General features: G+C 41.0%; 4 protein-coding genes across 14 annotated transcripts in view; 2 read left to right on the forward strand and 2 right to left on the reverse strand.

Moving 5' to 3' along the window:
* Tnmd (tenomodulin) overlaps positions 1-5,210 on the forward strand; it is a 14,570-nt gene extending 9,360 nt beyond the window's left edge. For all 3 annotated transcript variants that reach the window (NM_022322.2, XM_017318595.1, XM_017318596.1), the window contains 3 exons: positions 2,495-2,648; positions 4,357-4,523; positions 4,829-5,210. In NM_022322.2, the coding sequence (NP_071717.1) occupies positions 2,495-2,648; positions 4,357-4,523; positions 4,829-5,038 (531 nt within the window). In that variant the 3' untranslated portion in view covers positions 5,039-5,210. The remainder of the gene's footprint in view (positions 1-2,494; positions 2,649-4,356; positions 4,524-4,828) is intronic.
* A 25,490-nt stretch (positions 5,211-30,700) lies between these two features.
* On the reverse strand, positions 30,701-40,841 carry Tspan6 (tetraspanin 6). Of its 3 annotated transcripts, XM_030251428.1 has the most exons (10): positions 40,818-40,841; positions 38,164-38,498; positions 37,841-38,037; positions 36,757-36,945; positions 36,316-36,390; positions 35,068-35,166; positions 34,561-34,695; positions 34,132-34,215; positions 32,295-32,399; positions 30,701-31,556 (listed from the first exon to the last, which is right to left on the reverse strand). In XM_030251428.1, exons 3-9 carry the CDS (start codon positions 37,925-37,927, stop codon positions 32,331-32,333), a joined length of 738 nt encoding a protein of 245 aa, XP_030107288.1. In that variant the 5' UTR covers positions 37,928-38,037; positions 38,164-38,498; positions 40,818-40,841; the 3' UTR covers positions 30,701-31,556; positions 32,295-32,330. The 3 variants fall into 3 exon arrangements, with proteins under 3 accessions (XP_030107288.1, XP_017174067.1, NP_062630.2); XM_017318578.2 differs by lacking the exons at positions 38,164-38,498; positions 40,818-40,841 and adding an exon at positions 37,452-37,468 and having other exon boundaries at positions 37,841-38,045; NM_019656.3 differs by lacking the exons at positions 38,164-38,498; positions 40,818-40,841 and having other exon boundaries at positions 30,703-31,556; positions 37,841-38,062.
* A 7,207-nt stretch (positions 40,842-48,048) lies between these two features.
* Positions 48,049-72,081, forward strand: Srpx2 (sushi-repeat-containing protein, X-linked 2). Of its 3 annotated transcripts, NM_026838.4 has the most exons (12): positions 48,058-48,411; positions 48,586-48,637; positions 50,150-50,364; positions 54,941-55,027; positions 63,269-63,460; positions 65,440-65,616; positions 65,870-65,996; positions 66,706-66,827; positions 68,204-68,383; positions 68,689-68,822; positions 69,810-69,931; positions 70,919-72,079. In NM_026838.4, the coding sequence occupies exons 3-12, from the start codon at positions 50,280-50,282 to the stop codon at positions 71,097-71,099; spliced, it is 1,407 nt and encodes a 468-aa protein (NP_081114.2). In that variant the 5' UTR covers positions 48,058-48,411; positions 48,586-48,637; positions 50,150-50,279; the 3' UTR covers positions 71,100-72,079. The 3 variants fall into 3 exon arrangements, with proteins under 3 accessions (XP_006528669.1, NP_081114.2, NP_001077364.2); XM_006528606.2 differs by lacking the exon at positions 63,269-63,460 and having other exon boundaries at positions 48,049-48,411; positions 70,919-72,081; NM_001083895.3 differs by lacking the exon at positions 48,586-48,637.
* Positions 72,082-76,017: 3,936 nt separating this feature from the next.
* Positions 76,018-121,454, reverse strand: Sytl4 (synaptotagmin-like 4). Of its 5 annotated transcripts, none has more exons than NM_013757.2 (17): positions 121,295-121,445; positions 101,758-101,930; positions 101,316-101,531; positions 100,642-100,751; positions 100,300-100,405; positions 91,900-92,001; positions 91,382-91,457; positions 90,960-91,050; positions 90,744-90,847; positions 89,905-90,000; positions 88,680-88,858; positions 88,324-88,426; positions 87,370-87,531; positions 83,193-83,301; positions 80,875-80,974; positions 79,956-80,164; positions 76,018-77,683 (listed from the first exon to the last, which is right to left on the reverse strand). In NM_013757.2, the coding sequence occupies exons 2-17, from the start codon at positions 101,865-101,867 to the stop codon at positions 77,535-77,537; spliced, it is 2,022 nt and encodes a 673-aa protein (NP_038785.1). In that variant the 5' UTR covers positions 101,868-101,930; positions 121,295-121,445; the 3' UTR covers positions 76,018-77,534. The 5 variants fall into 5 exon arrangements, with proteins under 5 accessions (NP_038785.1, NP_001277647.1, NP_001277646.1 ...); XM_006528551.3 differs by having other exon boundaries at positions 76,021-77,683; positions 101,758-101,903; positions 121,295-121,454; NM_001290718.1 differs by lacking the exons at positions 79,956-80,164; positions 80,875-80,974; positions 83,193-83,301 and having other exon boundaries at positions 101,758-101,903.
* Positions 121,455-128,445: the final 6,991 nt, after the last annotated feature.

Here is a 128,445-nt window from a genome sequence, read left to right on the forward strand (position 1 = left end):
CAACTTGGGGTTCTTTAACTGAGGACTTTTATACCCAAATACCTATTAAAATCAAAAATATAAAAAAACTATATACTAATTTTGTTCCTGAACCAATAATTTCTAGTAAAAGGAATTAATTAGAGGAACAAAATTAATCATGAGTATGAGAAAGATTTGAAGAAAATTAGTCCAGGGATGGAGAGATGACTCAGGGATCCTTAGTTCAATTTACAGTACTCACTCACATCAGTCAGCTCACAACTGTCTATAACTCCAGCTCCAGATCCAACACATCTGGCCTCCAGAGGCAATTTCATTCTTATACACACATATATCCCAATAACTTTGGGTATACACAAGCATACCTAAAGCTAAAATTATAATAAAAATAGGGGCTGGAGGTCTAGCTCAGAGATTAAGAGCACTAAACTAACTATTCCAGAGGACCCACGTTTTCAATTCTCAGCACCCATATGGTGGTTCACAACCATCTGTAACTCTAGTTACAGGAGATCCAATGCCTTCTTCTGGTAAAGCAGACATACATGCATGCATACACCTAAAATAATTTTAAAATTAAATAATAAAAATAAATTGTGTTTAAGACTGGAAATTGGTCCTAAGGCTACAAGAGGGTCATACTTATTTCTGTCGTGCTCCAACATTCACCCACTTTAAAGGTTTTTGTTTGATCCCCTTACCATTCTATGCTGAGCTGTTTGTTTAACAATCCATAGCTCTCCTCAGAAGAATCAAAAGAAAAGGCAAAAAAAAGTGTCAACCTAAGATGACACTCTGGATCTACTAATAAACTGGGATGACTAGGCCCCTGCTCCAATTAGGGATCCCAGGAAGCCATGGGAGATGGGTCATCACCTGCCTAAAATACATCAATCCTAACCATCCTTGAGGTTCTTTTGGGTTAATTTAGTTTGGTTTTGTCCTGAGAGGCTCTGCCAGAGCCTGAGCAATACAGATGCAGATCCTCGCAGCCAACCATCGGACTGAGCACAGGGACCCCAATGAAGGAGCTGGAGAAAGGAAGGACTGAGGAGCTGAAGGGGTTTGAAAAGGCATAGGAAGAACAATAACATCAACCAACCAGGCCCCCCCCCAGAGCTCCCAGGGACTAAACCCCCAACCAACGAGTACACATGGAGGGACTCATGGTTCCAGTAGCATATATAGCTACTGGATGTAGTGGATGGCCTTGTCAAACATCAATGGGAAGAGAGTTCCTTGGCCCTGTGAAGGCTCTGTACAGACAGGCAGCAATGAGAGGCTAAAGCAATATAATGGGATTTTTCTGGAGTGATATATAAACAAAGGCCATATCTTCTCTGGGCCAATTTTCCCTTCAGTTAATTTGGTGAGATCTTTTTAAATAATCCACATATTCACATCATGATATTAAAATCATCTCATCTCCAAGAAAACAGAATGTCGCACAACAGGTCTCTTTCAGTGCAACAAATTTGTGGCTGGAAAATTACAAAAGCCTCGACTTCCCTTGGAACAGTAGCCATGGCGTGCACCTGGAAAACATGCAGAGTCAGTAGCTAAATAGCCCCGAGTTTACTAACAAAGCTAGGGCGCATACCAACCTCATTTTCTGCAATCCCTTTCAATGTGTTCCAAGGTCTTTACAGACTCAAGGGCAAAAGAGCCAGGACTTGAAAGTTGTGAGTGGTTCAGAGGAAAAATAACACAAAGGCATATTTTGGCAAATAAATAAACACACTGAAAACCTCATAAAACCAGAAAGAAACAAAGGAGGGGAGAAAAGGCCTTATTCAGAGCAGGCGCATAAAGCAGCCGCATTAACAAGTCGGTAAGAACTGGGTATTCAAGGCAACTACTCCCAGCACTGGAAAGGGAAGAGATGGTATTTTTAACAAAACTCTGCAAAGCTCGGTAAAGCAGAGCCCTCTGTGAGATGAACATTAAGCATTTAGAATGAATGGGATTAATGAGTTCACTTTCCATAAGTGGAAGACTTTAAAACATGAAAAGACAATTTTCTTGTAAATCCAAAATGATAGGTTAATTGGCTAGTTTAGATGATAAGAGTGGTTTGGTTTGGTTTTGTTTCATTTTTCCCCATCTTGAGGTGAAATCCTGTGTTCAACCTTAGCTACACCAGTAAAACACAGCAGGTATTCACCCATTTAAAGAGGAGACACATAAATCACTCATAGTACAAGCTCAAATTAAAGCTTGTGTGGCCCAGGCAGTGCCCAGAACATCATGAAAAGCTTTTCAAGGGAGATGATGGCAGGTGAAGCCCTTTTTAAATGAGGAGCCTTGCAGCCAGACACAGAAGGAAAGGCCTGGTCATCAGCTCTTCTATGTGCGCCTACTATCAGCAGGGCATGGAGACAGCTCATGTGTAGCCAACCCTAGCCTTGCAACTCTCCGGCTCAAAACACACTGGTTTTCGGTACTCCATATCATCTAACCGGCCACACTAACTCTTCTCCAATCCCAACTCTGACCTACTTTCTTCTTTCAGAATGAAGAAATTACTACAACTTTCTTTGAACAGTCAGTGATTTGGGTTCCCGCAGAAAAGCCTATTGAAAACAGAGACTTCCTGAAAAATTCTAAAATTCTGGAGATTTGCGATAATGTGACCATGTACTGGATCAATCCCACTCTAATAGCAGGTATGGTCTCCTGTCCCCGATCTGTTCCTTCCAGTGATGGTAACATGCTAGTCATAGTGATACACATCTATATTCCCAGTACCCAGGAGTCTGAGGCAGGAAGATTTTGAGTTCGAGGCCAATCTAAGCTATCGAGCAATATACTATCAAAAAAAAAAAAAATTGTAACAGGTAAATGCTTCCAGCATTGTGAGAGACCACATTTCTATGAAAACAAATGATCAGTTTATACCTTCTTGGAAGAAACTGTATATGCTGACTGTGGTGAAGAGGGAAGTTTTCACAGCCAAGTTATAAATCAGATAAATTAATGCTGACAGGCTTTTAAAATATCTCAGGAAAGGTAACACCACCGTAATGTGACCGGTGATAGCAAAAAGCTAATCTATCTTTCTTTGTACATCTATATTCATTGCAACAGGGATACCAGACTATTCCTCAAAACCACAGTGGGCCCAACCCAAGAACTAGAGAGAGAAGAGACCAGTGTACCACCACTGCCTCAAGAATTTTCATGTCAAATGACATTCTACCCCAGAATATAGGACAATCGTGTGTGTGTGTGTGTGTGTGTGTGTGTGTGTGTGTGTGTGTGTCTGTGTGTGTTTTTAAGGAATCACAATAAATGGGATTGAAGGTTAGAGGTCCAGAGCAGAAAAGTACAACCTTTAATTCGAGAAGATGAAGGTCCCCAGACACGTTATTCTGTCTAGGTGTCACAGACTTTGGCCTCCCTCATTCTGTACAAAGACTACAAAGTAATATAGTAATATTACTCAAGACTTGACTGTCTCAACAATGCAGGCCTCTATTGATATTATTTGGAGTTGTTTGATTGTGGGGTGTTTGTGTTATTGTTGTTGTTGTTGTTGTTGTTGTTGTTGTTGCTGTTGTTTTTAAAAGTAACAAATGCAATCTGGTATCCCGGACTTGGATGATGCAAAACAAAGAACAAGAATGGAAATGAGACAATGACTCCTTATTAGTTTTGACAGTTGGACCACAGTTGTGTAAGATAACCAGAAAAAGGAGTGAGAAATATGTGGGAACATATACTTTCAGCAAGTCTTCCACAGAACTAAGTTGAAAATAAATGAGACACACACGGGGTGGGGGCAGTGCTGGGGAGATTTCTCAGTGGTTAAGCACACTTGTTGATCTTGCAGAGGTTCGGGTTTAATTCCCAGTATCCACATAGTGATTCGCAATGATTTTCAACTCCAGTTCTAGGTTATCTGATACCCTGTTCTGCCCTCTGTGGACATAATATGTGTGTGGTGCACAGACATACATGCTGGCAAAACATCCATATATGAAAAAAAAACATAAACCTAAAAAAATTTAGAAACAAAAGAAAATTGATGGGAGAGCAGCTAACACCAAATCAAATCAGACAATCAAGAAATATTTTTGATCACTTGCAGCTAAAAACCATTGAGGGAGACAAAAGTCCCTCATCTTGTCAATTGACTATATTACTAAGAAAAGGAGTAAGTGTTTGATGTCAAACAAGCAATGAGGTTGGTGAGAAGCTAAATAGTCTCTGAACTATCCACTTAAACAGCTAGGAAATACAGTCCATGTGTGCCTAAGTTATCCCAGTCAAAGGGCAGACAGAAAAAGCTCTTCTTGACTTTTGTCTTCTAACTCCTCCTCTCGGAAGCTCTTGCGAAGTGATGGCATCCCAATTTTGTGTTTGCTATCTTAGTTTCAGAATTACAGGACTTTGAGGAGGACGGTGAAGATCTTCACTTTCCTACCAGTGAAAAAAAGGGGATTGACCAGAATGAGCAATGGGTGGTCCCGCAAGTGAAGGTGGAGAAGACCCGCCACACCAGACAAGCAAGCGAGGAAGACCTTCCTATAAATGACTATGTGAGTGCTGTCCACTGTACTATGTTCGGGGCAGAGACAAAAGAACTCTCATAAAACTTACTACCTCTTAAAGCACTTGGAAAAATTATCATGGGTTTAACAAACACTTAAGAAACTCAGATTCTCCAGGGAGTGTGTTCAAAAACCAACCTTGATGGCATAGCTACATCTCTGTGATTTGGCTAAGACATTTAATTTCTCATCAGCCACCCCCCCCCCAACTCAGAGTCACAAAGTCCTCTCTTGCTTGGTAGGACCCCCTCCTAAAGATTTCTCCACCCAACACTGTTTTCTTCTTCTTTCAGACTGAAAATGGAATTGAATTTGACCCAATGCTGGATGAGAGAGGTTACTGTTGTATTTACTGTCGTCGAGGCAACCGTTACTGCCGCCGTGTCTGTGAACCTTTACTAGGCTACTACCCATACCCCTACTGCTACCAAGGAGGTCGAGTCATCTGTCGTGTCATCATGCCTTGCAACTGGTGGGTGGCCCGCATGCTTGGGAGAGTCTAATAGGAAGATTGAGTTCAAACGCTTAACCTTCTGTTAGCCAATATATAATTAATGCATGCTACTCCATGAATTTCTGCCTATGAGGCATTTGCCTCCAAGTAGCCTATCCTTCAGAATTACTTGTAGGATATTCCTCTCTTCATGTTCTAATAAACTTCTACATCATCATCAATGGCCTTGTTGCTGCTGAACACAATGGGGAAGTGTTTGCTGAGAATACTCCTGGCAATTGGAAAGGACTAGACCTGCCTAAGATGGATGGCAAAAATGCCAGTTTGAACTACATCGCCATACTTGGGTAGAGCCTAATAGTTCCCAAATCCCCTATTTTTACTGTGATGTTTTGACAAAGTAAAAATGAAGGGGTGATGGCAAAATGTCCCCAGAAGCAATGAAGAAAAGCATAAACTTGTGTGCATAGTCCCAGTGCTTAATTACCTGAAAGGCATGCTGTGGACTTAAGTGTCTATAAAGCTGCTGGTCAGGCAGTGAGTCACAGCAGGCCAACACTTAAATATTCTAACTGCTCCGACTCAGCAAAGGAGAAAGCTAACTTAGCAAAAGGGGTCTTGGGTCTCCCTCAACTCGAGACAAATTCAACATTTTAGAACCTTCACATCTGACTTTTCTTTACATCAGTATCTGGATACATAATGTTCCAAGGCAATTTTCTGAAACATGAAGACTAATAAATAAAATCCATAGAAACAGACATATGAAAGTACTGGGGTGAAAAATCAAATGGGCCTTTCCTCCCAGACTATAGGGGACTAGCCATTTGCTACTTAAAGGAATGGTAAGACCTAGTTCCTAATTACCCCATATTTTCCTTAGGAAGAGGAAAGAGTACAAAAGTGAAAGAAAAAAAAAAAAAAACTGGGTCGAAGGTAATGTTAACTTTGACGTCCCTGAAAGATCAAGTTTCAAGATTCATGTTCTGCCAGTCTGTCACACCTCTTGTAGGTTCATTTGAAGATAACATCCTGCATTGCTCAACTAAACATTATTGTGTCAGGACAATAACTGTCTGGAAATTTCCACCAAGTAAAACCCTCACCTGGTCTAATTTTGTGGAATAGGAAGTCATATTCTCCCACTTCACCACTGAGAAAAATCCATAGAAACAGCTATAACCAAGACCGACTTAGGATTAGCAAGTTACTAATTAATAGCACACATGCTGTACTTAGAGTATTAATAGTCACAAAATGAAAGTACAATGAAATATATCTAACAATGTTCCCTCTATTATTAATTACTTAAGAGGCCCCAGACTTTTTTTGGATTACTCCGATTATACTAGGAATTAATTTATGTTTCAAATAGAAAAATGTGAAAGATGAGATCAATTTGAGGCCGTATGAACTTAGTGGTATTAGCTATCATTTTTTAAAATAAATTACTCTTTTTGACACTGTTTCCAATGATTAGCCAGTAACTTTAAGTTATGGAGACACTAAAAATTGAATAGTCTCTAAAATACTATATGTACCTTGCTCTGTGGAGGATATAAATTTCCTAAGAACGACAACCAGCATACATGATTGCAAATACAGGAGCATATAGGAAAATAACTACAGTTGTATTTCCTAGGTATATATGCATGCATGTACACCTATACACACCCACTTATATTAGGAAGTATGCAGTGTTCTAGGTAAAAGTTTTGCAGTCCGGATTTCTGCTTACATTTTCCCCTCCTTTCTTTCCTTCTACTCCCCGCCCCTTCTCTGTCTCCAAGAGTCTTGAGCATGTGAGACACAGAACACATATCTTATTCCAATAACATACCTCAATCGCTAATAATTTCACAGTGGGAAAGTACGAGTCCTTTAGTGAGGCAGACTATCAATCCAAGCAGGGAAAGAAAAGAGCATGTTTAAGTAGCATTCAAGCCATCTCTTGGTTTACATGGAAACAAATCAGTACCAGAAAGAAGCAAATAAACCCATACATACATTAGTCTATTTCAGCTTAGATACAAGGCAGAAGGCAAAAGGAGACAGTGTTCCCACTTCTGCCAGAGCTTTTTGCCTTCGAGTCCTGGATAAAAAAAGCCTCACCACTCTATCCTTTCTGCCACACTCAGGTCAAATCAGTCGGAGGAGCAGCCTCACTTACTCCTGCCTTTCTTCCCTATGTCAACTTCCCAGTCCCAAGGAGCAACACCAAAGAAACCTCAGTGCCCATGTATATGCTTCACCTGTGTATGAATGTGTACTACATGGATGCCTAGTTCCCTCAGGGGCCTGAAGAGGGCACAAGATCCTCTTGAATATGGAACCTAAGGCTGCATGCACTGGGAACCCAACCCTAGTCCTCTGTAAGAATAGCAAGTGCTTTGAACTGCTAGGCAATGTCTTCTGGCTCCTGTCTTTGGTATTTTAAGTAATCTCTCTATTTGTCCTCTACACCAGGCTCTTACCACACGCTTCCAATTCTCCCTCCTAAATCAGCCCTCAATTGTATTTATAGTCCAGTTCACACTCTTAGCCCTAACAGTGACCGCCTGTGCTTGATGAAACTCTCACATTGTAGATTGAAGTTAACGTAAATGCTTTCACATGAAGTTTGCTTTTCACATCTAGATTTTGTTCATGTCATTTTTTACCTGACGGTCTATGATAGCTACTTACTACATTAAAGAGCAGGTGTAGCTTACAGAGAAGACACCCTTAGCCAAACTACTCAACAGCTACCTCTGATCCCCCTTCTCTCACTACCATTATCTCCCCCTTGGCAATCCTCAAACACCATAGCTTCATGACCTGCTTGCCCAGTCACCCCATCATCTCTTTTCCCTCCTGCCCACACAGGAAATCTAAACCTTCTGGATTTCAATCTGGGGTCTAAAGTACACAGGACACTCCAACTATTTTTTGAAGGCAATGATGTAGAAGAGGAGAAAGAAGGTAGGAGAGCAGAGGCTATGCTATAAAAGAGCACAACTACAAAGCTCTTAGAAATCCTACAAAAGGTTAGCCTTGAGCTCGGTTAAAAATGGGGATGAATTATCTTATCTTACTTAAATCCACTTCGTCATCGTCTGACAATGACAACAGTGACAAATGCCTCTAATCACAGAATGATTGAAGTCTTCCAGAAATGCCTACGGCCCAGGCATCTATTTCCATTATAAGACTGCAGCCGTTTGCATTTTGATCTCCAGTTTCAATGATTCTAAGTATAAGGTTGGGGGGGGGGGCGGGGTGCAAAAGGCCTAACTTCTGTGAAGTCACAAGAAATATCATATTACCTTCCAGATTCTTTGGGGATTTCAATTCCAATTAAGAAACTGCAGGTGAGGGGAAGCCATCCATTGCTCCCACTCGGCAGAAGGACACCATGCATTAGTGTGCTCAGCGCCTTCCTGCACACCTAAAATGGCTCTTTGGCAGGACTAGGGGCAAAGAAAATCTATTTTGAGTTTTTATATATAAGACTCACTGTCTGGCTGAGTCCAAAACTGTCACTTTGGCTCCTAAAGTCTAACGCTGAAAGCTTACTGAGATAAATATGGACCTTCTCATTTGGGCTGTCAGGAAATGCGTGGATCTATTTTATTTATACCCTTAAAAATGATTTCATTTTGGCTTTCCTTTTTTGAAGAAGTTTCATCTAGGGCTTAATTTTGCTGACAGCATGCTGTTCCCTAACAAGAAAGAAAAGTGACTCCATATTCAAAACCAGGTATGAGTGCATAACCAAAAATTATTGTCGCTGGCAGCACAGAAGTCCTGCTTCAACGTCTCCTAGAGTATTTCAAATCAATTTTTCTATGAAAGCTCCTTAGCCAATAACTGCATCTGTGATTTCTTTAGATGAATATTCTGTTTTGGTATTTACAGACTATGAAGTAATCAGTCGTCTACTTGCTGCTTTGGTATTTGATTCTGTTCGTCTGTATTTTCCTCTTCTTTCTTAACATCATACTCGTGCCTATTGTCCTTGGTAGAAGGGCTTTAAAAGACAGGCATATTGAACCAAAGGAAACAGATGAAGCCACAAGAAATTCTTCAACCAAAACAAATGGCAACAACAACCAAAGGATTCCAGATATTTCATAGGGCTGAGCTGATCCATATCTGACAGTGATATTAATATACTGTTTACATTTATCCTTCCCTAATTGATGCTATCGTCTGCCATTCTGAATTTTCCACTGACAGCAGTATTTCTGCTGCTCTTCCAGAGATATTGGCTACTAAAATACTTCTCATGCTTACACCCTCATCAATCTTCACTGAGCCAAGGGCAAGGGACTTTAAGGGACAGGACCTAGCTATAGTGAAGCAAGGAAGCAGCAGCAGGGTTAAGTGCCAAGAGATAGAAGATGAAGTTTGAGCTTGTTTATTTTACAAAGGAGCCCAGACCACTTGCCAATGAAAAACTCACTGTGTCAGCTGACATGCATTTCTTGGTGTGAAGGTTGCCTAGTATACAGCAACCCTGGATAAGCTGTGTATGTCTAGTAAGTCACTGTAACCTGCCCCCACTGCTTCTCCCAATAACAGCTTTAGTCATGCTAAATTATATTATGTTGAAATCGGAATGGTTTGTGGTTGACCTTTTCTATTTCCTGTTCCTCAAAATTACTTCTTCTTTTAAGAGTGTCTCCCTCTAGGGGCATCCGAATCTAGGACACCAGCCACACGAATACCACCATCACCATAGGACCATCGTGCTCGACAATGAGAATAAGGTGCCGTCCTTGTTTTATAGCATTTACAAAATATTTGGCATGATACAATCTATACACTTTAAACAACTAAGAAAGTAGAACATAGTTTTTGTTAAAGGATCCAAGAAAGCAAAAATTTCTTCCAACAGTCTCAGAAAACAAAACAAAACAAAACAAAACAAAACAAAAAATTCTTTCAAAGGACAACTATTGATTTGCTTTGAACTTTATTACCAAGTGTTCTGGGGGCTTTGTAAACCTTTATTTCTAGAAAATATTTCTACTTCTACTGTATCATTAGTATCAACTTTGGCTGTACATAGCAGTAAACCCCGTTACATACATAGCAGTAAACCTGTTAACATTTAAATAAGGCAATCCAGGTTATCCAATCAAATGACCTGTGAACCTGCTCCACCATCCTGATTCTGTAGGTTTTTTGTTGTTGTTGTTTTGTTTTGTTTTTCTGGTTTTTCGAGACAGGGTTTGTCTGTATAGCCCTGGCTGTCCTGGAACTCACTTTGTAGACCAGGCTGGCCTCAAACTCAGAAATCCGCCTGCCTCTGCCTCCCAAGTGCTAGGATTAAAGGCGTGCACCACCACACCCGGCAATTCTGTAGTTTTTACCTTCAAGTTTACCTCATGATCTGAGACGACTCTAATTGTGGTCAATTATACCTGCACTCTATATTATATTCAGACTAACATCAGATAGAAGGCAGACAGGATAAGATATCATCCTATCTTTTGTGAAGTCACACATTTAGATACTTTAAACTTAAATGTAATCATATAACCAAATAGAGTTCTGAAAGAGACTTGTTTAATAAATCTTACAATTACCTAGAATGAAATCAAAATTGTGTTAGTGATAAAGAAGGTGTAAAGACATGGTAGAACGGCTAACTGACAACTTGGCAGTTATCTGGTAACTTGTCATCAGATCTAAAGGCACCTCTTTGGTGCTCCTGTGCTATCTTTCAAAATCCCTATTTAACTCAATTCTATTTCTTATAATGGGGTAAAAGTCACTAACAAACTCTGATCTATTCTTAAATGTTCACAAACCAGTTAGATTAACTATAGCTCTGAAGAGCCAAAACAAAAGGGAAGCAACAGCACTTGAGAAGCGACGGCAGCTCTGTTCATAGACAGTGTGACGTCAAAGCACCACCCAAGGCAAGGCTGGGGGTAGGACAACAACCAAAAACAATTTTGCTGGTTCTTGCTTTGCTGCAGATTCATCCTACACATTTAAGTTAATGCGATGGTATGAAATTGCTACCACTGTACCGCTCACACCAAAAGAAAGAATACAAATTGAACAATTCCTGTATTATCTTTTGCAAGGCTTTTACTTTGGCAAAGGAGGGAAGATGAAAAGGCTTAGAATGGGATGGGGAAGCCCTTTCAACAGTCCTCACTGACGCCCTGGAATAAGAGTATGGCGTTAATTTGGAGAAAATTTGGAGGACGGGTTTTGCTTCTCAAAACTCATTAGATTTTGAATTACGACCTTCATAAGATGATAGTATTCATTAAGGAGGTTTTATTTTGATGTTAAATTCACTAGAGAAAGTGTGTTCTCCATGATGGAAAATCAAATCCTGTCTTAAAAGAAGAGAGTAAATCTCATGATATATTATACATAGAGCAGATGTGAAAGGTTGAGGCCAGGGGGTGGAGTTTTATTTTACTGTCATTCAGGGAAACCCCTCTTTTCTATCAAACAGCCAATAATCCACATGCATTCTTCAAATCGGCAAAATGTTTATACTGTCAGTGGATTCATCAGGCATCCCAATGAATGTGGATTTGAAGATATAAAAGACTGTAACCAATTTCTATACCAATCCCAAGAGTAAGAAACATTCATATTCAGAGAATAAAATAAAATTATTAGTTTGAAACCTGCTCAGTCTTGGGGCTGAACAATAGAAACTGATTCTCTGCCAGCACACTCATTGGGGATGCTCAATATTAACCAACCTCACGCGGTGTTGTGAACCAGTATTTCACTTAGGTATGTGAAGAATGAAGACCATCCAAGCACTGAGAAATGGATTCATAAAAATTCTATTTGCCCTATGTTCAATATATTTTTATCCTAAAAACGTGTTTCTCTGATTGACTGCGTCTTGTTAATGAGGTGTTCCTTCTCCGTGAGTTTCTGAGAAGTTACACAGAAAACACTGAGACCGGCTTTCACTTAAGGCTAGGAGTATTTTGGACTCAAATGTTTTCTTTTTTGTGGGAGTTGGGAAAGGGAGAGAGAAAGTTGAGAGTCATTTTAGCTTATTCCCAAAGCCTCAAAAACCCATTCTCATCCGGCATTCTTTATAGATCTAAATTAAGCCATTTTTAGTAGCTGGGAGGGAAAACCAAACAAACACACAACTCCAATCACAGAATACTTGCATCGGGATGCGCATGTTTTCCTCTTAAATGTCTAATTACAGATAACAAAGTGTATTGTTTTCAAGAGTTCAGTAATTCAGCATCTCCTGATTGTTATCACACATTCCTCAACTTTTCACACTCCATTTTAAAGTACTCACTTAGAGCCTGTATTATACATGAAAGGAGACATGCCTTTCATCTCATGAAGTGACATGTGTAGAAGAGCATTTTCTAGGTTTTTACATAGGTATGCCACCGATTTCACTCTATGCCATGTTTGAAAAACAAATACCACAATCTAGAAGGACACATTTCTGTCCTCATATAGACCTGGCTCTTGTCCCTTCCTATCCAAGCAGGAAGAAAAAGATAGCCATGCTCAAAGCAAGAAAATAAACATCTCAGAACTCTTTGTTTTTACAAAGCTTAAGAACAACAGACTTACTGTGCTCCCTACTGGTAAAATCAAGAGCTACAGCAGTATCAAACACTTTAGGAAAGCTTTATAGAGCTAGGCATTAGCAATTACTTTACAGTGATAATATCTTGCTGCTGAGTTCATAAATTACAAGACAACATTAGCAGGAAAGCAACTTTAGAGCTGTTCCAGCGTCAAGGTGAATATGCATTCAGATACCAGTATCATTTGAGATCATGGTCAGTATCACCAGCTGTTGCTGTATGCTAGACAAACCATATCTAAATATACCCCGACTCAATGGTTCTCACACTGTCCTCTGCATCACAAGTTCCTTGGGGGCCTGTTCAAAGTATGCAGTCTTAGCTCCATGGTCGAGGAATTCAGCAGCTTTGAGACAAGACTCTACCAATTTGTATTATATCAATTCTTCCCTCTACTGGTGAGTCTGACAATATACACGTTGGGAATTTTTCAAATTATTATTTTTATTTTATCTATCTACATGTTTTGCTTGCATGAATGCATGCACACTGTGTGCATACCTGGGGCCCATGGAGGCCAGAAGAGGACATCAGATGCCATGGAACTGAAGTTACAAATGGTTGTGAGCCTCCATGTGAGTGATGCAAACTAAACCTGGGTCCTCTCCAAGAGTAGCCAGTGAACTTAACTGAGCCATCTCCCCAGCCCCAACCATGAATACATTTGCATAACAATGATACATTTTTACAAAATATCCTGATAGGATCATTACCTAAATATAGTTAGCTATCTACTCAGAAAAAATGACATGTTTTTGAAACCACAGTCAAGCCCCAAAGGCAAACATAACTGAAGTCATCAGTTGAGAGACGGGTGTTTTCTTTACAGTCAGTATAATAAATCTCTCTCTGAACCTCACCTAGCATTTGGGCCATGCCACATCTTCAACTGCAAACCTTCCATTTCTTCTTGTATCCTTCTTTTAAACCACTGTTTTCTTCTTTGCGTTTGTTTGGTTTCCCACTGGGACAAGGGACTGAGGTGCATATGTTACATATCAAAGCAGAGCTGGCCTCCAGGTTCTCCCAGCATCCCTCAGTCCCTACCTAGCACACCCTGCCCCCAACCTTGAACTTTGAAGCAAGCTGGGAATGGGGTGGGCAGCCATACTCCAGAAGCTCTTTCTATATGCTCTCTCTTCTTCTTCTCTTCTCTCTCTCTCTGAATGCTCATACACCTTTCTCTTCACCCACCACCTCTCCCCATGGTGACTCCCCTGACCTCCCATTCTTGGGGCCAGTGAACTCACCAGAGATCAGCTTCCCAATAAACCCGTCTTAAATATAATCTAATCCGGTTTGAACTGGCTCATTTCACTGGCAGCAGAGAAATAACCTATCAGTGTTCTCTGCATAAACTACTTCTAAAGTGACCAAGACACAAAGATTTTCTTCTCTGAGCTTCTACCAAAAAAAATTGTGAGCTCAAGACATATGCAGTTCTTTCTAGGTGTGACTATGAATGCCAAAGTTCACCAATAAATAGCCAAAATGTTCCCAAGAAACTATATGTTCCATTCGGAGTTTATTAGAGTTTGAGAGCAATTTATAAAAGGGAACCAAGTTTAATTTTTTTGCATTTATTTATTTAGCATGGTAAGTGTGTACATGTGGAAGTCAGATGAGAACTTAAGGGAGTCAACTCTCTCCTCCAACCATGTGGGTTCCAAGGATTGAGCCTAGGCTGTCAGGTTTGGGAGCAACCATCTTTACCCAATGAACCATCCCACTGGCCTGGGAGCTGCACTTTAGCCACAGCTAAATAAATGATGTTTTATCCCCACTCTGGAACAGTAAATAAGTTAGACATGACTTTTCTCAGTTTTGTTTTTCTTTTATATGTGATTTCAGGACCAATTCTATAAGGTTAATGTTACCTATACCATAAGGCAGTGTGTTTCTGCTCAGTTAGTTTAGTAATAAGTTAATGATTTCTCAGATAATTCCTGCAATGGCTTAAAATAATTTCTACACCATTTGCCAGCAATGATGTCCCCTGCCATCTGGGGGCACACCTTCACTACTCCCACTTTTCGACTCTGCCCTAGCAGCCTTCAACTTTGGCTTGCTAAGACCTGAGGTTTACCAGAGGTGGGCTGAGGTAGCTGCTCCCTCCAGTTCTTCCTGGGAAGAACTGAGCACATGGAGGTAGCTTTTAAGATCTTTTGAAATAAATCAATGCTCTTTAAAGCCCATTCTTTTTTTTTTTTTCCATTTTTTATTAGGTATTTAACTCATTTACATTTCCAATGCTATACCAAAAGTCCCCCATATCCACCCACCCCCACTCCCCTGCCCACCCACTCCCCCTTTTTGGCCCTGGTATTCCCCTGTACTGGGGCATATAAAGTTTGCAAGTCCAATGGGCCTCTCTTTCCAGTGATGGCCGACTAGGCCATCTTTTGATATATATGCAGCTAGAGTCAAGAGCTCCGGGGTACTGGTTAGCTCATAATGTTGTTCCACCTATAGGGTTGCAGATCCCTTTAGCTCCTTGGCTACTTTCTCTAGCTCCTCCATTGGGAGCCCTATGATCCATCCATTAGCTGACTGTGAGCATCCACTTCTGTGTTTGCTGGGCCCCGGCATAGTCTCACAAGAGACAGCTACATCTGCGCCCTTTCAATAAAATCTTGCTAGTGTATGCAATGGTGTCAGCGTTTGGATGCTGATTATGGGGTGGATCCCTGGCTATGGCAGTCTCTACATGGTCCATCCTTTCATCTCAGCTCCAAACTCCGTCTCTGTAACTCCTTCCATGGGTGTTTTGTTCCCAAATCTAAGGAGGGGCATAGTGTCCACACTTCAGTCTTCATTCTCCTTGAGTTTCATGTGTTTAGCAAATTATATCTTATATCTTGGGTATCCTAGGTTTGGGGCTAATATCCACTTATCAGTGAATACATATTGTGTGAGTTTCTTTGTGAATGTGTTACCTCACTCAGGATGATGCCCTCCAGGTCTATCCATTTGGCTAGGAATTTCATAAATTCATTCTTTTTAATAGCTGAGTAGTACTCCATTGTGTAGATGTACCACATTTTCTGTATCCATTCCTCTGTTGAGGGGCATCTAGGTTCTTTCCAGCTTCTGGCTATTATAAATAAGGCTGCTATGAACATAGTGGAGCATGTGTCCTTCTTACCTGTTGGGGCATCTTCTGGATATATGCCCAGGAGAGGTATTGCTGGATCCTCCGGTAGTACTATGTCCAGTTTTCTGAGGAACCGCCAGACTGATTTCCAGAGTGGTTGTACAAGCCTGCACTCCCACCAACAATGGAGGAGTGTTCCTCTTTCTCCACATCCTCGCCAGCATCTGCTGTCACCTGAATTTTTGATCTTAGCCATTCTGACTGGTGTGAGGTGGAATCTCAGGGTTGTTTTGATTTGCATTTCCCTGATGATTAAGGATGTTGAACATTTTTTCAAGTGCTTCTCTGCCATTCGGTATTCCTCAGGTGAGAATTCTTTGTTCAGTTCTGAGCCCCATTTTTTAATGGGGTTATTTGATTTTCTGAAGTCCACCTTCTTGAGTTCTTTATATATGTTGGATATTAGTCCCCTATCTGATTTAGGATAGGTAAAGATCCTTTCCCAATCTGTTGGTGGTCTTTTTGTCTTATTGACGGTGTCTTTTGCCTTGCAGAAACTTTGGAGTTTCATTAGGTCCCATTTGTCGATTCTCGATCTTACAGCACAAGCCATTGCTGTTCTGTTCAGGGATTTTTCCCCTGTGTCCATATCTTCAAGGCTTTTCCCCACTTTCTCCTCTATAAGTTTCAGTGTCTCTGGTTTTATGTGAAGTTCCTTGATCCACTTAGATTTGACCTTAGTACAAGGAGATAAGTATGGATCGATGCGCATTCTTCTACATGATAACAACCAGTTGTGCCAGCACCAATTGTTGAAAATGCTGTCTTTCTTCCACTGGATGGTTTTAGCTCCCTTGTCGAAGATCAAGTGACCATAGGTGTGTGGGTTCATTTCTGGATCTTCAATTCTATTCCATTGGTCTACTTGTCTGTCTCTATACCAGTACCATGCAGTTTTTATCACAATTGCTCTGTAGTAAAGCTTTAGGTCTGGCATGGTGATTCCGCCAGAAGTTCTTTTATCCTTGAGAAGACTTTTTGCTATCCTAGGTTTTTTGTTATTCCAGACAAATTTGCAAATTGCTCCTTCCAATTCGTTGAAGAATTGAGTTGGAATTTTGATGGGGATTGCATTGAATCTGTAGATTGCTTTTGGCAAGATAGCCATTTTTACAATGTTGATCCTGCCAATCCATGAGCATGGGAGATCTTTCCATCTTCTGGGATCTTCTTTAATTTCTTTCTTCAGAGATTTGAAGTTTTTATCATACAGATCTTTCACCTCCTTAGTTAGAGTCACGCCAAGATATTTTATATTATTTGTGACTATTGAGAAGGGTGTTGTTTCCCTAATTTCTTTCTCAGCCTGTTTATTCTTTGTATAGAGAAAGGCCATTGACTTGTTTGAGTTTATTTTATATCCAGCTACTTCACCGAAGCTGTTTATCAGGTTTAGGAGTTCTCTGGTAGAATTTTTAGGGTCACTTATATATACTATCATATCATCTGCAAAAAGTGATATTTTGACTTCCTCTTTTCCAATTTGTATCCCCTTGATCTCCTTTTGTTGTCGAATTGCTCTGGCTAATACTTCAAGTACTATGTTGAAAAGGTAGGGAGAAAGTGGGCAGCCTTGTCTAGTCCCTGATTTTAGTGGGATTGCTTCCAGCTTCTCTCCATTTACTTTGATGTTGGCTACTGGTTTGCTGTAGATTGCTTTTATCATGTTTAGGTATGGGCCTTGAATTCCTGATCTTTCCAAAACTTTTATCATGAATGGGTGTTGGATCTTGTCAAATGCTTTTTCTGCATCTAACGAGATGATCATGTGGTTTTTGTCTTTGAGTTTGTTTATATAATGGATTACATTGATGGATTTTCGTATATTAAACCATCCCTGCATCCCTGGAATAAAACCTACTTGGTCAGGATGGATGATTGCTTTAATGTGTTCTTGGATTCGGTTAGCGAGAATTTTATTGAGGATTTTTGCATCGATATTCATAAGAGAAATTGGTCTGAAGTTCTCTATCTTTGTTGGATCTTTCTGTGGTTTAGGTATCAGAGTAATAGTGGCTTCATAAAATGAGTTGGGTAGAGTACCTTCTACTTCTATTTTGTGAAATAGTTTGTGCAGAATTGGAATTAGATCTTCTTTGAAGGTCTGATAGAACTCTGCACTAAACCCATCTGGTCCTGGGCTTTTTTTGGTTGGGAGACTATTAATAACTGCTTCTATTTCTTTAGGTGATATGGGACTGTTTAGATGGTCAACTTGATCCCGATTCAACTTTGGTACCTGGTATCTGACCAGAAATTTGTCCATTTCGTCCAGGTTTTCCAGTTTTGTTGAGTATAGCCTTTTGTAGAAGGATCTGATGGTGTTTTGGATTTCTTCAGGATCTGTTGTTATGTCTCCCTTTTCATTTCTGATTTTGTTAATTAGGATTTTGTCCCTGTGCCCTTTAGTGAGTCTAGCTAAGGGTTTATCTATCTTGTTGATTTTCTCAAAGAACCAACTCCTCGTTTGGTTAATTCTTTGAATAGTTCTTCTTGTTTCCACTTGGTTGATTTCACCCCTGAGTTTGATTATTTCCTGCCGTCTACTCCTCTTGGGTGAATTTGCTTCCTTTTTTTCTAGGGCTTTTAGATGTGTTGTCAAGCTGCTAGTATGTGCTGTCTCCCGTTTCTTCTTGGAGGCACTCAGCGCTATGAGTTTCCCTCTTAGAAATGCTTTCATTGTGTCCCATAGGTTTGGGTACGTTGTGGCTTCATTTTCATTAAACTCTAAAAAGTCTTTAATTTCTTTCTTTATTCCTTCCTTGACCAAGGTATCATTGAGAAGAGTGTTATTCAGTTTCCACGTGAATGTTGGCTTTCCATTATTTATGTTGTTATTGAAGATCAGTCTTAGGCCATGGTGGTCTGATAGGATACATGGGACAATTTCAATATTTTTGTATCTATTGAGGCCTGTTTTGTGACCAATTATATGGTCAATTTTGGAGAAGGTCCCGTGAGGTGCTGAGAAGAAGGTATATCCTTTTGTTTTAGGATAAAATGTTCTGTAGATATCTGTCAGGTCCATTTGTTTCATAACTTCTGTTAGTTTCACTGTGTCCCTGTTTAGTTTCTGTTTCCACGATCTGTCCTTTGAAGAAAGTGGTGTGTTGAAGTCTCCCACTATTATTGTGTGAGGTGCAATGTATGCTTTGAGCTTTACTAAAGTGTCTCTAATGAATGTGGCTGCCCTGGCATTTGGTGCGTAGATATTCAGAATTGAGAGTTCCTCTTGGAGGATTTTACCTTTGATGAGTATGAAGTGTCCCTCCTTGTCTTTTTTGATAACTTTGGGTTGGAAGTCGATTTTATCCGATATTAAAATGGCTACTCCAGCTTGTTTCTTCAGTCCATTTGCTTGGAAAATTGTTTTCCAGCCTTTCACTCTGAGGTAGTGTCTGTCTTTTTCCCTGAGATGGGTTTCCTGTAAGCAGCAGAATGTTGGGTCCTGTTTGTGTAGCCAGTCTGTTAGTCTATGTCTTTTTATTGGGGAATTGAGTCCATTGATATTAAGAGATATTAAGGAAAAGTAATTGTTGCTCCCTTTTATTTTTGTTGTTAGAGTTGGCATTCTGTTCTTGTGGCTGTCTTCTTTTTGGTTTGTTGAATGATTACTTTCTTGGTTGTTCTAGGGCGTGATTTCCGTCCTTGTATTGCTTCTTTTCTGTTATTATCCTTTGAAGGGCTGGATTCGTGGAAAGATATTGTGTGAACTTGGTTTTGTCGTGGAATACTTTGGTTTCTCCATCTATGGTAATTGAGAGTTTGGCCGGGTATAGTAGCCTGGGCTGGCATTTGTGTTCTCTTAGTGTCTGTATAACATCTGTCCAGGCTCTTCTGGCTTTCATAGTCTCTGGTGAAAAGTCTGGTGTAATTCTGATAGGCCTTCCTTTATATGTTACTTGACCTTTCTCCCTTACTGCTTTTAATATTCTATCTTTATTTAGTGCATTTGTTGTTCTGATTATTATGTGTCGGGAGGAATTTCTTTTCTGGTCCAGTCTATTTGGAGTTCTGTATGCTTCTTGTATGATCATGGGCATCTCTTTTTTCATGTTTGGGAAGTTTTCTTCTATTATTTTGTTGAAGATATTAGCTGGCCCTTTAAGTTGAAAATCTTCATTCTCATCAATTCCTATTATCCGTAGGTTTGGTCTTCTCATTGTGTCCTGGATTACCTGGATGTTTTGAGTTAGGATCCTTTTGCATTTTGTATTTTCTTTGACTGTTGTGTCAATGTTCTCTATGGAATCTTCTGCACCTGAGATTCTCTCTTCCATTTCTTGTATTCTGTTGCTGATGCTCGCATCTATGGTTCCAGATCTCTTTCCTAGGGTTTCTATCTCCAGCGTTGCCTCGCTTTGGGTTTTCTTTATTGTGTCTACTTCCCCTTTTAGTTCTAGTATGGTTTTGTTCATTTCCATCACCTGTTTGGCTGTGTTTTCCTGCTTTTCTTTAAGAGCCTGTAACTCTTTAGCAGTGCTCTCCTGTAAATCTTTAAGTGACTTATGAAAGTCCTTCTTGATGTCCTCTATCATCATCATGAGAAATGTTTTTAAATCTGGGTCTAGATTTTCGGTTGTGTTGGGGTGCCCAGGACTAGGTGGGGTGGGAGTGCTGCGTTCTGATGATGGTGAGTGGTCTTGATTTCTGTTAGTAGGATTCTTACGTTTGCCTTTCGCCATCTGGTAATCTCTGAAGCTAGCTGTTTTAGTTGTCACTGTTAAGAGCTTGTTCTTCAGGTGACTCTGTTAGCCTCTATGAGCAGACCTGGAGGGTAGCACTCTCCTTAGTTTCAGTGGGCAGAGTATTCTCTGCAGGCAAGCTCTCTTCTTGCAAGGCAGGTACCCAGATATCTGGTGTTCGAACCAGACTCCTGGCAGAAGTTGTGTTCCACTCACTAGAGGTCTTAGGATCACGTGTGGAATCCTGTGTGGGCCCTTGCGGGTGTCAGGCGACTCAGCTGGCAAGGTAGCCGGGGCTCGAGTGGAGTGGAAGGGGTTTGTGCCCCAGATCAAGCCCGGGTAGCCTGCTTCCCTATGTACCGCAGTCTCAAGTTCCACGCGATTGGATTGGGGTAGGCGCTGTGTTCCACTCACCAGAGGTCTTAGGGTCCCGTGGGGAGTCCCGTGTGGGCCCTTGCGGGTGTTGGGCAAGACTCTGCTGTCAAGGTAGCCCGGGGCTCGAGTCTCGAGTCGAGCGGAAGGGACTTGTGCCCCAGATCAGGCCCGGGTAGCCTGCTTCCCTATGTACCGCAGTCTCAAGTTCCGCGCGATTGGATTGGGGCAGGCACTGTGATCCACTCACCAGAGGTCTTAGGGTCCCGTGGGGAGTCCCGTGTGGACCCTTGCGGGTGTTGGGCAAGACTCTGCTGGCAAGGTAGCCCGGGGCTCGAGTCTCGAGTCGAGCGGAAGGGACTTGTGCCCCAGATCAGGCCCGGGTAGCCTGCTTCCCTATGTACCGCAGTCTCGAGTTCCGCGCGATTGGATTGGGGCAGGCACTGTGATCCACTCACCAGAGGTCTTAGGGTCCCGTGGGGAGTCCTGTGTGGACCCTTGCGGGTGTTGGGCAAGACTCTGCTGGCAAGGTAGCCTGGGGCTCGAGTCACGAGTCGAGCGGAAGGGACTTGTGCCCCAGATCAGGTCCGGGTAGCCTGCTTCCCTATGTACCGCAGTCTCAAGTTCCGCGCGATTGGATTGGGGCAGGCACTGTGATCCACTCACCAGAGGTCTTAGGGTCCCGTGGGGAGTCCTGTGTGGACCCTTGCGGGTGTTGGGCAAGACTCTGCTGGCAAGGTAGCCCGGGGCTCGAGTCTCGAGTCGAGCGGAAGGGTTAAAGCCCATTCTTAACACCGAGATCTTTCTTTTAGGCCTTTGGCCGCCTCACATGGAAACCATTCGAGAGTCAGTTTGACAACTTCACTACAGCTGGGGTCTCTCTTAAGGAGAAAGCTTTGAGTGAAATAAAGAAAATACTTTGTAAACAGGGCTTCTTCCCCCAGGGAGCCATGAGATAGCTCTAAGAGTCACATACTCTTGATGGAATTTTGTGTGAAGCTCCAAACCACCCTGAGCCCACACTGAGCTCTGGAAGACTGAAGCTGGTCACAGGTGCTGCAATTACAGTCCTGCAGGTCTTCAAGGTTACCACGGAGCTAGGGCAAGGGACATGGAAATAGGCCAGGCTCAAATGCCAAGAAGTGTTCTGATAGAAATACAGGTCTCTCTTTTTTTTTCTTCAACATAAATAATCCTCAGGATAGTCCTTCGATTAATTCCCTGATTTTTGGAAAAGTTAGTTTGTATCATTTTTACTTATATTATTGTTTTGTGGAGGATTAGATTTGCCTCCCTAGGCATTCCACCTCATTGGCCATTGTTTTATTTTGGAAACTATCTCCAAGATTGCTTCTCTCTCCACCCCTATTTGGCCACTTCTCTTGAAGGTGTTTTACACCAGGCCATGCCTATCTTACGTAGTGTGGTTAAAATCCAGGTGCTGTGTCTGTGAATGGGGTACTGTGAAGATTAAGGTACTGAGTTAGCCAATTATATTATCTAAGATATCCACTTTCAACAACTCTAAGAAGGTTCAGATGTGAAGACCAAATATAGGGCTTCTATAAATGCATTCAATAACACTAAAAGAAACTGTGACTTTAAAATTTATAAGAAGAAACATATGACAACGATATCCTATCATCAAACACAGAATGTCAACAAAAGTCAAAAGTGTTAAATACCCAGATAGACGTTCTAAAGGAAGTTTGGACAGCCAGAGTAGTTGTAGCACTTGGGAGACTGAGGCAAGGTGGCAGGAGGATTACAAGTTTAAAAAACAAGTCAGAATTACAAAAGAGCAAAATAGAGGAGACATGGTAAGGGAAGGGAGAGAGGGGAAATGTAGGGAAGAAGAAGAGAAGCAGAGAAAGGGGTTGTAAAGTTAAAAGGTACAGTAATGAAGGATTTCACCTAAAGGTTTCAACAGCAGACTTGAGCATCAAGGCATCAGAGAATTCAAAATCAGATGGATAGATTGTACAATATGTGTAACCAAAAGTAAAAATGGTGAAACAAATGAACAGACCCTCAGAGACCTGCAGTACACACCAAATATACCCATGGACAGGTTAGGTTCCTAAAGGAGAAGAGGACTGGGGAGTAGAAAGAACATTTGAAGAAATAATGATCACTATGAAGAACTTTGATCCATATAGCTAGATTCAAAATGGTGTATGTGTGTGTATGTGCATGCGTGCATGTGTGCATGTGCGTGTACATGTGTGTATTCAAACAGATCATAGTCAAGATGCTAAAAGACTCAAGGGCATCAAGAGGTGGGCATCTCATTACATACAAGGGATCCTCAGTAAGATTAGCAGTAGCACTCTCATCAGAAAGCACAGTGCATGGAGAAGATACATTCAGAGCAAGAGGGAAAAAATCGTCTATTAAATTCTATATTTGATACATTAGATATGTCTCAGTGTTTAAGAGCACTTGGTGTTCTTGCAGAGGACCTGGGGTCAGTTCCCAGGACCCACATGAGGGTTCACAACCATCTGTACCTCCAGTTCCAGGGATCTGATTCCCTCTTCTCATCACCATGTGCACCAGGCATAGATGTGATGCACATACATACATCCAAGAAGAACATTCATACACTTAAAATAAAATAAAATAAATCTAAAAATAAGTTCAATAATTTTAGATTTGGCAAAAATATTTCAAAACAGAAAAATATTTGATGCATTCCCAAATGAACAACAACACAACACAAAGCATTTTCACTAATAAGCTTGAAACATAATAAATATGAAAAGCTGTCCTTCAGTCTGAAATGAAAATACTAAGCAACAACTCAAATCTATACAATGACATAGACACTAATAATGGTGCTTCCCAGATAAACAAGGACAGTAAAAATGCATGTTGGAACCTTTCTCTTCCTGACCCTAAAGAATAGCAAATGAATCAAATATTTAAGAATACATGCCCACACAAAGACTTCTCTGGAAATGCATTCTTCAGAGTTGCCCAAGTGAACATACATCGTCTAGAAAGCGGATGTGACAGAATCACACAACAGAACACGGCTCAGCAGGAAAAAGGAGCAGACGAGCACGGATGCTCCATCATGGGGGAATCTTACATTCTGCGGTGTAAATGTGTTCAACCCCAAAGACTACTGAACAATTCTGCTTATATGAAATGTCTAGAACAGAAAAGCAGGTTGATAATTGTATACAGTTGAAGGCTGAAACAATGTTTAACTAAAACAAACAAACAAACAAAACCCCAAAAACAAGAAATTTCATGGAGATTAGAAATGTAAAATCAATTTATAGGGATGACTACATCACATTGTAATATTAGTAAAATACTGACCTGTACAGTTAAAAGGACTGGATTTTATGTTAAGAAAAAAAATATTTCTATAAATGCCTTGTAAACATTAGAAATGGCAGGCAATTTGTATGTATCAGACACTGTTTTAAGAACTTAGCATACAGCAATTCATTTAATCCTCACAACAACACTATGAAGTAGATAATATTATTTATTCCCCTTTTACTAATGAGAAAACTGAGGTACAAAGAAAATAAATTAATAACTTGTCACAAAGCACACAGAGATTGAACATGGGCCCCATTGGCTTGGCTTTATGATTTGTGATCAATTCTAAACCATGACTGTATTTGTAGAGGGGAAAACAGGAATGCATAGATATACTGCTGGTTATATGACAGTGTATGGAAGAAATGACAAGTTTTTTCTCATTAGGTACTCCCTAGGAAAAAGAAATGAGGGGCCTGAAAGGGACCTTTTACATATCATTCTCTGAACTCTGAGATCGTACACACTTTATAATAATTCGTGTATTCTTTTTGTAGCTGACACATCTATTTTTACATCAAAGTACTGTTTATCTTCATTTCTTAGAATACACATTTTTATTTTTCTCTGAACATTATTTTAATCTTTTTTCCCAGTTCTTTGGGAGTATGTTTTCAAGAGGTCAAATTCTGCATTAATTACAATGACATGCTTTCTGCTACATTTCATCCTTCCTAGGTCCACTCCCCAGGGTGCTCTGGGGCCTGGCTAAACAGGGCTAAGACACACTTCATAAAAGAAGGACCCGAGCTGTTTGGGCTACCTGATCAAATTGGATTCAGGCCCACAGGAAGCTAGGCTGTGAAGTTCCCAGTCCCCAGAACATCCTGAGTTCCACCAGAGATGCTAGCTGCCTGAAACATTACTGATGACCAACAGAGGAAGAAATTCTCAATACACATTTTCACACAAGAAAAAAAACCCATTTAATGAAACTGACTGGATTTGTGCCTACATGGTGAGAGTGATTGTGCCTCTGGCATACGTACATCAGTGAAGAGGAGGCTTACTCATCTGATTTTCTTTTCTGCTCAAAAAAATTCACATGGGACTAGACTATTAAAATAATCAAGAGATGGGGGATATCTTTACTAACACAGGAAATAGCTTGTAACCTTTTAGTTATGCAACAAGATGCATAAAATTAGTGCTTAATGTTTAAACTAAAATAAGCCTTTTGTAATCATTTCCTTGATTCAGTAATTTTGAGGGGACCAGGAAGGACAACAGGGCTGGTGGGTTGGTAGTAATGTACTTATTGTATACGAACACCTTCCAAGGGCATATGCCATGAGAAAACGGGATGCCCTTTTTACGAAGGCCTTTCTTTTTAAAGTTTACATTTATTAAATACTGATGAAAAATATGTGGAAGAGAGGGGGGTTGGGTTTTGGTTTTTCCGATTGCTAGTAATAGGCTGTGCCGCACAATCTCCTTTAATATAACGAGGCAACAAAATCCAAACAAAATATTATATAGGGTTTGGAGTGTGGGGCTCAGTGGAAAAACACTGTCCTAGCCTGAACTCAAGGCTTTGAGTTCACTTCCTAGTCATACACACACACACACACACACACACACACACACACACACACACACACACACACACGATACTATACAATCCTGTTAAAGAATCATAGGTTCAAAATGTGATCCATATTCAAATTCCAAGTGATCTGTCACTACCAGCTATATGACCTTGGACAAACTGGATCCTCAAATCATCTTTTTTTAAGGTAGGAAAGGGATCATACTACCACCTTACTTGTGGTAGTGAAATAATTGGAGCAACTAGTGAGATGTCAGGAAACAACAATTCTCTGTATCCCCTCTGGAGATGAAATTGAGTTGGGAAAGAAAATCCTTTGGGCCAATTTCCTACTTTCTCTTAAGGTGCTATTTCTCTGATAAGAACGCTATGGCTTTTCCAGGCAGTGAAAAGGTATACAGCCATCCTGCTGTGTCTTTCAAATTTTCCTATGCTGTACCTAGGTGTATTCCCCAAGTTCTACACAACAGAGCAACTCTACAGGTTCGATCTCTACATGATCTACTAGTTGTTCCATCCACTCCACTTGCCTATCACACCAAATCTTTTTGACTCGCTTTTGGGGTATTGCTATCAGACTTGTATTTCCCCAGAAACGGTAGTGAAAAGCTCCTGTCCTGACCCAGAAGTCCTTCCAAGTAATCGTTTCCATTCTCTTAAACAAAACCTTTGACAGTATGGTGATGATACCACCACTAGAGCACGTACCACATATGGCAATCCCACCTAAACGATTCATGGTGACCTGACAAATGTATGTGACAGAGCTAGAGATGATCAACGTTGGCAACAGCTGGTGACAGGGTCAATTTAGTGAACACTGTGTCTACCTGTTATTGGCCATGCATGGGACATCATGGAAGGATGTTGGGGGAATGTGTACGTCTGTGTTCAGAGTGCTACGTCTCTGGGTATCAGAGAGTGAGGGGAACACAAATGAGTATCTATGATCAACACAAAACCGAAGTATTGAAAAGATAGCACTGTTCATCTTTTATATTTAATTCCTCGAAGTAAGGTAAGCATAAAAGAATAGAAAAGGAACACAAGCCCTCAAAAGGACAGCAGGAGCCAGGCGTGGTGGCGCACTCCTTTAATCCCAGCACTTGGGAGGCAGAGGCAGGCAGATTTCTGAGTTCGAGGCCAGCCTGGTCTACAAAGTGAGTTCCAGGACAGCCAGAGCTACACAGAGAAACCCTGTCTCGAAAAAAATAAAAAACAAAACAAACAAACAAACAAAAAGACAGCAGGAAAGAGGAAGTGCCAGGAAACTAGAAATATCTGTGGATAGGAAGAAAATCAGCATCTCAAGTCAAAAACAAAACAATCAAAAACCAAAACAAAAACAAGAACAACCCCAAAACCTATGAATGGCATCAAGTCCAGCAAAGAAGTGAAGAAGGAGAGGCAGCGGGAAGTGATCTGAGCAGAGGAAGCTGACAGTGGTTTCTGAGGTTGGTAGGTGGTTTCTATTATATAAACGCTGCTGTGTATAGAACGGGGATATTTAGATCAGCATCTTGTTTTTACCCAGAACATTAAAGACCCATTATAATTAGACTCATTCATTCACTCATTTATTCCACTAGCATTTAGGTGCTCTCATAAGCACCTAACTCCACTAAGCTCCATGGGGTAGGGCACCTACTAGAAAAGCCATAATTAAATCATAATGCTCCTTTCTTGGGAGCAATCTGGGCAAAGCTTTTAAACTAGAGACATATTCAAAAGGACAGACTCACTTCCCTGTAGCTATTTTCAACTTATACATTCTTTTCTAATATAGTAGCCTTTTGTTTTCCGTTTTTGGTTTGGTTTGGGAGTCTTGATTTTTAAATTAGGAAGGCTAGGTTTGCTGATCTACAACCAGGGGCACCAAAAAAAAAAAAAAAAAAAAAAAAAAAAAAAAGTAAAAGCAGAATACTGTGAAGAAAGGAGGCAGGAATGATGGTATTTTTATCTTATGTTAGATTTACCCGACAAACACAGAAGCCCACACAACATAGCCCAAAGGAACCAAACTTTCTTCTGCTTCACACACGCAAATGCTTATACTGCCTCGCATCTCATAACTTAACACATTTGTTTGGCCACATCACTGGCAAAGTACTAAGCTGGATGCCAACATGAGGTTAAGAAGAGCAAGTCTCAGAGAATCTTGTGTGAGCTCTGAGGGAAAACAGAAATGGTATTTATACCTTGGATTAGTTATGTATGTCCACAGCTTTCATGCCTAAAACATAAACCAACCGCCCACATGGAGCAGGCCATGGAAAGTTACCAAGCATCCTACATTTTCAGAAAATACGCCTACAGAAATCGGCGTCTCTACATGGAGCTCAGAGCCCCCCCCTGCAGTGCAAAATCTGGAGGCTGACAGTAATACAGCCCACTGGACATTCGACACATCAAAGATGAAGAATCATTTTAAATTTAAACTTGGGTATGATGTGTAGAGAAAAAGAGAAAGTTTGCTAGAGTTTTTATAAAAACAAGAGAAAGCTTCAAAGGATTTTTTTTTTTTTTTTTTTTTAGTGAAGACTCAAATGCAGGCCTGTGTCACAGAAAATTATTCACTGAGCTATTATGGGTGTTAGCCCTGGAAGGGGCAGATCTATTTGGCCCAGTGGGAAAAGCATAAGCTTGGCTTCCATCACTACAGCCCCTCACTCTCCCCAGCTATTCTAATCTGCAAAGGTGTGAAAAACTTTGCACTCCTCAGGTAGACTCTCAGCTAGCCAGGGCACTTATTAGCATCAGAATTTAGGTTTCATCCAGTATGTACAAACATAAGGCAGCTTTATAAGTGGCCTTTTATATTTTGCCATCCAAAATCAGCATGACTTAAAACTCATCAAGCCATTCAGATGTGTAGTGAGAGGTTGTTTCTTTTGTTTTCTTTTTTCTATTATTATTATTATTTAATCTTTGTTTACAACCCAGTCATTATCTCCCTCCCAGTTGTTTATTTTCTACTTCCCATATTTTAATTTCCTACAGTTGTTTTTAGTGAGGAAAAGAAAAAGCTTTTTACAGAAACTGAAGAAAACCTTGAGAGACTTTTCAAGATCAACAATGTCTTTGATGTACAGTTAAGAGGGAGGAACATGGAAGGCCTCTGACCCCCACCTTCACCCCATCTCAGCCCAAAGCCCAAAAGTTAAAAAAAAGACAGCCTGAAGAGGCCATCAAGGAGAACTACAGAGAGATGGGGGGAGGGGGAGAGGCTGAGGTGTGGCTCACCACAGTTAATGGCTCTGCCTGGGGTGCAGGTGGAAAAAGTCCCAACTTTACTTGGGGGACTGGCCACTGGGAGTTTGACGATGCTCCAGTGAGGATATGGACAACACAAAATGCATCTTTTTTTCTTTTTGCGGGGCGGTGGGGGGGGGACAAGGGGGAGAGGTCACAGGAAGGGGAGGCAGACATAGGAGGACTAGGAGGAGAGCACCATCAGAGTGCAATGAGATTTCCAAAGAATCAAAAAAAAAAAAAAAAAAACGAAATGCTAAGATTTTATAAGATTTTTATAAGACAAGAAGTATTTTTGAAAATTGCTGTGATGGAGCCTGGAGAGATGGCTCCACAGCTGAGAGCACTGACTGCTCTTCCACAGGACCCCGGTTCAATTCCCAGCACCCACACAGCAGCTCACAACCATATGTAACTCCAGTTCTGGGGGGGTTGACATGCTCATACAGACGTACAAGCAAGCAACACACCAATGCACAGTTTAAAATGCAAATATTATTAAAATAAAAAGAAGCACCGCTGTGCTTCAGATACTTGCGTCCCTACCATCACTACCCTCTATACCTAGAAATCAGATTTATTGCTTTGGGGGCATTTTCATATTTGTATTGTTACCCCTCTTAGGTCAAACATAAGCCACACCTATCAAAAGTTTAAGGCTATGCCTTTTTACACAACTCCAAGCATTTCAACACACGCACCCGAAATTCATTAACTAGGTTTTTGTTGTTTCTAGCATATACTAATTGCACAAAATGGGTTTCATTATGTAAATTTGTGTTTCTGTACATGTGCTCATGAGGGAGTGTACCTGGAAACACCTTAAGTGTTGTTCCTCAGGCACCATCTGTCTTTTTTTTTTTCTTGAGTCTCTCACTGGCATACAGTTCACCAAGTAGGCTAGGCTGCCTAGCCCGCAAGCTCCCAAAGATCTACTTGTCTCCACCTGCCCAGTACCGGGATTCCAAAGCATACACCACCTTACCTGGCTGTTTTCAGGTGGGTTCCAGAGACAGAACTCAGGTCTTTGTGTTTTCAAGCCAAGCTAAGCAGTGTAACTAAGCTATCCCCCACACAGGACCATAGTTGGATTTGGCTTTATCTCAATTTATCCCCTTCCCCTCCTCTCCCCCTTCCTCTCTCCCTCTCGCTCTCTCCCCTCTCTCCTCTCTCTTGCAGGACTAAGAACTAGCCATGCCTGCCAGGCAAGTGCTTTACCCCTGGCTCCCAGCCCTAGCCGTTCATTACAACATTTTAATGCATGCATATAATGTACTCAGATCATATTCCATTCACTGCCCTCTCTTATACCCTCTTCCCCTTCAAGTGATCCCTTCTTATCATAAACTGGGTAGGCTTTGTCCATTTTACTGATGTGTTTGACTTCTTACCACAAAATCAGGGACTATGTGATAAAAAAAGGGGGGGGGGTTAATATTGGATGCATAGACTCAAAGTCAAAGGAATTATTTCATTATCCTAAAGATACAGGTCATATGATCTCTTATGCAACTTTTCAATGCAAACTATACCACTACAAATGCCTGACCTTTTAAGAAAATGGTAAACACATGCTATTTAATGACTTGGAATATGATATTATCATAGAGAATGCTATTTTCAACAGGGATACTTAATAACAGAGTCAAGGCCTTGGCCTTACCTTTCATCCCTAAAAATGGGATTCCATGTGGAAATGTAGGGTTTCACTTTCTCAGTGGAAAAAAAACCCCACCATTCCAGTAGTTTCTAAAAATTAAAACGATTCTTTTAGAGGAAATGCAGTATTTATTGTGTAAAGGATTTATATTTATTAATCAAGGATACAAAACAAAATGAATACTATTAAAATTAACCAAAATGCTGACAGTTGGTATTAAGTATGATTTGCTTGGTGAGGAATAGCTAGCTAAAGTTAATCAAGTAAGTTCCAGTAAATTCATAAGGAAAATACAAGAGTTCTGATGCCATTAAAGTAATTATAACCTTTCAAATAATAAAGTAGAATCCGTATGAATGCCTTAGTTTGGTGATAAAAGCACATACATTGTGTGCTGAAAGCTGATGTATCACAGAATACAAGTGGTGGCTCTTAGTCTCTGTCCTTTGCACCCAAAGCCTGAGACTGGTACCACCATGCAGGAACGCCATTGATGGGCACCATCTGATGACCAGCTGGGATGAAATTATACAATGCAACTCTGCCTACCAGCAGAGGCTAAGGAAATGTTTTCCTTTTTTTGGATATTATATAATCAAGCCAGACAATCTTGACTAGTACAAGGCCCACTCAAGGAGACCAATTTTCTATCACACTACATCAACGACAAATTCATAGGGGTTAAAGTTCCACCAGTGACACTGTTAGGGAAATGGCAAGTTCACAGCACTTCTCACAATTCCTACACTGAGAAATCAAATCCAAGGGAAACAGGGTATTATTTCATTTACAATTTACTAGCACTTCCAGTGTTTCAGAGATACAGGGGTGTAAGAATAGGACAGAAAGTGGACACAGAATACAATACACAAGTATCTTGATTGAATCAGCCTACTGGTGTAGCTTTTCAGGCTAAGCAGATGTCAGTCTCCATCCAGGCGCTGTTATAACTCACAAAGGTAACCTTGGTGTCCAAAAATTAAAGAAAACATAGTTAATTTAGTTGTTGTCTAATTTCATCATCGGCATTTGTCTGCATTCTGGTCTATTCCTGCTAGTGCAGCCCCCCCCCCACCCCCCCAATGCTCCCAGGTCATGCCCCAGTTCAAATATTCCAGGTACCCTGGAGATTAATTCAGCCAGTAACAATGGTCCCCCACATCTGGTTTTTTATTTAGGCCAGGTTAACTTTAACTCATTGAAATCTTAGTCTACAAAAAAATTAACTTTTTACCTAGAAAGCAACACTATTAGGCACTAAGGCTGTATGAATGACCATTAAGGTCTAGGGGAAACATTAACAACAGTCAAGAGCAGGACATATTTTCCTTAACACTTCATAACTTAAAGGACATAAAGGTCAAAGTTAGACTCTTTATTTCTCTTCCCTCTAGGTCAACATCCATGAGAAAGGAGACTCCTTATGACCTTTAGGTTGAGAAGTGGAAGTGAACTCTTAAATCCAGAAAAGCTCTTTCATTGCCCAAATGTTTGAAAAAGTAACCACAGATAAGCTACATACATACTTTCAGGCCAGCCTTGCAGATAGAAACCTGACCTGCCTAAACAGTGCTTCCACACCAAAAAGATTTAAATAAGCTACTGGAGAAAGCCTTGGGAAAGTTAATTCATAATTAATATGTAAATATTAATATCACATAAATATCAATATAAACAGCATTAAGAACCAAAATGAACGCACCTTAAAACTGAGGAGATATGAGCCCGTGTGTAGTGATTATACTATCTCATACTGGTTATTCGTTATGGCACGAGACAGGCAGTAGGCAAGAAAGATTCCAATTAGCTAGAGAGAAAATACGAACAAAGATTACACATTTACACACACAAACTTGCAGATCTTTCAAGGTTGAAGAGCTCAGGATATGGATGCATTCTCATTGTATTTGTAATTCACCAGTAATTTCCTTCCTTGAATTGTCCTGATTACATTAGCTGCTTCTGCAGTGCCGAGGTCACATTCAATGATTCTAAAAAGCCCCGTTCCTAACAGTGACCCGGAACTTCACAAAGGACAGTAAGGAAAATTCAAAAGTCCTGGGATTTAGAGAAGCCCTCAGCTACCAAAAAGAAAATGATGGTATTGTCTAGAATAAGCATTTTATCAAGGAAAATCCTAACTGATGGGGACAAGTCACTTTTTTGGATGCACCTGTGATGTTCAATACAACAGACTTTAGCCTCGTGTGAGGACTTAAATCTAGTTAAAACGACTGGGGTTTTAATTTTGTCTAATAATTAGAATGAAGGAGGCCCATGGCTGTTGCATTGGTGCAGATTTAGATGGTAAGACATGCACCTTGATAAATATATTAGGACCAGCCTTGCATTGGTCTTACTTCTATAATGCTGAATGAGTAAAGAAAAAAAAAAAGCTTTAAAAATTCATTCCAAATCACAATACCAAACTTGTCATGCTGTAGTGATCAGCACAGCTCAAGAAGAAATTCAATCTATAAAATTACAAAATAAAAGGCACAAAAGAAATAGAGGCTTGTATGATCTATAAACTGCCTGGTGGTTACCAGGCAGTTGCCGTCCAAGAAAGGGAGACTCTAATAAAGTTATAGAACCTTGACTGATCACCGAGTAAATAGTCCTATCAATTCATGTTTTGATCAACTATGAGGGTATTATGTCTTCCCACAGTTAACTGCTTTCAGAAAATACGTACTGGGTTTGGGATGTGGCTCAGTGGTAGAGGGCTTACATCTATTTATAAGGCTGTTAGTTCAAGACACACACACACATGTATGTATATATGCTAGGATTGAATTCTTGGTCTTTTATAGATTCAAAGCATGATTTCTATGACAATGTGAATTAAAATTTAGAGGGGCTTTTTGTTTGGTTTGGTTTGGTTTTTGTTTTGTTTTGTTGTTTTTGGTTTTTGGTTTTTTTGGTTTTTTTGTTTGTTTTGTTTTTTATTTTTTGATTTTCAAGACAAGGTTTCCTATGCAGTCCTGGCTGTATTGGGACTTGCTTGATAGACCAGGCTGAGCTTGAACTCAGAGATCTGCCTGTGTTGGCCTCTGGAGTGCTTGGATTAATGGCGTGTGCTACCACCACCTAGCTAAATTTACAGTTATTTGTTGTCTTGTAAAATGCAGGATTCAGGAAATCCTCCACTTAAAGAAAGAAATGAGTCAATGATAAACAAAATCAGTAACATACATCCAACGTTAAGTCCCAAGAAGTCCCAAGACTTCACCATAAGAAAACCGATCCTGTGATAAGTTATTGACTGCTTTGTGAAACCTAAGACCTCTCTTACATTGTCTTCACTATCCAGTCTCCTGAAGCAAAACCTTCAGCATGTCTCCAAAGGGAAACCACATGGTGGCATATATCTTTAATAGCATCACTTGAGTGACAGAGGCAGGTAGATCTTCAGATCTTCTTGAGTTCTAGGACAGCCTGGTCTACATCCTGAGTTCCACACCCAAAACAAAACAAAACAACAACTTCTCTTATACATATAAGAATAAGACATTTCCCAAAGAACAAAGAAAACCTACCTGAAAGCAAGCAACTCCAAAAGAAATTCCAGCAACGACTCCCATTTCTGACTCTATAGTTGTCATTACCTTTATGAAACAACCCTAACAGGAGAGGAAAAAAAGACATTAAGCACAAGTCAAGAAAGCTGTGATTTTCTTCCTGTTAAGAACTATTTTGATCATTCAGCTGTCCACAGAAGATGGTCTTGAGCTACGATCATCGCCTTTGCTTACCACGTTACTGAAACCTAGCCTGTCTCACCTGTCCTCAGATGGCTGGTTCCATCTTTTGGATCATGCACTGGACTTGCTAACTATAGGAAATGAAGTACCGGCTTCCCTACGTGCTTCAGAGTATGTACATTCATGGAGTAAAAATTGAGTTCATTTTGGATTCCATGAAACCCTCAAATACTGTCAAATAAAAAGTCCTAAAAGGACCCTTACCTCTTCGTTGACTTTATCTGCATCTCTCTGTGGATAACAGCCCTCCAGTTTACAGCAGCTCTTGGGAAATCCTGTTTCTGAGTAATAGTTCGTACCTTTCCAATCTCCGTAATTGGTGACACCGCAACAATGCAACTGAGAAAGAAATGTAAAAAGCATTGGTTTATATGACTGGTTCGCTGGCAACCATTTAGCCTAACACCATCTTCTATTGTAATATGTGCCCAAAACAATATGTACTATACTCGGCGATCTCTCTTCTTGATTTATTCAAGAGACTGGCACTTGATTCTAACAATAAGCATGGGTTTTAGACGGCCTTTACGGCCCTGTCTTAGTTGGCCCTAACAGTATTTGTCTATGACGTCAGTGGAAAGGAAGAGAACAAGGAAATGTGCTGGTATCTCACACCGCCTTTCCATACAAGTGGAACACACCCAGCAGCCTAGCTCCATCCTTTCCTTGGAGGCGATAAGGAATGAAAACACCCCAGCTCTAACCACTTACCGTACTTTGGATCTTGTCTACAGCTTCACTTCTATAGTCTCCTGTGGAGTTGTACTCCTTCAGAGCGTTTTCATAGTTACTTTTAAAGCTGTTCTTAATCTGGATCCGAAAAAAAACAAAATGCCAGTAAACAAATATTCTAGAAAATACTTTGGGTTTCTATATCAACTAAGAAATTCTCATGTCTGGCCAATCCTATCTTTGATATGTTGTAATTAAGTCCAATGGTCTGACGATAACTACTAAGGAATATAGTTTTGGCTGAAAGGCCTATCAAGGAAAATATTACAATATAAGACCTACAAGCTCAAGGTGCATGTACCTATTCAAAGGCCTCTATGCACTGCCTTTCCACCCCTCAGCCTAAATCTTCCTCCATGTACAAGCTGGACGCCTACAGAATGAACCTGCACTAACAATTCAAATAGTACTTGAATACACCTTCCCTACTTGATAAACGGCTTCTCAACAGCGCTGTCTTTACTTGATTTTAATATATGAATATTAAGCCTTTGATGATTTGCATTAATTATGTCTTTTCAAAATGGGACCCACAGGAAGGTATTAATTTTCTGCCTTAAACTTTGTATTTTACTTTCCTATTAGTAAAGCTCTAAAACTCCACTTTAATAGGTGCTTCTACACCAAATTACAACTACAAATTATTGTGATTTTGGTTATCATTTTCTTCTAGTGATTATCATCCTGCCAATTTTTACTAGAAAGCCTCTCTTGTCAGCTGCAGGTTGAAAGCTTAGCTTGAAATACAGCTTCAAAGGGTTTGCAGCCCCATAGGAGGAACAACAATATGAACTAACCAGTACTCCCAGAGCTCCCAGGGACTAAACCACCAAGCAAAGAATACACATGGTGGAACCCATGGCTCCAGCTGCATATGTAGCAGAGGATGGCCTTGTCAGACATCAATGGGAGGAGAGGCCCTTGGTCCTGTGAAGGTTCTATGCCCCAGTGTAGGGGAATGCCAGAGCCAGGAATGAGAGTGGGTGGGTTGGTGAGCAGGGGGAGGGGGAAGGAATAGGGATTTTCCGGGAGGGGGGCCAGGAAAGGGGATAACATTTAAAATGTAAATAAAGAAAATACCTAATAAAAAATGAAAAAAAAAGAAATACAGTTTCAAATGGTTTTAAACATATTGAAAGCTTATCAAACTGGGCCACTTATGGAATTATTTATCTAAGACAAAAGGACAAAGTTTTAACATAGTATGATTGTCTAAGTCAGGCTTACCTCATGTCTGAAAACAAATCCAACAATGGCGGCAACTAGTTCGACCAAAAAAATGAGTGTCAGAAACATCGCGTACTGTGGGATGAAAAGGTTTTTAAAAGTTCAAGTTAGTACAAACAAGACTCAGACCAAAAGACTCATATATCACAGAGGAAAAGAGGGAGGTGGCTGGAGTTCTGAGCAATCAATTGAACACATTTTTATTGAAAAGGGCAGGGAAGGCAGTATCCAAAGCTCTAATTAAATATGGAAGCTAGCAGAGGGACTGGTAGTTTGGTTTTTTTTGTTTTTTTTTTTTTTTTTTTTTTTTGGGTATTTTTTTTTCCATAAGGAATGGAAAAAACAGCTACGGCCAATTCCAAGAAACAAAGACATTATAGAACATATAAGAATCTTCCAGGAAAACCAAGAGCATTCTAAAGAAATCAAGGACTTACTCACCAGTTTCAGCATCCAGGCGGAGGCTCGACAGGTAGCGAAACAACCAAAGGTGCCCAAGAGAATAATGACAGTGCCTGTGCCAATGAGCACAAAAGGCACATTGGTGGCCTTCTCATTTAAGAGGGAAAAATAATTTTCCAGGCTCACCTTGCCCCAAATGCCAACGGCAAGAAGGATAACACCAGTGATCTATGTGAGAAACCAGAGAAAGAAACAATCAGGCACCGTACAAGCTTGAGTCCTTGATCACAAACTCAGGAGGCATCTAAGACACAATGCTTGTGAGAATTGATTAACAGCCCAGTTGCCACAGCACAGTGGCTAGGATATGGGGGGATGGGATGGGGTAAATATGGAAGAGGTAGGAGAAAAGGGTTCTGCAAAAAAGAAAAAAAAAAGGCGGGTTGTGTACTAGGTATCATCTCAAAACTGCATGAATCCATCTGTTTCGTTGTGTAAAATACATTCCCTGCGGCATACATGTCTAGAAATGAAAATTTCCTCAAGCAATTTAATCCAGTCCGAGAAAGAAAACCATCTTGTAGAGAGGGAAGGGTTAAAGGCGTTTCTGAATTCCAGAAACTTCTCGAATCCCCCATCCCCAATTTTGGGATGGACATAGGATACAAAGGGATGGTACACAAAAGAAAACCCAAGGAGAGAGGCTGGCAGGAATAGATTCACACCATACTTACCTGTGAAAAACTCCCCTCTTATGAAGCAGTGAAAAGAGAGATATTATTATGCAAAAGACCCCTCAAAGGAAAGGTTCAGGGACACCTCGTGTGCTCTAGGGGCCTTAACCCCTTTCTTCATCTCCCGCTCCGACCTCGATCTCCTGAGACATCTGGGTCCTACTTCAACCAGTCATCTCACATCAAGACCCCAACGCCAACGCAGTGCCGCCCACCCCAGCTCCCATCTCGGGGACCCCGCCACTGTGGCCTAGGCCAACTCGTGGCCAAGGCTGGGGTCTCTGGAACCACTGCCGCCCAAAGCTCATCCCACTCCAGACCCGAGGTTCTCTGCTCCCAGTCACACCCACCACCTAAGCGAGAGTTCCCCAGCCGTTCCCGTGTCTCACCCAAAAGATGAAAGTGTAGATCAAGAGAACGCTTTTCAAACAAGTAATGACCGGCTTAGTCTGCAGCCTCCGAGATGGGGACGCCATGACTACCCGGAGACCCTGCGCCTATGCACCGGGCGATCGGCTCGAGCTTGCCAGGCGCGAGAGTTTCCGAGTTTCCACGGAAACTGCCGAAAACTCACGAGTATCTGCAACTGAGAAGAACCGGAAACAGGAGACGATTTTCTAGAGGGTCATTCTTAGGAGGCTGCCCGGAAAGTTGCAACAATCGGACGCCCCCTACTGATCGTTACTGAAAACTAAATGTTAATAATACTTGCTTCGGTATGTTTTTTTTCTTCTTCTTCTTTTCTTCTTCTTCTTCTTCTTCTTCTTCTTCTTCTTCTTCTTTTCTTCTTTTTCTTCTTTTCTTCTTCCTCTTGTTCTTGTTCTTGTTCTTGTTCTTGTTCTTGTTCTTCTTCTTCTTCTTCTTCTTCTTCTTCTTCTTCTTCTTTTCTTTTTGTTGGTGGTGGCTTTTTGGTATTGTTGTTGCTTCTCTATGGAATCTTTCCTGTTTCCCACCTAACCTTCTCCCCCGAGTCTTTTTTACTTCATCGTAAGTTGTCTATCACTGCCCGCAATGTTGGAAGGTCCAGCCTCCCAGGTCCCTAGTGCCCTAAAAGAAAAGAATAAAAGCAAAAATCAGATTGCCCTCCACTTGAATACGATCTTTACTTCTCATGAGAACAGCATAAGGATATTTTCTTCTTCTAATCAGATTCACAATAAGTATGTAAAATGTACATAAATACAAATGAATTAATGAAGTGAAGCAGAGATGGTTAAGTGTGTGGTATTGCTACAAGGTTGGAAGGCAATATCTACCTCGTATTCAATACAGACTTTACAGCCAGGTTATGTATTCATGAAAGATAAGGAGATTCCCCATTTTTTTTCTACTTGAAAGTTTGCTCGAAAAATATGCTACTACAGAAGCAGAGGACAAGAAAGTTCCATTGACTTGATCATGCAGAGCTTTCCTGTGGTTTAAATATTGACCTAGGACCAGTTCCTATAACATCCAACCACACATCTGCAGTCCAAGAAAATAACATTTGGAAAATGAGTTATTTCATTCCCAGGCTTTATACTAAATTTTATCCCAAAAGTACAAAGGTACAATACAAAGCTTTTCGGAAACTGGAGGGTCTCTCTTTCCCTCTCTCTCATCTCTCTGTGTGTGTGCATATTTTTGCTCTGGGGACAACATACTCCCGTAAATACTTTGAGGTAAAGTCATCAGGAAACAGACATTCAGCTTTTAGAATACATTTACCATAGCTGCAGTCAGGCAGCTGGAGGAAGGAAGCTTTAAAAATATGCAAAGCTTCCTTCTGAAGCTAACTGACCCTATCTGAGGATTCCTGTATTAAAAACAACAACGAGCAAGGGAAGTCTTGCTAACTCCTTGTCATCCTAAATAGAAAGTTTTCTTCTGAAGTTTAGATTTGTTCCATGACTTTGAAATCATTTTCATTGTAAGCCTAAGAGGAAAGTAATTTTTGTGTGGCTGAAGAAAGAAAGAAAGAAAGAAAGAAAGAAAGAAAGAAAGAAAGAAAGAAAGAAAGAACAGCTAAAACTAAAAGGCACATCTTATTTCCAAGAATGTGTTAATGTTCCTTCTCTCCCTTCCTCTGCCACTCACAACACTGCTTTGTTTGCAGGACAGCCAGTGCCAAACTAAACTGAAAGCCCACATGGAAATTAATGTTCCTATGGCCACAACACCTTGTACCACTCCTGCCTTGCTGGGCCAGCTTGTCCCCTGACGTGCCAACAAATCCAACAGTTCAATTCAGTTAAAATGTAGGCTGGGGTCTGGATCCCAAACCCAACCAAGAGGACAGCTAATCCCATCTAAAGCAACTTCACATATGCTTCTCTGGGCCATCAGATGAGTTCCTTCTTTCAAGTATTACTGCTGACTGCAATGCTGAGCACCATGTACCAGCCACTGCTGCTAAGCCCTTGATACCTCTTACCTCGCACCTACATCACAAAAGTCCTATTATGAGCTCAGATCCACTACCCTCCTCAGTTTACAGATGGAAAACCAGGCTCAAAGAGCCCTAGTACCTTGCCTAAGACTAAGCCCAGCATACCTCTCTTTCTGGCCTCAGACATGGGGCCCTCTTTGCAGTGAGACATGACTAATATAAAAACAAACACCTATCTTGACTCAGATGGAGCCAAGAGTGTTGCTGCTTGGACTCTGAATCACAAATGGGGGCTCTGTAGAGTCCCTGAAGGGTCTGCTGCCACCAGTTCCTCCTTGCTCTTAGGGTGGACAGTTCAGTTTTCCTTTTGCCTTCGCTCCCACAGTCCAATCACCCAGGTAGTGACACTGCCTTCAAGGGGTGAGGCAGAGCATCTGATCTTTCTTTCTCTAATTCAATCGGTTATTTTCTCCACATTTTGGGCAACAAACACTTGATGCCAAAAAAAAAAAATGGAAGAAAATATTTTCCTTAAATATTTGGCTACTTTGTTACGTTCAACATTTAGCAGGGAGATTTGTATCTCTTTCCTATCAAATTCCTTTAACTTTCAAGATTAAGTTGAAATGGTTTTCTTGGCGCATGTCAGGAGGCATCAGAAACAAGAGCTCTCTTTTAAGTCAGATCTCTTCTGTGGCACTCCAATCCCCAACCCCCAAGCTCTATTAAGCCCTCATTCCCCACTGCCTTACCAACATGAATGGTCTACTCCACACTAAGCCAATAAGATTATCCTCTGAACAAGGCTGGTTTCCTGTTCCCCACCAACCCTTTGAAAATGAAAGCTATTTCCTGTTCTCAAAGTCCCCCCCCATCCCAGAATGTTCTCCCTCCCACATCCCTGCCCTCTAACAGTAGTTAGTACTTGTAGGCTGACCACATTCCAATATTAATGTAGAGCGTTAGTCAGTTACTGTAGTACCTATTCTACATCCTACCTAGATGTCCAGCAGCTACAGAAGAGCTTGTGCGACAGGGCCACTGTGCCTCCTTTTAAACCCTCTGAGCGCCTAGGACACAATTGATGACCCCACCCAGTTTTCAGCCAATCCCTGTTCAGCACATGGCTCAGTAAGATCATGGCTGGTCTAGAAGTAACAGCCTATTAGCTGCTCAAGGACTGGCTATTTAACTTAAATATATATATATATATATTTTTATATAGGATATAAAAAATATATATATATCCTAAATTATTCCAGTATTTCACTGTCACAAACAGGGAAATTAACTTGAGCTGCTACATACTGTCTTCAGGCATTCCCATTCTGTCTTTGAAACCATAAAAGGCCAGAAAAAGTACATTTTACCTTTTGTTCACATAACCTTAGCATTTTTACTTCCTTATCCCTTTTCTTACATGCCCTTATTTCCCTTGGCTAAATACATAGGATAAAACTTAAAAGCATCTCCCAGTTATTATCTTAACATTTAAAATAGGATGTTATATCATCTTATACATTATAACTTTGTCAATTGCTCAACATAGACAGTGTTAAAACTCACTTTTCTGGATGGCTATATCTTATATTCCCTACTCTCTCTTGGAAATTCTAAGTATTTCTTCTTTAGTTGTCTGTTCTATGTCTATTTTTTCTATTCACTTGTTACTTATTGAGACAGGGTCCACTATGTAGCCCTGGATGGCCTGCTATGCAGACCAAAATGGCTTCAAACTAGTAGATACTAGATATCTGCCAGCCTCTGCCTTTTGAGTGCTGGGATCAATGGTGTATGTCACCACTCCTGGCTTTATTTATTTTTACTTGTGTAAGTGTTTCGCCCGCATATATGTACCTCCTTGAGCTTCATTGAGATCCCAAGTAACTCTATCTAATATTTTAAAGAGAATAAAGAGAATAACCCTTACTGAATATTTAGAGGCTTCATATTAACATTCTTAACTTGAAATGATATCGGACTTCAATAAATTTAGTATGGATTTTGTCTATAGTCTCATCTTTTCTTTCTAACCAAACACAAAGAGAAGTGGTTTTGTTAAAGTGTTTACTCCAAAGTATCTAGCATAGTATTTTTCACACAGAGTGCGTGTTGTAGATGTGCGGGGGGGTTAACCCCAGGTGTTCTGAATGAGGCAGAACTCATCTTGTCCATTAATATCAGAGTGTGGTCAGCCTACAAGTACTAACTACTGGTAGAGGGCGGGGAAGTAGGAGGGAGAACAATGTCACTGGGATGGGGGGTGCTTTGAGAACAGGAAATAGCTTTCATTTTCAACGGGTTGGTGTGGAACAGGAAACCAGCCTTGTTCAGAGGATAATCTTCTTCTTGTGCTTTATGGGAATGTTATTCCCTCTCATGTGCCCTTCTTTTCATGAGGCCTGCAGGAGCATCCTCATCCTAGTCTGTGCCAAGCTCTCTGGTGGGTACTGGAAACATAAAGAAGAGTTGAAAGGGCCCACTAGGCCCTCACAGTCTATTAGGGATCAGGCATAAGTCAAGAACAATGGCAATAACTGTGATGAGTATAAAATTATTGAGATGTATGCAAATGAAGCTGTGGGAGGACAAAGAAGGAAAATAAACTCCTTCTGACTGGCTGAGCTGGAGCCTCTCAGGCGATGTGGTTCTCAGCGGGCCAAGGATAGAGGGAGGGATTTTGTGTGTGCAAAATCATAACCGTGTTAAGGGAAGGGATCAAAATGCAGTGTGTTGGGAATGAGATGAATAATGAGATGAATTCTCCAAAGTAGGTGAAGACAGATGTGGACTTGTTTATAGAGGGACAGTATGGCATGTTAGGTCAGACCAGGGACTCAGACTGTTCCTTATGCCAAGTCAAAGGCAGAGCCAGTGCCAGTGAAGGAGTTATTTCAGAAATCAACAATCTGCTTAAAAATTATTATTATTCCTTCCCCCATCCCTCAATACACACACACACACACACAGAGAGAGAGAGAGAGAGAGAGAGAGAGAGAGAGAGAGAGAGCATATACTCACTTTTCCTAGTCATGATTTTAGATCTTCTGACCCTAACCTGTGCATTCAGGTTTTTTTTTTTTTAATTTTTTATTAGGTATTTAGCTCATTTACATTTCCAATGCTATACCAAAAGTCCCCCATACCCACCCACCCCCACTCCCCTACCCACCCACTCCCCCTTTTTGGCCCTGGCGTTGCCCTGTACTGGGGCATATAAATTTTGCGTGTCCAATGGGCCTCAACCTGAATGGAACAGCATTCAGGTTTTTTTTTGTTGTTGTTGTTGTTGTTTTTGAATTCTTTATTTTTTTTCCATTTTTATTAGGTATTTAGCTCATTTACATTTCCAATGCTAAACCAAAAGTCCCCCATACCCACCCCCCCAATCCCCTACCCACCCACTCCCCCTTTTTGGCCCAGGCGTTCCCCTGTACTGGGGCATATAAATTTTGCGTGTCCAATGGGCCTCAACCTGAATGGAACAACATTCAGGTTTTGTTGTTGTTGTTGTTGTTGTTGTTGTTTTTGAATTCTTTATTTTTTTCCATTTTTTTATTAGGTATTTAGCTCATTTACATTTCCAATGCTAAACCAAAAGTCCCTTATACCCACCCCCCCAATCCCCTACCCACCCACTCCCCCTTTTTGGCCCAGGCGTTCCCCTGTACTGGGGTATATAAAGTTTGCGTGTCCAATGGGCATCTCTTTCCAGTGATGGCCGACTAGGCCATCTTTTGATACATATGCAGCTAGAGTCAAGAGCTCCGGGGTACTGGTTAGTTCATAATGTTGTTCCACCTATAGGGTTGCAGATCCCTTTAGCTCCTTGGGTTCTTTCTCTAGCTCCTCCATTGGGAGCCCTGTGATCCATCCATTAGCTGACTGTGAGCATCCACTTCTGTGTTTGCTAGGCCCGGCATAGTCTCACAAGAGACAGCTACATCTGGGTCCTTTCAATAAAATCTTGCTAGGGTATGCAATGGTGTCAGCATTTGGATGCTGATTATGGGGTGGATCCCTGGATATGGCAGTCTCTACATGGTCCATCCTTTCATCTCAGCTCCAAACTTTGTCTCTGTAACTCCTTCCATGGGTGTTTTGTTCCCAATTCTAAGGAGGGGCATAGTGTCCATACTTCAGTCTTCATTCTTCTTGAGTTTCATGTGTTTAGCAAATGGTACCTTATATCTTGGGAATCCTAGGTTTGGGGCTAATATCCACTTATCAGTGAGTACATATTGTGTGAGTTCCTTTGTGAATGTGTTACCTCACTCAGGATGATGCCCTCCAGGTCCATCCATTTGGCTAGGAATTTCATAAATTCATTCTTTTTAATAGCTGAGTAGTACTCCATTGTGTAGATGTACCACATTTTCTGTATCCATTCCTCTGTTGAGGGGCATCTGGGTTCTTTCCAGCTTCTGGCTATTATAAATAAGGCTGCTATGAACATAGTGGAGCATGTGTCCTTCTTACCAGTTGCGGCATCTTCTGGATATATGCCCAGGAGAGGTATTGCTGGATCCTCCGGTAGTACTATGTCCATCAAAATTCCAACTCAATTCTTCAACGAATTAGAAGGAGCAATTTGCAAATTCATCTGGAATAACAAAAAACCTAGAATAGCAAAAAGTCTTCTCAAGGATAAAAGAACCTCTGGTGGAATCACCATGCCTGACCTAAAGCTTTACTACAGAGCAATTGTGATAAAAACTGCATGGTACTGGTATAGAAACAGACAAGTAGACCAATGGAATAGAATTGAAGACCCAGAAATGAACCCACACACCTATGGTCACTTGATCTTTGACAAGGGAGCTAAAACCATCCAGTGGAAGAAAGACAGCATTTTCAACAATTGGTGCTGGCACAACTGGTTGTTATCATGTAGAAGAATGCGAATCGATCCATACTTATCTCCTTGTACTAAGGTCAAATCTAAGTGGATCAAGGAACTTCACATAAAACCAGAGACACTGAAACTTATAGAGGAGTAAGTGGGGAAAAGCCTTGAAGATATGGGCACAGGGGAAAAATTCCTGAACAGAACAGCAATGGCATGTGCTGTTAGATCGAGAATTGACAAATGGGACCTAATGAAACTCCAAAGTTTCTTCAAGGCAAAAGACACCGTCAATAAGACAAAAAGACCACCAACAGATTGGGAAAGGATCTTTACCTATCCTAAATCAGATAGGGGACTAATATCCAACATATATAAAGAACTCAAGAAGGTGGACTTCAGAAAATCGAACAACCCCCTTAAAAAATGGGGCTCAGAACTGAACAAAGAATTCTCACCTGAGGAATACCGAATGGCAGAGAAGCACCTGAAAAAATGTTCAGCATCCTTAATCATCAGGGAAATGCAAATCAAAACAACCCTGAGATTCCACCTCACACCAGTCAGAATGGCTAAGATCAAAAATTCAGGTGACAGCAGATGCTGGCGAGGATGTGGAGAAAGAGGAACACTCCTCCATTGTTGGTGGGATTGCAGGCTTGTACAACCACTCTGGAAATCAGTCTGGCGGTTCCTCAGAAAATTGGACATAGCATTCAGGTTTTTTAATGTGTCTCCCTTGAACCATCTTGCCCATCAACTCTCCATAACCTAAGAGTGGACCTCAGCTTATGTCATTTCCTTTGTCTGAGAATACACCAAAGTCCCTTACCACTCCCCACCTCCCCATTTCTGGCCTCTGCCTAGAGTCCACAGAAACTACACTAAAGTTTTTGGCACTTTATTACTATTGGTGTTGTATTGTTTTCCAATTGTCTGAGCCATCCTTCTCTCCGATACTCACATAAATTCTCTGGGAACTGGATGCAAGATTTAAAAAACGCATTCTTTGCTCAACACCATTTCACTGATGCTTACCTTATTTGATTTGAGCAACAAAAATTCCCCAAGCACATTCAGAGGTCATTAAGCACATTTTCCTTTGATGTGATTGTTTTCTTTTTGATTCCCTGAAGTTTTTCAAGTATATATATATATTTGTTGAATTAATTATAAATGAACATCAAGATAAAAGGGATTTTATCTGTTGTATTCAACATTCTGTCCACCACTCTTTCACATTTTATTAAATATTTATGTATTGCTTATATATGAATTTATTAAATAAATACATTATAAATAATTTATAATATTTTATTAAATAATGAGGCAAAATTATGCCTTTTACTTTTTGATATTGTACCACACTTTTGAACCCATGCTAGATATTCAATACATATATGTAACTGGTGATTTGGAAATAAAAATCGATTTCCTGCTTACTATTGAACTTTGTAAAATTATAGACCCAATTCTTCTCTTGAAGATCAAGAAGCTCTTATATACATAGAGCAAAAAAAAAAAATTTCCTACAACTACTGATTTTTTTCCTTTGCAAGAGTACAGATTCTTATGTAGGCATGGTGGCACACAATTTAATCCTAGCACTCAAGAGGCAGAGGCAGGCAGATCTCTGAGTTCAAGGCCAGCCTGGACTATGTAGTGAGTTCCAGGACAGCAAGGGCTACACAGAGAAACCGTGCCTTGGAAAAAACAAACAAACAAACAAGCAGCAACAACAACAATAAAAACCCTGATTCTTTCACAATTGTATAGAGATCTTAAAATTTTTCCTGTTACACACATATATTATTTACATACAACCTACAGACACCATTTAATGTTGGTCATGTGTGTACATTTGGTGCTGAACACTTAGGATTGGATAAGAGGTTATGCATATGAGAGGATGTTACTAGGGTATGGAAGGAGTGCAAGAAAGGGAAGGGAGGAGTGGAATTATGTAAACACGGGGCTCTAGTATGAAATTCTCTAAGGGAAAACTAACTTTTTAAAGGAAAGGGGCGTATATTGATCATATCCCCCTCTCTCCTCACCTCATTTACCCCCACCCACCCACAACACACCAAATTCCTTTCTGTTCTTGACAAGTCCTCACTCTGCTTTGAAGCTTTTTTGCGATTGGATGCATTTAATTAGGGTGGCCTGCATGAGTGAGTGAGCGGGAGCTATTTATGAATTAGAGCAACTTACCAGTGGCTGCACCACTGAAGAATATGACTTCCTCTCCCCAGAGACCATTAAGTGCCCCTACAGGGCATGTGGTTGGTAGCTGGGACCTAACAACCCCCTTCCTTATCTATAATAGGATGTCAATGGGCACTCTCATGCAGGTCTTGTGCACATAGACACCCCTGGTGTGAATTCATGAGTGCAATAGCAATGTCACATCCAAAACATAACATTTCACAGAAACCACTGATTTTTTTAAAAGCATAATTAAACCTATCTATTTCAGACTACCCTGCAATATACTCTGTAGTTTAGGCTAATCTGGAACTCACAATTCCCCCTGCATCAGACTCCTAAGTGCTAGAATATTAGTCCTATAGCACCCAGTCCACCTAAACTGACTTTTCAAGAGATAGAAATGTTAACTATGAGTAGGTTAAGGGTATACGGGTAGTTGACACTATGTAAACATACTGTTATTACCAGAAAAAAAAAGACAAAGAAAGCTTGCTCCCGGTGATGAATAGCCCTCCATCCAAGACAGCTGAAAAACAGCTTAGCAATAAATATCACCTTGCCATGGATAGATTATTTAGATTTATTTAAAGAACCTTTCAGAAAAGCCTCCCTAGGCATGCTTTCCTTCCATTCATAGTATGGGAAATTAATCTTAGTTCTTCAGGCAAGTACTTAGTAAGGAAGGGATATGCTCCCGGGGTATGCTCCCATGGCATGCAAAAAGCCCCAGGTTTGATGCCCTATGCCTTACATATACACAAGAATGTTTGGGGTTTTTTTGTAAACATAACCTTATCAGAAAGTTATAACCAAATAGAGATAAAAAAGAAGTTGGGTGGGTAGAAAGGTGGGTACGATCTGAGGGGGACTGGAGGAGGTGAAAATATGATCATGATATATTATATAAAAACATTCTAAAAGATCTAAAACAAAAACTTAAGTCACTAATGGGAAGATTTCCAAGTGTGTCTGACCCTGTATCATACACGTGACAAAGAAATTGTGAATTTGAGAGGAAAAAAAGACAGCATAGGAAAAATCTAAGGAAAAGCTAAAATCAGCTCCATGTGTCCCCTCTCTGGAGCTGGTGAAATTCCCTTTCTTTCAATCCCGATGTCATGCTGAGTCATAAAAAGCAGTGTTCCTCAGAAGTCCTCTCTGGAGGTCCTATGCTAGTCATCACTCCACCCAGAGCTTGAAACCAGTGACAGTCACACTTCCCCTCTTCTGCAGCAGACAGCACTAGCTCCTCTAATCCTCTTGCTTCCCCCTCCCCCAACCATTTCTTGGGGAATAACAAATATAGCTTTGGGGATAATATAGCTTTAAGACGACTTTTGGCAAATGTAAATGTCCTAACATCTGGGCAGTGTTACCAGAATCCCGGAGGCCCTGACAGACCAGGAGCCACTGGTTCTAGGAATGTTAAAGTACAAGGGCTTTTTCCCACCCCCGACTGACTGATGAGAGGAGCAGAGAGCAAAGAAAAAGAAGAGAGATGAACGAGACCACAAAAATCATAAAATAAAAAGCAGGTAAGTACACTGCACCTAATTCCTCAAACTGAACTTCACAGCTGTGGAGAGGTCAAAAGACTCGGGACTTAGATGATAGAGCTGGAGGTGGGGGGAAGAAGATTGGTTTTTTGTTGTTTTTTTTTTTTTAAATGAAATTGGATCATATACTGTTTTCATTTGTGCTGGCCACAGATGCATGTTCCTGCTCTTTTCAAAGCTTCCAGTAGAACGATAGCTCCCTCCGGTGAGTCAAATTTTTTCAGCCTGAGCTTGGGGAGGAGGTGGGCAGGAGAGAGGTCATAGGTTCAAAAAGAGTATGGGGGCTGACACAGGAAAACCTTTATTCCACTGCAAAGGCGTTGGTTTGAGGCTGGATATGGAAGAAGGGTCAGCAATGAGCTCATTTCCCTGGCTCTTTTTAAAATCTCTTTCTGTTGCCACTTGGTGCTTTAGTCAATCTATTTCCTCTATCTCCATCAGAGTTTCTCCTTATGATCACATCTATACTACAGCTTTCTACTTTCTTAACCCCCATTCCTTTCTCTCTCTCTCTCTCTCTCTGTCTCTCTCTCTCTCTCTCTCTCTCTCTCTCTCTCTCTCTCTGTGTGTGTGTGTGTGTGTGTGTGTGTGTGTGTGTCCTAATTTATAGATACTCTAGATCTAGAATCAAGAAGTAATGACTTGGAAAGTGACTTTTTGATTTTATACGATGTACCTTTAAGGACTCTGCCATCAGATTGGGTTTTGTTTTTTTCTGTTGTTTTGTTTGTTTGTTTGTTTGTTTGTTTGTTTTTAATGTTTCCATGTCTGAGATTGATCCCCCCCCTCTGAGCATGGCGTTGCATGGGAAACAATGATGAATGAATGCTTGCTGAAAGATCCAGTGGCTATTGTACATTGATGGGCAGTGAGTTGTAACAATGCTACTTAAGGTGTCCAGTAGCATTACAGAATTCTCTCATCTCATCTCATTGCTGTGAAGATTTCCCCCAGAAAGGAAAATGAAATAGCAATAGGAACTTGGCCATACTCTCCTTGTGGGCTCATTAGGTGGGTCCTCTTTAACCTCTCTGCCTTCCTCCTAGCTCAGCAGGACAAAGCTAGAGGGGTAGGCTGGACTTAAAAGCTAGAAATAACTGTCAAAGCACCAAGCCTCAAAACCCAGAGCTAAGAAGAGAGCAGAGCTATAGTTCCTGCTTGCAAGGCTGGAGAAGCCAAACACCCTGTCTTGTCTAATATGAAATTAGTAATAATAATGTCAAAACACTGATTTTTCCCTCTGTGGTAGGCAATAATGTACATACTATTTTTCTTGTTGTATAGGTAAAGTACAGAGAAGTTACCTAATTTGCTGATTTGTCACAGCATATCCAGATCTGCCTTACTCTAGCGCTGAAGGTCTTAGGCCATATATGTCAATGCTTCTCCAGCTTCGTGGTTAAGAAATACTGAGTGGACACAATCCCTAAGTAGCAGCCTTTGGATTCCCACATTCCCTCCTAGTTCTGTGTGATTTTGTTAGTATTTTTCTGGTCTTGGAACTTCAGTGCCCCTCCCTGTGACTTGGACCATGCAATATTTGCACTTGATGGCCCCAGAGTACACTGAAGATTAGCTCCTAATACCCTTCTCTTCCTGCTGGGAGAAAGGGGGACCATAAATCCAAAAAGTCTTATTATGCTTTGAAGCAGGAAAGGTTTATGGTCCAGATAACACGGACTGGAATTGATGAATGTTCAAATCTTCTTCCTCACAGATGTCATATGCCTGCTTCCTCTCACTTTTGGGAGTTCATAGCTGGTTCTGCTCTGAAAGTCATTCCCCTTTATCCTGGTACTTCTGGCCACATAGCCCTAGTCTTGTCTTCTGAAGCTTCCCTGTCGACGATGATGACCAGTCCACTGACTCAGAGAGGTGCTCTCTCACTGCTGCTCCTCCTAATGCCCGCAGTGACACCAACATGGTACGCAGGTAAGTTCTGGGAACTGTTGTCCGTTCCTTCTAGGGAGATCAAGACCAGTAGGAAGACTTAGAAGAGGGAAGAGCGAGATGACAATGAGAGAGTCCTAACTTAGGCCCACAGAAAAACTGATGGGTGGCAATGAACATGATCAAATATTAGAAGGGGCTGCCAATCAGGGCCTGTGAGGCATCATCCTAGCAGTAGCTACTTGGCAATAGGCTGTAACACACAAGTGAAAGAGGACAGCGTGGCCTTTGAGGGATGCTTCCTAGTTTCTTTCTTGCTTTTTTTTTTCAGTTGGCCTTTTCACTTAGCTTCCTGACAAGGAGTGGGGACTTTAGGTTTGACTGTGTAGTTGGTTGGTTTGTTACATGCTTGCTTTCTACACATGGGATTGAATTTAAGAATCTCACAAATCCTACCCAAGCTCTCTGCTGCTAAACTCTATCCACAGTCCACTGAAACCTCTTTAGAAGTTGCATTTTTTAATAAACCAAATCTTTATTAATATTAATTCTTTCCTGAGTCAAATATCCTTGTGGAGACTACAAAATAGGACTCAGACCATGTATCTCTTTTGGGAAAAAAAAAAAAAAAGAAGGGAGACATACAGTCTACTGAGAGGGAACAAGAATTCACCAGACTTCCCCTTCTTTCTCTCTTCCTCCCAGGGTTTATCTACAGGATTTGTATAGCCGCTTTTTTGGCCAGCGGGGGTCAATCACAATACAGATTACATTCTTTGATTTAGGAATCCCCTAGGATCCCTCCTCTGGCTTGATCCTTATTTCAAAAAGAATGTAGCTCTCTGGATTCTTGAATGTTTCACGCCTCACCCCCTGGGAGACAGGGTGAGCTGACAAGAGTGGACTAAGGAAGAGAGGCGGGTAGAATGCAATGGGGGTGGGGGACAAGGAAAGGATACCGAACCACCATACAGAGGTTTTTTGATTGGGTTGCAGTGGCACTTCAAGTGCTAAAAATATTCTGTGGCCTGCAGTGTCTGCCCTCCTAACAACTGGAGAGAGTAGGGGAATGAGACAGTCCCAACGGATGGGGTTAGGAAAATATCCAGAGATGAGTAAATAACAAACGGCAACCACCACAGCCGCAGTCATTGCAGCTAAAATTTTCCACATACCCCCGGCTCCTGGTAGAGGCCTTTGGCAGCAGCTCTGTTTGCCTGGAACAGCTGCATCCAGCTTTCAGACAAGTATGTGAGCTTCTTCCCCTCTTTGGCTTAACCTGGCTTTGTAGGGGGTAAAGCACAAGGGCTGACATTCAGCCGAAGAAATTCAAATTAAGCCCTTGGCAGAGCTTACACTGTTTGGGGTTAAAAGAGCTCAAGGCTTCTGGAGATAAATATGCAGCTGTTCTCCCCAAACACTCCCTGGCTTCAATTCAACTACAGTGGACCAAAATCTACCCAAAGACCACAGAACTTAACGGAGTGGAGATTGTAGGTTCAAACCCCAGTTTTGAACACCTGTATGAAACTCATTAAAGCCAGAGATGTTTTTCAGACAAGGCATTAAAAGCTTCATGTGAGGTTCTCTCTCCCTCTCTCTCTCTCTCTCTCTCTCTCTCTCTCTCTCTCTCTCTCTCTCTCTCTCTGAAGGCTGTTTGCAAATCTGGCACTCCCCAGTTCTACATCAATTACCCCCAGTCTGCTCCGGAGGAACCCAGGCTGCTAAGGTCTCTGACAGCCCTGAGAGCCTTCTTAGAAGGCTGCACTATGGGAGATATTTTGAGTTTTCATGATTCTCCTCTTCAATGCTAGCTCCTGGCTGGGTTTGTGTCCATTTGCCCATTCTTTCCTTTCCTCATTCAACAATTAAGTGTCAAATATCGCCTATACCTCAAGGACTGTTTGGTTCTTTGCCTTTGTTCTCAAATGAGAATGGCACAAAGATGCACAAAAAAAATGCACAAAAAAATGGCTAAGTATGGACTCTGGGCAAGTGAGAAAATGTGTCCAGGAAGAATGAACAGAGAGTGGGAAAATGTTAGGGAGTATACAAGGAGCTGAGTGGGTTAAAAATGTGTACTGGAATATCTGCATATTTCAGGGACTCACACTGTCTTTGTCATCAGAAGGCAGGCATTAGTGTGGCTCTTAACATCATCTTCAATTATCAAATATCTTTCCAACCATATAGCCACCAAGGGCTGGGCTTAAAGGGTCCCACTTGGCTGTGGAATTTGAAGGAACCCAGTACCAGACCACACAGTAAAACAACCACTGATTGATGCAAAGGAACTGAGAATTGTTGCTCAGGAAAATGGAATGAGACAGAGGCTGAGTCCTTCTTTCCTATACCCCACCTCAGAATCCCAACATGTGCATAAAATATTCAAAAGTAGGCAACTAGGCGACATGGGAAAGTTTAAGTGGTTATGTAGCCCAAGCCCATTCCTGGTACAAAAGAAACCTAGCACTGGTTTCGCTACCTCTGCACTCTGGTGGAGACTATAATTATGTGATTGAGTCTTCCCCTCAGATTTCCCACATCCCCTGTAATTCTGGAATGGTATAAAATACATGGTGGTCTATGGTCTCCTTACCCCACCCCTTGCCACAAGGGAAGAAAATGCTAGATTGCATGACAGATTTTGACTCTATCCCTTCTGAACATAGTCAAAACACTGCCTTTATTACCATTTGAATTTTACTATCAAACGGGCCTGGGCTGGGAGGTCTACTCTGCAATGTATCATCTAGGAGGCCTTGGGCAACTCCTTCTATTCCTCTGAGTCAGCTTCTGTGTCTTTATGTAGGAGAGCATTAATGTTGTGTACTCAGTTGAGATGGTATGGCAACATAATGAGCTAGCATATGCTCTACAGATTAAGAGCTAAATTGTCATTGTCATTACTTTATCCAGACCTAGGCCTGTGACACCCTTCTTTCTCTTTTGGTGAACAGCTGTTTGTTCCCTGATGAGCATTTCTTCACAAGCTAGCTCTGCAATTAGAATGGGGAGACCCAGTACTTTAAGGAACCAAGCACATCTGGTCCCCTGTTTACAAAAGCTGTGAGGGATTGAGACTAACAACTAAACTGAAACAGCTGACAGAGATTCCATGCTGCACAAACAAACCTCCCATGTGGGTATGAGAAGAGGGGACCTACGGAGGAATGAAGGGAAGCCAGAGAAACTGGAAGGTGAAAAGAGCAAAACTGAAGAGAAAAAGGGAAACCCTTTCCTTTTGGAATGAGGGCAAACCAAGGAGGACATGATTCCTAAGGCAAACCTGCAATTTGATTCATCTCCATGTTTACTGAGTTGGACTAACACCACCATCACTACCTACCTGTCCTGCCCACGTCTCTGTCTCTCTGTCTCTCTCTCTCTGTCTCTGTCTCTGTCTGTGTGTGTGTGTGTGTGTGTGTCCGTGTCTGTGTCTTTCTCTGTCTCTGTGTCTCTGTCTCTCTCCCTGTCCCTCCCTCCCTCTCTTTATTGCAGGAGACCCTGTGCCTCTGCCCAAGAAAAGGCCACAAGCTTGCGTTCTGGATGTTTACATAGGTCAAAGGGCTCCAGCTTTAAAGCCCAGCCCTGCCCTGTAAGCATGCCTTCTCCAGGAACCGGAGAGTTATCTTCAGACTGCAACTAGGCTGGCTGCCCTCTTCCTGCACATGCATGAGAGCTCAGGGGCATTAAAGAAGGTCTCCCGGAAACTTTGCTATGGAAAGAACGAAATTGTTTCCCAATTAGTTCATACTCATGACCGATTTCCTGCGTCTGCTGGAACACACTGTTTAGTCTCCCAGACAGCCGCAGACCTGCCACCACAAGGGACTGGACCACTTAACTGAATGGAAGAAGATAGGCTGGGAATGTTTTCTAGTTCAGCTGCTCACTGCTCAAGCTGTTCCTGACAGGAAGGAGAGGAAATTAGCCATTGCACTACACGGGTGAGGCCCTAGGATCAATCAGCACTGAGGAGGAAAAAACAAAAACAAAAACAAACAAACAAAACCTTACTCCGACTTCTCTTTTTACTCCAAGCCAGAATAAGGTGCTTATGAAGGCATTCTAGTTTCCCCTTTGCCCTTTAAGCCATCCGCCTGTCTTGGCGTGCCTCCCTACAATTACAGTCAGGTGCTTAATGTGCCCTGTAGGCTAGTGAGAACTTGAAATACTGTTTTCCTGTGAAAACTGTGTGCAATGTCTGTCGCTGGAGAAGACACTTTGGTGCTATTGTTTCCTCAGAGCTGGGGACAACGGTCCATCTCCAGTGCTTGGCTACTCACTAAGGCTGTGCGTGTGAGCTTCAGCCAGGGAATTGGGTGGTTTATAGTCAAGATTGGCTGAATTGATCAGTGGTTAAGGAGTTCAATTATTTTTTGTTTTGCGAGTCTTCCAGTACGACCCGTGAACACCCACCACATGTCACCCTTCTGAGGTTGCTCTCTGTGTACATCCTATGATCGGGATCACCCACAGTCGTTCTGCAGCTTTACAAATTACTTGACAGCTCTATCATGAAGTGTCAGATCCTATGGGAAAGACAAGGATGGGAGTACCGGGAAGTGCTTGAGTGAGAAATGAATATACATCTATATTTTCTTCCTCATTCTAGGCTCAGGTTACTCTCCAGATGAAAGCTACAATGAAGTATATGCAGAAGAGGTCCCCGCTGCCCGTGCCCGTGCCCTGGACTACAGAGGTGATTCTCATTTTTTCTGAAGCTCAGCTAGGATGCTTTCTGGCCTAGGATCTGGACCTTCCCAGAAACATCCTCGCTCATGTTTAGCTCATATGTGTCAGACTTGAGCTCAGAGAATCATCAGGATCTATGATTTTTCTTTGCCACTGTTTTGATTTTGCTTTTGTTTGCTTTTAGGCATGCGATCTGGCACTGAGCCCGAGCCCTCTTGTTCTGTTCATTCCTTTCTTGAGACAGGGTCTCACTATGTATCCCTGGACAGCTTTGAACTCAAGATCTTTCTGCCTCAGACTCCTCAGGGCTGGCATTACAGGTGTGCACCTCCACACCCAGCAGGTGTACTAAGCTTTCTAATTACAAATTTAGTTACTGAATTGCTGTGTGGTTTTACCTCCCCAGCCCGTAGGAGTCATTAAATATAGACTGGGTATCTGCTTTATGCCTCTCACCGTGTAGGGTAAGCCTGTGGGAAATACACGGGATACATACAACAGGGGATTGCCCCCTCGAGGAGCTTGCATTCTGTTGGTTGTGAAGTGAGAATAAAATTAACACATGTAAAGCGAATACATGTGAAACTGTGTGTCAGCCACAAATGAACTAGGAGCATAAGAATTCAGGCAAGAGGTCATTTGTGAAAGATGACATCCAGGATAGGCCTCGAAAACAGGGAGATTGTGATGAACTGGAAAAGGTTATAGACATTTGACAAAGCAGATTGCCAAAGAGATCAAAAGTATACCAAATTTACTACACTAAGAGGCTAAGAAGAAATCCCACTGACTTGAAGGGATGGAATATGGGTGGATTAGGAGAGAAGAGACTTGAATATAAAGAGTGAAGTAGGAAAGGTTCCGTGACTTAGTGGTCCTTCCAAGGAGAGTCAGAAAGAATGCTGAATAGTATTTCCTGAATTGATAGCAAGTTACCTCAGGTGATGTCTAAAATGACTTTAATTTATGATTCTCTCTGCCCATGCTTTCCTGGACACACAGAAGAGTTTATGTGTTATGCTATGAGCTCTAAAGAGTGATCATGTGATTTTTCCACAGGGCGGCGACAATGTAAAAGATATTTCAGAACACTAAGTTAGTTTGTTTAGAAAAATAAAAGGTAGAAGAAGGAGAGCCTGAGTTGAGGAGATGCTCCAGGAATCAGTTACAGCAATGTTATGGAGAGATATTTGAGTCTGGGGGGTAAATAAATGTAGAGTAAAGATGGACCCCAGAGGGGCTAGATGTGTAGCCCAATAACAGAGTGAATTTATGGAGTGTAGAAGGCTCTCCTGTGTTTGAGTCCCAGCGCCACAATAAAAGGATGTATTCCACAGATGTTGTAAAGCAGGTGATAAGATTGAGTGCACTAATGCCTGGAAGAATCCATTCTGAATACTAAGGCAAACTGTAAAAAACATTTCAGAAAGACAAACTTAAAGAAGTATGCTAGGAGCCAGAGAGATGGCTCAACTGGTAAAAGAGCTTGCTGCCAAGGCTGACAACGTGAGCTCAATCCCCACCACCACATGAGATAAGGACACAGAGACGCAGCACACTCGTGAGCACAAGCACGTCTGCGTGTACACACACACACACACACACACACACACTAATTTGGAAGGTTGTTGGGCAGATAGTTTAAAGAGAAAGTTGTGTGAATACCCGGCTTAACTGACAGGGCTTTCTGAAGAGAAAAATCAATGTCAAGCTTTGGAAGACATTGCTAGATATGTGTAGAAGAGAAAGATAAATCATTGAAGAAGAATTAGTGGTCAGTGTAGAAGAAGACTGTCTATTGGGGATATTACAAAAGCTACAGATTAAAAAATACAGAAATCCAGAAAGTATATGAGATCAACTACATCAAGTATTGCAAAAAGGTCAAACCTAAGGATAGGAAATATTTTAGTTGCGGAGGTGGTAAATAAATGGTGATCTTTGAGAAAGCAGTTTCAGTAGAGAAATGATCCAAACATGGGGTTGTTCTATCTTTCAAGCTATTCTTTCTTAACTTCTTTTTACTGATAATGGTGCACAACTACTACCTCTGACTCTAGGTTCCCTACAGACTGTTTCCCCATCCACCCACATATTTCCAGTTGACACACCACATCTTGAAAATGATAGTTCTCTCTTGATCTCCAAATCATATGGCCTTGGGCGTCAGTCTGCCTGATCTCTCAAGCAGCAGTAAGCACACCCTTTTCTTCCTGGTTCTCCTTCCTCAGATGCCATAGTAATTTCTCTATTCTGACCACAGTTGAAGCCAAGATAGGAAATGATGTGTGGGTAGTGATCATAGAGAGAAGAAGGCTGGGATCTGAATTTTGGGGATCCCTGACATAGCTCCAGAGCTCCCGGACTGCATCTCTAACACTGCTAGAAACCCAGTTAGAGATGTCTAAGAGAGAATTTTTGTCTTATCTGATCAAAAGTTCTACCATAACCTGACTGTCCTACTTCTACTTTCTGGTAATCCTACCACCACCCTCTTAGTGACTCAGACCTCCAAGTACCCTAATGTGACTTCTAATAACCCCCAGCATGTTTAATTAACCCCCTTTCCTCCTTATTTCTTACTAGTCATTCACCAAGACCTATCATTTCTTTAATACATGGGCTTTAGAATTATTATTATTTCATACATGGACAAAGACTATTGTTTCCTAATTAGATTCCCAGGCTCAAGTTTCTGCATTCCCCTAATGTAGTGACCTAGTAAAACCATTTTAAACCAGAGTCTGGCCCTGGGTCCTAGTCTGACCACTTTTTAAACCATTTCCCCACATGAAATCTGTCTTTTAGCTAGGGTGGTATACTGTTTTTTCCCCCCAAAATTGATTTAGTGCACACCAGTCCCAGTCCTTCCCTCACCAGCCCATCCTTTTTTCTTCTAGTTAATGTATCCATTTGTTTGGAGGGAGGGTGTCACAGCATATGTGTGGATGTCAGAAGACAACTTGTCATGAAGTTGCTTCTCTTCTGCTACCACGTGGGTCCTGTGGATCAACCCCAGGTTGTCAGGCTTGTGTACAAATACATTTACCCCCTCAGCCATCTTGCTGGCCCTCATTATTCTACTCTGTACCTCTTCTGAAATGGATGTTCATTTTGTTTGCTGAGACAACTCACTCGTCTGACCTTCATTATAGACTGTTTCGTGCTGGGAGCAGAATGATTATTTAACAAAAGGCATAATGCATATCACTCCCACCGAAGCATATGAAAAGCAGGCAGTGACAGTTAGCCTCCTGGGAACCCAAAAATGAAAGAATCAGATACTAAAAAAACCAAATGTAAAAGGTATTTCTTTATGTGGTGTTGTGAATTGAACTCAGGGCCTCGTACAAATGTTCTACCACCCAGCCATACCTCCAGTCCCAGAAGTACTTTTGAAGGGTCTGGCATCCCCCATTATTAGCCCTTACCTGCCTCACTGGTTATTTTTAAATGATCAAAAATCCCTTTAAAAACCTATATGCCACACAATAGTATTTGCCTTGGTGTCGAGTGTCTTTGGAACTTGGTCTCCAGCCCTAAAACAAACTAAACAAGGTTATCAATGATGCATGGAAAGGAGTGGCCAGGAAAAGTACAACCAGAGGTCCTGGCCTCCCTTGTAATCCCTGTTGTGCCTTGTGACCATTTTCTCTGCAACTGTACCATTTAAAATCTTCCTGCAGTTTAGAGCTGATATCTCCAAGCGGAAGTACTGGAAATAGATGCCACAGTGTATTGATGCTTGAAGACAGGTGAAACGGTGGCTCCAAGCCAGACACTGATTTAGAGAACACCATTCTGGAGAGCAGGCATTTCATGTATGGAATCCCGTTTGCTTCTCACCGCAGCCTCATGGGGCTGCTTTATTATCTCCCATTTTACAGCCCAGACAACTAAGCTCAGTGGAGGCTTACAATGGACAGAAGCTAATGAGGCAGAATGGGCATTGAAAATGAGGTCTGTCTGACCACAGAGCCATGTGCATCCCATATCTTTCATTAAAAATGGAATTAATTGTTTTTTTAAGGTAAAAAGAAGAGAAAACTGTCTACATAGTTTGGTATTGTCCTCACAAACCTTCTGCCATTCTCTTATCAGGAAACCTTCCTGGAGTCAGAAATCTTAGTCTGGAGATGCAGTCTTAGCCTGCCTGGTGGCTAAGCAGCTGCCCCATAGCTTCTCTCAGTCCTGAGCAAACTAGTAACTGACTGGGCTACCTTGGGTTTACCACAGACAAGGCCTTTTCCTTGTCTTGTCAGACTTTCTTGTCCTTATATGCCCCCCCCCCAAAAAGCCCTTCTGCTTTGTTAACCCCGGACAAGTGATTATCATGTGTCACTCATAATACTAAGTGTTCTATAAATGTTACTCCGTTTAAATAAAGTGCACACTTGCTATGTTGTGATATGCAAAGATTTCGGAAACATATTATTAACTTCAAAAATAGTAGTTAGAACTGCACCTATAAGTCAGTAATAGAGCATTTACCCAGCATGCAGAAGGTCCTGGGTTTGATCCCAAGAACCACAAAATGTAAAGCAATGGTGGGAACAGTGAACACAATATGTTTGCATATGTGTCAAAAAAATGAAAAGTAAGACACTATGCAAGGGTTTGCATTGTATCTATAAACAAATTGCTACCATGGGCCTTTTGGAAAGGGAATAATGAGCACAGGCATATGAGAAGGACCAAGAGGAGACATTTTACTATATAGCTAACTGCATTTTGGATTCACGAAACATGTGGATGGATTAATAGATTCTTTAAAATGGCAGCTACAGTGGCAGGTTTTATACTTAGGATAACCCATTTTTAGAATAGACAAAGTTAGGTTCCACCTTGCCTCTGCCCCTGCCCCTGACCCTTACTTCCCAAGCAACTCTGGGAAAAATCACTTCATCTATAAGGATGAAGACTGCATACCTCACAGGGCTACTGGGAGAACTATATGAGATGGGCATGAAAATGGAAGAACGACTCATAAACTCAGGACTCAATATGATCACATGTCCCATCAGACATTTCACCAGGCAGCATTTAGCCATAGTCTTAGTTTCAGTTGCAGTGTTGTTCAGCCAGTTATGACTCTCTTGAACTGTATTGTCACTTCTTTTGTATTTCTTCATCTTAGCCACATCAATGGCATGGAAAGTATGGTCTGGCATATGCCTCACTGACTTGCCCATAACCTATCTATCATCATCCCTGTTCTACCAGTCTGGTGGCCCTACCCAGAAAGGAAATCAGGTCATCCTGGAATAACTTGTTCTTGAGTTCCCCTGCCAGCTCACAGGCCTCACCTTGGAATGTTCTAGAACACTGTGCTCGTCATCCCATCAGTGGTAACAGGCTATACTACCTAGAGACTACCTTCTCCCTTATTTGAAAACTGAGTTTGTGGCTTTGTCCCTTTCCTGTCTTCTAACATTCTGTCCTTATGTCACAATTCTTCTGGGCTAGCAATTTAAAAAAATCATACAAGTATATATTGTATGTTGGACAAATCCCTTCCTATCTCTGTACCCTCCTATTTCTCACCCCTCACTGCTTCTGTTGGTCCTCTTTGTTCCCCTTAGATAGTTCCACTTGTACCTGCATGCCATAATTCTCTACATCTGTATAAAGTCTAGGAACCACAAATATGAAAAAAAAAATGTGATATTTGTCTTTCTGAGACCAGGCCAGCAAGCTTGAACTTGTTGACAGTAGCTGGACTTCTATCACTTTCTTTGTATTCTGAGCTTTGTATCTCTAGCTTCCATTCTTGTTTCCTCTCCCAGTTTCAATCTGATTTGTATTTTCCTTGACAGAATGTGGGAGACAAAAAAGAGCAGACATGCTTTTGAGATCCCAGGCTCCCGTGTAAGTCTTTGTGATATGTGTTGTGGCTTTGTAATTAGCAGCTCTGAACAAATGGAGCACTTAAGCAACATTATGTAACTCGGAGATGGTATCTCCAGATGGCAACCCCACCACTGCCACTGACGTAAACTAATAGTGGAAGCCCAAAGCATCGTACTGGTTAGAGAATAGTTTTTGCTCTGTCATCTATCTTTATTCTCCAGATGCATGAGAACAGAGGCCCTAGCCTTCCATTGTTCCTTAACCTCCTGGTGTGATGTGCTTTTGATAAAAGTTCCCCATATCCTTGTCCCTATGATTTGAAAATCAAATAAACTTATATGGTCCTTTTTGCCTTCCAAATTCATGCTGTGTGGGTAAACTTGGGCAGGCCACCATCCAATTGTTTCTTTGTGTCCTTCTAAACTCTGAACCATATGGAATGAGGTGTACTGGTACACCTGTAATCCCAGCACTCAGGAGATTAGAGCAGGGAATCATGAGTTTGAGGCCAGCGTGGACTGTATAGCAGACTCTATCTCAAAATATAAACGAGAACATAGAACCAGTGGAAGAGTCAGTTATTTTGTTACCAGTAAGGCATCTTTATGAAAGAACCACCCTAAAAACTTGTGTGTTCAGTACTGAACAGGGAGTAGACTTTCATTCCTCAGCAGTCTGCTTTGAGGTCACAATCCTGTTCTCTCTCTAATGTACATCTTCCAGGTTTTTAAAATTTGCATACAGCAGAATGCCCTGTCTGCTGTATTGTTCTATGAGTTTTGACCAATACACAGAGTAAGATAACTACCACCAGAGAACAAAAACAGTTTTATCTCCTCAGAAACGTGTGCCATGCTGTCACGTTGCAGTTCTCCTCTGTCTTTACCTCTGATGTGGAGCTGTATTCTATGCCTATGGTATTGCCTGTGTGTTTGTCATATAATGGAGTCTTGTTTCTTTAGCTTCCCAAAATACACTTAGAAGTCATCTGTGTTGTCACCTGCACATTATTCTTATACATCTTTATAAAGAGATAAACCCATTAGCTATGCTGTTCACACACAAAACCAATTTTTGACAATTACGAATAGAGATATTTCAAGCATTAAGGTGTAAGACTGTGTGTGAACTCAGGTCTTTATTTTCATTGAGTAAACACCTTGAAATGAAGTTGTGGGGTCAACTTTCTTAACAAAGAAAGTATATAACTTCTGGATAAACTACTATTTTCCAGTGTGCCATTGTTTTTCTATTTTCCAAAGAAATTTGTAGTTCTGATTTCTCTCCATCTCCTTTAGCACTTTCTATTATCATTCCATACATTAGACATCCTAAGGGGTTTATTAATGATATTGCCCTGAGGTTTAACTTTGCATTTCTTTAGTGACTAATGGTGCAGAACATCTTTTCATATGTTTACTAATCATTCATATATCCTCTTTAATAACATATCTCTCTGGGTCTTTTGTCCACATCTTTACTATTGAGTTTTGAAAATTCTTTCTATATTCTGTATTCTATTCACTAGCCTTTTGTTGTGGATGTGATATGTGGTTTGCAAATATTTTCTCCCAGTTTTTGCATTTTCCTTGAACTTGTTCATAGAGCAAAATTTTTACCCTTGAAAAGGTCCAGTTTGTTGATTTTCTTTAATAATTTATGCGTTTAGTATCACTTCTAAAACTTCTTTGCTTATCTTTGAATCCCAGAGATTTTCTAATTTTTCCATAAGCACTGTTCCTTTTGTTTTCAATGTAAATCTAACGTCAATTTTGATGAGAATTTGAGTAAGTTGTGGGATTTAGGTTCTAGTTCTCTTCCTCCCCTGCCTCCTTTTTTTGCACCTGAAACTCCAATTTCTCTAGTGTCATTTGTTTTGAAAAGCTGTCTTTTCTCCATTAAATTGGTTTTGAACCTTTGTCCAAAATCATGTTGACCTACGTAAGCCTGTTTCTGGGATCTCTCTTCTATTCCAATGAGTTCTCTTTCTTCCCCTTTGACACAACCACACTGTTTTGCTGTTGTTGTTGATGTTGTTGTTTTTTTTTTTAAGTTGTGTTTCCATTACAACATTTCTACCTTCCCTTTCCATATACCCCTCCTCGCTGTCCTACAAATGTATGGCCTCTTTATCTACCAATTGTTATTGTGTGCATATTTGCATTTATATGTATACACACATGTGTGCATGCATGCACACGTATTTGAGTCCATATAATGTTACTTGGATGCATGTTTTCAGGACTGACCATTAAGGCACTGGACAACAGCTCAATAGTGTACTCTTCCCTGAGAAGGGCAACCTCTCCTACTCCCAGCTTCACTGAGTTGCTTATAGTTACTATTTGTGTAAAGTTTATTACTGTACTTCTAGCTTACTTTTCTTCTGCTACTACAGTCCCCCGATGGTGTTACACATTGAATATCCAGGATGGAGAAGCCACATGCTACTCACCAAGGGGAGGAAATTATCACAGTAGCCTAGGCACACGTTGTGAGCTCTCCTGTGACCGGGGCTTTCGATTGATTGGACGGAAGTCAGTGCAATGTTTGCCAAGCCGGCGTTGGTCTGGAACTGCCTACTGCAGGCGTAAGTTGCATGTGAGCATATACAGATATGTGTATGAGAGAGAAGTTAGCCTGCTGGCCATGAAAGGTATATACCTGGGAGTTTTATGCTGTGAAAGTTGGTAACTTTCCATAGGCCTTCAACAGAGCCTTTTCTCTTCCTGACATTGTGGTTTCTTTTGCTCTGTATGTGGTGGTTACTGTCCAAGTAATGTGGATATTTAAGTCACAGCCAGCCACTCTGACTCAAAGAACCCAGAAATGTGTGTGGGCAAACAAGACTTGGCCATGAGGAACTAACTGATCTAGGCCTGGGCCACTTCCTGGAGGTTCCAAGGATGTGTTCCAGACTCCTTCACACTTGTGGTCAAGTGTCATTAATTTTCCTAACTTTAGAGGTCTTGCCAGTAGAGCTGATGAGACATATGCTAGTCTTCATTTTCTTTTTAAAGTAAAAAGAATCCACAATAGCATGATATGGGAATACATATACACACATAGCTTGAATTCTATCTCACTTCATCTCCCAAGCCCCTACTTTTTATTCAAACTCTTCAGCTTTTTGGCAGCAAGAGGCTTTCCATATGTGGTCAGCAAATACCATTTAAAGGACCTCTATGTGCACAGGATGCTGATGGAACTCAGTCAGCTCATCCTTTAGGTTGCTAATAGGCTAAGGGGATAGAAACTTAAAGGTGTGCACATGCATGTTGCACACCTGTGTCCATATGTGCTGAGAATTCAGAGATTCATGAGCTTGGTGGAAAAAAAAAAGCTATGAAGGAGAGAAGAAGGTGGATGGCCAAAAAAGGAGCTACTACCATGACCCTTTAGGCCCTAATAAGTAAGTAGCTTTAGGACTTAAACCTCAACATTTCCAAAGTGAATTTGAATTGAAGTGATAAAAAAAGATATAAAGCTATGAATTATAAGCATAAAAGTAGTCAATAGCATAGAGATGTTCCCATTTCCATGAGGTGGCTGGTACAGTTGAGTCCTGTCTTTAGCTTGGGCCTTCCTCGTGATTGAATCTACTTTTTTTCACTGTCCCATAATACTGAGTAAATGGATTCATCTGAAGAGACCTAGCTTTCTCCTTGACTCTGGTTTCAAAGGGGTCATTTTGGGGTGTGTGTGTGTGTGTGTTTTTACATAACAAATGCAGGGAGAAAGAAAAGCCATCATCTCAGCATCAAGCTTCATTTAGTCAAGAAAAAAAAAATGAACAGAGCCTATGTAAAATTTTTCTTAAAACTTCTAACATTCAAACTCTATGTAAGACTGAGACAAGCTACAGAAATGTGTGTGGCTTACTTCTCTCAAATATCAGTTAGCCAAAACAAGACTAATGATAGGCTCACAATTATATACTAACAGTCTTGAAAGCACACATGTTCTGCTTTTATTAAATGTCACCATGTCCTCCAGACAGTGGCCTGACTCAAGTGGACCAAAAGCCACAGTCCAAGTGTGCCTTGTGGCATCCAAGTGAGCCTTAGCTTAACAGTGTATGCAGCCAAGGAACTTTGAACACGCTTTAAGGGCATATAACAGTTGAAGAAGGCCCAGCATCTAAGGAACAAGAAGCAAAAATTAACCATTGCTGAGGCTTCCCTTAAATTGTCCTGTGCGATAAATGTAGTTTATTGTTTAAAAAGAAAAACAGTAAGACTCAGAGAAATGAGGCAATGTCTCTAAGTCAGAGAGCAAGAGGTGAAGGTAGGATGCAAACCGAGGTCTTATTTTCATAATGATGCACTCAGACAACTGATTTACTTTTTTAGACCCCACACTCCATCCCACTCAGATTGTTCTTTTACTTTGTAATATGAAATTATAAAAGGACAATTTGAGGGAAAGGGCAGACTGGATGAGATTTCTATATTCTCTGTTGAATATAAATCCCCCCCCCACACACACAGACACACTGTGGTAGACACTCATGAACCCCCTCCAGAGAGTCCTATAGGGTGCTAAACTTGCTGTTTGGTTCTCTCTTAGAGATAAGGTGCCACACACTGCCATTCATCACTAGTGGCACCTATACGTGCACCAATGGAATGCTGCTTGACTCCCGTTGTGACTATAGCTGTTCTAGTGGCTACCACCTAGAAGGAGATCGCAGCCGCATCTGCATGGAAGATGGGCGATGGAGTGGAGGCGAGCCTGTATGTGTAGGTAAATGCTGGTAGCTCCAGTTATTCTGTTACAAAAGGTGATCTGGCATTATGTTCACAGAAGATGTGGAATTATAATCACAGAATTATTTTTCTCTATGACAATACAGAGTAGGCATAGCCAGGCTCCTTTCCCCTCTTTCTTAGATAAAGGTGAACTTTTGTTCTTTTACCTACCCAGTGGTGTGAAATATTGCTTCCACAAGGGAAGGCAGGGGATCTATAAATCCACATTTATTTTTTTACATCACCAGACATAGATCCACCCAAGATCCGTTGTCCTCACTCTCGTGAGAAAATGGCAGAGCCAGAGAAACTAACTGCTCGAGTATACTGGGACCCACCCTTAGTGAAAGATTCTGCTGATGGTACCATCACCAGGTGAGCTTGAGTCATGCACGCCTCTTGTGTCCCCAGTAGATTCTCCCAGTTCCCCAGTGCAGTTCTGTTGTTCACTTCTTCCCTCTGAGTGTTCAGGCACTGATATACACTAGGCAGTGAACGATAGAGCAAAGTTCTGAAAGGGTGGGTCAGCAGGATCCTGGTCCAGCAGTGAAGGTATTCTTGGAGGATTTCAGTGTTACAGCTCTTTTAGACAACATTGAATGAAACAGCTCTCTTAGACAGTATTCAAAGGAACAGTTTGTATTCTTTATTTGGGGTGAACAAGAACCATATAAACCTTGAAAAGTGGAAAAGGGTTCTTCTTAGGGTGAAGGCTTATTGGCTGAGGCTTAAGGTTCTGGGATACCTCATTTGCATGGAGACACAATCCAGGAAGTTGAACCTGTAACTTCACCAAGGATTAAGTGACATTTCGCAGGTAGAGTGTGGGGGCTGGGCTCCCCAGATTAGGTAGAGAAGAGGAAACCCTGCTGGGAAAGTGAGTTCTCTATTTTGCATGGAACTGAGGGGAGCTATCTAGACATGATAGACTATGACCTTTAAATAGCAGGATCTCCCAGTAACCTACTGTGCTCACGTGACCAGAGAATCCAGGCTGAGCCTGTAGAAAAGATGTGCCTCAGATCTCAATTCTAACTCTCTTTCCCTTAGTTGTTGAGTAACTCCTTCACCCTGTCTCATGCAGGGTGACACTTCGGGGTCCAGAGCCTGGTTCTCACTTCCCTGAAGGAGAACATGTGATTCGTTATACTGCCTATGACCGAGCCTACAACCGGGCCAGCTGCAAATTCATTGTAAAAGTACAAGGTCAGAAGAAAAGAGAGAGAGAAAAAAAAAGACTCTTCATTGTATACACTGTTCAAATTCCTGCTCTGCCCTGACCTTCAGAAACCCACGACAGTTCTTTCCTCTTTTTTATATTGGGGAAAAGCCAACTTCATCAAACAGATGTTTTAAGAAAACCTACACTACATTGGCATAAAATTGTTCTAGGAACCTTGATTCTCCAACAAGCCTTTATCATCCTTCTAAATCTAGATACAATTCATAAATAGTCTACATCCATTTCTCTTCTTAGTACTCAAACTGATCAAATTTAATCAGTTCTTGCTGCATCTATCTACTGAAACGATAACATTGGTGGCCTGCTGGCCCCCTTCCTCTCTGCTCCTGGTTATATAGTTTCACTTTGGTTTTTTTTTTTGTCATTTTAAAAAAATTCATGTTTATAACTAGACATTTGAAAAAAATAACCAGGTAGAGTAGCACATGCCTGTATGCCTGTAATTCCAGCAGGTGAGGCAGAAAGAGAAAAGCAAGCTGAAGGTTAGCCTAGTCTAAGTAGCAGGATGCTATCTCAAAATTAAAATTAAAGCAACACATAAATAGAATAATTTATTACATCCATCTTCCAGGGCTCATTGTTGTAACATCTTAGTATTTTTCCTTCTAGTCTTTTCTCTATATATACTTACAATGTATAATTTAAGCTCACTCTTCCTACTTTTTATTAAATCACAAGTAATAGCCCCATGTTCTTTGATACTGCTTCCAGAAATATTTTTAAGTACAACATAATAATTCTGCTCTAAATCTGTATTATGATTGGTTTAACCCATTTCTCGATCATGGACTCATCTAACTTATACACTATTAAAAGTAAGTCTGACCAAGTATGGTGGCACATACCTGTAAGATTAGCACTTGGGAAGCTAAGGCAGACAGTGAGTTTGGAGCCTCTTGGACTCCCAGAGAATCCTTCTCAGCCTGTGCTATATTGATTGTGAGATCAGATCTCAAAAGAAAGAAAGTCATTCTGCACGTTGGTCATATTTACACTGGTTATCTATAAAAGTCTACAAACATAGATGACAATATTCTTTTATACATTTACAGTCATCTGATGACTATGCATGACTCTGTGTGTGTGTGTGTGTGTGTGTGTGTGTGTGTGTGTGTGTGTATGTGTGTGTGTGTGTCTATAAAGACTAGGAACCTGGGTTTGCATGTCAAAATTAATTCCTTAGTGAAGAAAAGTGTATCTCCTGCCTACTGAAAACACAGAAAATCTTTTCATTCGGATCGTCTCAAGTCTTTTGTCCTAGAAAGCCTGGAGTAGACCCTTTAGCCCTTCCTGACTATGAGAGATAACATAATCTTTAACTTGACCTTCTTCCTGGTAGTGAGACGCTGTCCCATTCTGAAGCCACCACAGCACGGCTACCTCACCTGCAGCTCAGCGGGGGACAACTATGGTGCCATCTGTGAATACCACTGTGATGGTGGTTATGAACGCCAGGGGACCCCATCCCGAGTCTGCCAGTCAAGTCGACAGTGGTCAGGAACACCACCTGTCTGTACTCGTGAGTGAAACTAGGAAAGGAGTGACTAGGCTTGTGGCTCAGGGGCACTCTGAAAGAACTCCTTCCATCGTCTAGGGGGTCAGATATCAATGCATGTGGTATGAGTCTGGAGATTCTGAGATGGGTCTATTTTAAGGGCCAACATTCCCCCAAAGAATACTTATACTTCAAAAAGAAGAGTATAAAATATTCAGGTTTCCTTCTGGAATTCACCTCAGGGAAGGGAGGGCAAGGATATACAAGACTGGAATGCTTTCAGGGGTGAAGAAGGGCATATTCCAACTTACCATCTGCTTCTGTCCTAGCTATGAAGATTAATGTCAATGTTAACTCGGCTGCTGGCCTCCTGGATCAGTTCTATGAGAAACAGCGACTCCTCATAGTCTCTGCTCCTGATCCCTCCAATCGGTACTACAAAATGCAAATCTCTATGCTGCAGGTGCGACCTAATGGCTTAGTAAAAAGTTTACTCTGTGTAACACAAAGCCTACCTACATAGACCTACTATTTTTGTGGATAGCATTTGATTCATTTTACCATTATGTATATTGGTCACATTTTAAAATGTCTTTGCGGAGAAGTTAGTAAGTATGGTATGTATGGAAAAGTCAGTAAGTATGGCATGGTAGATTTATCTCGCAAGGAACTGGGTGTAGGCTGGGAATGGAATGTAGAGAGGCTTGTAAAATAGCTGTCATCAAATGTAAATATTAAGAATAACCTACATGTGTGTTTCCAAGGAATTTCACTTGTATAATAAGTGCCGGGTAAGTACCACATAATGACTGGCATGCTTTTACACATATACAACTAATTCTTACAACAACTCCTATGATGTATGTGCTATTTTTTGCCCCACTGAAGACTTGAGGGAACTGAAACAGATTCAGTGACTTGGCCAAGATCACTAGCTAATAAGTGGTAGAGTTGGGACTGAACCCAAGCTATCTCACTCCAGGTCGGTGCTGTCTATTACTATCAGTACCTAAGCGCCATGATATCACAAAGGAAAGCAAGGAAGTTGCATGGTGAATTTACCTGATAAATGGAACAGATAGGAAGGTAGGTAAAAGACTGATTTTAAAAAAAAGGCCAGACTAGGTGGCTATCAAGAAGTGTTTCTCTTTTCTATTCCATGTTGTACAATATGTTTCAGACAGTTAAGTAGAATCAAGGAAACACTTTTGTGAAGCCAGTACTTCAGGAATGAGAGGGAAGAGGTTATACAGACCTCATAGTACTGTGATCACTTGATTACGAGATTGTGTGATCATTGCAGAAACCCTTCCTTTCCCATGTTGCCTTAATGGAATCACAGGGTAGGGGGTTATCCAAGTAGCCTAAGAATGTAAATACAAAAGGCTATTTTATTTAATGGTCTCTCTCTCTCTCTCTCTCTCTCTCTCTCTCTCTCTCTCTCTCCCAGCAATCCACCTGTGGACTCGACCTGCGGCATGTGACCATTATTGAGCTGGTGGGACAGCCACCTCAGGAGGTGGGGCGCATCCGGGAGCAACAACTATCAGCAGGCATCATTGAGGAGCTCAGGTGCAGGCTGCGGGGCTGCAGGGCAGCGATGGGCAAGATGCTGATATAGGACAATAGCAACCAAGAGCAGGGCTGAGCCAGTACATGTGAATTAGTGTCTTGGAGGCATTTCTTGTGTTGAACTCTTATAGCTAAATCACGACAGTGATTCTCAGTTCTAAAGGAACTAAACAGAGTCTTAAAATACACATAACCAGGTTCTACCTCAAAGTCCAGATCTGGGCTTTCATAAAGGCACCTCAGGTGACTTTGAAGAGCCACAACTGAGAGAGACACAAAGGATTCCACGCCAGACTAGAATCGCTAGGAAGCTTTGCATCTCATTGCCTATGACTTCCTCTGTTTACTTCCAGTCTCCAAAGGAGAAAAAGGCATCTTTGGTGACTGAAATCTGAACCATATCTATCTGCCCCTCATGAAAGAGAAGGTTATAGGTAACAGGTGGTAGAAGTTGACTTCTCTCATTATCTATCTATTATCAGCCTTACAGTTCCTCAAAGTATGCTCAGGTCCAATAAAGGCATCAGTGTTCTCTGAGAAATAATACCTACCTCTAGGATTCAATTTCAGTGGGGACAGGAACAATTCAGGGCAGTCAAAAAAGACTAGGAAATACTGAGGACAGAGACTTGCAGCTACGAATGGAAGAGTTTAGCACAATTTGCTAATCAACCTTAGAGCTCCTAGGTTTAATGTGCATGCAAATCATAGGTTCTCCAATTACATGTCTCCCGGAGCTGCTCCATGCAGGCTGCATGCACTGTGCAATATTCTTGCTTCAAGTGGAAAACACAGTGAAGAAATAACAGGCTAGGGTTAGGAGGGAAAGCTAGACACAAAAGGCTACCAGGATTAGGAATGCAGCAGAAAATAAGCAAAAAGGATTTGAGATGGGGGTGGCAGGGGTGGAACAAGGAGGGGCACAGCTATAAAAGAACAGAGGGACTTGGACCTAGGACTCACTCCTCTCTGAACTGCTCTGTCTAGGCAATTCCAGCGCCTCACTCGTTCCTACTTCAACATGGTGTTAATTGACAAGCAGGGTATTGACCGGGAACGCTATATGGAACCTGTCACCCCTGAGGAAATCTTCACATTCATCGATGACTACCTGCTGAGCAATGAGGAGCTGGCACGGAGAGTGGAGCAGAGGGACCTATGCGAGTGACCTTGAGTCAGGGTGTGGCTGAAGCACCTGTCCTAGGGAGCTTAAACTAAGGAGGAAATGTCGTGTCCTCCCCCCCCCACACACACACACACACACTGTTGGGAGCAGCCCTCGGGTGGGGGTGAGGTTTGCCAAATCTAGGACAGTTCCAGGCAGCATTTTAGGGCAGAATATTCATTTCCCTAAGCAAGTCTCCACTTCGGGTAGCACTGGAGGAGCCTATGAAACTGAGGACATGCCCTGGGTGGTGAGTTGTAGACCGAAGGCCTTCTTCACCTGCCTGGAGCCTCTCTCTCTAGACTCTTCCCAAAGCCTTTCAGATAAGTAAATACCAAATTCATTCCTTTACGGTGTTGTAAATGGTTCCTCTACCCTACAATAACAGCAGGGGGCAGCATTGCAACAGACAAACAAGACACTTTGACCAAGTATAAATAGATTTCCCTCACAGTTAGTTATGTGAGGAACAGGAGAGAGGAGACTAGGATCTACAAAACATTCTTGAAGCTGCTCGTCATCCTCTAGGATGCTGGCCTTAAAAACAATGTTGCTTGAGCCATTTCTTCATCAAGAGTTAGAAAAACATTTTCTCCAGGGGGAGTTTGGGAAGCAACGTCTAGCCATAGCTGGCTGTTCCCTCCTAGATGCTCCAACTAGCTTGTAGGCAAGAACTTCTAATAACTGAGGTGTTTAGTACCCTGGTGACAGCTCTTCCTTAGAGGATTCTGCAGTCTGTGAACAACATTACCTCTAAGAATTAGGGAGATGGCTCCGTTGGTGAAGTGCTTGCTATCAAGCACTGAGACCCGAGTGATTCCCAGAACCCATGTAAAATAGCCAGATGTGGTGGTGTGCACTTGGAATCCCAGCAGAGAGGTAGACATAAACAGATCTGTGGGGATCACTGCTTAGCAAGCCAAGTCTAATGATGAGTACCAGGTCATGTAAGAAACACTATCTCAAAAACCATGGTAAATGGCATAAAAAAAAAAAAACAAAAAAAAAACCCAAGACTGACCTATGATCTCTACACACGGGTATACATATGTGAATGCACATGTACACACACACAACCACCACCACCACCACTGCTGATATATTAAAGTAGCGGCTGGTGTCTGGACATACCACACCAGGCCAAAGCAATTCCACGTGGAAGAGGTTTATTAGAGACAAAGAGAGGAAAGAAAGACAAAGCGGGGAGGGGGTTGAAGGTGGGAAGGGTCTGTCTTTTATTTAGGCTGTGAGGTAACCCTTCGTAGGTATGTGTGGGAAGCCGACTATGGGGAGGTATGAGGTTGTCATGGCAACAGGTGCCACCTATGTGTGACATTCTTGAGTTTGGAGCTGATTTGTAAAACTGGTCTTTTGATACCAACCAACCAACCAACCACCACCACCACCACCACCACCACATCACCAAACATAGCAGGAAAACAAAATAGATAACGTCATGCATTAACTTCCTCTGATACCCACTTTTAGGAAAAGAGCACAGGGCAGGTTGCTACAGTAGGTCAAAGTGAGGAACAAGGCCTGAAATGAAACTGGGAGGTTGGCCTTTTGGGAAATGGAGGGACACACATATCCCTGCTCTTCTGCCCTTCCTTTCTTCCTTCCTTCCTTCCTTCCTTCCTTCCTTCCTTCCTTCCTTCCTTCTTTCCTTTCCTTTCTTCCTTCCTTCCTTCTTTCCTTCCTTCTTTCCTTTCCTTTCCTTCCTTCCTTCCTTCCTTCCTTCCTTCTTTCCTTTCCTTTCCTTTCCTTTCCTTTCCTTTCCTTTCCTTTCCTTTCCTTTCCTTTCCTTTCCTTTCTTTCTTTCTTTCTTTCTTTTCTTTCTTTCTTCCTTTCTTTCTTTCCTTCCTTCCTTCCTTTTTCTTTCTTTCTTTCTTTCTTTCTTTCTTTCTTTCTTTCTTTCTCTTTCTTTGCCATGCACCCTTTGTCCCCCGCACGCCCCCCCCCAACACACACACACTTCCTGCCCTTGTATGCTAGCCATTAAAGCCAGGATCTTCTGAATGTTAAACACTGCTGCTGGGAGCACTTCTGGTGTCACACAGAGTGTTTCATTAGTGTTTGAAACAAAACCTTTTTCCCTTCCTTCTGAGAACAGTCTTTCATACAGCAGTGGGAGCCACGTGGTCAAGGCTCAGACAACCCAGTCCTTCAGCTTTCTCCTGGGCATCCTTGAGCAATTAGAGACAGCAAACAGACTGGCCGGGGAGGCTGAGATAACAATACTCTAGCACCTACTATGTGTCAGTTGTCATTGTGAAAACATTGTAAACAAGGAAAAACTATTAAGTCAGAAGTCTTCACAAGAGCTCTAGGAGGTAGGTGCTGCTATTGGCTCCTATTTACTGGTGAAGGAATTGAATCCCAGAAAGGCTAAGCAATGTGCTAAGACCCTAACAACTAGTAAGTGGCAGTCAGGTATAAACAACAGCAATCAAGCTCCACTATGCCATCTGAGGGGGAAGGAGCAAACTGAAAGGCTCTCAGCCCAGGAAAAATCTTCCTTAAAGCAGAGTGGTGAGACATAAATCATAAGCCCGCACTTTACACACAGAGGCAGCAGTGAATCAAAGAGAATCGATTTTAACTGGGGTTTTAGTGGAAGTCTCAATTTTAAGAGGCAAGGCAAGGAGTCAGCCAGTTGCCCAGCAGAGTAGAACATGGAACAAATGGTCAAACCAGGAACAAGGAGTGGGGAGGGGAATGCCCTCCTCCATCGTCTCTTAAGAGAAACACTGGACCTTTGAAAGGCTAAAGGCAAATCATAGTCAGAAGGGGAAATACAGTGAGTTCACATAGAAAATTTCTGCTCAGACAAGGTGTGTGATTCCAAAGGCAAAGATGGAGCCATGGGAAAGGTAAACCTCCTTGTCCTTACACTAGTGCTTCAACTGGCAAGCCAGGAGGACATGCGGGGCTGTGGGTGTAGGGGAAGAGATGGGAGAAAGAGAGCCCACGTCTGGCCAGAGTTCCTGTGCTCTGGGCAGGCAGACACAGGAGGACTGCTGGATGCTTTCCACGCGGCCAGGGTGGGCATCTGGCTATGTGAAGTCATTGACCCCACACGGCAGGGGGTGGACAAGGGGCAGGCCCCTGTACCAGGTTCTCAGTCTCTGGCATCCCACGCTGGATATGGCAGAGGTGTTGAAATCAGAATAGGGGCCTCGGGGAGACACTCTCGGCCCTGGAGATGAGATATGGGAAGAGGGCAGAGGGAGAGAGGTTCCCATGCAGGCGAGAGTCTTTAGTTTGGGCCTTGATGAACAGAGGCAGTCTATGGTTTTAGAGCTTTATTGTAGAAAGGCAGGGGTAAGAGAAAAGGTAGAAAGAGAGAGAGATTGGCCATGGCCAAGGAGAGAGAAGTGGGAAAAAGAGAGAGAGAGAGAAGAAAGGCTAGAGTAAGAAAGAGAGAGTAAGAGGGAGTAAGAGAGTGAGAGGAGAGGATGAGGAGAGAGTGAGGTAGGGCTAAGAAGCCCCTCTTATGGTGGGATGTTATCTTGGTGTTGCTAGGTAACCGGGGAGGAATATAGCCTGAAGGTCAGAAGCTTGGGACATTGTGTACATGACTGCTAGCCATGCTTCTCCTGTGGGGGGCTGTGGGGGTGGTAACTTCGACAGGAGCCAGGGGTCCAGGAGACACGAGGGAACGCCTTCTGTCCCATGTAGGTGAAAATTATCACTGGGGTTCATGACCTCAGCTTGACTGGAGACCAGGCCATCTGTGCATAGCCCATTACCCCACAAGGACATGCTAGCAGATCAAAGGCCCAGAAGATAACACTGGGTTCAACTGCCTCCTACAGAAAGTGCCCAGCTGGGCCTGACCCTTGCATGGAAATGCTCCAAGCAAATAAACCTTAGAACAACTTTGAGGGGGTTGTTCCGTTTCATTTTGAATAACCAAATCCTTTTGACTTCCTTAGGTGGGCCATACCTTAACCTCCTTGGTAGTCCTTTAGTGATTATGATTTAAGAAATCCAAGTTGGGGAAAGAGACAGGAGCAGAGTCAGGGCCACAGCCAGGCAGAAGCTCCGCTTCCCCCTTCCTCCCTCCTCCTGTTCTCTTCTCTGTCCCTCTCTCCCGTTTTGGTTGGTTTTGTTTCGTTTTGCCAATCCCCTCTTTCCTCCTCCCTCTCTTCTACTCTCTCTCTCTCAAATACACACAGAAACACAAGCTGTGTTGTCACTGTGCTGGCTTGGCGATATCAAAAGCATTCTTTTTGGGCTCCTTTGTAAATCAATTCCATTTCACCATTGTATTTTGAAGACATGAGCCATCCTTTTCCTTAATGCTTTGCCTTTAACATACATCCTTCTTGAAGGAGATAGACCTGAATTCAAAATCCAATACTGTCACATGACAAGGAGCTCATGTCTCTTCAGCTGCAAGAAGAGAAGGTTTCCTACTTCATAAGGTGTTGGAAAGAGTCAGGCAATATTATAGCAATCCTTGTGTACAAGACACATTTTGTGTTTGCAGATATGCTTTTGCACAGAGACCAAGCATCACTTGAGCTAGAAACTGGAGACCTTATCTCAAATACGAGTTGTCTAGGAAAAAAATCTCAACCTCCCAGAGAAACTGAATAACCTAGAAAGAAGTGCTGGTGACATGAAGCGTATCCATCCACACCTGTATCTCTGTCTTCTCCCTCCAGCAAAGAACAGTCTACAAAGCCAAAGGCCAGCTTCTTCTATTGGTACCCAAGGGGGAAAAGAGCAGCGCTACTTTGAGATTCCAACACTATAAGACAAGGAATCTGGGCTCAGGCAGCAGTGTGGGAAAAGACAGATTTTCTTCCTGTATAGTGAGGTCCATTCGTTTCTCTACTTCTGATCTTCAAGTTGTGAGTGACAGTGACGACACCAAGTCAGGACATCAGAGAAAAAAGCATCTGCAGAACTCTCAAATGTAAACACTCGGGTGAGAAAGCTTTATTGAAACACACATGCATATTAAAGTAGAATATCAAAGAACAAGTCTGAGCCTGGGCTCTCAGGTATGTTTCCATTACAGGATCAATCCATATTGAAGGGAATCTTTGAAAAACATTCTATGCAGTTTACACCCATAATCTTAATCACTTTAGCTGCCTGCAATCCAGTGACCTTACAGGAATGTCAACTTGCAGCTGGATGTCACTGACAGGCATTTCTTCTCTGCTCCAGACACCTTCCACATACACCTTTCTATAGACAGACTGCTTATGAATGAAAAGTTCAGTTCGGAAGAATGAGTAGCAGGAAATGAAAGCCCACTAGAACCTCTTTTAAGTCTCAACACACACTACTCCCATGTTACACCCAGGTCAAGTTTAGGAAACAACCAAAGACAGGAACTGAAAGTATATTGGGTGAAAAGTTAGAATGGCTGGGGAATTCCATCCACATTTTCATGGCATGGTACTAGTACCCAACCTGGGGGAGCACGGTGTCATTTTAGACGGTCTTTGGCCCTTGCAGATGAAACAGAGGTATACAGACTATGTTCTATGTAGCAGCACACCCAGACACAAACTTAGAGAAAGCGATAATACATGAGAGTGAACATGCCTCATCTTCCATGAGGGAGATAAGGATATCTCTGTCCAACAAGTGCTGTAACAGTTTAAAACAGAGAACTCAGCACAGGCTTTGAAAAACTTCATTCAGAGTCACTTGGACCTTGTGGGATCAGCTAGTAGGTCTCATGGGACATGTTAATGTCTCAGTGAAAAGGCCATTATCTAATTAAAGTGATTTTTCTACAGTGACTCCATTATAAGGACTCCCCAAAGGCCTCAGAAGGAGCTGGGGAATTTTTCATTGCATTTCAAAGAAAAACACTATACTCAAGCAAGGTGGAAACTGCTTAAAACGGGAAAAGTTAAAAGGCAAGTTCTAGAAGGGTATCAAGGTAGATGATGAGATAAAATACAAATTAGAGAGGAAGGACTGCTCGTTCACCCTTCTCCCATAGTCTAATAATATCTTGAACAACCAAACCTTGCTTCCAAGAGCTCTGGCCTTTGATCAGGCACACTTAGACCCATGAACTAGAACTCGTGCCAAAAGCAGCCACACTTCCAGCGAAAGTGTGAGCAAAGATAGCAAGATAGAAAGTAGAGAGTTGTTGTAATATGGTTTTTAAACTTAATTAAACCACAGAAAAAGCCAACTATGTACTCAAAAACTATACTAGATTATATATAAATAAAAACCATTTGAAAGGGCCCTTATTCTTGGGCTGCTTTAAAAGAAGGAGCAAGCCTGTGCCACACTTGCTAGCAAAATAAGATCTGTAGAAATACATGTTTACACACACACACATACACACACACATGCACACACACACACATTAAATTAGAAATCTTTTCTTGTGGTTGCTTTGCTTTCTTTTGACTTGGACTGACCAGGGCTGCACCTGCAGATGAGGATAGGAACTCATACACCCAGCTTCTGCTTGACCATTGAAGAACGGAGCTGCAGAGTTCCTTCTGCCCAAGACCCTGGGTACTGTCGCATCTTCTGCCACAAGCTTACTTCTTCACCAGTCGAATCCATCCAGTCCACCACTTCGCCATTACTGATCCCTGAGGGAAAACACCAGAGGAGACTGAACAGAGTCCCACCACTGAGCCAATCAGGGAGGATTGGTTATAAGGCAAAAAATCCAACACAGAAAAGACATTGGGGACAGCAAGCTGGCAAGCTGAGTCTATAAATACATGTGCTTCGGAAACAATGGGGAGAGTGCAGGTTGATGAAATGGGACTTGAAATGACATAATGTCAATAGAGGCTTGTTGCTTAGTGACCTTTTCAGAGCTCTGGTGTCTGGGACCCCATACCAAAACTGCTACCTATCTGTCATTGGTAACTTGACTTGATTTTCAAAAATACAGTTTATTGCATATATTGTAAGGCGGCAGTGGACTGGTTAGTAACTGAAGTACTAGTCTATACATGGGTCCTTGACTTAACCTTTTAAAAAAATTGAACACCTCCTCCTTTTTGTTATTACTGAGACAGGATTTCACACAGAAATCTTGGCTGGCCTTGAAGTTGTGGCAATCTCCCTGCCTCTGCCTGCCAAGTATTTAGATAATGAGCATGTACAGCCTCTAAATACTTTTTCTATAGCTGTAAATTCTAGGCCTACCGTTAGCATTATGTGTTCCTACTCCTATTGTACAATAATTCATTCATTCAGTGGAAATTTCCTGATTGCTACTGGATGCCTGTTTGGAGATACTTTGATGAGCACACAAAGAATGCCTCTGCCCTAGGCAGCTTACATGAGAATAGAAAACATGATCATTATAAAAACCCAAAGTAGGAAGTGATTTGGTATATTTGGAGAACAGAGTAGAAGCTTTGGTGGTTGTAACACAATAATACAGGGAAATGATACAGAACAGATAAAAAAGGAAGAGTCAAGATTATATGTGGTCTGTGGACTTGGTAAGAATTTCTAAATGTGGAAGAAAGACACTGAAGAGTTTTAAACAGGGGACAGACATGAAGTTGCTTACACGTGTAAAAATATTGTAGATGCTTTGTAAGGTATTCATATACAAATAATATTCAAGGTAAGAATTGAGTAGACATTTGAAATGTAAATAAAGAAAATATCCAAGAAAAAATAAAAAAGTAATAAATAAGTCTTACATATTTATGACATATATAAAAAAAGAATCCAACAAACAACTCCAACCAGAACTTCATGGAGCTAAGGATAACTATGAATATAGTCCAGCACAAAATCATAACTAATTAAAGCAATGACTTTTTTTAACTTTTTGGTGATTATTGATAACTCAATTGCACAGTTCTTGAGTATGAACACTATATTTGAAAATGTCATGATGACACGATGTCAAAAGATTGGATGGGCTTGAACAAGACTAAAGAGAGAGAGAGAGAGAAAAGGAGCATCCAAGACCAAGCCAGAGAGCACCATCATTTAAAGTTTGAGTACAAAATGAAGAACCCATGAAGGAAGTTGTTAAGTGATATAGAATGGAGTCAAAGGGAGTCAAAGAAAGCAAACAGTGGCAGGTATTTCAGGATAAAGGAAGCAGGCTGCTCTATTGCGTAGTGCTTGGGAATTCCAGTGAGATAATAACCTCACTTTGCATGAGCAATCACTCTTAAGAGTAGTAGACACCATAACACCAAGAACAGAAAGAAATGCCAGGAAATCGAGGTCATTGTTTTTAGAGTGAGGGGGACATGTGGTCAGTGGAAAATGTGCTCTTTATTTAATCAAATTAGGCCTGAGCACATTGGCTCTTGTCCAGATCTGAGCATTTGGGAGGTAGAAGTAAGAGGATCAGGAGTCCCAGGCTAATCTGGGCTAATGAGACTCCATCTCAAAACAAAGGAAGAAATGAACAGGAAGACTGGTGTCACCAGAGCCTTCCCCTTCAGTAGTCAAATCAAATGAAACTGGTCATACAGAACAGATAGAAATTATAGAAGAAAAACCATGGAGAAGTGGGAGGTAATCTAAAATCCTAGGAGAGCAAGAATTTGCTGGCAAGGACCCTTCTCATTATAATAAGATAGAAAATAGAAATCACAAGTCAGATGTTATGGTAGTTTTCGGCATTCTTTATAGGAGGAGGATGAAGTTCCTGGCCTTCAGGGTCACCTTTCTATACATAGAACACTGTATGAGGTCTACCTTCCCTTAGGCCTAGCACGTAGCAGGTGCTCAATAAGTACTTGTTGGATGGTTACATAAAGGAAGGAAATTACTGTCAGAAAAGTTCTTTGTACATAGCTGTGGCTGAGAGCTGTGAGGAGCAAGAGAGACAAGAAGCCTTAAGACAATTGATGATTGGATGGAGGAGAGTCTCACCAGTGCCAACACCCAGTCTGACCCCTCCCAGGAAGTCATTGCTGGCCAGGGGCTCCCGGTCCCATACAGTCAGTTCCAGGCACATGTGTTGTAGATCTTCCAGCCTCACACCATTGTAGACAAATGTATGGTTGTAGTGGGGACTCAGAGTCTTCTTCATCACAGGAGTTTTACGCTTACTGGCCTTGTTCCTCATGGGAAGGAGGTATCTGGCAGAGGGCGGGGAGTCATGAACACCTACTCAAACTGGCAATACGGTCACCTTACCCCTAGCACAAGCCTAGCCCAGGATGGTAAGCCAGCACCCAGGTCCAAGTACACACAACCCTCCTTTGAATCTGCTGGGGCAGGCTTCCCACTACTTCCACTAGATCATCTACTTCCTTTAACCTAAAGAGAATAATGAAGACATTAGTCATGCTGTGGCCTATACTCCACCAAGGCTCAGTTTAAGTATGCGGTTCCACTTTTCTCTCACGAGATAAATGAAGCCATTACTCATATGTATGTTTAGTTAAACATGACTTCTTAGGGAGCTGAAGTCAGGAAATGATCTCTAATGTAGAGGAAGCTTATAGTCCATAATAAAAATTATGGAGCACATAGCCTTGCACCCTGAATCTAGACAGTTATGGGACATGGATTTTCATCCTAGGCCTATGGCAGAGGACTAGTATGAGAAAGTCAGAGCCAAATTGTCTATCACCCTCCCCTGTGAAAGGGAGCACAAGTTGAGGCCAAACTGATCTCAGAGCAGTGCAAAGGTAGTGGTGGAGACCTTGCCATTACCTAATTTCAGAAACCAAGCTGCTGAAGGTGGTGGGAGGAGGGCAGGATCTACAGAGAAAAATTAAACTGGGTTCCCCATGAATTTGCTTGTCTTATAACTGCTTAGTTTGATGCTGGCCCAGGGACTCACCCCTTGACAAAGCTGTCTGAAGTCCCTCCTGATTTGGCAGCCGTCAGGTTCTTGGCTTCTTTGATCCACACCTGGAGTTCTCCCCCTTCCCCACCTTTACCTGTAAGGGATGTCGGCCATTGCAAGTGAACCCCCATGCCACCAGCTGTATCCTGAACTTTAACTATATACTACGTTCTCTCCTTGCTTTTGGGATCCTGCAAACTCCTTAACTGAATTATGCCTGCATCTTTTGTTCCTAGCTCGGTGCCCAGGATAAGCAGTAGGAACTCAACTAGTAATACCAATAGCAATAAATGTTCATTAAAAGCTTGCTATGAACCAACCACTACCTTAGGCATTTATTCTCCAAATAGTCCTCCTCTGAGCTATGCTATACATGAGTCATCTGAACCAAAAAGAAGCAGTTGCCTGTCATTTGCTAAGCAATTAAAGCAGGCAGGAAATCTTCTGCTGAGTTTTTCACCTCACCCCTTACTGCCCAGGACTCACCAGAACACCATCAATTTCCACCTCCACTCTCACCTACCATTGTGAATATGCTTTTCCCCAACTGATCCTTTGCCCTCAGTCTGAACACTTACTGATCTGTTTTTTTTTTCTTTTTTTAAAAAATCCATTTCAAACAAAACTTCCCTTCCTTCAATCTGATCTTTCAAAGCTGTTCTCTGTACCTTTCTTTCCTTTCATGATCACTAATTACACTGGCAAAGAACTGACCGAGCTCATCACCTCTGCTTCTCTGCCTCATCCACCGAGCCTAGTTTCTTGTGAAATCACATTCCATTAGTGCCTTCCAACCTAATTGTAGCTGCATCTTCTCAGACCTCATCTGGCCTGACTGCTTAGAGTGTTTGGAGAGTGCTGACAGCTCCTGCTCACGTCTTCTTCAAATTTTCTCCTGGCCTTTCTGTGTCCTGATGACCCTCCCCCTCTTTAACGTTCTCCATCTCTTCATCCTTTTTAAATGTTGCTGTTCCCAAAAGTTCTGTCTTCGCTTCTTATCTAGTCATTCTGCACACAGTCCTTGAGCCTACTGATTCCTCAACCCTACAGTGTACTTTCCTGAATATATATTATATGTGTGTATGTATGTATGTATGTATGTATATGATATATGATATATATGTGACACACACACTAATTTGGGCTTCCCATTGCCAGCAGATCAAGTTAAGCTCTTCATTAAAGGCCCTTTTCTTTTTTATTTGGCTCCAGACTCATCTCCAATCCCAGCTTTACTCATATACATACACACTCACATCATAACTCCAGCTCCACTATAACTGGTAACATATTCCTGATCACTGACCCACAACCCCACATTTACCAGGCCTATAGATTGAGCCTTTTTTAAAAAGAAAAGCAAGGTCTCATGTAACCCAGGTTAGCCTCAAATTCTCTATGTAGCTATGATCCCCTTCACCTCCTGATCTTCATAGCTCCACCACCCAAGTGCCAGTTTCTGAAGTGCCCTTTGCATACAACAGAGACCTTTATGGCCACTATGCAAGTACTCTAAGAACTGAGCTGCATTCTCCACCTACATTTTAAATAATTGTTTCATTTTCCTTTTTGTTTTAGCTAGTCAATTTTTTTTTGAGATGGGGGTCTCACTCTATAGCCAAGTCTGACCTGTAACCCAGTACATAACCTATCCAGCATGAAAAATCATAGGAATCCTCCTGCCTCAGCCCAAGTACTGGGATTCCAGGCATGCACCACCTTGGCCAACTACCAATCTCTTTAAGAACCGGTGCTCGCACTGTCCCTTCTCCCAAACACTGTTCCTCCCTTTCACCTTCCCTCATTTTGTGCCTGGCAAGGCCCAGTTTCAATATTCCTTCCTCAGCAAAGCTCTCTCCATCACCCTCGTAGGTGGGTGGCCTGGGCACATGATACCCATTCTGTAAAAGTTGTCCTTCGTTTCTCTTCTCTACATATCAACAGTTACTAGCACCATGCTGGCTACGTGGAGTGACTCAGCCTTGCCCTTCCTACTCCTCATGCCTCACTACTCCTTCCAGGTATCCTTCTCAGCCACAAAGCTCCTGTTCTCTTCTGCCTTCTTAGGAGCTTGACACAGATGGAACAAGACCAAATCACATTAACAGCCTAGAAATCGTCTCAAAGGAATGCCAGCACCATGGCACTTCCTTCCAGCTGAGAGACGGAAAGGCCTCCTTAGGAAGACACTCTAACCTAGAAGATCCAGGAAACATCCCCTTCTTCCCTAGCCAACAGTGCCAGCACCAATCTCTCATAGACCCTGTGTAGAAGCCTAAGAGCTCAATCCAGGGCCCCCAAAGAAAACTCACTCTTTTTCCGGTCACCTCCAACAGGGAGTTTGGAGGCTGGGATGTATTTCAATGAAACCACCAACTCGCCTTTGTGTGCTGGCAAACCAGGCGAGGACTCAGTACTGATCTGAAACATAGGGAAACCCAACAAGTGAAATCAGGGCTCCCAGGAAGCACTAGGACCTCCCCCTGAGGATTCTAACGTTGTCCCCATAGGTGGCTATGGTGGTCCATCGCTGCAATCCCAGCACTGGGAAGACTGAAGAAAAAGGACCATGAGTTAGAGGCCAGCCTCAAATACATAGCCAGGCCCTATTACAAAAATAAAGGAAGAAAATAAATAGATACAATTACCCCAAGAACAGGTTCATGGCACAAGACGGTCCATCTTTTATGGCGAAATGCCACAGCAGCTACAGTTTTCTTTGGCAGTCTCTTCAGGAGGAGATTCAGAAGAACCGGAGTGCACTACTGTGTCCTCTGAGGATATGATTACCAGACTCCAAATGTCCCCAAAGGTATGCCAACAAGATGGCCACACAAACTCACCACGGAATCAATGATATTTGATTAGGAATCTTGCTACCAGCATTGTTAGTACAAGCCAAGAAGTGAAAGTCATCGAAGTGTCAGTGAACACAGGCCAGGTTAAGAGTGACTTTAATGCCTTCATGTGACATGTGGCATGAGGTTATCAGAAGGAACACGGGCTATCTCTGCTAGCTGAAGTGCAAAGCAAAGAAAGTCACTGCAGAAAAGAAACCATTTGGCCTTCCCCTCCTCAGTCATAGCTTATACATGGCCTTCCCCTTACAATCCAGCTAGTTAAAATTGAACCCAGATGATTCCAGCCTGTGTCAATTGCTCCTTGAAGTGTTTTTATTTCAAATCTCGGTTGAATGGAACACATAGTTAGTTATATACCCATAAAACTCTACCTTACACCTGTTGAGTAAAATAAATCTACATCTATGCTTTCATTTATATCTTAAAAATACAATCATACTGAATTTATACTTTCTGACAGAAGAATCTAACACTAGGAGAACATACTGGGAAAAGCAAAGAGACTTTTTGCTACTTTATATCATCATCAATAGTGGCCTCCTTGTGAAAAAGAGCCACATCTGCTTCTTAAAAGTAAAAAGTACTTTAAAAACGAGAGGGAGCTTGTACAGGTTTTAGGGAAAGGTAAAAGTCTGCTACACAGATTTTAATATTTGACAGTTTGCTTCTTTGCTTCAGTGCCAGGTATCAAGCCCAGGGCCTCAGACCTGCTAAGCATATACTCTACCTCTACATTATATCAGCCTGTCTTAAACAAGTTTTTAGCCAACAACCCTCTATCATTAGAATCTGTGTGCCCCAAAGGACAGGAGACAAGCTTACTTCTGTCCATCCCAGAAAGGCCAACACTCAGTGTGGTACCAACTTTACATGGGTACCCCTATGTTGACTGAATGGATGTAACAGTGAAAGAACATAGGACATATGTCCAGGACATAGAACAGGTAGCTCTAGGAGGGGACTGCTTCCCTCTGTTAGCTCACTGGCTGTCATTTTCCTTATGCTCCAGTTTTCCCCTGCACAAATTAGAGGCGCCCTCACATTTCTTGAGGCTGAGCTAAGCTACGTCCTCACCAATGAGCATGCTAATACTGGTAGGTATAATCTATATTTCAATAGACATACTGCATATCCAGAATATACAAGTTTAGTCTGTGGGGAAGGATTGTCAGCAAGAGAAAAGAAAATGGTAACACGTGGACTGTTGGGGGGTAGGGTATCAAAAAAAATCCCAGAAACACTAGCTGTAGATTATTTTAAGTTAAGAAGAAATGTATGATTTTTAAATTTTTAATTAAAAATTTAGTTTTAAAAAACCTTAAGTCTGGGAAATATACTTACATATTAAGTTTACATATTAAATTATTTGATAAAGTTTTAAATATAAGATATAAGGGGAAAACTTCAAGTTATTAAAAATTTTAAAGAGGAAGATAAGACAGTATTTTATTTCATAAGCTACACAATTTGTTAATTCCTAGACTGTTTATTTTAGTGAACTCTTGAAATTCAGAGTTCAGTATGATGGACTTCTTTCTGTGGCACATTTTCATTCTGCCAAAAAAAAAAATATTTCCAAAGAGCAAGCACCTCCATTTTAATGAAAGACATGTTTTGGTGGCAATTCATGGTGCTTTCAGGTGACATTTTCACTACAATTATATAAACTCCAAGCTACAGGGAGAATGATTTTCATGCCAAATTGTTCAGAAATTCTAGGACTCTTATAGCATGTTTTACTTTGATAGCAATTGCTTTCCTGTTTCTATGGCTCTTTAAAGTAGAGAAATGTAATGTCACTGAAGTTTTCTAGATATACTCTCCTGTGACTCAACTCTTTTGCCACGAAGGCTTTCTCTGACAATTACTTTCCCCAAAGGAAGCCAAGATAGGAGGCAGGGTATGGCTCAGCAGGATAGCACTTGTTTAGCATATATGAAGCCCTGGATTGGATCACCAATACTGAACACAGAGGGAAAGATATATGACAGCAGTTTCCAAATATAACAACTGAAGTAGCCACTAGTAGGGATCAGGTAAATAAATTTATAATATAAAAAATGTAAGAGAATATTATATAGCAAGTAAAATGAGATTAATTGGTAAGAAATGGCATAGAGTGATGCCTGTAATAAATTGTTTATATATACATATATAATGTATGTATCTATACATGTGAACAAGGCGTATTCAATTCACTTTAGTCAAAAATAATGCACTATGTATGTGTATGTATAGATGATAGGTAGGTGGTAGATTAATATCTAATACAAAAATTCTAGAGCGATGCTTAAATATTTGCTAAGAGTAGCTATATCTAAGTAATGAAACTGACTTTCTTTTTACATAATTTTTATTGTTTTAATTTGGAACCATGTATATATAGATCTTTTTGTACTTAATAGTTTTAACAGGGCAAAAGTTTGAAAGTTTAAAACAAAGAAAACTAAAAGACAATAATAAGATGAAAAGATAAAAGTATATCTCTCTGGACCCCCAAGATCCCTAAAACACTGGACCACCAACCAGGCAGCATACACCAGCTGATATGAAGCCCTCAACACACATACAGCAGAGAACTGCCGGGTCTGTGTTCATTCAGAGATGATGCATCTAACCCTCAAGAGACTGGAGGCCCCAGGGAGTGGAGAGGTCAAATGGGGTGGGAGGTGGGGATGGAGACATCCTCGTGGAGACAGTGATGTGGGGAAGAGGTGTGGGATGTGGAACAGTTGGACGGTGGACGAGGTGGGGAAATAAAATCTAGAGTGTAAAAATAAATAAATAAATAAATAAATAATGAAGTATATCTCTCTTCCAGTTCCAAGAGGCAGCTCCTGTTCTGAGTTTCTAGACCATCTTTGCAAAGGTCTGTGTGCTGTGAATTGTTTGAAACATTCAAAATGGTATTACAACTTTTAAAGGGGTTTGTATTGGATTCATGGTGATAAACAAGAGGTTGCTGCCTAAAGTGTTCAGATGTCACTGTTTCATCTTAATCAGAATGGCAATATGCTATGAACTGGCCATTGTGTGCTACACACTAAAGCATACCCTGCATTGAGTCCCACACCAGCACTGCTATATCATTTTGTTGAAGACAAAACTGAGGCTCCCAGAAGTAGGTAAATTCACTAGGTGACTAGTAAGTCACAGAAGCAGGACTCTAGTCATGAGCTGTACTGAGTTTACCCATCACTATGGTGCCACCTTATTACACTGCCATCTGAGATGCTATCTCTAAAGTCCGGCTTCCCTGGCCTGCATACAGAACCAAGAGGGCAGCCATTGCAAACCCATCAACTGTTGTGCCTTTCACTTCTAAAGCAGGAAGTTTGTCACAGAAGGGGGGGTGCAGATTAGGATATGCAAGGTTATATTTGAGAGGAAGTGCAAGTCAGGATGTCTGAATACATGCAGGCTCTGGATAGTGATGTGAGCTTTAGTGTTCCGCTTTGCCTGATTTACACAGAAGAAATTGCTCCTGCTAAACTTAGAAAGGTCAGCAGGGTGCAGTAGAGTTCTACAGACAGCTCCATGCAAAGCTCCTTCCAACACAGACCAGCAGAGGCCACTACAGACAATTCACCTGGGAAGCAAGCTGTGAACGACCTTTAAAGCAGACTACCTTTCCATGTAAAGGGAGGCAGTGATCCAGCTTCTTATCCAGCTTCCAAGAGTCCATGTGGACCTCCGCCTCTCCAAGGAAAGTGTTTCTGCCAAAACGACCATGATGCCAAACGGAAAACTGCAAAGTCCTCTGAGCCAGAAGAGATTCCGAAATCTCGTACTATGAGGGGAGAGAAACATCCCAGGGTGGCCAGTTAGGAGTGATTCCTCAACAATGAATTCTTCCAAAACCTAAACAACCTGTCCCCCTTGGTCTCTAGTTCAGTGTGTCAAATGGTTTTAGTTCCAAAGCACTTTGAATTGCTCTACTCAAAGCTTCAACTGCTCTTCTTTTCCTAGCCCTAACACTGTCCATAGGAAGCCAGAGAATATTAAGTTTTCCTTGCTTGGCTGAAAGGACCTGAGAATATCCACAAACAATTGCCAAGGAGACTCTTTATGTCACACTGCTTTTAACTTTTTTTTTATGACATTTTGCTTATTTGTGTTAGTATTCATGTGAGTGCATGAATGTCATGTATGTATGTGTGGACACGAGTATGTCATGGCATGAGTGTGGGGGTTAGAGAAAGCTTACAGGAGTCAGTTATCACTTTCTACCGTGTGGGGCACCTCGCTGGATCTCAGATAACTTTTCTTCTATTTTATGTGAATGCGTGCCTGCGTATGTTTATGTGCAACACATGTATGTAGATGTCCACCAAGGCCAGAATATGACATTGGATCGATGACACTGGAGTTACAGACAGCTGTGAGCCATCACGTGGGTCCTGGGAATTCACCTCTGTTCTCTTCCCCCAAGAGGTGAGGATATGAAGAGGTGAGGATAGGAATCTCACAGTGATTCCTCAGGCACAGGAATGATCTTCCAGCTATGCTGTAGAGGCAAAGCTATACCACAAAGACCCAAAACAAAAACAAAACCTTCTCCCCTCTAGGTTCAAATGTATACCCGAAAGGTCTCATCATATAGTGGATTGATGGTGTCCCGCTTGATGCTGGTTTTTCTTTTTCCTTGGCGGGACTTGTCAGGCAGAAGATAAGTCTTCACATATCTAGAAACCAAGAGCAACACTAAATTATTTGCTTGCCTTTCTCGAGTCCCATCTTTAGTTTCCTGCTTGGCACATGATGAAATACTAGGTCAAAAAAATCATTTTTGCTTTTTCCAAGTCCTAAGCCCTTTATTAAATGACATCTTACTATTCTGTCACCAAAGAAGTGATAATTTTTGGTCAAGAGTAACCCAATAGATTCTGAGGTCTGCCTCTCCTGTCAGAGTATGAGTCAAGTCCCCGAAGCACTCACGGGTTAGAACGCTTCTTGGCTTCATCAGCATAGGCCAGCTGGTGGCACTCCTTGACATGGATGACCAAAGTCTGTGTTTTCTGCTCAAACTTCAGTGAAAAGGCAATCTTGCCCGTCACAGAGATGTTCCCAAAATCACCAGCTTCGCTATAGATACTCATAATGCTGCCAAGGGTACTCTGAGGGGAAAGCAATTACAAATGGCTCAGGGAAAAAAAACATACTACAATCCCCAACTGCTCCCATCTTCCCTTGTGATGAAGCCAAATGTCTCAAAAAGGCCTGCATGGAGCCAGGACTGCCAATAGCCCTTTACCCAGAGGGTAAGTCAGCGAAAGTAACACATCCACAATTGCTTGAGTTCACCTCCTGGCTCACACAGACTCTTGATGTCTCTTGCCACCTCATTTTACACAATCTATTGGTCAATGTCCCCATCTTTAGAATGATGACAAGGAGTAGGGAGGTAAGGTACAGCTAAGCCCATCTGTGCTGTGTGTTATGTATGTTGCAACACTGGCTAGAAGATGCTGGTCGCTGGTTTAAAATGGGGCCTTACTTATTTACCATCTATTGAGCAGTATCTACAGAGGAAAGAGACTGGGCCAGAACTGAGAGTAGCTGGAGAGCCACCGATGCAAATATAACAGTAGCAGTGAAAAATATGAGGTTGAGGTCTACAGTTTCTTCCAGTGTAAGTGTAAAAATCTAATTAGTCTCCTTGTGAACTCTGTTCACCCAAAAGAGCAATCTTTGTACTTATGATAGATATAGGCCTGCTTAGCTAATGTCCATGAGGCTGTTTTGCCTTCAATCCCAATCAACAACCTCGATGTCAAGCTGGCAAAGGTCCTTCTCACGCCATCTTCTTGCCTTTAGTGTAAGAGTAGGGAGTGGCTTAAGAAGTCTAGAAGTATGGTCTTGTTTACTTCACAGCCTGGTTCTCCTGAGAGGAGTTCCAGCTGCTTTTCCCAAAGCTGGGAGGAAAGAATGGCCAGAGTCTTGGCTACCTCTTGGAGACTCTCCAGATCAGAGGTTCTGGCAGTCACCTAGAAGCCACACTAAGCACCTAAGCTCTACAGTGACAATAGTAAGAAACAAATGCATGCTCCTGCCCTAGCAAGAGTGACTAAGGGCATTTTCCCAGTTTGCTCTAATGACAGATGGCTCTTCTTCCCTTCCTGGTGCCCCAGTGTGTCTAAAAGCACAAACACATAGAACAGACCATGGAGGAGCCACTCTGCATGCTGCCTCTGGCCAGTTTCTGGCGGTGCAACTTCACCAGGTGGTCAATGTCCTCTTCCTCCTCCTCCTCTTCTTCCTGGGACAATGTAAACTTGAGAGTTAATAAAAGCAAGGTTCAAAAAGAATCAAGGTCTTTCCTTCAGTGAGGACCAAAATTGGCTGCAAAACTTCTGAGCTTTCATGTTTGTGTGTGTGTGTGTGTGTGTGTGTGTGTGTGTGTGTGTGTATTCCCTTTAAAAATATATCTTCATGTCTCAAAAGAAAACAAGTATTTAGTATTTTCATGGGAGTTCTATAACTCTCCCATTTGAATACCCCAGCATAGCCATCTCTTTGTATAAATTTTTACTAAAATTATTGTTGCTGTTTGTATATTCTATCATCATCATCATCATGTCTGTATTCAACCATGCTTGTGCAACGGCATGCATGTGGAGAGCCAAAGACATCCTTAGGAAGTCGGTTCTCACCTTCCATCTTACTGTGGACTTCAGGGGTCAAGCTGAGGTTGTCAGGCTGTTGCAGCAAGTGCTGCTGCCCCATCAGTCATCTCACTACTCCTCTCTTTATATTTTAGTTAAAATAAGTATTTGTTTGCGTGGCCAACCATATATCCAACAAGGTGATAATGGTAAGCCACACCAAAGACAATACTTTAAGCAAATGAAGGTGCTGGTATACTTCGGAAATTGGGGAAATTAAAAGTCATTTCACATTTCCAAAGAATTAAACAATTAGGATGAGAGAATTGAGTACTAAAGCCAATTCTAAAGTTTAAAATTTTAATATGGTACTGAAGTGAAATGTAAGAGTCCTCACCATATCCACACTGAGGCCTGGTACAGATTTGCTTCTGTCTCCCAAGATGCCACTTTCTTGGGCCACATCTTCTGGGCGAAGGTCTATCACAGACTTAGTGTATTCTGCATGAAAGACCAAAACTTTAAGTCAAAAGGAAACTGCTGTACTCCATACCAGGAGCCCAGCCAAAGCACTTAGAACACAAGCCGCAGATTGCAGTGACAGAGATGCTACCTGAAGGCCTCAGGACTTTTTTGGTGTTCTTCTTGAATACCATGTCACCCTCATCACCACAGACTGCATTTTGGTTCCCTGGTGGAATTTCCTAGAAGGGAATAAGTTCAAGGACATGGGGGTGGTGGGGAAGACTAGCAGGTAGACCAAAGGAACAGCTTATGGGTCAGATTTTAATCCAACTATGACAAAGTTAAAGGAGAGATTAATATAAAACTCATGTTCGCACATTTCAGCCAAGACCTGTGAAATGTTTCCAAATGAAGCCGGGGTAAAATTTTAGTTGAATTCCTGACTTGAGATATGAAGACAGGGTAGAGGGAGAGGGAAGGGAAGGAGGGAAGAAGAGGATGGATAGAAGGAGGGAGGGAGGGAGGGAGGGAGGGAGGGAGGAGAAGTAAAACCAACAGCCTGCAGTTTACCTTTTCAACTTGAGATTTGGGAGCGGACATCTTCTTCCATTCTGGGAAGAGTCCAGATTTATCCAGAGAATCTCTCCTAGAAGTATCAGAAGTTAGAACCAAACCGTGCTTCCCCTTCCTCTTCTAGCCAGGCCCCAAAGCACTAACAAGGAAGGCAAGGCATTGCCATCACTATAGCAACAAAACTGAGAAGGCCCATTTCACATCCATCCAAGGCAGTGCAGAAGATCGGGCAAACAACTCTGCACGCACGCACAAACGCGCACACATCCTCTCCCAAGAGACAGAAGCAGAATCCTCCAGAGTGCAGCATCCAGGGGGAGTTAGCTCACTCCAGGAAGCAGTGCTCAGAGCCAAGCAACAGAGGTACTAAAGAGAGACTTCTGGTGAGGTTAGAAGAAAGATCCATCCAACAGCCCAAGGACAGAAAGCAGGAAGGCAGAAGAAACGTGCATCCTGATGCTAGAGAACAAAATGAGAGCTCAGAATGGACGGATGACCAAACAGGGAAACTCCACCTGGAGGTGCTGTCTGAGTCAGCAGTGTAGCTATCCAGACTCTCGCTCTCAGCCTCCAGTGCACTCTTTCCACTTCTGGTCTTTGGCACTTCAAACAGCACACTAGAATAAAAACCAAGATCCACTGTTTTACAAGAGGGGAACTCTCCTGACTCTGGATAGATATCTCTCCAACTGACTCGCAGTAGTAACCCGAGCGATATTTTTTTAAAACATAAATGTGATTTGATTTTACAACAGTGGGAATCATACCTAGGGCTGCACCCTACATCCCAGAACACTACGATCTCCTACTTTCTAAATGTCCCAAGCCTTTACTTCTTTTCATATAGACCAGGCTAGCCTCAAACTTACTCTGGAATGCTAGGATTACAGGTCTGCAACACCATGCCTGGCAGTAACCTCCTACCCTAAAACCCCGATTTTTAAAGCATTTTGTTCATTTATTTATCTAATGCATATTAATGTTTTGCCTGTGTGGCATGTGAATGCCTGGTACCCATGGGGGTTGGTAAGAGGGCACAGGAGCCACTGGAAGTGGAGTTACTGATTGTTATAAATCACCATGTGGGTGCTGGGAAGCAAATCCATGTCCTCTGCAAGAGGGATACATGCTTTTAACAACTGAGCCTCTCGTAGCATTATTCTTATAACCCAAAAGGTAGAAAGAATCCAATTGCTCATCTACAGAGAACGGGAGAGCCAAAATACTGTATAGCAATACAAAGCTCTATTGTTCATCCACAAATGAGCACCAAAGCTCTAATGTCTACAGCAACATGGATGAATACTGTAAACTTTATGCTAACTGAAAGAAACCAATCTAAATGTCCATGGTGGGTATGACTCAATTCAAATGGCAAATGCAGGGTATGCAAATCCAGAAAGGCAGAATGGAGATTCCAGCCTGAAAGAAATAGCAGTGGCTAATTCATGGACGTGGTTTCTTTTGGGGCTGATAGGAATACTCTGACAATCAGTAATTGTGATGGTTGTGTTACATCCTAAAAGTGTGAACACTTGTTACACTGAACTTTACAAAATTACAAAATGGTTTAATGCTATGTGAATTTTACCTCGGTTTTTAAACAACAACAACAAAAAAGAGACAATAATCATAAGATTGGTTTTGACATCTTTCCCTCTCTTTCAATATAATTTAGAGTCTAGAGAGGTCAACAAAGTCTTATGCAACTGGCCTCCCATCCATTTCTGTGCTTATTTCCTTGCACAAGCATCCCCAACTCAACTCCAGACTACACTTGTGTCAGACTCTTTGAGTTCTTTATACCTGCTGAGATTTCTGTCTACAATGCTCCTCCCCTCCAAATACTCTCAATGTTTGCCTCTGCAGTTTTTTCAAATGTCACCTTACAATTCAGATCTGCCTTAACTATCTAAGGAAAACAGAGCACACACACACACACACACACACACACACACTCCATATCTGTTCATTCCAGGTCATTGTCTCCATCACACTCTCCAACATCTGGCAGACTATTTATTTGATTATTTGCTTTTGATTTGCTTTATGTGCTTCCTAGCCCCAAATCTACAATCTACAAACAAGGGACCCTTCTGTATCCATAATAGTATCCCAGCGCACAAAAGAGTATCTGTCACATAGTAAGCTTCCACATATATTTAACAAATGAACAAGTAACCAAATCTCTAATGTCTCTGTGTCTCAGCCAGTAGAGAATAAACTTTCCAGCTTGTCAGGTGATGTTTGAGATAGGGCTGTGCAAACAAACAGAAGTAGCTGAGTTGAAACTTTAGCGTCTGCAGGCGGTGGGACAGAGGTCATTTTTGACAAATGTACCAGCTTTGTCTTACAAGACACAGCAAGGCGCTTGCTTGGTTTTCTTTACTTTAAAATCATCCTTTTGTCCCCTTCAATGCAAAGAGAAAAAGAATTTCAAACAGAATCATTCCTCTAGAGACATTGTTCAACAATAGTCCATGGAGTGTTTGGTGCTTGTATTTCTTTTTTTTTTTCCCCTAAAGATGAATACGTTCTGATCCTGAGCTGATGTAAACAACCGTAAGGCAAAAAAGCAATTATTTGACATCTGTGCAGTAAAAATAAACTGAGAGATAGGAGTCCTGGTCTTTATCTGTGTGATCTCAGGTAAATGATTTATCCTGCTTTCTTTTCTATAAAAATAAAAGGGTTCATTAAATTATCTCTGAGGCTCCATAATTTCTATGTAAAAATCACTTATGCGCACTCAATCAGTTTTCATGTTTATAACAAATATGAGGCTTCTCAATCCAATGAGACAAGAGGTCGCAGACAGCCAGAAGCAGTAGATTTCAGAAATTACATTCTGACCAGTGATGTCAGATGCGTTAATCAAGTTCAGCAAATAAAAGCCATTTTTAACCTTAACTACAAAGGAATAGGGGGCGGGGGGGGGGGCTCATCACCTAGAACAGATGACTCATGCACCCAAGGCTATCTGATAAAATCACAGTCCATATATACAGTCGAGCAGCACACAAACATAAAACCCAATCAAGTGCTCTGGCGTTGGAAAAGCGTCTGTGTTGCAGTTTTCTGCTGGTTTTAACTAATTGGTACAAACAAGCTGTACGTGCTTAATTACGCACGCTAATGATTTCTGGCAATAGATAGGCACTTCAAAGGCTACTGCTACAGTTTAGTTAGGGAACACATTAATCACTCTCCTGAAGTGTCTTCATGCCTGTTGGCAATCCCTTCTTTCCCTTCTAGCTCCTGGTCCCAGGCAAATGTCCATCTAGTTTGGCCACTGAAAATTAGTTTGTATTTTCTGGAAATTTGTATACCAGAATCATATAGACTCCTAGACCAGGTACTCTTACTTGTTTTGTTCTGTTTTGTTGTTTGATTTGTTGAGGGTTTTTATTTTATTTTATTTTTTTAAACACGGTCTCATTATTTAGTTCTAGCTGGCCAGGAACTTGCTATGTAGACAATGGCAGCCTTAAACTCACAGAGATCCACCTGACTCTGCCTTCTGCCTCTGGCCTCTGTCTCTAACTCTGCATCTCCAAACTGCTGGGACTAGAGGTTTGCACTTCCTCATTCAGAACATGAGTACTTTCTTGTTTAGTGCTTTTCACTCAACATACGTATTTTGAGATACATTCATAATACTATGTTATCAATAGATTGTTCCTTAAGAAATCAGTATCCTGTGGCATAAACAAACCAGTTTATCCATTCACCTGTTGGTGGGCACTTCAATTGTTTCCAGGTTTTAACTATCATGAATGAAGCTGGTGTATACATAACAGATCGTAAAGACACCACCAGAAATCTTTTAAGCATAATCAGCAGAATGGCAAGATATAAAATTAATGCACAAAAGTCACCAGACTTTCTATATATCAATTTCATACAAGCTGAAAACAAAAACAGTTTCATAATAGCCTAAAGGTACCCTGGGATAAACCTAAGCAAGGACGTGAAAGTCTTCTACACTAAAAACCTTAGCACACTGAAGAAACTGAGGGAGCTGCTAGAACATGGGAAGACCGCCCAGGTTTATGAATTGGAAAAAACAATCAACATTGTTATAATGGCTATTTTCCTAAAAGCAATTTACAGATTCAAGTAATCCCTATCAAATTTCCAGTGACATTCTTCATAGAAATAGAAGGAAAAAAATCTTAAAACGCACACAAAAGCACAAGAGACCCCAGGAGTCCAACATGAGGAAAAAGAATATTTCTGGAGGCATTACCATACCAAATTTCAAGTTAAACTACAATGCCACAGTGATAAAAACACATAGTGCTATCACAAAAACAAATTTGTAGACCAATAAACTAGAATCTAGGACAAGGCCATACAACTACTTCATTTTTGCCTATAAGCTTTCATAGTACTAGAAGGAGCTCCGTAGGTTACTATGAGGGAAAACAAAACAAAAACCAGTGGTATTGCTGAAGCCAATCCTACATGCTACGATACTGACCTGCTAGGCAAGATGCACCCACTGGTGCAGGAGTAGCATAACGTTTATGAGGATAACCAGTTATTTCACAAAAAAGACTAAGGTCTGGTATTATAAACCAAAATCAGTGGTTCTCAACCTGTGGGCCCTTTCACAGGCATCATCTAAGACCATCCTGAATATCAGATATTTACATCCCAATTCCTAACATAGCAAAATTACAGTTATGAAGTAGCAACATAAATAATTGTATGGTTGTGGGGAATCAGCACCACATGAGGAACTGTATTAACTCTGGGAAGGTTGAGGACCAGTGCCCTAGAGAAAAGCTTACTACTGTTGTTTTGGTAAATGACATGTTGTCAAATTGCTTTCTAAGTATTTATACTTTACATTTATAAATTGATGTTGCCTGAACTTTGGCAAAATACGTTTCTCTCTGCAATGGTCAGCAGTTATTACAGAGAGATAGAACCTATCAGAGTCCTGAAAATAATTGCCTGTTGAGTGCTTAGCCCTAAATAGAACACCGAGATCAACTGTCCTCCCATCCCCTGCCAAGGCCCAGGGAACATCACAGAAGGGTGAAAAGAATGGAAAAGCTAAAGGCAGTGTTGAGGCCATGACATGGGTACAGTACAGTCAGAAAACTCACCACCCAGAAACTCACTGCACCTATGATTATCTACACAAGATAAAGTCTGCAAGAAAGAAAGACAGAAAGATCAAAAGACAGACAGACAGACAAAAGAGAGAGAGAGAAAGAAAAGACAAACAAGGAAGTATCATGGAGCACGTCAAATTTATATCACTACTATTAGTATGCCATCTTATGTTTTTATAGACTACATATTTATAGTGACTACATTTACTATAATTTTGGTTTTCTGGGGTTTTATAAGTGCAAACTAATTTTAATTAGTTCTGTGATATATATACAAGTTTCTGATGGACATATGCCTTGAATTCTCTTGTTACAGATCTTTGAAACATCTGAATCACATAGTAAATGTACAGTGAACTTTTAAAAAACAAAAAGAGCAGCTGAGCATGGTACATTTATCCACAGAAATGAATAGGAATGCCAGTTGTTCTGTATCCAGCACATGGTATAACCGATCTTTTGAAAATGATAGCCATTCTAGTGGACATGGAGCATCTCATTGTTATTTTATTTGTGTTCTAGTTATTGATAGTGTTGAACTTTGTTATTTGACATTTGCATATTTTCATTAGTGAAATATCCCTTCAGATCTTTTTCTCCTTTTCTATGGGATTGTTTGCACTACTGTTTTGAAAGTTCTTATTTATTTTTAAACTTAACATGTCCCTAATATAATCTATTAAAAACAATTAAAATTCAGGTGTTTAACTCACATGGGTGTGTGTAGAGATCTTGGTAATTCACATGCCAAAATTATCAATGACTATTAACAGCGATCGGACAAAGAAAATTATTAGAGGATTTAACCTCCATGTTCTTGTAGACTTCTTTGTAATCTTTGCTTTTACTAGATAGCCCAAAGTGCCCTCAAGCTGTGCCCTTCCTACTGCAGCCTCGAAAATACCTTCAAATTCAGCCATGTGCCACCAGCTCTATACTCATTTTCTTATGATCAATAAAAGATGTAATAAAAACTTTTCTCTTTGGCTGAGGTAAAATTAAAGAAAAAGTCTTCACAATACATATGCCTAAAATTCACCAACAACAAATGAATGGGGTAAAGTATATGCCCATAAGACAAAGTTAAAAAAAAAGAAGTTAAGAAAACAAAGGGTTTGGAAGCTGAGAATATGCTGAAGAGATGGATCAGTAAATAAGAATGGCTGCTTTGCAGGCAGGGGAAAGCACGTTTAAATCCCTAGAATCCAGGTATCATCACGTGCCTGAACCCAGGTCTTTATGTGGAAGCAGAGGAAGTGCACCACTGAGACATGACCTCCAGCCTAGTCTCCAGGCTCAGTGGAAGACCCTCCCTATTCCAAGGGAAGAAGGTGGAGGATATTTAGGGCCAGACACCTGACGATTTTCTCTGCCTTCCTCATGTGCTCATGCATGCACGCACAAACATGCACGCATGTATGCACATAAACATGTGCACGTGCACACCATACGGACACAAAAAATATAAAACAAAGGATTATAAAAATTCAGGAGACAAACATTGAGACTACAACCCACCTTCTACCTCTTTTCTAGGGTTACAGAGAAATAAGTCCAACAGGGGCCAGAGAAATGGCTTAGTGATTAAGAACACCACCTACACTTCATGAGGGTCCTGGCTCAATTCCCAACACCCACATGGTAGCTCACAGTCATCTGTAACTCCAACCCCAGGCGATCCCAGTATCCTCTTCTGGCCTCTGTAGGCACAAAGTCCAAATGTGCTACACAGACATAAAAGCAGGCAAAACACCCATGCATATATGAGCAAAACAGTGCTTGTCCAAACAAGGGAGAATGGGAGGGTACTAAGTTATAGTTATATCACTGTAAGAAGTTTTAGTATGCAACTCTGCATTTATAGGACTACACAAGATAACGTGTACTATGTCTTTTAAAAAATAAACAGTTTTGAAAGTTTTCACCGTAAGAGGTGATATGAAAAGTAGCTCTGCTCACCTTGATTTAAGCATTACATTAATTTATTGCACATATTTATTGAAATACTACATGCTATCCCATAAGTATAACACAATTTTTAAAGAATCAGTTAAAATTTTTTAAATCTTGGGTTGAAAATTTAGCTTAGTGGTACAGCACTTGACTAGCAGCACAGGCTCTGGGTGTGGTCCTTAGTTCCAAAATAAAATTTTGCATCTTTTTTAAAAAATAAAACTAATTTTAAAAACCCAGCTATGTGGTAGTTACTCAAAGAGGATGGATACACACACACACACACATACACTATACATATACATATATATATATACATATATATATATTTATACATATATATATATGAATGGTTGAATGGTGGTGGGCCCACAAATTTGCATCCCATAACAATGTCACAGCCATCTTAGTTTGCATAATATATATTTATTCTGCTTGCACAAGCATAATGTAGACTTTCTAAAGTGCATGAGCTCAAATACAAGATGATAAAACAACAAAATGATAAAAACAATTGAAGAAAAACCAAATCTAAACAAGATAATTTCCTCAAACCATTAAAGTCAGCAAATGGAAAGGAAGGAACAGAAAAGACAGAGAGAAAGGAAAGGAATGGTGCAAACCCAAATAGCATGAAGGGAACGAAGACACTGGAGTCTCTATGGTTAAGTGCTTGGATATTTCTCTTTTGCTTTTACATCATACACTTTTGAAAACATTATAGAAATAGAGGATCGTGGAATCCAATATTCCCAAGGTGGGGCCCTAAATTAACAAAACAGGAAAAATGTTCAAGAGGTGGTCCAGAAAAATTCTAACTATAAAGAAAAGGATCATGAAGAGTATATCATATGTCAAAAAAAAGGACAGAGTAATCTTTGTTGATTTATATTCTTGTGTGCATGTGTGTATATACACACAAAAAGTTACCTACAAGGGTAAAAATGTCAACCTGGTCTTTTTCATAGTTAGATTCAATGGCAGAAGACAATGGAACAACATCTACAATAGTCTGAGAGAAAGAAAACATGACTCAAGTCTGTAATATGCAACTGCCAAGGTCGTTGGCAGGTATTCTGAACATGAAAGAATGCAATAAACATCACAAACCCTTCTTGACAGCACTCCCCGATGACAAAATCTAGACAACCAAGAAATAAAGCCAAAGTAAAGAATTCAGGAGTAGAGAAGTCACGGTTCCAGGCCTAAGTGTAAGCAAACAGTATGCATAAATGCGAAACTAAAACTAAACCGGTTTTTAAAGTCTGTTGATTTATGATTGCATAACAGAAAGAAAATATCACAAAGCCTGAAAAGTTAAATAAATTTTAGTAATGAACAACGAGAATAAAAGAAAAGATTAGGGAAGTGTGGAAGAAAGCTAACATGAGACTGGGGGATCAGTTAATGATGTGTGTTGCTCTGGCAGAGGGACTCAAGTTCGGCTCCCAGCACCCATGTCATGGGGTTCACAACTGCCTATGAGTCCAACTCCAGGGGATCTAACACCCTTCTGACCTCTGCAGCCAACTACCCACAAGTATACACACCTGCCAACAGACACTAACTTTTAAAGTAAATAAACCCTTGTAAAGAAATAATAGATTTCTTTTTCACAGGGGAGTGTAGCCTAAGAACAAAATAAATTTGCCTAAATGTTAATATTTGCCTGGGGCTAGTGGAATCAGGATTGATTCTTTTCCCTCCTCTTCCTCCTCCTCCTCCTCCTTCGATTTTATCTGCATTTTCCAACTTCCCTCTAATAATACCTATTACTTTAGAAAACGAAGTAGTAGTAATAGAAGAACTAAATAATACTAATTCCTTGGCTCTCACCTTTGTTCCCTCTGTTGTTGTTCTTGAATGATCCTTCTTCCTGGCCAGATATCACCCATCTGTGTCTGCTGAAGGAGGGACTGCCCCGCTGTCTCTCTTTTATTCACTTCAAAACAAAAGCATGGCAGGATGTAATAATGAGATAAGGGAAGGAAACAACTTTCAAACCAGCTTCCCCAAAACACACGCTTGCAGATAGGCTAGATACAGCCTCTTCTATTCACACAGACTGGCTGAGCACCTGGAGTTAAGGCACCACTAGCCAGAATACAGCTGGATTCCACACAAGCCTTCTATCTTCAAGGCCAGGTCCTTCAAACAGCCTCTAGCCCTGAACAATACCTGCAGGCTTCTGGCGCAGGGACATCCTGATTATCTCGCTGCCTGTTCGGTAATCAAAGCGATTTACTTTCTGGTCATAAAACCAATCTCCAGTTGCTTTCTTCAGCTCTCTGGGGGGAAAAAATAAAAGAAAATGTCAGATGTGTTGGACTGGCTGGTTTTGTATGTGAACTTGACACAAGCTGGAGTTATCGCAGAGAAAGGAGCCTCAGTTGAGGAAATGCCTCCATGAGATCCAGCTGTAAGGCATTTTCTCAATTAGTGCTCACTGAGGGAGGACCCAGGCTATTGTGGATAGTGTTATCCCTGGGCAGGTGATCCTTCCTGGCTTCTACAGGAAAGCAGGCTGAGCAAGCCATGGAAAGCAAGCCAGTTATCAGCGCCCCTGCATGGCCTCTGCTTCAGCACCTGCCTCCAGGTTCTCGCCCTGTTGGAGAGTTCCTGCCCCAACTTCCTTCAATAATGAACAGCAACCTGGAAGTGTAAGCCAAATAAACTCCTTTTCTCCCAAATTTGCTTTTTGGTCATGGTATTTTGTCACAGCAATAGAAACCTTAAGTAAGACCTGTAGAAACAATGACTCTTGTCACTCAACTAACAAAATTGATGAGAGAAAGTCTCAGGGCAGCCCGACATATGTCCCCCTCTTTATGCTGCCACGAAGTGATACTCACATCTCCTTCGAGCACACCTTGCACCTCCAAGAGCCATTGCTTTCCAGAACTCGGCATTCTCGGCACACTAAATGATTGCAGCCCACACAAGTGCTGCTTTTGGGAATTAAGCGGCCCAGGCCCTCCTGGCACCTGGCACAGGTTCGATCACTATAGTGTTGGCTGCCCCTTTTGGCCCCTTTTCTTTTGATCTCCAGGAGCTCATTCTTCAGTCGCCTGCCAAGACAGGAAAGAGAAGCACAAGTGGGTTCAGGATGTACAGAAGTGGAGAGGATGCCAGTAAGACCACTGTGTTCTGTACAAGCAACAAATGCAGAGCCCAGCAGTCCTACGCAGCTTTAAATCATTTACTCGATGCCGACAATGAATGAAGAAACAACTGAAAAGCTTGAGTCTCCTTGGTTGAAAGCCTGCAAGGGCTTAGTATTTCTGGGCCCCTTACCGAATCCTTTTCTCATCTGCTTTTCTGAGTTCTTCATCTCTCTGCAGAACACCGAGGATCAAATCCCTTTCCATCTCGGACAGAAAAGAGAGGTCTAGTATCTCCGACATGGTGGCTTTAGGCTCCTCCTCTTCCTTCAAAGCAACCTGGGCAAGAAGAGTGACCAGATGTGTCTAAAATAAAAAAGCAGTTAATGTCATGAAGATTATTAACTGCAGAGTCACTGCCCAGCCCTAGAACATTTCCCCCCCCCAGGCTACCTTCTTCTTGAGTTAAAGCTAAAGAGACAAAGTAGAAAAAAAAAAAGTTTGCGATTCATTATTTCTACTTTCACATTTGAACCCCTGGCCTAGAATGATTTTTATTTTTTCAAAAAATTACTCATGACTCTGGAAAGTGGCTGGGTCATTCAGAATAAGCATCTTAGTCAGGAAGGATTATAAGGCAGCTAAGTCAAACTCTCCCTCCAAGAAGGCCGCCCTCATCATCATCCAACTTTTATTATTGTAAGTGTTCTCAACTCTCAATTCTATTAACTCAGATAGTCAGGTAGGTGGTCTCTAGATTTAAGGGGGCTGCCAGTTTAAGCTGAATTCTCCATCCCTGACTTGTTCATGTGTTCCTGGAATTTAGTCATCTTCCTAATAATGCTTCAAAAGATTCTACCACCCCCGCTACCTCCCAAATAACAGGCACTACCTCTGCACTTGAGAACAGCTTCTCCCATTAAATTAGCATTTGTTGAGCACCACTCTGTGAAAGCACTGGGGACACCGAGATGAATAAACCACAGTCGCTGAGTTCCAGAAACTTACACATGAACACAGTACTTTGTGCAAGTGCTATCAAGAAATTTTAAATTAGATCTATGGAAACTTACAGAAGTATCTAATTCTGTCATACATAGACAGGGGAGGGAGGAGAGAAAGAGACAAAAAAAAAAGAGAATGCTATTTACATGTGAGGATTTTCACAGAGGATATGGATTTCTGCCTTATTTAAATGAGTGTTGTTTTAAAGTGTCTGTGTGTGTGTGTGTATATATCACGTGCATGCAGATACAAGGGGTATGATACCAAAAGAGGGCACCAGATCTCACAGAGCTGGAGTTCTGGGCAGTTGTAAGCCAATCCCATGGGTGCCGAGAACATAACTAGGAGAACATAACTCTGGGAGAGTAATAGGCATTCTTATTCAGCATCATCTCTCTAACCCTATGAGTGCATTTGTTGATAAAGGAGAATGAAGGGAAAGATGGGTTGGAGTCTGAAGCCCTGGGTTCGATGCCAGCAGCTTAACAGCAAAGTTAACAGCTGGCTCACACCTGTAAACCCCGCCCCGAGCACTCTGGAGGCACACACAGGAAGATCACAATTCAGGGCTTTCTTTGCTCCACAGAAGGTTTAAGGTCAACCTAGTTTACATGACAGCCTGTCTCAAAAAATTAAAACCAAATTAATTAGTAAATGTATAAACAAGTTGAGCATGAAAAGAAACTTGATTTAAATGGCATATAAAAACTATATATTGAGCTGAAAGTATTCTTCTTAAGCACACTTGGAATATTACACACACACACACACAAGAACTAATCATGTACTAGAAAAGTCTCAATAAATTAAAAGGCCTAAGTTTTAACAAATTAAAAATTGTATTTGAGTTCAAGGACATTAAATAAGAAGTTAATTTTAAAGGTTAATTCTAATCTCAATACTGTCTGAAAATTTGCCAGACACTTCTAATTAACTCATAGGTCAAAGAAGACCTCATAATAGATTAACCATGTCTTTAATATCTTAGCAAATAAACCTGCCTTTTGCTTCACCTCTGCCACCATGGCTGTTTGCATATTACGAGATAAAATATTCCCTAGGGATTCAAAAGGGACTATATGGAATGAAAAGTAATGCTTTCCTATGCAATGCATTAAGCAATAACAGTTTAGGGCAAATGATAACATCATATTTTGAAAAACAGAATAAAGAAAAACAATAGAGGCATAAACACAGAAAGACAACGTTTTCTAAAAATTTATGGCCACTCATATACTCTCAAGTTATGGATAGGAGAACTTCCTAATGGAGACATCAAAGTCTAAAAGGACTTACTATACTCCTTCACTCCCATCCAGACGTAAATGTCAAAAGGGCCAAGTCACTGCTAAGATCACTTGTCAAAACTTGAGCTCGTTTGTTCTATGTAGTCACATAGTGTCAGTTTTCATTGATAATAACATTTTGGTAGGGCCTAGACCCAGAACAGTCGTCTAGAAAAGGCAACTTTTTTAGTAAGGAATTGCATGCATTTATTGCTAAAGATGAGGATAATATTCCAAGTGAATAGCAAAGCAAGGGAACTGTAAATGGCGCCATCAGGACAGAAAGTTGACATATGTCCCAATCAATAATAGTTCTAGCAGAAAAAGTAAAAAGTATATAGGCAAGTTGAACAATAATTTTGATTTAGTGGGCATATTTAGAATCTATACCCTGATCCTATAGATTAAGAAATAATAATGTAGGAGAATTAATGCTAACTCCAACAAAACTAGGTTTTAAGAAGAGAAGGAAGAAGCTATCTCTTTGTTGTTGTTGTTGTTAATTCTTCTCTCATATATTACAGACCAACCACAGTTTCCCCTCTCACCTCTCCTCCGAGTTCCCCTCCCCCACCTCCCCTCTCCTCTAGATCTACTACTTCTCCATTTCCCTTCAGAAAAGAGCAGGCCTCCCAGAGATATCAGTTTGAGACTAGATACAAACCCTCATATGGAGGAGCTACCTTAAAGTATCTTAAATTTTAAAGAAAAAATTTTTAAATAAAAAAGAAACCACAAAATAATGGAAATAGTGATGTAGACAGAGTTGGATGCGAACTCTGACTCTATATATCAGCTATATGACCTTCGGAACTACCCTAGAAAGTCATTCAGATAGATGCATCTCCTTAATAGCATACAGATTAAAAATCGCTACTAAATGGTGTTCTAATAATGAAAAGTGATGTGAATTTAAAAAAAAAAAACAGTTCTTATAGTAGGAAGAGTATATTACAGATTTGGCTCTGTGTTATATTTGTTGAATACATGAATACCTGCTCTGTCTCTCAAACGTGAAGGCTACTTATTAATGTGAAGATGATAATATTTGTGTTCAAACTCGAAATGTCTGCCAGATAGGACCTCCTTAGGAGAAATTGTTGGATATAGACACCCAGAAATTTAGACCAATCCCTGATATACAGTTTGACTTTAATGAATGATTAGTGAGCGTTATCACTGAGAGATATTGGTATTTATGTGTTTAGGTTTAGATCCACAAAAACTGAGTAGTGGTAATGGAGTTGAAAGAGGAAAAAACAGTTGTTTTTCTGATAAAGTATGGATACTAGGATTAAACACAAGGGCTTTGGAGCCAGACTGAATATGAATCTCAACTTTACCATTCACTGTGTGACTCTGGGTAAGTTGGTACCCCTCATCAAGGCCTTCTTTATTTGTAAAATTAATTTATACATCTGTAACTGAACTTATTTTGTAAATGGCAAATGAGTTTTAAACACACAAAATGCTCCAAGTTATGTGAAGACAGAGATGCTGTGCACAGCCTCACTCACAGGTAACTACTGTGTACCACTGAGCAACCCCAGCCCATAGGTCATCGCTTTATACATGAGAATTCATCCTTTCAGATTCTACTACATCTTGGCAAAATGTTCATTTTCTTTTGAAGAATCTGAGTTTATCATTAGTTAAACTCTAGCCAGACAGCATGCACTTCTTTTAGAAGTTTTTAAATAAGAAATTACACTGACAGAAGGTTTTCTGAAGTCCTGACTCATGCTCAAGGGATAAAAGGTTGAAGTGATAGTAAATATTTTTTCTAGACTTACAAATGCTAATCATATGATGGTTTTAATATGTCATCTCTAATGGATTAACTGTCATTTCCCACCAAAGGATAATGAACAATTTTGGTAAAAATTAATATCTTACTAAGCATAGGGAACTAGATTTGTTCAAAGGATGTTAGTTTATCCATGAAGGTCTGAATTAAACGAATTCTTGTTAAGCCAATATTTGTATAGTATACATAGACACTCATTTGTTATGTGAGATTTACAATACCAGACACCAGATTCTGAATGCATTTAAATATAGTTATTTAGGGGTTGATTTAGTTATGTCAAACAAGTAATGTCATGCTGCCTACATGTTTGGAGGATGACAACTGAAACTGAGCTTGGTCATAATCGCTGAGATGTGCCAAACATCACACCTACTGATGTTCAAGATGAAGTAGTAGAGAATGTAGATCTACTCATACAATACATTGGCAAAATCCATGAAAACATGGTGTTCAAGACACTGTAAACGAGGCAGTGCAAGGCTACAATCTCTATGGATGGGGATAAGCAGGGTGAGATTTCTCATTTTTAGAACTCATCGCCTTGAGCATTTTCAAGCCAAGTATAGAGGAGGAAACCAGGGAAAGCCAGCTAAGCCTCCCAGAGTGAGAAGGCTGAGAATCTTAGCAAACCTTAGGGGACTGGAGCTCTCGAGACAGAGAATGTGCTAGAACAGCAAAAGGAGAACCCCTCAAGCACCAACTGATATCCTCTCTCAAGTATTTAGCAAAGGACTGTCCAGTGCAAGTCGTCCCTGTGATGAAATTACTCCAGACTAGGGAAAGACCTACCTGAAAGGATTCAATAGCACTATGCCTAGCATTCAAATAAAACCAGAAGGAGTGCCTCTTTTCACAGCCAGACTAGAAAACCTCATGATTCATAGACCACTGGCTAAACGTACTGTCGTATATTTTAGTAGTGAGAAACAATTAGGCCTACGTTATTAGTTGTTCTTATCCTTCCTACCAAATCTAACCAGAAAAAACTTGAAAGGAGCCGTCTACTTTCAGGTAACTTAAGTGCTTCCAAATTGCTTAAGTGAATCCCAAAGCAGAGCTCAAGAATGTTTATGATACAAAAATATACAATTAATCAGGTAAAATGCATCATTTCTAGTGCCAAAAATCAGGACAATTCTGCTTATAATATGGAACAAGATAATTAAAAATGTTCCACAAATTCCAATATTGGATTTAACAAGGCCACTAAAAATAGTTACTATGGCTACTTTCCATGTGTTTGAAAAGTTAAGTAGGGATTTGGAAGCTGTAAAAATAAAAGACTGAAGTCTTTTATATAAAACTATAGTGATGGAGATCAAACATACAGAACACGGCATTAACAACAGATTAGACATTGTAGTTAAAAGACAATTAGCAATGAAGACACAATCTACAAAATGATGCACAGCAAGAAAAACTATGAAAGAAATTTAATGGGTTGCCCAACAACTCTAAGTCGTCTAGTATAATTCTAGAGTAATCAATGAAATTTGGAACACTAAAATGTTTTCAGAAGACTAATAAACTAAATTTGAAAAGTACTATGAGATCACAGATACAAGAAGTACACTGAACCTTAAGAATAACATATAAGGAAAGTTATGGTCATAATATATAAGGAAAGTAGACCATTGTCAAGTCACTTAAAACCAGAAATAATAATAAAAGGTAGAGTTTAAGGGACAGAAGTACATTGCACACTGATACACAGAGATTATGATAAAAGCACATTAATTATTATAAACAAATGTAAACAAAAGCAGAACACATCTCTAAAATATTAAAAAGAAAAAAATACAATCTATTTAAACATATACATCACAAGTAATATTACTCAAAAACAGGTGAGGAACTTGAAGGACGGCTTGATTGTTAACGAGAGGCTCCTGTTCTTACAGAGGACTGGATTTTACTTTCCACCACTCATGTCAGTAGATCACAACTGAGTGGAATCCCAGCTCCAGGATATCTAATGCCTTTGGCATCACCAATCACCCACACTCATGAGCACATACCCCAATCAAACAAACATCATCATCATCAACAACAATATATAGGGTGAAACAAGCAAGCTATCTTCTAGGGAGTCAGTGATTCCAGAAATCCCATCTGGATTCTGTTATACACCAAGGCACTAGATACAACACAATGTCCACATTGGAATGCTGTATTGGTCGTTGTATCAACTGTTCCTCTCCACTTTAGGGTGAAGTGTTTAATAAACATAATCATGGAAATAAATATATCTCAACTATCTAGTCTAGACTACTGAAATTTAGCATAGATTCAAATAGCAAAGCTGTTAGTGTTGGTGTCTCCAAAGTTTAAAAGTTCTTTTTGGTGCATTCATTGCACCAAATTAACTGTCACTAGGGCAATGACAATATCTGAAGGAGATTAACCAAAAACACTATCACAATTAATGTCTAGGAATATTTGCCCCCTTTTTTTCCTTCTGGACTTGTAAGTATAAATTTATCTAGCCCCACAGGTTTTCCCATGAGACCACCTTCTACTGTCCTAGTAGTTACCTCTGAATATTTGTATGGTTTCTTCCCAGGCTTAGGGCTCTGAATTCTGCACTGTGTACAAAATGGTCACTGACTAGGTGGACCAACTATGTTCTAAGTACTATGCAAGCTAACTAAGAATAAAGGAATAAAGCACAGCACATGACCACAAAAAGCACACAACCCAAGAAGCAGACTCTTGGATAATCATTTAAAAATTACACAAAGAAAGATATGCATCAGAGGTACATAATGCTATTCTTAGAATCCATGTATTCTTAAATGAAATCCTAAGACCAAATGCAGGATAGCTTCCCGTGAATTGTTGACCAGGTTAAGAGCACTGACTACTCTTCCAGAGTTTCTGAGTTCAATTCCCAGCAATCACATGGTGGCTCACAACCATCTGTAATGGGATCTGATGAGCTCTTCTGTGTGTCTGAAGACAGCTACAGAATACTCATAAAAATAAATAAATAAATAAATCTTTTTTTAAAAAAGTACCTTCTGGATAGGATATAATCATTGCCATCGTTCACACACAGCAGCTGCAGGTACTGTTATCAGATATGCACAGAAAAGTAAGAATAATAGAAAAAGAGGGAAACTAGTGTGGAAAGAGGAGGGGTTAGCAGGAGGGTGAGAGCGACAACAGAAGTAATGAGGTAAATATCATCACAACACATTCTATACACATATAAAATTCTCAACAATTTTAAAATTAAATACAGTCTCTAAAATGTAAAAATTGATCATGTGTATGTGTGCACACACGCACGCACACACACATGCACACACACACACACACACACACGCATAGGATAGCATAAGAATACCAAGTTGGAGCATTTAACCCATCTGGGTGGAAAGGAGACCAAAAAGAGAATTGTCAGCAGGAACACATGAACTGAATGTAAGTTTAATGGGTAGCAGCTGGTTTACCAGTAGAACAAGGGTTTTCCATCAAGAGGAAAAAGCATGGGGGCATAAAGCAACATGCTATAGCAAGCACTGTGGTGATAATGACTGACAAAGCATAAAGGGAGGGTGATAAAGGCTCAGGAGGTCTCTGGGAGCTTGGCACATTATGCACAGATGCTTAGCTAGTCAGCTTTTGACACAGGGCACACTGAAGTGTTTCAGGTAAGGCAAGGACACTTTAGAGCACTCACACAGTTGTGCAGACCACTGTTTGGAGTGTGTGTGTGTGTGTGTGTGTGTGCGTGTGTGACATAAATGCTGGGAGAAAAATGACAAGAAACGAGGTCAGAGCACAGAAGTAGTAGAGAGGGAAAGGAGAAAAATCGCAAAGGTAACACAGAGGTAAAGTCTGCAAATGTTGTATAACACAGAAAGAGCTTCCGTTATGAGGACATGGAGTTCTGATGCACTAGATTCCTAACTAAGGACGATATAGCATAAGAAGAGAACTTAAAAGAACTGGAGCTGAAGCCAGGCTGCCCGTTCACGGCATTTTATTTCTATGAAGTTTGCAAAAGTTATTTGAGCTCGCTAAGTCTCAGTTTTCCCACTAGAAAGAAAGGCAATAACAAGAACTGCCAGGGGTTCTGGGGAGTCAAATAGGCATTGTGAGTAAAAGGCATAGCATAGTGTCTGGCCTCGAATAAAAACCCAATATTGTTAGCTGCTTAGTTTTAATTATTATTAACCATATGCTTTGGAAAAATATATGAGCATATGGCTGTTTTGACATCTTTCTATGAAATTTGAGAAATCTAATCAGTATTCTTGCCCAGATGGAAACTTGCCCGTACCTCTCTGCATGGATGTAGACTGGTAAGCATAAATATTAAGCAAATGTTAGTAATTAGATATGATCGCTTTTAAAGATAATTATTTATACACTGTTCCAGACAGGATTTAAAGTGACTTATAAAGATACATAAAACATGGAAAAATATCATACATTTTTAAAGTAGGATCAAAAAGAGAAGGGGGGAAGAAAGGAAAACAGGAATGGGGAGAAAGAAAAAGATTCAAAGCCAAGGCTCTTACATCAAAGAGCAAGTGAGGCTTCACGGTCAAGTACCTGGATTCACCTGCAGTCTGGCGGCCCCTGGCTGGGTCATCTGCAGAGCACAGCCTCCTGTCACACATGCCCCAGGCTTTGACCTCTCTGAGCCTGCCATCAACAGTTTTAGAGCAGCAAGGTGGTTTTCTCTTCTTTCCTTGATAGCAAGAAATTTGCAGCTAGCTCACAGTTCTACCTGAAGCTTTACAGTCTCGAATAGTTTTTTTTTTCTCTAAGTGGGTTCTATGAAAGGGGTTTGTATGTGCTGCAGCGCTCTGCAGTTTTAGCTCCTTTTAAGATATACACCAACTAGGATGAGGACTGTGTGGAAGGTGAGAGCAGCTAACACTTCTATAGCATGGATTATGTATGTATCAGGCACTTTTCTACACCTGGAGTCATTTAGCCCTTAGAATCACGCCATGAGGCAGGTACTAAAATATTGTGTACATTTTACAAAGGAGGAAAGTGAGACACAGACTGAGCAAATAACTTGCCCAAGGTTACACACCCCTGGAAGAGACAGTCTAATTTTCTGACTAGGTAGTCTGGTTCCAGAGTCCAAGGTCTTAGCCATTTGATTGTACGATCTCTTTACATTCTAGAAATAGTGTTCTGCATGGTGACATTTGGAAAAGGGGACATTTTATGCCTAGGAACTTGAGGGAGGTATTTAAAGTCATTATGTAGTAATGGATGGAAGTTTGAGAGGCCCTCAGTCTGCCGAGACCTCTCATCTGCAGACGGGGAAAGAGCCACTCTCCCTATCTAGGGCATTTCTTCTAATGGACAGTGGGAGCACACCGAAGGGAGCCAAAGGAACCAAGATGGAATGTCCTCACTTAGCTCTTAAAATCATGTGTGGGGACAGCTTTCACCACATGCTATCTACATAGTTACATTTCAAAATCGTCAAATACCGATCCTGCATGATTTGAGGAAATTTCCACTTCATATACTCTATACATCTCTACAGGAAGTCCTAAGGGGAAGCTAGATCTGAAACTCTACACATTGCCCTTACAGAGCAGCATGCAAAAGCGTGTGCACAATGTGGCTTTCTTTTCATGATTTCATAGTCATAAAAACCTACTCCTCAAAACTTAAACCCACCACAAATCCTAGAGGCAGGTCTTCATACAGATGGCTCACAGAAGTATTAACTACCATAAAAATGAGATTGTTGGTCAAAAATGAGATCATGGGTCCAAATGTCCCATTTGGCAACAGGAGAAATAGCTATTAAGACAATCCTACTTAAATCTCTAACTTTCAAAATCTGCACTAGAAAACCGTCCTCTCGTGTAAGCCAGGCAACTCCATAAGGCCCTATACAGTTGATGGTAAAAGACCAAACAGTTCACTACCTTCTACATCGAAGACCTTAAGAACTTTAATGTTTGTATACTAAAGAGCCTAAGAGTCTTCAAAATCAAAACCACCCAGCATAGTGGTGCATACCCGGAATCCCAGCAAACAGGAGGCTAAGGCAATAGGACTGTGATTTTAAAAGTCAGCCTGGTCTATATAAAGAGGGTGGCAAATATTCAAGAGCCAGTTTCAGTGGGACAGCATTGACTAGCATTCACAAAGCCCTGATTTTGGTTTGATCCATCTGACCCACCCCTAAACCTACTCTCCCCAAATAAAGAAATATTATAAAATCTTATTCACTTATAATCATTTTTAAGTGTGATAAGGCTGTAATTTTTCAATAAAGCTTATCACCTTGTAACTCAATTATCATACCCTGTTCTATAAGCTTTGATAAAGCAGAAACCCCACAGGGAAGACCCTGTTCTTTTGCCAGGGTCACAGATGGTAGTGATTTCTAAACTAAACTCCAAATGGCATCTGTTTCTCTCAGGCCACGTCACCTACAAAGCACCCACACCATCCTCTTAAATGAGAAGTCATGACGGCTCATGACTAATCCAGCCCATGTTCACACCTAGCTGCAATTTCATGCATTTGGCTTCTTTTTAATTTTAGGGATGCTGTGATCTAGCTATGGCCATAGAAACCTTAAGCACAACCAAATAACCTGCATTTGAACTTTAACTGAGCTGCATATGTGGCAGACCATTTTAAAGTGTAAATTTCATTCAAGTAAAATGCTAATAAATATGTGCGAATGTTTACACAAAAGGTAAGAGAAATTACAAGCTACGAAATAAAATGTAATATACGAACTGACTGCAAGTGTTCCTTGCCTCCTAAACTGTTTAACCATAATTACTTGACACATTACTTCAAATCCCTAGCACAAGATTAGTACATGCATTACCAACATCTGGTGTACTGCAGAAGCACTGTTCTAACAGTTCAAAAACAAAAATTAAGAAGCTACAAACACTGAAAGATTCAAAGTAGGTTTGTACATTTCTATATTTTCAGAACTGACAAGGTACATGAAAGTACCTTTACAAGTTCTCAGGAGAAAAAGATACAAATTCTCATAATGAAATAAGTAGAATTTTAAAAAGGAAAGCAGTCAAAATACCTAGGCGGACTTTCTTTGCCACACATATAAGTATTTGCTGTTAGTATTGTAATTATTAGTATTCTAAATAAAATTACACAGAGAGAAATTTGCTCAGCAAACTATCCTCTTATTTTACAAATGTAAAAATTGTGTGTGTGTGTACACTACAGGATTGTAAACTGTATGAACGAAATATATTATTGGAGGGGAAAGGAAATGGAGCTTAATTTTGTTCATCTCTGTACCTTCAGTGTCTAGAGTGCTGCTTGGCCAACAAATACACTCAATCAATATTTGTAGAGTGAATTAGCTGGCATCAAAAATACCACTTATCATTCAACCACACCCAAGAGTTTATTCTGCAGAACTTCTCCACCTTTTTCATCATTGATTCAATACTCCTCTCCGAATTTAACAGTCCATCCTTCCAACTTTTTCACTCAGTGATCTCTCCCAAGTCATTCCTACTCCAAGACCTCACTTAACAGTCTTCTACAAACCCTCTTTCATCTGGTCAGCCCCTTTCTGTCTTTACTTCCTTTCCTAGACAGTTTGGATTCTATTATTTCAAATACACTCTTGTCAGTGTCCTCATTAACTCCTAATTTCATTACAAATATCTCCTTTTTTAAAACCCATCTGAGCTCATGTGTCTTTTATGCCTTCCTGAGAGCTCCTGGGATACAGTGAAAGAAGAAGATGGGCCTGGTAGATTATTACCCACACAAATTCTTCATCACCAAGCTCACCTCAACACTGCTGGGCACCACAAATATGCTTCTCTGGGTCGGACTAGCCTTCCTGTTCTCCACAATACCTATTGCTCGAGTGACTCTAATATTCAATCCAAACCCTGTCTACTTTAACTCCTGTCCAAGAGGCTGGTCTTACCTCTTATCATAGAGAAATATACATGCCATCAGATCAGTTACTGATGCCAAAGCTATAGTTAAGCTCATCTATGCCTGCTCATGGTGAACCTCCACCTAGTTCTAGATCCCCTCCCATTTGTATTTCTCAATATAGAGAGATGGGAAGGATGAATGAATAGATTGGAATATCTTATATAGGCATACAAACAATGTCTGGAAAAAAAGACAAACAAAAAAATTTCCCTCTGGGAATTAAGATAAGCAGAGGCAATAAAATTATATTTTAACTCTTACTGGGTGAAGTAATAAAAATATCTTCATATCTCTGAGCACACCAAGCTATATAAGGAAGAGGTTGAAAGGAAATAGAAAGAAATAATTATAAATACAGAGAAAAGATGGGGTGGACTCTCCAAATCTTGAGAAGAAAAGAAAAGCGAGTGGTTAGTGGCATCATAGAAGAGAGAAAAATACTCAATAGACAAGAGAATACAATCAGATAAGTCTTAAGGGAGGAAAATCAAATGGTCAAGAGAAATCTAAAAGAAGATGGTCCACCCATATTGGAAATAATTTTTTTAAATATTTGGGTGTCAATTCTTACAGACAGACGTTGTTGATCTTTTTAAGATTGATTTTTTTAAAAGGGAGACATTGTTTTAAATCTTATCCCTAATAAGTCTAGTTTCTACGATAAGAATTACTTAAAATATTATCCCAATTTAGAAGTATACAGGACTGATTTCCTGGGCTGTATCATGCCACATGTTGTTATTTTAAATATCTCCAACCCTGAGTTACCACTTTTAAGGTAACTTTCTGTTACAAATGTTACACCTTTTTAATCATACCAAATGTCTTGTAAGCCAATATTGTATAACCAAAAGATGCAGATCATATTTATACCTTTAATACAAGTCAGAAACAAAATGAAGGAGCTACATGATACTTATACATTTAGACCAAACAAAATTTTTACTTTTTCTTGCTTTCTCTAGTTTTAAGAGAAAAAGAAATGTATCATTTGCTAAACGCAATAATCACAACTTCAGAGATTATTTTTTCCTAGGGAAAAACAGCTATCAGCTCATTTCCCCTTGATTTGAGAAGTAGCTGCTCCCCTTAAAAGGAGATTTTCAGCAGTGCTTTTTTTTTGCAAAAAAAAAGATTGATTTTTATTTATGAATGTTTGTGGGTATTTGCCACATGGGTCCTGTCCCTGAAGCAGGTGCTGGGTGCTGGTAACCAGCATCAGGACTTCTCAAAGAGCAGCAAGCTCTTCTAACTATTGGGCCATCTCTCCAGCCCCAGTGCTCAGCTTTCTAAAAGAGAACTATAAAAGGGATTCTCATACTTTCTTGATGAATGTAAACTGGAAAGAAAAAAAAATCTGTTAGAATAACTGATTTTTCAAAAGTTGAACTTTATAGAACTTTTCCCAGTAGCAACAAATTTTCTGATCCATTGTTTAATCCATGTTTAACACGTGCCTTCCCTGCTGAAGTGCTCCCCCGAAAAAGAGAGTGGTGTCTGTCTCCAATACATGTCAAATGTTTGGATGGCCAGACCCGATGCAGGTGCCTAGCACATTTCAGGACCTCATAGCCAACACATAGTGGGCCCTCAGCAGATATAACCATGCTTTCTGGTATATCACTGGCAATAATTTGAAGGCACAGACACTAAGGCACTCCTAGGACCTAAACTGAAAAACCTACAAACATGAAATAGTGCAGATACCACAGGAGATTTCCATATCTTCAAAATACCTTGAATTCCAGGTAGTTTTAAATAGTCATGGCCATGAAATTGAGTGATCTGTCAATTCAACTCCTCACTTGCTGGCACCATCTAATCTCTGACCTTGTTAATTTCTGTCCCAGCCATTTGGACAAATCTCTCAAACTACATTGTTCATAGTGCCTCAAGATCTTGGCTGGTGAGTGAGGCCGGAAAGAATGGAAACCAGCCTCTGTGACTTGAGGGAGAAACAAAGCACAATAGTTGAGACCCATTTTATTTTTTGCAGCTTTATGGAGATAAAATTAACAAAAGATGGATACATTTGCAGTAAATATGAGGCTGTGAAACATGTATCTTGATGGAGCACCCTTCTTTTCATCTTTCTCAAATGCCACTTGAGCCCTTCACCACTCTTGTCAAGAGGACCACCCTCAGAAGACCAGCCCTCCACAGCTCTGTCCTTCGGAGCATCACTAGTTTTGCCCTTTCTCTGTTGTCTCAACCAAAGAGCTAGTTGCCTTTCTCTAAGTATAGTATTATTCTCCACATTCATTCTGTTCAATCACTAGCCCCCAGCTTCCTCAGGGACCCTTTATCATCTGATTCTATGTGGTTGCCTCATAAATAGCTTTCTCTCAATCCTGTATTTAAAGTAACACAAAATTAGTACCCTGATCTCCCCTGAGCCTTGTCTCCTTCCCATTATAGCCAAGCTTCTTCAATGTAAATACCACATTGTCCCAAACAGGGGGGTGTAACTGACTGGTAGGTTACTTGCCTACTATGCATGAGATGATGGGTTTGATCTCCACCATAGGAAAAAAGAAAGATGTTTTTAAAAGATCATTCACCCTTAATAAGGGCATAAGCAAAAGATGCTCTTGATAGTAAATATGTAAATTCTCTGAGATGCTAATTGGGTCTTGCCTACTCAATTTTTAATATATGTATGTATGTGTGTTTATCTTTCATTGATAATAATTGTGTGTATTTATAGGAGAGAATCAATTTTGATATATGTTTATATTATAGAAAGGTTCAGTTTATTCTTTTAACAATGTAAGAATATATGATGCGTTATCATCAGAATGCATTATCTCCCCAGTTGAGGGGAAACTATGTATCCATTGATCAATACCCCCTCACTCAGAAGGTCACTTACTACAATGATTTTTCCCAGCACTAGGAAGATGATTCAATGGGTAAGACTTCTAACGATGACCTGAGTTCGATCTCCAGAACCCTTGTAAAAAGCCTGTTATAGAGAGATTGCTGGGGCTCACTGGCTGCAAGCATAGGGTGTGCTCCAGATTCAGTGAGAGATTCTGTTTCAAGGGAATAAGGCAACAGTGATAGAGCCAAACACCTAAAGCCCTGCTCCGTCTACATGACTACAAGCACATGTGTGTACACACATATACATCCCACACCCATGTGGCACATGTTCCAGGCCAGGAATCTAGCAGGGAGCAGGGATGTGCCTACAAATTGTCCAGGTATCTGTCAGGGAGCAGGGGGTGCCTACCATCTCAGGTGTGAGTTTCTGGGGTCTCAACCCTCTCTACCCCTCAAGCTTCCTGACATGGTTTACCCATCCCACACACCAATACAGAGCTGCTCCATAGAAATAGTTGTATATATTTTACCATTGTTCAAGAATGTTCAGTGAACCTTCATGGTGGCTGGGACAAAGGTAGGTAGCAGGCAGAGAAAATGGAGACACATGGAAGAGTTCACCATACAGTTTGAAAGTGAGATCAACAAGAGTTCAAACACTGTTATGTGGTGGCCTAAGATGACAGAAATCCTGGGTAACCCAATATTCTTGGTTCAACTAACTAACTGTATAATGGTGCCCTTTTCTTAGTCATGGGAAGGCAAAGGGAAGGATTAGGTATTAGGGCAATCAATAATCCATACTTGGCCATGTTACCCTTGAGGCATCTATCAGATGCCAGGTAGAAATATCAAATAGGCCACTAAGAACCTGAGGCTTCAGCACAGAAGAAAGGCCCAGAACAGAAACATGAATGGTGGCCGTCTAGATGTCACAGCAATGGTACTTAAAGAGAACTTCTGAGCAGGTTTTGGGTAGAGAAAAGTCTGTAGGCTGAGTCCTAAGACAGTCCAATGCTCAGTGTTTGGGAAGAAGAGATTTAAAGTGCCTGAGCAGTTTATTTATGCAAACTCACATTTCAAAGAAGTTAACAGACAATAAATGTTGAGAAGTATATAGTTACTGTTTTTTACAGGGCATAGGTCCTTCTAAGTCTGCTGTTATCAAATAGATTCTGGACTTTTTTTCTGTCTGGATATTTCAAACTGCATTTAAACAAACTAGCACTTTGATTTTGCTACACAGCTGCTGCTAGACTACAAAACTAGTCTACAGCTAGGCAATTGTTGTAAAAGTACTCAGTTGGACCTTCTCCATACAGCCCATAACCTAGTAACCACCTCACATATAAGATTAAGGGTGATGAGAATAAAAACCTAATTCGTGGCATCTTTTATTTGTTGGGGCTTTTCCCTGTTGCACAGTCGCCTTCTCTCACTGACCTTGACAAATGCCTGAATGTCCTCGGGACCGCTGATAATTCGCACCTCCCTTCCCAGTGCTGCCACTGTTAAGAAGATGAACCAAAGGAAAAGGTTTCTTTCTTCCTCCACCCACACGATTTGTACTTAAACATAAAGTGAAGGTTCTGGTCAAGCATACTGGTTCACATCTTCAATCCTGGCACTCAGAAAACTGAGGCAGTAAAATAGCCATGAGTATGAAGCCAGACAGGATACACAGTGAAGTCTAGGCTAGCCTAGGATACATTCTGGGACTCTTATCTCCAACAACTTAGAAATTAAACAGAGAGGAAATATTTATAATTAGGTCAAAGTTGTTATCAGAAATAGAGTCTCAAAGCAAAACAACAACAACAACAATAACAAACAGCCAAACAAAAAAACCTCAACAGAAGGAAAACTGTATGAGTACTGGGCTAGGGGCAAACTCCATTCATTCATTCACTCACCAGCATCAGTCTGACGCCTATGATGTGCTCAGAACTCTGGTTCCTTTGACCATCAGTGAATACAAAAGACAGCAATTCATATCCATTTGTGTTATGGGGTAGAAGCGAAACAATGAATAAGCAAAACAAATGTAGGAAAGAGGTGGAAAGAGTGTTTAAGGGGCTGGAGAGATGGCTCAGCCATTCAGAGCACTGGCTGCTCTTCCAGAGGATCAGGTTCAATTCCCAGTACTTACATGACAGCTCACAACTGTCTGTCCCATGGGATTCAACACTCTCATTCAGACATACATGCAGGCAAAACATCAATGCACATAAAATTAAGTAAACTTTTTTTTTTAAAGAAAATGAATGGTTAGGGACATGGTTGCAATTTTCAGTGGGTTGGTCAAGTGACGGCCTTGAAACAGAGGCACAATGCTTGTCCCTATTCTGTGTTACAAATAGCTCAAGATTGTTTCTTATTCCAATCTTACCATCAGTGCATCCCCAACCCCTAGCACAAATCTTTGTGCTTCAAGATCCAGTTACTTCCTTTACAGAGATTACAACCTTCCAGATGGAAAAACAGAATGGTATTCAGGCCTTTATTGAAGTCTAAATAAAGTCCTTCAAGACAATATAAGTAGTCATTCTCCTTGGGAGAAGGAAGTATGCATTCAGTGAGCTTGCCTCAAAGGCAATGATGTTAGGAGAAATCTTGAGAGATGAATAAGAGTTAATGACAAGAGGTTGGGGATATGAGTACCAAGTTGGCCGGGGGGGGGGGGGGGGGACAACCAGTAGTTTAAACAAAGTTCCAGAGGTGGGCTTGAGGAAGATATACTCTCCTGAGTATCTCTGCTGAAGCTACAAATAAAAAGGGTGTGCTATCACTCTGTCTGCCTGGTGTGGCTTTGTCACATACACATATTTCTGTCAAAAACCTGTCAGCTGCTACGCCATTGTTTCCCCTCTGGCCATCTGGAAAGGAAGAAGTTAAATCAGGTGCCCATCCAGAGAATTCAGGAACACACCTCTAAAACCCAGGAATTTGTTCTCCTAACTTCAAGACAATGACAACAGAGCTGAGAGCCTCAGAGGTTTCAGTCATCCAGGGTATGTACTTAACAACAGCAACATGCAACTGGTCTCATGTTTGAAGTTAACTCAGTTAAGACATGAATGTGGTAATTCAACTTCCCCACAGTGCATCTAAGATGGAACCATGGACCAGAAGTTAGCTCCATACAAGCTTGTCCCGTTGTCAGAGTGTAATTTAGAGCATCACACTTAACCTTTCAGCCTCCTCTGTGTTGTATCATGGCTGTAACTGTATCACCAATTGCATAGAATTAGTGTGAGGCTTATCTGAGATAGGATGAGAACTAATCACGTCGCCACCTGACTTCATTCGTTCATTATGCCATCACTTTAATAGTTCCAACCTTGAAGGGAAAGTGCTCAGAGAACACCAACCAGAATGCTTCATATACTCACAGACTAATAATCCCAGAACCAGCCTCCAAGTTCAAGTTCACCACTCTGACCTAGGGTGTAGCCTTTGAAATCACGACCATCTGCTACCCAAAGGGAGATTCACAAACCAGTTTTGTGGGGGCTTTTTCTACTAGGATTTCCAGCACGCACACACACACCAAGAAAAAAATTGCCAGAGCTCTCTGAGCTAATTATTGTTTTTAGTTCTTCATGGCAAATTTGCACCTTAGTTCATTAACTCCTTAATGTCAACATATTTATGAAGAGTGCAGCTAAGAAAGAGCAGAAGAGTAACCAGGTTTAAAAAAAAAAAAAACAGCAGAGAACAGATGTGATGTTGCGGACCTATAACAGCAGCACTTTGGGAGGTAGAGGCAGGAGGATTGCCAGCCAGTGTGAGGCCAGCCTTGTCTACCATCCTGAGCTACAGTGAGACCCTGTCTCAAAGTAACAAAAGCAGAAAGGGAAAGTGAGGTAGGGAAGTCAAGGGATATAGGAGATTAATTTCTCCCACAGATATACAGGGCTTAGGGTCAGTCCTTCTAGAAGCCATTTATATACTAGAATGCTAGATCCTCTGGTCCTGAAACTGTAGCATATTGGGGTCGGGGGAGGGAGAAAGAGTTGGTTAAAGCAAACACATCACTTTTCAAGCTATCAGAATTTTAAACCAAATTCTTTTACCATCAACTTCTCCTAAAGCCCATCCATCTCCTTCAGTGTCCTCTCAGTGCTCATCATCCTCTCCAGGCTGGAGGAGCACTGGTGTCCTTCTGCCAGGAGCAACCCCCCAGCCTGTTTGAAGGGGGCATGATAAAGGAGTTGAGCTCTAACCTACACAGCTGGGGCTCCAGCTCCATGCCCAAGGGGAACCAACCCACTGAGGTAGAACTCAAGAGTCAACTTGCCTGAAGTCTGTACCTGTGGTGAAGAGACAAGGTGAAGCTAGGAAAACAGAAGCCTGGAGTTCAGAAACAGCGAGGGGCCATAGAAGGAGCTGGACAGTCAAGTCCAGCGAGGTCACCAAAAAGGTGACTAGCCTCCAAGTCCGAGGACACAGTTCCACTAGAAGCCTGTTCAAGCCTGCGCCAGGGGCCAGCTCTCTAGAGGGGCCAAGGCTACTGGAGGGGACGGAGGGGGAGGGAGTTGGGGCGCGCAGAGCCAAGGATACCTGTGGAGAGGTAGCTCCCACAAACTCCGTTCAAGGGAACTGGGCAGAAGCAGCCCGAGAGAAGGATAAGTGGCAGGGAGGGACCGCCTGGAGCAGACGGGAGGCACCGCGTGGGGGTGCGGTCCCTAGACGCGGACACAGCAGAAGGGCCCGCGTGGCAGCTGGGGAGGGAGGACAGGGACCTCACACAAGGTACAACAGGACACACGCCCCCGAAGTGGGGGTGAGACACGGGGCTGGGGGAGTCCAAGAAGTCCCAGACAGAGAGAGGGTGAGGGTGCGCTCAGATACTAGCTGCCACCTACCTGTCACCTGCAACAGGTGCTACTAGGTGACCAAAGGTCCGGGTGCCGAATGGTTGGAAGGGTCTCTAGCTCCAAAAAGACTTAGACCAGCAACCCAGGCGGCCGGCCCTACTCAACCCTCCCAGGAGGCGGAAAAAGCTGCAACTTTCCCTGGAGCGGGGAGGAGCTGGACTCTTAAAGGGGCCGCACTGAGCGCAGGGCTATTTGAGCAGAGGGCCAACTAGTACAGTAGAGAGTTCTGGGAACCAAAGCCTTAAGGCACTGGAGGAATTTCCTCCTGAGTTAGCAGAGTTTGAGGACCTACTGGATGTCCCTCCTCTGCCATTTCCGTCTAGTCTATCTTTGCTCACTCTCTTAGATGATGGGGGTCGGGGGTGGGGGTAGGAATGGGAATAAAGTTCACTTGCCTTTTTGTTCAGCGAGCCAAAAGTTGTCCAATAGTAAAGTACTTCTTTTGAAATGTAAATGAAGAAAATATCTAATTAAAAAAAAAGAAAAGAAAAGAAAACAAGAGTCAGTCACTGGGCGGGGGGGAGGGGAGAGAGAAAGATAACTTCTTCATTGATGTAGGTATTGGTAAGGAGCCCGAGTGCCTGTAAATAATCGCCCTGTAAGCAACCCTGATGAAACGGATTGGGTCATCGAAATAAATAACTTGTAAAAACTTTTAAAAAGAATAGAAAGATGACTATATGGGGGTGTGGGGAAAGGAAGACAGGGCAGGGCGAGTGGTAGAGGAACAGGAGAGGGAATGGTCTGAATTTTATTTGGGGGAATATTAACACATATATCATTCAGATTGACTCTTTGTTTTTATGAGGCAAGTAAAAGTCATCTTTAGGGAAAGGGTATAGATTAATTTCATGCATTCACACTCAAAGACACAACTAGTTAAATCAGTCACCTCATTAAAAACTAGACAACAATTGAGAACAACCGTGGGTTGTAAAAGGCTAAAGGAAGCGCCAGGTCAGCTCTTCTGTCACTTCTAGCAGGCACGGATCCTGCTTAAGAACTGTCTTTTGAAAGCATGTGCTCATTGTCCTTCGATACACACAAAAATGTTTATATTTACCCACATCTCCACCTTCCTCTCTGTCTTTGCTTCACGTCAGCAGTGAAAAGTAGGCAGATCCGTCTTATCTACTGCTACCAATGAAACGTACTAAACTTTCTACCATCTTAAAAGAAAATCTGCGTCCTACCCATATGCAAGATCTCTCTATACCTCCTTTAAGGGTCAATTTATTGAAACTATTTTACAGGTGAGACATGTCTGCAATTTCTCACTCTCTTCTCTCTCATTCATTTCTCAACGCTTAAAAATCTAGTCTCCTTCCCCGCAACCAAAACTAAGCTAAATGAGCTACCAAACCAATGATCTCTGCATCAATAAATTCCTTGATAAATAAACAAATAAAGCATTACTGGTTCTTATCTTGCCTGACCTCTTCCCTACATTTAACCCCATTGGCCATTTTTTTACCCCTGAAATGAATTCTGTGGTATCTGTCACACTGCCTTGCTTTTCCTCCTAGTATTTTGCCTTCTCTTCCATTTCCTTGATAGGGTTCATGTTCTGCTGTCATGTCAGACAATCTCAGAGTGAAGATAAATGAGCTCTCTCTAAATGGTATCTTTCATCTATATGACCACATCTGTAATTCTATAATTCTTCCCAGATGGAAGCTATATTGAGCTCTGTTTCCTTAGCATCTCCAATCAGATATCCTGCAAGCACCTCAAACTCAACACAGCCAAAGTTGAAATCCATGAAGCTTTTCTCTTAAATGTGTTCCTTCCCCACACACACAAGGATTCTAAGTAAAAGACAGCCTGCCAATTGAGGCAGACAGCTGGCACCTAAACTAGTATATGATACATAGTAAGCCCTGAGTAACAATTGCATGACAGGCTAATTAATGAATGAATCCTAAGGAAATAGAGGTGAACACAAAGTTTCTTTCCACTATAAACTAGACTAAAAAGAAACAGATAAAGATACAAAGTTTCTTTCCACTATAAACTAGACTAAAAAGAAACAGATAAAGATAGTTCAATGGCTAAGTAAAATATTATATAGTCCTACAAATGGAATATTATTATAGTCAATTAAACTGATATATACAGTTTATTATGACAAGGAAATGCTTATACTATGTATAATATCGTATATAAATATTATTTGAATATATTATATTGTGTATACTATTATTTGAAAGTAGGACACAGCATTTAATAGAAAATATGATTATATCAATATGAATAAAATGTTTGGAAACATGCAAAAATATTAATGAATGCTTGTAACAAAACTGATGGAATTTTTGTTCTCTCGGTTTTCTCTATTTTTCAACTTTCTCATAAGTATATATGGTTTTGATAATACCAATTTTTTCTTACTTTTTCATGTTTTAAATTTTATGTGTGTAGATGTTTTACCTGCATATATGTGTGCACACCACAAGCATACAATGTCTGCAAAGGCCAGAAGAAAGCATCAGATTCACTGAAAGCAGAGTTACAGATGGATGTGAGCTATCATGTAGGTGCAGGGAATTGAACTCAGGTCCTCCAGAGGAGCAACCAGTGCTCTTCACTGTCATGCCATCCCTCCAGCCCCAGTACCAAAATCTTTTTTTAAAAAAATATAATAGGAAAAAAATAATTTCAATTTTGGTAGACAAAACACTAAAAATCCAGCTGCCAGGCTCTGAAACCTGCCTTTTTAATATACTCATCCACCCTAAAGTGTGAAGAAACCCAAACCCCTTCAAAACTGAAACCTTCTTGCTTTGTAAAACTTTGACAACTAAGGTCTAGGGTGGATTGGGAGAGTCTGTGGACTTCGTGTTACACACATGCACATGCATGCAAAGCTGGTTTTAGAAATGTGGTTTTTGGCAGATGATCCTTAGTAGGGATGAAAATAGCTTCAAACAGAATTGACCTAAAAATATTTATTCCAACTTCATTATTACTCAGCAACACTTTAAAGTTTTACTTTCAAGTGTGCAATTTCTCAGTCACCAAGAGGTAGCTCATTAAAAGGACACAAAGATGTGACTCTTTATCTCTAGGACAGTCTTACCTACCCAGCAGTCAATGCACCAAGTCAAACATCAACAATGGATAAAACAAAACTGGCCAGTAACCTTTTCTTAGGCTTTTTTAAACACATAGTCTATGCTTTGCAAATTGTCGTTATCTTTGGTTGGACACTAGTTGACAGCTACAATATTTCTGTATTCAAATTCTACTAAATATTTTGAAGAGTCTAACTAACAATGCGAACAAATTCAGACAACAACCCATGAAAACATATAATCAGGCATAGGAGAGTTCCAAAAAGGGGTGCTGTAGGACACAAGTGCTATGAAGGAAAACATGGGGGAAACGTAGTGGGGGAGGCTTTAACTTGAGAGTGAAGGGAGGGCACTAAGGTGGGGGAGAAAGAGAAATACAGAACACTAAGGATGACTGAAAAACCCGTAGAGAAACCTATGATTTTGCATTTACTTACTATAAATGCACATATATTATATATGTGCATATATAATTACAAATCTAAATATTTTAAATGAAATTATGTCCCTGGGGTGATCACAGTCTCCTCAAAAGTCATGTACCAATAAAAACCCTAGTAGTAGGCATGAGAAACCTTCCTGCAGGTTGTTGGTCAGAGGAATCAAAGAGACTCCCAATACAGCATAGGCTATTGCTGTTGCCCTTGATTGTAGCACAGAACTTGAAAGTTTGCTAAAGATACCACACCTTTCAGGCACAGAACTAGGAGGAATTGATCTGGAATTGATCTGGAGATTTCCCTCCCTAAGGACTAGCTCTCATTGTATCTGAATTTGTGTACCAGCTGCCAGGGGAGAAAAGCAGTCAATGATCTTTCCAATTGTAAAGCTAGGGAATGACAACAGTGACTGGCCTCCCCAAATAGCCTCATGCGTGCAAAAGTAGCACTTATACATTGGAGGTAACCAACGATTGTCTATGCAATTAAGGCCAGTTCAAGAGGAAGTACTCATGTCTGGTACTATAGAGGAGAAAGAACTTTTATTGTCACTTCTTAAACTAGGATAATCCCAACTGCATTCTAAATACCTATTCTTATATGCACAGATAAGTAATCTCTCATCACTTGTTAATGAAGCTTCTGTTTGTAACAGGAAGAAACCATCACAGAAACCTATAACTCGTCAAAATACAGAGAACAACTGAGTCTGAGGATTCCATATATAATTGAGGCATCTGCAATACAGCTCCTATATCTAAGACTCATAGAACATCATGGCAGGGTGTAACAACCATAGGACCAGGGCATCCTCTGTGAAATAATGTCTTCTCTATATAACAGAGAGCAGCAACCAAGCAACAATCTGCACAATGACAGCACCAGCTGACCTTTCAACATGGATTTGGGAAATCTCACAAGATCACACAGCTAGATCAAGAGCTACAGGCAGTTAATGACTACTGAGAGAAGGAGGGTCAGTTTTCTCAGCCCTTCCTGCTGCCATGGCTTCATTATTCCATGATGGATTCTAACCCTCTGAAACCACAAGCCAAATTAAATGTCTTGCTTTACAAGTTGCCTTAGTTATGGTGTTTTATCACAGCAATAGAAAAGCAACTAGTACAGTATCACTGGGAAAAGTTAGGTTCTTTGACTCTTAAAGCTTAAGTAGGATCTAGATCAAGATGACTGAAAGATATTACAGGAGAAAAAATAGCATACAGCAAAGTAAAAGGGCTATAAACACTAAGTAACATACAGTGGAACTGTGAGGAAGGTAGCATTACAGCATAAAGTGCCAGGAAAAAATGATGCTGAATGAGGTTATAAAGATGGTGTGTTGGCAATAGAACTGATACATGTATGAAGTCACAGCAACTATGACAGCACATGTAAGACCTACACAGGTTAGAACAAGACAAAATCCCATAGAGAAGATGAAGTGGACACAAAATCCACCATTAACCAAGTAACTAGTTGCTAATGAAACATCCTGGGAAAGGGGAAAAATCAATTTTCTCCAATGGAATGTCACTTTGTATATCAACCACACTCCAGTACAAGCCCCATGCCCAACACAAAATGCACTCCATGAATTTGTATGTGTGTGTGTGTGTGTGTGTGTGTGTGTGTGTACACTCATGTGTGTCTTATTTGATTTTGATATTTTTGATCTTATTTGCATTTTAAGTTTTTGTTTTGTTTTGTGTTGTTTTAAATGAAAGAGAAGGAACATAAAGTTGGGTGAGTAGGGAGGTGGGTATAATTTGTGAGGAGTCAGAGTAGAGTAAAATATGATCAAAATACATTACATGAAACAAATAATTAGAAAATAGTGGAAAGATGGTGTATTGGTTCGGAGTGCTGCTGTAACTAGGTACCACAAACTGAGTACCTTACACAAAAGGAACTTGTCTAATAATTCCAAAAAGTAGAAGCTGTCTACAGCGTTACTCTTCCTCAGTAGTGTGAGAAAAATTGTTTTCTGCTTCCATCCTTAGCAGCTAGTGATTTCCCAGTTTGTAAAAAGATCACTTTTATCTCTACCTTCATCTTCATGTGGTGTTCTCTTTATGTATACCTGTGCCCCAATCAATTTTCCTTTAAAATATGTTTTGAGAACTTTGTACTGTATCTACAGCACTCCCTCCCTGTCCAATTCTTCCCATGCCCAATTAATGACCTTTTCATATACATATTTTACAAACACATATATAATATATGTATATCATAGAGAGAAAGATGCTGATATGTACATGTGTTCAGGGCTGACCACTGGGATTGGACATCCTATGCATGTGTTCATCTCTGTAGGAAACTGATTCTCCCTCTTTAGGCAAACATTAACTCCTGTAGCTCTTCATGTAGTAGTGAGAGAAAATGGAATTTTCCTTACTCAACTTGACATGTCAACTGCTTTTGTCACTCAAGTCTCATTCAGGCAACCATATTGTTGCATAAATTTCCCCTGTCATGTATAGAGAACAATATCTAAAAGCAGATGCCCTAGGCCTCTGGCTTTTATAACCTTTCTGCTTCCTCGTCTGTGATTTTTTTCCTAAGCCTTGGGTGTATGGGTTGTATTTGCAGATGTATCATTTAGAGTTAGGCACTCCATTATCCCATAGTGTCTGCATTTTGACCTGTTGTGTATCTCTCTAATAATCTCCATCTGTTGCAAAAAGAAGCTTCTTTATGAGGGATGAGAGCTACACTAATAAAGGCATCAATCATAATAGATTAGAGTCCATCCTAATTAATTTACCTTACCTAATTACATCTGCAATGATCCAATTTAGAACACGTTCTAAGGTGCTGGGGGTTAGGACTTCAACATGAATTTTAAGATACAAAATTTAACTCACAACGTATGGGTAGGAGTTCGAACTTCAGAGGCTTTTTAAGATTTTGGGCTTTTGGTGGCACTGATCGTTTAACTAGTCTTCATCTCCTTTTCTAGATGACTAATACTCTTTTGACAGATAAACACACTTTGTTTATATATTCAGAAGATGATACCATTGGATTCGTTTCCAATTTTGGCCATTATGAATAATGCTCACATAAACAAGCATATATGAAGTTTTAATGAATATTTATTTTTAAAGCACTTGTATATATACCCATGTATTGAATTGCTGGTGCTTATTAAAACTCAGTTAAGTCTTTTGAAGAATCCTGATCGATTTTCAAAGACACTTCCCCATTTTACTTTCCCAAGGGCAAAGCATGAGGTCTCTAATTGAGATAGATAGATAGATAGATAGATAGATAGATAGATAGATAGATAGATAGATAGATGATAGATAGATAGATAGATAGATAGATAGATAGATAGATTTAACAGCACCTGCTAGTATCAGTCTTTTTATTACAGATTTCCCAGTGAGAAGTGGTCTTTTGTGGCTTTGATTTGCATTGTCCTATAAACTAAAGCTGTTGAATATCCTTTCATGTGTTTAGCACCCATTAGCATTTTCCTCTTTGAAAAAAAAATGTCTAGTCACATCATTTTCCACTTTTAATTGAACTGTCTTTTTGCTATTGAATTATAAGTATTTTTGTGTGGTGTAGTTATAGTTTTTAAAATAGGTAGAAGGAAAGGAGAAAGACACTCTTAGGA

Source organism: Mus musculus, chromosome X, assembly GCF_000001635.26.
Source record: "Mus musculus strain C57BL/6J chromosome X, GRCm38.p6 C57BL/6J".
NCBI classification, from domain to species: Eukaryota; Metazoa; Chordata; class Mammalia; order Rodentia; family Muridae; genus Mus; species Mus musculus.

Bases quoted from the DNA above. Each gene is read 5' to 3' on its own strand.
- Tspan6 (XM_030251428.1), bottom strand. From the start codon at position 37,927: ATGGCGTCCCCATCTCGGAGGCTGCAGACTAAGCCGGTCATTACTTGT. The intron at 36,946-37,840 runs GTGAGACACGGG...TTTCTCACATAG, and splicing joins TCTACACTTTCATCTTTTGG to ATCACTGGTGTTATCCTTCT. The intron at 34,216-34,560 runs GTAAGGGTCCTT...CTCTCCTGTTAG, and splicing joins CAGATAAAGTCAACGAAGAG to GGTTGTTTCATAAAGGTAAT.
- Sytl4 (NM_013757.2), bottom strand. From the start codon at position 101,867: ATGTCGGAGATACTAGACCTCTCTTTTCTGTCCGAGATGGAAAGGGAT. The intron at 87,532-88,323 runs GTATACATTTGA...CTCCCCTCATAG, and splicing joins TATATGATGAGACCTTTCGG to TACGAGATTTCGGAATCTCT. The intron at 77,684-79,955 runs GTGAGACTCTCC...GTTTTCCCTCAG, and splicing joins CAGACTGGGTGTTGGCACTG to GGATCAGTAATGGCGAAGTG.
- Srpx2 (NM_026838.4), top strand. From the start codon at position 50,280: ATGATGACCAGTCCACTGACTCAGAGAGGTGCTCTCTCACTGCTGCTC. The intron at 65,997-66,705 runs GTGAGCTTGAGT...TGTCTCATGCAG, and splicing joins GCTGATGGTACCATCACCAG to GGTGACACTTCGGGGTCCAG. The intron at 68,384-68,688 runs GTGAGTGAAACT...CTTCTGTCCTAG, and splicing joins AACACCACCTGTCTGTACTC to CTATGAAGATTAATGTCAAT.